This window comes from Stegodyphus dumicola, chromosome 7 (genome assembly GCF_044657685.1).
Source record: "Stegodyphus dumicola isolate Sdum_Otavi_A_Nest chromosome 7, ASM4465768v1".
Classification (NCBI taxonomy): Eukaryota; Metazoa; Arthropoda; class Arachnida; order Araneae; family Eresidae; genus Stegodyphus; species Stegodyphus dumicola.
In genome coordinates, this window is record NC_140774.1 from 28,680,792 (window position 1) to 28,824,970 (window position 144,179).

General features: G+C 34.6%; 2 protein-coding genes across 4 annotated transcripts; one reads left to right on the forward strand and one right to left on the reverse strand.

Annotated features, from left to right (window-relative positions):
• Positions 1 to 2,324: 2,324 nt before the first annotated feature.
• cyc (basic helix-loop-helix ARNT-like protein cyc) lies at positions 2,325 to 20,363 on the reverse strand. The gene is made up of 2 exons (XM_085820014.1): positions 20,227 to 20,363; positions 2,325 to 5,804 (listed from the first exon to the last, which is right to left on the reverse strand). The coding sequence occupies exon 2, from the start codon at positions 5,784 to 5,786 to the stop codon at positions 3,930 to 3,932; it is 1,857 nt and encodes a 618-aa protein (XP_085676140.1). The 5' UTR covers positions 5,787 to 5,804; positions 20,227 to 20,363; the 3' UTR covers positions 2,325 to 3,929.
• Positions 20,364 to 20,729: 366 nt separating this feature from the next.
• Positions 20,730 to 74,458, forward strand: LOC118205161 (mitotic spindle assembly checkpoint protein MAD2A-like). 3 transcript variants are annotated; one of them, XM_085820024.1, is made up of 5 exons: positions 20,730 to 20,871; positions 38,639 to 38,785; positions 48,137 to 48,254; positions 56,208 to 56,314; positions 74,229 to 74,458. In XM_085820024.1, exons 1-5 carry the CDS (start codon positions 20,808 to 20,810, stop codon positions 74,396 to 74,398), a joined length of 606 nt encoding a protein of 201 aa, XP_085676150.1. In that variant the 5' UTR covers positions 20,730 to 20,807; the 3' UTR covers positions 74,399 to 74,458. The 3 variants fall into 3 exon arrangements, with proteins under 3 accessions (XP_085676150.1, XP_085676152.1, XP_085676151.1); XM_085820025.1 differs by lacking the exon at positions 20,730 to 20,871 and adding an exon at positions 25,015 to 25,309; XM_085820026.1 differs by lacking the exon at positions 38,639 to 38,785 and having other exon boundaries at positions 20,737 to 20,871.
• Positions 74,459 to 144,179: the final 69,721 nt, after the last annotated feature.

Sequence of the window (144,179 nt, forward strand, 5' to 3'; positions counted from 1 at the left end):
GAAACTTTATAGTTCTAAAACTTCCATAAGTCAACAAAGTTTGAAGACCACCGGTATAAGCATATTTATATATTAGTTCTAAACAAAATATTACATGCAGAAATATATTACTTTACACTTATTTCTTCCATTATGTCAATTTTTGAATGAATGAAAAAAATAAAAATGAAAAAAATACTGACTTATTTATCATTACACTAGCAATATTAGATATTCACATGCCTATAACTTTTCACTGAATATCTTAAAACAGATAATTTCTTTAACAGACATGTCTTCTGCACTGAAAGTTCCCAAATTATAGATAACCAGAATTACAGTGTTTCTTATCTACAAAGAGACTCACATGAATATAAATAAATTAATAGTTTGAAAGGGGGTCTTCTCTATAACTGAATGCTAGTAATTACTGATTCAGAAGTCAAACAACAAAAATCAGCGTTAATTCACAAAATTTTCACAGGACTAGTTTCGATGGTTTTACCGAACCATCATCTTCAGCTGCAAAACCGCAAATGATTTTTGTTGTTTGACTTCTGAATCAGTATTTATTCGGCATGTTATTGTGTCTTAATGCTAGTAATTAGTTAGCCTCATTATTCATATCAGTGGTTCTCAAAAGAATGGATCAAGAGATTATTTTTGACAGGTTAAAAAAAATTCTGAAGTAGTGTTCTTTTATTGTATAATCATATATATTTATTTGTAATTATGATTTAATTGATAATTATACATTAATACATATAAAGGTTTGCTTATTATTACTTTTACTATATTGTTTTCTTCTAGGAATTTAAATACTTTCTAATTATCTGTGCCTCTAATTTAAACATTTACAAGAATTGCACTTTTTCACATATTTTTGAGCATTCATATAACAACAACCAATTTACTCATGAAATACCATATGAGTACACATGAATTTACATGCTTCACATTTAACTGTCATTTTGTTGAACCAGCATCTATCAGTTGTAAAAGATAAATACTGACTAGATAGATTTTTATTTTTTCTCATGAAATTTCTTGTTTTTATAAAATGTTTCTTTTTATTATTGTTTATCAACAATATAATATTTGTGAGCCATAAAGACAGGCAAACAAAGGTCTTCTGGCAATTCACAGAGTTGCTAATGAATTGGCAACTTTTCATGGAGATGTGGATAATCAGAAAGTACTAAAATTTTTCCCCAGTAGCTATACGCACATGGGTAGCAAGGCTAAAAGGTTTGGAAATACTAGTTAATTTGACAGAGTACATTCAGAATCATTTCTTCTTTCATTTTTCTATTTGATTTTGGAAATACTGTCTGTATTTATCTTCATAATTATACTTTTAAGGAAAATAAAATTCTGATTATCTGTAAAATGCCATGATCGTTTTCAGATTAATGATAGCCGACCTTCTTGCTTTGAAAATGGCTCTTTGAGAAAGAAAATGAAGCAACATTAAATTGCTGAAACATTAAATTGAATTAACAGAATGAGAAAATAACAGTTTCCCCCCTTGTAACTAATTACTGTACAGAAGCATAAAAAAATAATAATTATGATAGTATACTGTTTTACTATTATTATATTATTATATAAGAGACAGATTATTATTATTATTCATTGCTTATCAGATAATCTCAGTTATACATAAATCCTAGATAGTGATGTTTTCCATAACCACTTTCAGTGCAGCAAATAAAAAAATTCAGGGATTCACTTGGCAGCAAAATTTATGAACTGCAGAGATTGCACCAAGTGGTGAAAAAAAGACTAGTGCCAGCTGATATTTTCAGAAATATATTCTGTTGATTATGAACATTTACAAACTTAAACTAAACACTTATCCTACAGTATTTCAGAAATTATTTGACTTGAAATAATTATCTAATGATATCTAAAGCACTGCATCACATCTTGCATTTTTGTGCGAAGAGTTATAGTACATATCACAGATTGATACATTTAGTTTACCTAAACATGTAACACATTTGCTCCTGTGTAGAAATCATGGACTTAGATGTTTATCTCACAATAGTTTTGAATTCTGTATTTCACCAATCCTAACATTAAAATTAATAGGATCAGAATTTACTAAAAATTTCTACACTTTCATGTGTTTATAACTCTCTCTTCTAATCAATCAGACACATCTCAATACAAGCACTACAGTTCAAGTTTAACCAGATTCTAAGTTTCCTTTTTTAAAAAAAAAATTTGAGATTATAAGATATGCATTTATTTTTTTTTTTTTTTTTTTGCAAACAAATGCTCCAAAGATAAACCACTGTATCATTAACTTCTCTCTCTTTATATATATATATATATATATATATATATATATATATATATATATACACACACACACATGTAAGTAATTATAAACTTTAAAAGGCCACCCAGATGAGAAAGTGGTTAGTGACTCTGACTGCTGTACTGAAGGGCCCAGGTTCAAATCCCTAAGAAAGCATGGAGGTAAATTGTCTGTCCTTTCATAGGAGGTAATGGTGGCCCACCTATTAAGTGCCTCCATAATAAAGTGACCACCACTTTTGGCCTTAGTAATGGTCAACACCTATAATGGCTAGTGCCTGCCATTGGGGAAAAAATTAAATAAATAAAATAAACATTAAAAGACAATAGAACTGAATTACCTACGAAAACTACAACACATTTATAAATTCTGAATTAATTTTATAATTAAAAACAAGTATTTTTAGTTTCCTGACATTTTTATAAATGTAATAAATTGAAAAAAAAAATCTTTTCAAGTTTCTTGAATTCATTTATAAATAACCATTCTGAAAATTATAATTTTTTTCCTTGGATGTTCTGAAAAAGCTTATAAATTTATATACATATTTTGAGCATTTAGAACAGGTATGTGCACTGAGCTTTTTCAAGGTAGGCAGAATCAGATAACAATATAACAATGCTACAAACATAAGGCTTATGGGTAAAAATTTTAACAATGACAAAAATATAAATTTATCACACTTCAAACACCTATCTGATATGTTTAAATAGGGTAATTTTTTATAACAAACTAATAACAATAATAATAGCTGAAGTATAATATTAAAACACATTTATTCTAATTCATAAACTATCCTTCCACAAATATATTAAAAAATATTTCTTCAGAGTTTTATGAAAAGCAAAATAAAACCTCATTCTTTTAGCATGAAATTTCAGAACAGTACACGGATTGATTAGTTAACATTAGATAAGCACATATATTTAACTAATAAAAATACATGAAGGTAATTTGAAATAAAAAAAAGTTGCATGACATGAATATTTTAAGCTAATGGTGAAAGCAAACTTTCTTCGCATGCAAAAACATATAAAAGCTATGCTTTTCATTGCTATTTATTTCACTGAGCTGCCTTTTTCAATGTGATGGTTAGCAGTGCTGGCTGCTATCCATTTTGCCCATCTTTTAATCTTGGAAGAAGCATGGATGTCTGTTGTCTATACATTCCTTTTCCAAGTTTAATATTAGTTTACTCCCTGCATAGTGTTCTTAGTAATGAAAGAACTAGATGGCTGAGGAGTATGACCATTCCTGACCAGTCTTTAATAAGCAAGTGTCTGGCCATTAGAAAGCATTTGTAAATAATGCTTTTATTTTATATCAATATTAAATTTATACTCATTTTGGCTAAATATGAAAACATTCTAACCTGCCTACCTTGATTGCACATTCTGCATCTACAAGAAATAGTTGCACTTTAATGGAATGCATATATGTGTTGCTGTATCATTTGACATTCATTTTAAAAGATACAATTTTTAGTTTTTCTTGCCATCAAATTAAGCTTAACAACAACATAATTTATACACAAGAGCTTGCATTTCTTTCTTTTTTCCTGGATAAAAATATCCAAAATTCACACGTTACTTAATTGAATTCTAATAAAGGCAAGGATCTCTCTTTATGGGAGTGGCCATGGTAAACCACTAAAATCCACAGGTCCTCCAAGACCTGCATCTGCTTCAAGAAGGCTCATTATTACAGCCATTGCTGCTTCATCATTGCCTTCACTACTGTTGCTCTGAAATGAAGCTTGCAACATGTCTCGGCCAATCATAGCATCCATTGCTGAAAACTGTACTGGTTCATTCATAGGAACAGGATTATGTACAGGAGGAGCATACTGTGATGAAGTGCTATTTGATGAAGGTGAGCTAGTGAGCATATCACTGTCAAATGCTGAGTTTTTGTGATTAAAATTTCTGGAAATTAAATTTCTTTCTTTTGGAGAATCTAAGACACTAGATCCCAAAGGAGAGTTAAAAACATCATTGCTTTGGATAGGATTTAAATTGGGATTAAAAATTTCCTGGCCCCTCTGCCTTTCCAAAACTTCTTCAGCTATTTGTCGTCCAATTTTGCCAGCTCCAACTTTAGTACCTAATATTCGTGGTGCATCTCCAACATTTCCACTGGAAGGTAAATATGACAGGACAGTATCTAAACTATTTGAATTGCTACTCAATAACTCATCTCTTGTACAGTTAGAGCTTTCTACAAGTCCAGTGTCCATTATAGGAACTAATGTATTCACAGCTATAATATATTCAAGTTCTTTTGTCCATGGGTTACGAAAGGTTTTCCATTTACTACTCAGAAATGCAAAATTTCCTTCTTTCTTTCGAAATCGATAAATCTGAGAAACTAATCTTTCTTGTCCTTGTAACACCTGTCTATGAAATTCAGCAAGGTGCATGATGTCTTCTTGATGAAAATATTCATAACAAGATGTTCCTTGAAGCTCTTGTGGTAAATAACCAAGCATTAAAAATGCTCTTTGGTCTACAAAAAGAAATTTACCATCCATTGCATGGCGAGAAGTAAATTCCATAGACCTCAAATCTATTTGTGGATCTTTTGGTGTAGGATTAGCAAGACAGTGTTGTACTTGTCCAATAGCAACTAAACAACTTAAATTGCAATCACTATCTACATCATTTTCTAAGTCTATACTAAGATTGGCAGGAGCCCAAGATTTTAAATACCCAGTACAATGAACTACACAATATTTACGATCTGAATGCTGTGATTTTCTTTTTCTGTGTACACCAGTTGTTGTGTCAGCTTCTTCTTTTACAGAGGATGAAATTTTACACTTCATTCGGCAGAAAAATGAACGCCTGGCACCAGGACATAATCTTACTTGAGTCTGCGGTATATCTGTCTTGACTGGCATCATAGTTTTGGCATCAATCAATCTTTCTTTTGGAGATAAATCAGAGGATGAGAGTTGCTCCTTTACTTTTGCTATATCTTTAGGGTGAAGAATATCAAACCAACTTTGGCCTAAGAGATCATTCTGCGAATAATTTAAAACTTGTGAAACTGATTCTGAAACAAATAGTATTCGACCTCGATCACAACTTACAACAAAGAGAAAGCCATCAGCAGCTCGAAGAATTAATCGCTTCAGTTCTTCATCAGATAAAAAAGATGGTTTATACAGTCCTTCAGCATATGAATTTATTGATCCTCGGAGAGTTTTCATGTGTTGAACAGCCATTCGCAACACTGTCAACTTATCCAACTTTCTAGACATGGCATTACACATTGGTACCATAGAGGATAATTCTGTTATGTAAGTATTCATCTTATCTCGCCTTCTTTTTTCTATTTCACTATGGTTTTGTTTTTTTGTTTGATCTTCACTATCCAACCTTTGTGATTTTGAATCTTCATCTATTTCTGGCCCTTCAATTATGTCACATAGCTTTCTTTTGCGTGACATAGTTCGAGAAGAGCCAATTTTGGTCTCCATTTTGATTACTTTGTTATGCTGAAAAAATAAAAGACAAAGTTAAGTATATTGTAACAAAATAAAAACAATTAAACATATCCAAAATGTTTAGACATATTAGATAAGAAGTTATGTTTTAACCCTTTATAAGGCTGTAGGAAATATACTTCTAACTTCATTAATTTTTAAATGTTGATGGGAAGTTATTTTCCCACCTATGATCTGTTCTGCCATCTGTTAATAACTTCAGGGGGAAAAAATGGCAGGCTTTGTTCACATAAATGGGACTAACAATGAAGGTTAGCATGGGATCAAATGAAGGTTAGCATGGTGTCAAGAAGAGACACCTCTACTGGGGAGCCATTTTGTCTCGTGAGTTATTGATAAGCACAAAAGTTCAAGTTTATGGCAAATTCTTTATAGTAGGTAAAATTTAGAATATATTTGCCAGTTTTTTGTATTTGACCTTCAATGGAAATCTCTAATTTGTCTTAATGAAATTATTTTTTTTTGCACTTGCCATGGAAATGTATAAAAAAAAAAAAAAAAACAGAACAAATATATAGCAGAGGAGGCTGCTGAATTATTTTTTGCCCTCCCAAGTCATCCTGAAGATTCAGACAAAGATGCAGATGATGAAACAGATGAAGCATTTTCAATCGAGGAAAATAGTAATGTTGATGATCCACAGCCAAGCACTAGTAGAGGTACAAATAAAGTAATGGAAGAAATGAAATTACCTGAAACAAAGAACTGATTCAATGTCTAGAATTATAGAGGTTCAAAATGATTTTAGCAACATTGAAGAATACAATGCAAATGATGAAGAAGATGAGGGCTGATCTGATGATACCAGTCGTCTATTGGATGGGTCCAAGAGATGACCCAAATAATGATGAACTTCATAAGGTTAGACCTCTTATTAAACACCTCAATAAGAAAACTGCTGAAGCTTTCAAATCATCTAGTGTATTTGCTGTTGATGAAAGCAAGATACCTTTCAAATGCTGGTCTACTCTAAAACAATACATGCCTTTGAAACATGTGAAAAGGGAATACAAAGTTTGGTGTTTAGCTGATTCAAGAACTGGATACATACAGAAGTTTGGCATTTATACTGGTAAAGCTAAAGATCAAATTGTAATGGATACATTGGGAGAACGAGTGGTACGCAATCTAACAAGTTGTTTGAAAGGTACAAGAAGTGTCATAGCATTTGACAATTTTTTATGACGGTAAAACTAATAAAAATGCTACATCAAAACAACATTTATGCTCTCTGTTCTGTAAAAACAAACCGAAAAGTTCTTCCCGCAATAATGAGGGAAAAAGTAAAGTTGAAGAGAGGGAAGTTTCAATTCAAATGCAAAGAGTCATCTAACGGATGGATAATAAACCTGTAACCATTCTTATAACAGTAAATAGTACAAGTAGAACTACAAAAGTCCCAAGGAAGAACAAGGGTGGAACCATTACTCAGGTATCATGTCCAACTGCTATTGCCACAAATAATGAGATTATGGGAGGTGTTGATCATGTTGATCAACTTCGAGAAAGATACGAAATTAGACGACATTCCCGAAAATGGTGGCATTGAATCCTCTACTTCCTAATTGATCTGGCAATTGTCAATGCCTTTATTCTCTGGAAAGTAAGCAGAAGAGATTCAGGACCTTAGAACAATTACATTTTCGACTTTGCCTAGCATAACAACTGATTTCTGGATTTTCAAGTCATAAACACAAAGGACAACCTGTAAGTTTCCTGAGCAGCAAGAAAACTGTTCCAGATGACATACGATTGATTAAAGTTGGTGACCATATGCCAGCTTTACAAAAAACATATAGACATTATAATTGTGGCAACCCTAACGCAAGAAAGGAAGTATAATAGTAAATAACTCTCTAAGATTGATGTTTTAATTTAGATGAAATGTTAATTTAATACTCTTTTATTATTATAATTTATATAAAAAAGGCTAAAGATGACTAAATGGAAGCATAAGAGTAAATAACTATTTCAAATCATTATAATAATTTATATAAAAATTGCTAAACATAACTGAATGGATGCCTACATTGCTATTTCGCTACCGTGTTATTGCTAAAGCATAATTTCATCTCGTTGGTTGTTTAAACATAATTTTCTATTATGAATGATGCCTTTTCTTTGAAAAAATTCTCGGTAAATTGCAGAATCGCCCACTTATTTGTTTGCCGCATTTTACAAGGGTAAAAACAATTGGATTTTTGTCAATTTTCTTTTACTTTTTAAGTGAAAATAGGTCGATGTGTACATGGATACCAAGTATGTGCAATTCTTTAAAACGTGGCAGTGGGTGATTCTGTACTTTACCCAAAATTCTATTGCAGACTTTTCATCATGAGCAATTCCCAAATTGTTAAATCCATAGGATATCAAAAAAGGATTTCAAAATTAAACTAGTATTTCAATGTCTTCCTAAGAAATATAGAACTATATAAACTTACGCAATCTAAAATCAGCGCGTATGCTAGATTTTGCGTGCTGTTAAATCAGCGCGTTTGCTAGATTTGGCGCTTTTGCGCATACATTTTCGCTGTAATTTTTTTAAGGTCTTCAAAACGGAATAGTACCTCAAAAGCTAGTCAAATATTTATTGAAAAGCTATTGCTGAAAACAATAGAATAGTACCATTGCTGAAATGTTACTGCTCACTGAAATCGAACATTTAAGCAAAAACTGAAGTTGATAACTTTAAATACTTTTTTTACTACTAGAAACTTTTCAGCAAAGATATAATTTAGCATAATAAAACCGATGAACCATCATTCGAATATGAGTGAATAGCCAAAAAAATTTATAATCTGTTGGATTCCTACATTCATATATACAGGGGTTGGACAAAAATATGGAAACACCTTTAAAAAAACATGTTTCTTTGCTTAATATGGTGTAGGAAACCCGTTGGCATCCAAAACAGCTTGCAGTCTTCTCGGAATGGATAAATACAGTTCCTGTATGTTTGCCAAGGGAATATTATACCATTCTTCCTGCAAAACGGTGGCAAGTTCAGATAACGATGTTGGCGGTGGATAACGAGAACGCAATTTCCGTTCCAATGTAGACCACAAAGGTTCGATAATATTCAGGTCTGGTGACTGAGGCAGCCAGGGGAGATGGGGCAATCATCTTCGTGCTCAGAAAACCAGTCCTGGACAATGTAAGCTGTGTGAACAGGGGCTTTGTCATCTTGGAAGACACCATCACCATCGGGGAACAAAGTTTGTACCATGGGATGAACTTGATCGGCCAAAATGTTCACATAAGTCTTGGCAGTCATGTGCCCTGACACAGTTATCATGGGGCTAGCAGAGAACCGCGATATGGCTGCCCAAACCATAACAAAACCCCCGCCATGTTTCACTCTTGGCAACAAGCAGTCTGTATTATAGGCTTGAGATGGCGTTCTCCAGATGTAAACTCGGCCAGAAGTGGGAAACAATGTGAAAGAAGACTCGTCAGACCATATTACTCGCTTCCACTGCTCTATAGTCCAGGCTTTACGACTTAAACACCACCTTTTCCTGTTACGGGCATTAGCATCACTGATGAGTGGCTTCTCAATTGCAGCACGGCCAGCAATTCCCTGTTTATGAAGCTCCCTTCTAATTGTTTTGGTACTCACAGGGTTCGGTAACACAACATTCATTTCAGCAGTAACTTTTGCAGCTGTGGTCTTCTTATTTTTCGTCACAATTGCCCTTAATGATCGTCTGTCACAATCACGCAGGACACACTTTCGTCCGCGCTGTGATTTAGCAGATGATGTTTTTCCGCTTTTCAAATATTCGGAATAAATCTTCGATACAGTACCTCTTGAAACACTAAACACCTCGGCTACCTTGCTTACGGAAGCACCTACCATATGTGCTCCAACAATTTGCCCACGTTCGAAGTCTCTTAACTCTGACATAATGCAATGACAACCTCACATAACGGTACCCGACAACTGAACTGTTTAGCACATTTAAGAAGTTGTATAGGTGGCATCAGTAGTCAAAAACACCAGCGCCACCTACATATTTCATTAAAATCAATCTTTCTTTTCAAACATGCATTTCACAAGGTGTTTCCATATTTTTGTCCATCCACTGTATGTTCTCTCTCATTCTCTAAAAGATTTGGTAAAAAAAGTATATTTACGGGTACCCCTTTCGCAAAAACTGGCTAGTTTTGGCGGTACATGGATACCGAGTTTGTGCAATTCTTTTACGTGTATACATGTACATGTTGACCTATTTTCACTTAAAAAAACATTAGAAAATTGCACAAACTTGGCATTGTGCACTCCCTTTGTCCATGTAGACATCAATATATTTTCACTTAAAAAGTCAAAGGAGCACCCAAATCTAGGTAAAAAGTATATTTACAGAACATTCAACTACTCAGGTTACCATAAATGAAACAACAACTGGCAACAGTGCAGAATCACCCACTGCTTGACGCATTTTTAAGAATTGCACATACTCGGTATCCATGTACACATCGACCTATTTTCACTTAAAAAAAATCCCAGAATTGCACAAAAATGGCATTGCACACTCCCTTGACTTAATCCATGTACACATTGACCTATTTTAAAAAAAAAAAAACTGACAAAAATCCAAACTTTTATAAAAAGCACCAAACAAACGCCAATCAAATAAGTGGGCGATTCTGCACTTTAGCCCAACAACTTAGCGATAAACGAAACAACAACTTGGCGATAAATGAAACACCAACTTTGTGATAATACAAGGGGTACCCTTCATACTATTCTAACCAAAGATTTACTTAATTGAAACAATTATAAATGAAACAGCAACTTTGCGATAATACAAGGGATACCCTTCAGTTTATTCTAACCAAAGATTTACTTAATTGAAACAATTAAGCAAACCTTAGTCAGTAATATATGGAATGGGAAAATATTACTTTTGATTAATATTATTTATACTAATAATTGAAAGACAACTAAATATTTTAAAGTACATAAAAAAATTTTCTCATCAAGTGTCTTTTTTAAGTACTTTTCTATTACCAGAACCAGGTTCAGAAATTTATGTATGCATGCATGTATGTGTTCATGTATGCATGTATATAAATTCATGTGTATGTGCATATACATGTGTGTAAATAAACATGCACACACACATATATATGTGGCGTTCCGACAGATACTTCAACTTCTATTCATGAGATGGCGCCACGTGTAAAATCCAGTTCTTAATCGGAGCAGCAAAGCGACATCATTACTCACTCAGACTTCTCGTCGGACAGGTGTACGCGACACTAGCACGAACTGTGTTCCGAGCTCTGTGTTGATCTCTGCAATGTAATTTAAATTGTAATTTAGTACTTAATATATTCTTTGTTATAGGAGATTGTCTATTCTTATTTTCTTTAATTATATCATGCATTAAGCACACACGACCACCAAAAGTGGTGACCTTTTGACTGAGCACGCTACTGAGAATGGATTTTCAACGACCCTAAGCCACGTGCATCCAAGGCATTCTGAAGAACTGACTAAAAATAACAACGAATATGGACATTAAACGTATGCTACAACGTACCCCTTCAATTATTTCTAGAAGTATTGATATATATTGCTTGTGTTTTTTTTTTCAAAGTCGTGCATATCATCGCAAGGAGCTTCAGCAAATCATCAATGTGATCTGTTCCGTTCCGCTGACTTCGCCAGTCGTGCAATAATTCTTCGATCATTCAACTTTTGTGACAAATGTGATACAATAGTGATTTTCGCTAAATGTGCTACATCAGTAATTTTTCTGCAACGTGCTACGGCAAAATTCTTCCCTCAGTGTTCGGAAGTAGTGAATTTCTTTCCCACGTGCTACAGGAGTGATTTCCTTTTTCCTTCGAAAGTGCCTTAGCAGTGTGAAGTGGTGATTTTGTGTGTGCGCAATACAAAATGAACGCATCATTTTTTTTTTCTCAAATAAGGGTTTCTTTTCAAATGCATTTCGGTAAAATATTATTTGTGTGTGTAATTGCTGACCCTGTATTATTTGTGTGTGTATCATTACGTAAATTTTTTATGCATGGTTAAAATATTTATTGTTATGGCAAAATATCAATAGTGTATCATCATGCTACAATATTTGTGCTGATAAGTGTTTATTATTTAAAGTGAAAATTATCTATCAGTATGCCCGACGATATTCCACCAGAGCCACAAATCACACGCGTTGCGGTGAAGCCACCGCCTTTCTGGAAAAACAATCCTTCATTGTGGTTCGCTCAGATCGAAGCACAATTTTCTATAGCTCGCATTAGTGAGGATTCTACAAAATTCAACCATGTAGTTGCAGCAATTGAGTCTGATATTCTGAATTCAGCGCATGACTTAATTCTCAAACCACCTGATTGTGATAAATACTCCAAACTGAAACAGCGGCTGATTGAAATCTATTCAGAAAGTGAATCTTCAAAAATACGTACTTTACTACAAGGACTTGAACTTGGAGATCAGCGATCTTCATACTTGCTGTCACGAATGCGTGATCTGGCAGGAAGCCATTTTAGTGACGACTTGTTGAAGTCACTATGGCTTTCGCGTCTTCCTAATAACATACAAATAATTCTTGCTGCTTCCAATGAAGATCTAACCCGTTTAGCAGCAATGGCTGACAAAATTAATGAACTTGTTACTCCAGCTTATGTCAGTACTGTTAATGCTGCACCTTCCAGTTCATCCCTCGAACAACAAGTGGCTGAATTGACCAAAAAAGTATCTGAACTCTCTACAAGTCTTCATGCTTCACGGAGATACAATCGATCAAATCAGGGCCCATGTAATAAATTTCGTGCCCGAAGCAGGAGTCCATCTCGTCTTAATACTCGAATGCAGTACAAAGAACCCACAAGTGGCATATGTTTTTATCATATGAATTTCGGCTCTCAAGCTCGCAAGTGTGCCCCTCCATGCACTTTTGTACAAATGGGAAACTAAATGGGCGGTCTTCTGCTGGCCAACAGAATGTCCGCCACATTGACAGAATAGTACTGGCTGATCGTTCAACTCAGTTATGTTTTCTAGTAGATACTGGAGCTGACATATCAGTGCTCCCGAGAACTAAAACAAATGCTCACCAACTTAATAAACTTGTACTGTATGCAGCCAATGGTACCCAAATTGCAACTTACGGCACCAAACTGTTGACACTTGATTTAAACTTGCGCCGGACTTTCAACTGGCCTTTTATTATTGCTGATGTAACTCAAGCAATTATTAGTGTCGACTTCTTGACACATTTCCACCTTCTAGTGGATGTCAAGAATAATTGCTTAATTGATGCTACAACTCAGCTGACATCACAGGGCCAAGCTTCTCACATATCAAACGTACCTACCAACATAAGTGTTTTATCGGGCAGCACACGGTTTCATCGGTTATTAGCAGAATTCCCTGACATTTTAAAGAAGCCAGAAGTGTATCATCACATTGAAACACATGGCCCACCAGTATTTTCCAAGCCTCGTCGTCTTTCTCCAGAGATGCTAAAAGCTGCTCGCAAAGAATTTGAATTCATGCTAGCACAGGGAACCATTCGCCCATCTAAAAGTCCATGGGCCAGTCCACTCCACATGGTTAAAAAGTCTAATGGTGACTGGCGGCCTTGTGGAGATTATCGTCGACTTAATGCCATCACAGTCCCTGACAGATATCCAGTCTCACATATCCAAGACTGTACCCATCTTTTTCATGGAACAAACATATTTTCTACCCTCGATCTTGCCAGAGCATATCATCAGATCCCAGTGCATGCTGAAGATGTGCCTAAGACCGCAGTGACTACACCATTTGGTCTCTTTGAGTACTTATATATGCCATTTGGCCTTCGCAATGCTGGCCAAACATTTCAGCGTTTCATACACCAAGTACTGTCTGGCCTCGATTTCTGCATTCCATATTTTGATGATATCCTGGTTGCATCTACAGATGCGGAAGAATATTTTCAACATCTGCGTCAGATTTTCACTCGCCTTAAAGATCATGGATTAAAACTAAATCCATCCAAATGTGTACTTGGTCAACCCTCAGTTTCCTTTCTGGTCTTATCACCAGAACTTCTGGTTCACTTTCTGGTCTTTTGGATGTCTTATCACCCAGAACGGAGTTAAACCTTTACCGGAAAGAGTCAAAGCAATTAACGACCTACCTCAGCCCAAAACCATCTCTGAACTGAAGCGTTTCCTAGCAATGTTAAATTTCTACCGACGCTTTCTGCCAAATGCCGCAAAAACACAAGCCTGCCTACATGAGTTTCTGAAGAATAGCAAAAAAAAAAACGATCAACGAGCTGTCCCTTGGACTGAATCTGCATCTGCAGCATTCGTGCAATGCAAACACGATCTGGCAAATGCAGCCACACTTTCTTATCACTCACCTAGTCATCAGCTCTCTATAATGGTAGATGCATCTGACACGGCCATAGGAGCAGTGCTTCAAGCCCATACCACTAAAGGACTTTCCCCAATGGCATTCTTTTCCAGAAAACTCACTACTGCAGAAAGGAAATACAGCACATATGACAGAGAGCTACTTGCTGTGTACTGTGCTGTTAAATACTTCCAGCACAACTTGGAAGGACACGACTTCATCATTTTCACCGATCATCGACCATTAACCTTCGCTTTTAGGAAAAACTCTGACTCATGTTCTCCTCGTCAGCTTCGACATCTGGATTTCATCGCCCAGTTTAGTACAGATATCAGATATGTCTCTGGTACTGATAATTGTGTCGCTGATGCCTTGTCTCGGGTAAACAATATCAACCTCACTACCCCGGATTTCTCTGAAATTGCAAAAGCTCAATTGCATGATGAGGAACTCAAGAACCTAATCTCAAATCCACAAACCTCCCTTCAGTTACAACCGCTGCACATTGATCCAACGCTTAAAATTTACTGTGACATAAAGAACAATAGAATACGTCCCTATATTCCAGTCAATTTTAGACGTGAAGTGTTTAATGCCTTGCACAATTTGGCACATCCTGGAATCCGTGCCACCAAAAAGCTGATCGCAGACAGATTTGTCTGGCCAGCGATGAATCAAGACATCACAGAATGGACTCGTTCATGTATTAGATGTCAACGGTGTAAAGTATCCCGTCACACTCACAGTCCCATTCAACAATTTAACCTTCCAGCAAGACGCTTTGATCATGTACACTTAGACTTGGTTGGCCCATTGCCTCCTTCAAATGGTTACACTTACCTCCTCACTTGTATTGATCGGTACACAAGATGGCCTGAAGCCATTCCTATTGAAAATATATCCGCTGAAACTGTAGCTCGAGCATTCATCTCCCAGTGGCTTTCAAGATTTGGCATGCCTACCACCATCACTATTGACCAAGGCCGACAATTTCAATGTCACTTGTTCGCATCCCTCACCTCCCTTCTTGGCATTCGCCATATTCGCACAACACCATACCATCCATCTGGAAATGGGATGGTGGAACGTTTTCGCCATCTCTCAAACAAGGTCTGAAGTGCCACAGTAGCACACACTGGACAGAAGCCTTACCCCTAGTCTTGCTTGGTCTTCGCACAGCATTCAAAGAAGACATTGGTAGCACTTGTGCTGAAATGTTATATGGTGCAACCCTCCGTCTGCCAGGTGAATTCTTTCACCCAGAATCTACTCCAGTTATCGACTCTCCAACATTCCTTCAACGTTTACGTGAGACCATGAGCAATATCTCGCCAACCCCAGCATCTTCGCATAACCAGCCAAGCTATTTTGTACATCCTGCGCTTGAGACATCTTCGCACGTATTCGTGCGCAACGATGCAATTAAGCCAACTTTAACACCTTCATATGATGGTCCATTCAAAGTTGTCAAACGAACACCGAAACATTTCACCATCATCTGCAATGGCAAACAATCAGTGATTGGAATCGATCGTCTCAAACCAGCATTTCTAATGCAAGATCCAACAACTTCCTCATCAACATCACTCCCGGAAGAAAGCTTACATTCCGTTAAAGAGCAACCTAAAACTACCAGATCTGGAAGAAAGGTTAAATTTAACCCAAAGTACTTATAATGTACCGATGGTACTTGGGGGGGGAGTACTGTGGCGTTCCGACAGATACTTCAACTTCTATTCATGAGATGGCGCCACGTGTAAAATCCAGTTCTTAATCGGAGCAGCAAAGCGACATCATTACTCACTCAGACTTCTCGTCGGACAGGTGTACGCGACGCTAGCACGAACTGTGTTCCGAGCTCTGTGTTGATCTCTGCAATGTAATTTAAATTGTAATTTAGTACTTAATATATTCTTTTGTTATAGGAGATTGTCTACTCTTATTTTCTTTAATTATATCATGCATTAAGCACACACGACCACCAAATATATATATATGCACATACATACATATAATTTCTGAGTCTGGTCCCAACAACAGAAGAGTACCCTTTTTTATATGCATGAGGAAATCATGCATAATAAGACTACATTTATGATATAAAATGGCTATGACTGATACAGGGTTCATAGCCACATTTTAGTTAAAAAAATAAGCACCTATAAGCACTTTTCAAGCACATTTTAAGGAAAAAATAAGCATCTGTCTAATTACATTATACACAACTGCATAACCTTAAAAGAAAAATTAGACTTGTAATTTAAAATATGAGCAATGCAATATTTATTAAGAGAATAAGCATTACTTCAACCAAGGAAAACAATTAACTTTTTTTTTAAATTTTAAATGACAGTTCAATTTACAGAATTAGTTTACAATGAGAGAAAAAAAAACTATGCAGAACTAAACTATATTACAAGATTTAATGATGAAATTTCAGTTCAATATATAGAAAATAAATAATAAGCCATATTAATTGTATTCGTTTGGCACCTAATAATAAATACAATTTATTTTTCCACTCATTTTAATATTTAAATAATTTAACTTAAATCAAAATTTGAACATTTTCTAAATTTTCATTGCATAACAGTTTTCCCTTAACATATATTCCAAGCAAAGTAATTTAAGTAAAAAAAGAGGCACATTTCTGAAATCAGAAGACGGGAAATTGCTTCAAGCAGTCATCCTTTAACAGTGAAAGCTTAACTAACCCGCATACTTAGAAATTGCCGAATATTCGGGATAGTAACTGGAAAAAGAGGAGTGGGGGAGATTGTAGCCATTCTTTGTCGGCAAAATAAATGTTTTTGACCTTTCGATATGTACATCATATAAAAATAGACCAACGGAACTCAGAAATATTCTGCTTAGAAAGCGCAGTAAAAGTCTTTTAAGTGTTCATAAACAAATCTCGGACTGAACATCAAAATTAATTATCTCTGCAAAATACCGCAAACGTTATTGCACAATACGTGCTGCGTAATTTTTCCACATGTGATATTACGCAATTGGAATCAACAGCTGCTGGTATTCGGAGAATAAAGAACTAAATAAAGGAAAAGAAAGAGACTTACTAATCTGGGGTGTTTCTGATTCTAATTTTCAACAGACTGCATTAAATTTCCGGAATAGAACCAATCTTCGCTTCGGTTGGGCAGACTGCAAAAACATTTAGTTCTATTCAATCCAGATTGGACAGTGACAAAAAAAAAAAAGTCTGCTGCTTCAATATTAGAGATTTTGCCGAGAAAGGGGAGAACCTCCCAACCTCCGTACTGTATAATGTATTGGCAAAAGAAAAAGAAAAAAAAAAAAAGAAATTATTTTGACTATTCGATTACTTTCCTTTTATTTAAGCCATTCCGAATATTATTCCTTAGAAAGCTAATCTGTGTAAAAACACACCCATTTTTGGAAGTTTATCTATACTTCAGCAGTTACTGCAACTATATTATTATAAATATTCATGCATATACTCATAATATAAGCATAACGATCATAAAAAACACGAATAAGAACTGACCACGCGGAACGAGAATGCAAATTATTAAAATCTTGATAGAAATCCAAATGTGTGCAGTATTTGGGTGGGAGGAAAAGAATACCGAGTGTACCGGAATTTTCTACCATTTTCACAATTCTTTGACCAATAGAACGATGTGCACCTGTCTGTACTCTCGCGCGCACCATAGCTTACGTTAATGCAGAGAAAAGGGGAAAAGCAATTTCTGTGAGTATGATTCACCATCTGACGTTGCATATAAATTTAGTTTCAGCCTTGGTACGGGGAAGAAATGCGTGTTCATTAAAAAAAAGCACTAAAAGCAAAAAATAAGCACTAAAAACAAAAAAATAAGGGCTTTAAACAAAAAGTAAGCACCTATAAGGGCCTTTGTATTTTATTTTCAAATATAAGGACTTATAAGCACTTGTAAGGACCGCTACGAACCCTGTGATATAAATAAAAACCAATTCAAAGACTCCAAGACAAAACCAATTCTACTGCTGACAAAAATACAAGGATGTCATTATTGGTATATTATTACTTGCAGAAGTCGAAGGTATATCTTATTTAAACATATGTGTTATTATTATTACATACTTTTCATATTAACAGAAATTCTTGTGTGAATTATTAATAAATTGTACCTAATTAGTTAAAAAAAATCACCATTTGAATACAAGTGACTATAATTATTAACTAAACAAAATTTAAAGTCCTGCTTTTCTTACATACAAATTCAGAAAAGGTTCTTATACAAAATAAGCTTAAATTATATATGTTGTTGTTGTTGCTTATGCTCACTTGTCTGACCTAGTCAGCCCAAGCCTACGAAATTCCTCGTAGCAAGGAGTGCTAGATTACACCTGCCGTTGACAACAGCCTTGAGCACCTTTCAGGTTGACAGTGTGATTTAGTTCAGTCGCACCCCTAATTATGACGGAGAACACCTCGGGAAAGGGGGGGACGGGTCTCCCATCCCGCTCCCCTTCCACCAAACCACACGAGATGCCACACCGACACTATACATTTACTTTTTCGTTTTGCCGGCGCAAGCGATAAAGTTGCCAATAATGGTACAACCGATGCCAAACGGAATATTCTCGCTGGTAACCTTTTACGCCTCATTTTCAAAGCAAGTCGCAGCTTTTTCTTATCAGATTGATTGTTTCTTTCAATACTGGCATATAATTACATAGAATTTTTATCAGATAGTTCAGTTTTATGTCTAAGGCCATTTTCGGTAATTAAGTCAATTAGGATGCAATCACAGCTCTTACCCGAAGCCGAAAATATATAAAAGGAAAGTTATGGGTTAAATTCATCAATTCTAATGAGAATGCATTAGTGAAGTAAAGCACTGTAGTTTAACATAATTTCTGAGTAAGTTATTGATTGATGCATTGAAATATTTCTTGCATTTAAACTTGTGTTCCAAATTAAGATTTAACTTGAAATTAATGTAGATAATTACTGAGAGCATTAGATTTTTGTAGAGTAGTTTACGTGAGATGAGATCGCTTGGAGTCACGTGATATGAACCGGCAAATTAATTAATGTCTTTTTACAAAGTTATTGTCTTTATTTATTAGCTTTTTATTAAGTTCTAAGCGATATTAAAATGTTCATGCCTTCAAAAAAATGAATTCTTAGAACTAAAATTTTTAAAATATTTTTTATGTGTATACTGTATGTTGTCGCCAATAAAGTCTGCTTGGCGAGATTTGTGCCGGTGAAATGGAAAAGTACCCAAACATCCATGCCTTCTCTGGGATTCGAAACCAGGCCTTTCGCATGGCGGCAGTCAGCGACGCAAACCACTATACCGGTTGGGTGGCAATTATATATGTACACATATATATAAAATTTCTAAACTATCAGCCTTTTAAATTCAGATATACAGCCTCACTTATTAAAAAAAAAGACTTAATTCATATTATTAAACAAAACTCAATCAATAATATAGGAAATTATTTTGAACTATCATTATTTAAGATACTAGTAATTTAATTAGAAAGAGATATTTTACAATGCATATAATGGCATTAGGCATTAGTCTGAATAATTATCTTTATTTTAACTGCATAAATTAAGTATTAAAACACATTTGTGAACTCGCTGTATAATTTTTAAATATTAGATCTTTTAATATTTTCTGAATGGCCATTTAAATAAAATTAGCAGATACAGCAAAAAGCATTTAAATAAAATATATTTGCCCTTCATTAAAAATCTTTTGATTCCAACAAATGTATTTTGGAGATTATGAGGTACGATCCCCTGAATGTAGAATGAAAGTTTTATATAACGCATCAAACGGTTTAAGTTTTTAAATAATTATATATACTATAACTGTTAGATTAATACTGAACTTAAATCAAATTACAAAAAATATAATTTTCTAAATAAAAATGAATAAAAAGTATATTAAAAAATAACCTCTCAATAGATTAATTATTTTTTATGGAATGAATTTAAAAAAAGACAGTTTATTTTATCTGCACAATATATTTAAATTTAAGAAATACCAGTGTATTTATTGCAGCGGAAAAAATTCGCTGCCTCCGGCAATTCGATTTTTTTGCCTGATAATTTCACCATTCGAATAACATTTTGACAGAACTATTTATTATGTTTACGTTGAGAAGAGATATGCGAAGATCTAGGTAGGATTACGTAACCAAGGAAGCAGAATAATGCCAGATTTCGTAGAGAGAGTAATCTGCTTTGTACTGTTAGAAATTTTGATTCATATCTTAAATTTTAGAGATGTTAATCTGCTTTGTACTGTTACAAACTTTGATTCATGTCTTAAATTTTGTGCATATTTTCTACTAAAATGACTCTTAGATTCAAAAATAATTTTTTAGTCCTCTCTCTAAAGCAGTTTCATAACTAAAAATATCAGATAAAACAAAGTGTTCAATCTATTATTCGTATTTGATTCCTGTTGTTAGTATTAAGTGTAATTTAATTAACGCATAACACCATAAAGCTGACTTGGTTTCCTTATTTATTTCTGAATTTCAGATGAAAAATACTGTTTGCTTAAAACAACTCAACTTTTTAGTTCTACGCGCGATTTTCGTTCGACTTGTCTCGTTTAAAAATGTCGAAAACAGAAAGCGCTATAACTTTAAAGGGATCTGCTGATATTGTTACTGAATTTTTCGGTAAGTTTTCGAATAATAAATAATATATGAAATAAATTACTGTTTAGATTTATAGAGATAGAAATGCTTTTCTCATGTTTTTCTGGTTGAATAGCAAGTTTAATGCCTTGCTTTCAATAAAATTATTCCGTTGGCGTATGTGCTAATTGTTGAACGGGAAGGAAAAGTTGCCTTCATGTCTTCTTATCGTTTATCAGGCATAATCATTATAGTTAGCATGCTCATCTGAAGCAGTCCAATCGAATGCCTTCATAGAGGATTTTCTGAGAGAAGCTGAAGCCCACCAGCACACTGGTAGGTCGTCCTGGGATCGAATTCTGGCGAATGAACCGGCCCCACAATTGATTTTCTCCATGTGTAATGGCAATACGAGCCAGTTTTCCTTAAAAAAATCTTCCATAAAAGCATCTTTCCACATAGGCAGGTAGCCTTTGAGTTGCTTAACCTAGCAGTCTGAGAGAAACTAGCTGTTATCTGTCTTACACGAAAACAAACTCATGAGGATAACATGCAGCCAAACCATTGAATCCCCAAGAACCAAATATGGACAATTACACCTGTTTCTCATGTTTTAGTCATTCTCCTGCTGGCAGACAATTTGTACTGTTTATCATGTTCGTATGATCTCAAGGGGTGGGTCACTAAGTCTAAATTTATGATTGCTGAAGCCTTAAGCTAAAATATTTTGGTGTTGTATCAGGACTGGATTCAGAAATATATATCTGTATTGATCATATGTATATGTGTGTATGCATGTACATATGTTGCATGTGTGTGTATGTACTTACACATCTTATATATATATATGGTTTAAGTGTTTATCGCCAATAGCTTATTGGTTGCTTGCATAACTGTAAATTGTTTTATTCCTTGTGCAGTGCAGTGTGTGACGAATATTATGAAAAAGCCAAGCTGGAAAAATTAAAAATACAAGAGCACGTGCATTTAACATTTAATAAATAAGTTTAACATCTACATATGATAGAATTCGGAAATATGCAAACGGCGAAAACCGGCAATGATGAAAAAACAAATAAAATGAAACAAATAAATATCTTTATTATATGAGGCTTAAGTGTCTGTTGCCGATAGTTTATTGGTTGCTTGAGTAACTGCTGAACCAATGAGGTGAAGTTGCCATTTCAATTGAGATGTAGACAATTTCCTGTAAAACTTGCTTTGCTATGGCCATCAATAAGTCTCAGGGCCAAACGCTTAAGCGTGTTGGCATTTTTTTACCTGAGCCAGCATTTGGACACAGTCAACTTTATGTTGCCTGTTCAAGAGTTCGTGAAAGAACAGATGTAAAATTAAAATTAACTGTTGGTCCTCTGCAAGGCGAGCTTAAAAATGATGGAAAGATTTACACAAGAAATGTTGTGTACAAAGAGATCTTTGACATGTGAATTAACATTTTATTATTTAAATCACCTTTATTTATTGAGCTAGCAGTGGCTCTTAAGAAATGTACCGCCAGTGGTTTCCTTCATTGCACTCTACTTTAAGCAAGTAAAAGGGGGAAACCCGGTGGGGCAGTAAACAAAGGGGCGTCCTCACCGCCTGCCCTGGATAATTCAGTTTGTATTAGCACACCTTTGCACAAATCATTTTAATTACAATTTATAATACAGTCAAATACCGAAAATCCGCGTCGCCTCTCAAAATCTAAACATTCATTTTATAGGTTCCAGAAACCGCAACATTGAGTACGAAATATCGAAGAAAAAATACTTACCGAATAATAGTGAATCATAACGGAAATACCAAATTATTGACACAAAAAAAGTTTTAAAAAAGAAGATAAAAGTTTTTCCCCTATAATCTCTGCATTGAGATAAAAAAGACGATTTACTCAACTCTTCATTCAAGTTCACGATTTACGTTGTATTTCCTGAGCTTTGTTATTTCACGAGATTGTTTAATGATGTCGTTTTTTTTATCCTCATATTTTGTGGATAAATTAAGAATATTTTTAATTTCAGCCCTTTTTAATACAATGACAGATAAGAAACACACTCATGATTTTACTGCTTGCAACGTTGAAAAATATAAACACATTGCATTGACGGTAACCCAAAAGGTGCAAATTCTGCAAAAGATGGAGGCAGATGCTACTCCTCGATTTATAGCAGAATGCTATGGAATTGCGACACGATTGTGTATGATATACAGAAAAATAAAGAAAAGCTGTTGAAATTTTACAGCAACAGTGATTCTAACACCGAAGTCTGAAACCGGAAATCTTTGCATGAGGCGAAATCAGCAAACCTCTATGCTGTATACATATAATACAATGAATAATATAATCAATTTATATATGTAATAATAATTTAATGCATATAATAAATTATTACAATAATGTATATAATAATTTAATTAAATGTATCTAATACGCCTTATTTATTTTGCACTTTTAGTCCGAATATTATGCGTTATCTTTTCTGTCCTAAAATCCGCACAACCTCTGGTCCCAAGCTTTGCGGATTTCTGGACTTCTACTGTATCTAAAACAGCGGCCATTTCGTATGACCGCCGGGGTTTTTAGTATATACATATACACATTCATGCATGCATTTCTGAATCCTGTCCTGATAACAGAAGAGTACCAATATTTTTTATGCTCCTTTTCCAAGCTAAATGTAATCAATGTATTTAAAATAGCATGTCTTTATACAAGATAATAAATTTGTGTCAATTAAAATGTTTATTTTTCATTAGTGAAGTCTATGCTATGATACACATTATGTTTGTGTTTGTGTTAAACACATTATGGCAGTTTGTGTCTGAGGCCCATTAAGGGGCTGAGTGATTACAAGCTGCTGAATACTGGTAATTCAAATCCAAGTGAATGGGCTGACTGCATGATGTGTTTTTGCAGTTTCTCTATCTATAAGGAAAGTACTTACTATTTCCCTTAGAACAGGTCTCTCAACTTAGGGGGGGGGGAGGTTGGTGCTACTTTGGTAGACGGTTGCACGGATTTTGGCGATTTTCCTTTGACGAGTAATACAACTTATGGTAAACCCATTGCTGGATAAGTTATTTATGGTAACCGATACTTTGTTGTCATTTTATTTAAAAAATAATGCGTTTTATTGTGCATAAATTCCGTGTTTAAAATATTATTTACGGCTTTTAAATATTAAAAATCAATTTAATTTTGCATTTTTATTTGAAATAAAAATTTTATTGTTTATCATATTTTATGTTGTGGATGATGTAATCAATGACGTCACCTTACTTTAAAAGTAATTTGTTTTAATATGTATAAATTTAATCTAATGTTTTAAACATTATTTATGGCTCTTAAATATTAAAATACAATTTAATTTTGCATTTTTTTAAAAAATTATTTTATTATGTATGAATTTTTAAATAATTTTAATTCTAGCCGTGATGTAATAAGCTCTCTGATTGGTTATAGAATATTTGTGCATTAACGAGCTGTAATCAGCTCCCTGATTGGTTACTGACAATTTGTGCATTTCCGCGCCGTTTTAAAATTTAATTCATATCTTCGAATTCCTTCAAAGATGTTATCTAAATTATGATTCTGAATTTTTTGTGGTACAATAAACATTAGGTTAAATACTCAAAAAATGTAAGTACATATTTTTCTTTTATTTTATAATTGTATACTTCAATTTTTGTTAAAAAAATTAATACACTATTTTCAGAAATTGCTGAGATAATTATTGTCCATATGTTTTAATGTTAATTATATTCTATATAACATATTTTAAAGTATCTGAATTTAATAATATTCTAATTCTTTTAAATGTTGGTATGATGGTTTTTAATTCGATATTCAATTTCAATAATATTTTAATCTAATTAAACGTTGGCCCAATGTTTTTATAGCGGTGTTTTTATTCTCTTCTTTGCTATATGAAAGTAATAATAACCTAACTTTAGTATTTTATACTCATAGTAAATGTATTTATTTACACTTGTCTGCTATCTTAAAAAACGACATTTTCAACAAAAAATTAATCCATTACTTTTAACAATATTTATTTATTTATTTATTTATTTTTTAAGTTTCGAATACTTTACTATGCGTAAAAATAGCGTTTTTCAAGATGGCTGACGTTTGTAAAAATCGCGCTAACAATTGCGCCAATGTAAATCGCCAAAAATCCGTGCAGCCGTCTACCAAAGTAGCACCGGGAGGTTAATATTTTATTTAGCTGTTAAGTATTTAGTTTTAGTTTAGGAATATAAAAAACTTCTGTGCTACATTGGTAGACGGGTGCACGGATTTTTGGCGATTTACGTTGGCTCGGTTTTTACAATTGTCAGCCATCTTGAAAAACGCTGTTTTTACGTATTTTACGCATAGTAAAGTATTCAAAATATTTATTTTAAAAAATAAATATTAAAAATAATGGATTAATTTTTTGTTGAAAACGTTGTTTTTTTAAGATGGCAGGCAAACGTAAATAAATACATTTACTATGAATATAAAATACTAAAGTAAGGTTAAATTATTACTTTCATATAGCAAAGAAATAGAATAAAAACACTGCTATCAAAACATAGCGCTAATGTTTAATTGGATTAAAATATTACTTAAATTGAATACCGAATTTTCTTGGATGACGAACAAATTAAAAAAAGGCAAAGAAAGTCATCTATGAACTTTCATTAAGAATGAAATTATTCTCAGAACAATTGGAGAATTCGAATCGGAACAGTCTAACTGCAGACATTGCAATTGAGTCTATATCATTGTTTACCATTGATGAATTAGATTTTGAGAAATATTTTGGATAATATTGAAAAGGCTAAGGCAAAGTGAATGAAAATAAAAAACAAGAGCCTTTAGATATAAAAATGAAAAAATAAAAACAAGATTTCTACACGACCTTTGAAAAAATAGAGAAATATGATTGTGCTTGCAAGACACGTCTTTTAGAACTTATAAAAATCTATCTTGAAAAGTTAAAAGAAGTAGCCCTAACAGTAACAGCCCTTCCTCCTACTCAAGTTAGTGTGGAAAGACTCTTCTCAGCTTTGAAGTTTATTAAATTGGATCAATGGCCCTTCAACAAAGAAAATCTTGCCAAAGCTGTACTGTTTCTTAGAAATAACTAATGCCAGTTTTTCCACTTCATAATAAATGCTAATTAATATAAATAATTTGCTATGCCATCAATTGTTTTTTTCTGTAGCATATATTATTTCTTTTATATTAAAAAAAAAAGCTGTAACTCATGTGTATATGTTTACATATATATACTAGAAAGCCCGGCGGTCCTACGAAATGACCGCTGTTCTAGTTATTATAAATTGTAATTAAAATGATTTGTGCAAAGGTGTCTGCTAATTCAAACTGAATTACCCAGGGCAGGCGGCGAGGACGCCCCTTTGTTTACTGCCCCATGTGGTTTCCCCCTTCTACTTGCTTAATTGCTTAAAGTAAAGTGCAGTGAAGAAAACCACTGGCGGTACATTTCTTAAGAGCCACCGCTAGCTCAGTAACTAAAGTTGATTTAAATAATAAAATGTTAATTCACATATAAAAGATCTCTTTGTACACAACATTTCTTGTGTAAATCTTTCCATCATTTTTAAGCTCGCAGAGGACCAGCAGTTATTTTTAATTTTACGTCCGTTCTTTCACGAACTCTTGAACAGGCAACATAAAGTTGACCGTGCCCAAATGCAGGCTCGGGTAAAAAAATGCCAACACGCGTAAGCGTTTGGCCCTGAGACTTATTGATGGTCATAGCAAAGGCAAGTTTTACAGGAAATTGTCTACGTCTCAATTGAAACGGCAACTTCACCCATTGGCTAGTACAGTTACACAAGCAACCAATAAACTATCGGCGACAAACAGACACTTAAGCCGCAGATTTATATGGGGTGAAGTAACGTCATCTCCTCCGAAACGGCTGGCTTCCGAGCTTAGCGAAGTACACTGTTGGTTTCCGCTGGTCTGTGGAATGCCATTTTCACCATTTGCGTCTTTGTGGAACTTTAATTAGCCGGGATATTAATTAAAAACTAATTTTCCCTACATTTTCCACTTCTTGGGTTTTCCTTATTAGAGGGATTTGGCTATGTGCCAAATTATTTTTTCTCAAATATCTACGGAACGGCGCAGAATTGAAATTCGAGACGCATATCTCGGGATTCCAAAAAATTCTCTGAATCCATTGATACCGTTCTCATCTTCGTATGACTTTAATTGTCCGAGATTTCCGTGCTCACTCTTCCAAGTGGCAACAATAAACTATCCACGACAAACACTTAAGCCGCTTATATATAAGATATGAGGGAGTTGGTCATTTTCTCTAACGACTCCACAGCCCTGGTCTGTTTTGTGCAGTGGGAGAAAGTGCAGAATTTCAAACTGCTTGCCACATTTTTAAGAATTGCACATACACGGTATCATCCATGTACACGTCGACCTATTTTCACTTAAAAAAAAATCCTAGAATTGCACAAAAATGGCATTGCGCACACTCTTGACTTTATCCATGTACACTACTAAAGTCCTAACTAGTAACTTTTATCACCTTACCAAAATGTCGCCAAACTACCTGTTACTATATTCCAAAGATTAGCCCATGTTTACTTCTGATTATTTTGTTACTACTGATTCAGAGTGATCTAAAAATTTATTGTTTAAATGTGGTCTTTTTCTACTTATGTTTGCATAATTTTTGTTTTGGTACACTACTGAGAATGGAAAAACCAAAAGTTTATTTTTCTTATATTATGCTTTCTTATTTAAAAAAAGTGGATTATTTCTAGTTAGACTGCTTGTTAAATTTATGCTATGTATGGAAAAAGTACTGTTTTTGATGACACAGTTCAAAAGTGGTTTGAGAAGTTTAAGCTTGAAAGTTTCGGTCTTGAAGATGATACCTGCTCTGGACAATCATCCTCTGTAAACAAGGACCTATTAAAAGAAGCTCTCACTGAAAACTTAAGTTATCCAGTCCAGGAACTATAAGTATTCCAAATAGTACAGTACATGATCATTTGAAGAGAAGTGGGTATGATAAGCTGTTACAATATATGGGTACCCCATATTTTAACAGAACAGAATTTACCTGCTCGAGTTTTGGCATGATTCTTTCCGGGGGGCATATAAGCAAAATGTACACTGCTAGGACAACGGCTTGAATTTGGCCAATGACAGTCCATATGAGGGTCACCATTAACTCCGCCCACATGAGTGATGTCACATTTCTGACATTTGTTTACATTCCGCTCATCGGAGTTACGCAGTGCATTCTTTGAATGTACATTTGGTTTTTCGTAATGAAAGTGTTTATATATATGCGTATATATCTGTATATAATGATTTAATGTTTGTTTTGGAATATTAAGGATTACTCTACTGTTCCAATAGAAAATTAGATCTAGTCAGATGGAAGTTATGGATGGCTGGAAGATGCATGTAAAGTGTGGTTTGCAAATTATTCTGCATATTGATAATCAGAAACTTTTAAGTGATACTGACTTAAATCATCTGATATATAAAATGTACCTGCGTGAATTAAACCAAGTAAAGTTAATGTTAAGTTAGTGAAACCAAATGCTAATTTGTGTCAGTAATTAATGTAGTCAATATTTTGAATCAAAATGCCACCAGCTACCATTGCAATGAATTAACATAGTGTGTGTCAAGAAATCCTTAAAATACACTTTATATATATCTATCCGAATATTTACAGCATTATTAACTGTGATTTGATTTCTTTACTGTATTCAGTATGCTTTCTTAGAAATAAACTTTATTTTATTATTAGAACGTAAAGAGTATAAAGATGAAAAAGTGGGTTCACTCTAATGAAGATATTGAAGTGTAATTTAGCTGTGAAACTACTGAAGTTAAATGAAGAACACGTTATTTAATAAGAACTGAATATATTTAATATATGCTACCCGCTCTGATATTTCAAGACTACTGTATATGCTTATCTGTGAAGATTAAATCACTATTAACTGATGGGGTTCTGGTTCTGGTAAAGCATATACCATATTTGGAATTTTCATTGCTCAGTATGCATTCTTAGAAAGGAAGTTCATTGTTTTGCTGAAATGCAAAGAAAATAATACTGAATAACTGTAAGTGCTTAGTGTAATAGACCTACTGAAATCTAAGCTGCAAATGCTAAATAATGCTGAACATAGCAAGAATTGAATTTAGTAAGATATGTTACCAGTTATGATATTTCAAGACTATCGAAAATGCTTAACAATGAGGTATAATGCTGAATCACACCTGTTCTAAGGTGTAATGCTGAATTGAATGCAATAAGTATACTTTTATTTCCAGGAAAAATACCTTCAAGGGAATTGCTTGAATGTGTGTTTATAGTTCTTTACATCTAGTTAAATACAGTAAAACTTACATAAGCCAAAACTGAATGGATTAAAAAAAAATTTAGCTTAAAGTAACATTTCAAATTTTACATTTTGACATAAGACAGATTACCTGCAGTTCCACTGATGATTGGACTCGATAAAATATGTCTTGTACCGACATTTTTTTTTTTTTTTTTTGAAGAAAAAGCATTTAATATTGATTTTCTTACATTAATATGTATTTTTGACTGTGAAGTTTGTGCATTTAAAAAATCTGATGAGATGCAGATTATTATATTTTCATTTATTTCCAAATTCATTAAAAGTATTTTTTTACAATTTACTGCTTGATTTTATACATTATATATATGAGTAATAAATAATTATTGTAAATATGCTATGCAACTTATATTGTGATCTTTGTATTGAAACAACTAATTTATATATATAAGATATGTATGAGTCGGGAATCAACACATGGCAATTGAAATGTAATTGTTAGTAAGAAATTAATGATAATAAGATGCATTGCTGATGTATTATTGATGGCAGTACGTAAAATTAATCAAAACACTAGAAGATTAAACTGTAAAGTTAAAAGGTACTATTCTATTTTCGGGACCAGATTCAGAAATGTATGTATGTATTCATGTACATGTGTGTATATACACACGTGCATAGGCCCATCAGTGGCAGAGTGTCAAAATCTTTGAACACTGAGTTCGAATCCAGGCAAATTGTCTGGCTTAATAGGCGTTTTTTGTGTTTTTCCTCATTTGTAATGTGTATACCAGCCAGTTTCCTTCAGAAAGTCCTCCACAAAGGCATCACTTTCCACAGGCAGATAGCCCTAGTGTGCTTTGCCATACTAAACTAAAATGAAACCAAACTTTGAGCAATCTAAGTAACTGTATAGGTACATATTCAGGAATATTATATTAAACCTAGGCTAATCTTTGTATGATTTAATGAACTTCTAATTAAGTTCAATACTAAAGCACAAGAATTTTCTTTTATTAATTAAAGTGTGTGCATTTTTCTGATGGGCCCTTTATAAATATAGAAGAATTTTAGTTTAATAGCACCAATGGCCAGACAACCAGCACCCGAGTGGTAAAGTCACTGAATTTCTGACTAGCAATTCAGTCCAGGTTTCAAACCCTGCCAAATACGCTGGCTGCATGGTTTTCCTCAGGTGTAATGTGTATAAGAGCCAGTTTCCCTTTGAAAGTCCTCCACGAAAGCATCCCTCCTTTTAAGCAGATAGCATAATTAAATAAACCAAACCAAACCAAGGACCAAAAATTTTTTTTAGTAGAAAGATATATGATAAAAAATTTAGTTTTCATTCATGTCAGTATAAAATAGGATACTTATGTATTATCTCACCGATCATTTGTGGAAATTTGGGCTATGGTAACCAAGCGCCAATTATTTCTATGGAATTACTAAAGGGCACAGTCATCCAGAATTGGCACTAAATCATGCTACTTGGCCAGTCAAAGGGATAATGTGCAAGAACCTAAACAGTATTAAAATTAATGCAGTGCATTTATGTGGATGGCAATGGTCTCATATTTAGCACACATTTCTAATTAGCATCTATGTTCTCCAAAGCCTTTTATCATTTGAGCAAAGAATCTTTTGTGAAACTTGTGACTATCATACATTTTTCTAGTGGATTTGAAATTGTGTAACTTCGTATTCCCTTAAGTCAGGAATGAATATTCCATAATATGTGAAGAAAACATGTATTTATTTTCTCATGTGTCTAACATTTTTCAGTATTATATTTAAATATAAAACTTCATGCTATATTTAAAATTCATGTATATACGTAAAAAGCAAATTTAAAGTTAAAATAATTAAAAAAGTGCAAACATATAGAAGATTTAATTTTCGAACTAATCTACAATATCATTTAAATTCAGATAGCATAAGTAAATCAAGTGCAAAACCAAACCATGAAAATAAATTCACCAATTTAGCAAATTAAAATTAGTCTAATTTTTTTTTTTAAAATGCATAAGTGAATGACTGTTGAGCAGGCAGGAGACAGACTTATTAAGGGGAAGTTGCCTCCAAACCTAACTCCACAATCATTCAATTCGTCATTCATGCAGGCAAGGGTAAAAGTCAAAACCAAAAGTAAATACATAGTAAAGAATGTCCAAAGCCTGATCTTTACATTAAAAAAATAACATCGCAGGGAACTAAATTTGAGATTCGCATTACATGCATGGCATTCAAATTTGTATAATTTTAATTTCAGCTTCAACATTATTCATTTCCTAGATCAAATCTTAATGGGGACCATTATGTTATGTCCTACACTTAGAAAATACTTCCTTCCCTGCAAAAAAAGGTGCCGACCAGCGGCGTGAACACTGGTAGTTCGGTCTGAGGTTCGAATCCAGCGAACAGGCTGGCTGCATGGACGTTTTCATGGTTTTCCTCATGTGTAACGTGTATACAAACAAGTTTCCCTTAGAAAGTCTTCCACAAAGGCATCCCTCTCCTTAGGCAGATAGCCCTCGAGGCGTCGCCATAATCACATAAGCCAAACCCTGCGAAAAAGTTAGGAACAGATTATCATTTTAATATGGCAAATTTCTTCTTTGTGATCACCTCTGAAACTGGCACTTCTCCTCAATATACAAAAAATTCTGGTACTGAGCATCTTTTCTTTGAGATGACAAGCTCTACACAAAATTAAAACCATATAGAACTGCTGGTGTTCATTTTAGAGAGGGTTCGCTCTATTTATTAAAGGTAAGAAATTTATTCAACTATTTCTAAAAATGCAAATTAATCAACAAAATCTGGTATTAAGTACTTTGTTTCTGTAAGCATAATTAATAAAACTTTCGAGTTTGATTTAGTGTGTATGATGACAATTTTTATTTGATTACTGAAAGCATGCAAGGGTCTCTGTGGGAGGGATGTCTTTGTGGAGGATTTTCTAAGGGGGAAAAAAAAAAACACTCATATCCATGTTTACACATGTGGAAAACAAGGTAAGTGTTCATGCAGCTAGCCTATCCACCTGGAAGCAAACTCAGATTGAACTATCAGAGTTCCAATCAGCTGCTTTTGGGCTGTGCGTGGAGGGCCATAAAGGAGAATAATTACATGCACTGAAAACTGAATTCTAAACTAAATGTATGAGGAAAGCAATGGAAATTCATTCATCAATACTAGTTCTTATTAAATTAAAATACTGCATAAAATAAATTTATAAAGCTATTGAGTGAAAATTTCCATTAACATATTTAAGACGTGTGTAAGGAGTAATAGATTAATTATTTCTAATATTATTAAGTAATTTTTTTAAAGGAATTAAAAAATGAAAACAAACAAAAGCTTCTTTAGAGAAATTATTCTACTATTAAAAATGCTGCTGGAATTCACATCCCACCTTATCCAAAATTAAATAAATGTATTTTTAAGGGATAAATCAAGTTGTGAATAAATATTAAATATGAATACATTCATCTTAATTATTTAAAAAAACTGAATGTGAAGGTGTGAAAAATTAAGAGAAAAAAAACTTTCTATATTATTTGCTAGAAATCTGACATCCTGAAAAATAAATACATGCATACACACACTCACTCATATTTTTATGCATACACACACATATAATGATACATATAATTCACATACGAGTATATATTGAAAATATATGTATGTGTGTATACATACGCTTATATATATATACACACACACGCATATAGAAAGAAATTTTGTAAAGTTTGTGACATAAATTTATATTTCTTCTGGAACAGTAAGAAATAATACTGTAAAGAACAATTAAAAAAATAGCATCACTAGAGCAAATTTACATTGCAGATTAAAAATGTTTTTCATTGAAAGAACGCACTTCGTAACGCCGAGCAGCAGAATGTAAACAAACGTCAGAAATGTGACATCACTCATGTGGGCGGAGTTAATGGTGACCCTTATCTGGATTGTCATTGGCCAAACTCAAGCCGTTGTCCTAGCAGTGTACATTTTGCTTATATGCTTCCGGGGGTGGATATAGAGTAAAAAAGCTCCTTTTTTTTTTTAAATAGCTCATTACTGGAGATGAGAAGAAGTATGCTACACAATAATGTTACAAGAAAAAAATTTATAGGGTAAACCAGAAGAGTCTTCTTTAGTAACATCCTGAGGGAGGCCGCATCTTCAAAAAAGATAATGCTTTGAGTACGGTGGGATTATAAAGAAATTGTGTACTGTGAGTTTTTGTAGCCAAGTCAGAGAAATTTATGAAAATACTATTGTCAAATAGCAGTTTTAAAAGCAGAAATCAAAGCAAATTGCCAAGAACTGACCAATCTTCAAGGTATTGTCTTGCCTCCCTCCCATATATATTGATGAATGCCAGACAAAATCGTTTGGAGTATGGCGAAGATGTTTTTGTATTCCTCATTCCATATTCACTAGACCTTGGAATTTCTCAGATTTTCATCTCTTCAGAATTCTCTGAATGGCTTGGTGTTTACTTCTTTGGAGACTGTGAAACACCTTTACAAATGAATTAAAAAAATATGTTGCAGCTGCCTGAAAAATGGCAAAATATCATAGAATAAAATGTTGCTTATGTTATTCAATGAAAGTTTTTTATGTTTATGTACTGCTTCGTTTTTATTTATAAAAAAATTAGAACTTTTCAAGTTATGCAATATTTTTTCACAGTTGTTTGGCTGTATCATTTCTGTTGAAGCTTTCGATAATATTTTTTGTGTAGAAAATTTAGACCGAGAATCTTTGTGGAACAAAATCTGACATTTTATTCTTACGTTAGTGCTGTGGGTGGTAAAATATATCTCTTGGTACAGTCAAAAGTCGTTAATCCGGACTCGTTGGGACTTCGGCGATTCCGGATTATAGATCATCAGTTTAAATCTGGTAAAATGGCATGCAGAAATTATAAAATTAAAAATATGAAACCGTAATTTACGAAATAAAGAACAATTATGATCTAAAGTATATCAAAATTTACAAAAAAAAAAAAAAAAGCTTAATATTTATTTGTTTACTTTACTAAACATTTCTTTCAATGTAAGTTGTTTAAGTTGCTTCATTTTTTATGTGATAATACATTCTCTTTAATTCTATAAACAGACATAATTTCTTGTTCAGTTACAAAGTTCCGCTGTTCAAGTCCTATAATTGCTGTGTCGAGAATACCGACTAATTTGTCAATCGAAATTTTTTCGTTTTCAATAACCTCTGTCACTTTCTTCGCTATCGGAAGCGAATTATAATGACGTGGCATTTGATTTAAATCATATCAAAGACGGAGTACATCGAAATGAAATACTACATTTAGTAAGCAATTATAAGCCAAATAAAATAAAAACATCTGCCCTGAAGATAAGGATAGTGTTACATTAAAGATAAACAAAGGATATGCCTTTATTCATTTTTTGCAGCAATTCCACTTTTTGTTTAATGGGATCCGAAACATTCTTTCGCTTTGTAGATCCGTTACATATTAGTAAATATAAATTGGAAATTCTATTTGACATAATCGAAAATTCAAGCTTACTTTTATAAAATTGCTCTAACAGTCTGCAAAAAATAATAAGCCGGATCCAATTCGAAGATTAAGGAACAACGCAATCTGCAACATTAACTGAAATAGATAATTAGAGCTTAGCTTATACCGTCCGTTATACATTAAACGCGCATTCGTAAACATATTTTGCGCACGCGTACACGCAAATTCGCAGTCGTAAAGGTCTTACGTGCATGCGTCAACGCGACGCATGCGCAGAAAGTTTGTAGCTTTGAGGTCCGGATTATGGGTGTCCGAATTAACGAATTTTGACTGTATTATCCCATTGAGCTTTAAAGCTGGTAGAAATCCTGTCAAAGTTGGGCCAGTTGTTTTAACAAAATTTTAAAGGAACTGATGCCGCTTTATTTAATAAATTATCAATATTTGACCTGGTTTATTTTTGCACTTTGTAAAAAGGCTTTTCTTGATTTTTACTATTTTGTTAGATTCTCCAGTTTTACTGGAAGCTCAGTTTAGTAACTAAGAGTGGAAACTTTCTGTAGGTCATTGTTCCAATCTGTTATTGCTTTTTTCCAATCATATTCAGATGACCATATCGTGGCTATTAATGCGATTTTTTTTTTCAAAATGCAGTAGTAACGATTAATAACCTCGTCCACCTTGTTCTTAAAAACAAAAGTTGGTTTATTGAGAATCTTTGGGATTGCATCAAAAACTGCAAAGTGCGACAAAATGATAGGTACTATTTGGGATGTCAATAAAAACCAAACCACATAAAGCAAAAAATATTTTTGTTTCTTTTTGAAATCTATATTTCATACCATTTAGGAATGTTATTTTTTAAAAATGATATCTTTTAAATGATGGCCATTATTGTCGATGCACTCTTGTAGGTTCTCACGGAAGTGCGTAATTACCCGATAGATCATTTCTTGGGGAATTGCGGCAATTGCTTGTTTTATGCCTGCCTTTAATTCTTCCAAAGTCCACGGATGATATGTAAAAACTCTCGATTTGAGGTATCCCCAAAGAAAAAAGTCACAAGGTGACAAATCAGGCGAATGTGGCGGCCAGCCGAGATCAACCCGTAAAGACACCACTTTGTTTGGGAGCATTTCTTGAAGAAGATTAAGTGAACGAAAAATGGTGTGCTGCTGGAACCTAAGATGTTCTCGGTGATTATCGTTCAACTTGTTAACTTTTGGATGCAGGAAATTGTTAAGCATATAAAAATATCGATCTCCATTGACTGTTACCATTATTCCATCTTCTTCGGAAAAGTAAGGACCTCACACACCGAACTCAGATATTGCACACCTTTGGACTGTGAAGTGGTCGCTCATGAAGTTCCTGTGGATTATTTGCTGACCAATAACGGAAATTTTGCTTATGTACGGTACCCGATAGGTGAAAGTGAGCTTCATCGCTAGACATGAATACAGCGCCTTGGGGAATGTTTTGAAGAATATCCCGGCATGAATTTGTATGGGTTTCAAAATCTCTTTCACTTAATTCCTACACTACCATCACTTTGTACAGATGCATTTGGAATGAGTTGTGTAAAATTCTCCGAACACTTCTATCAGAAATTCTCCGGAAATTCCCAAAGCAGCTGAATGCATTGGAGAGTATTGTATGGAAACTCTTACTGCATTAACATTTTCCAGTGTTCTTACTGTCCTTGGTCGGCCAGTAGATTTTCGTTTAAGCGTAGAACCTGTATCCCTGAAGTGTAAAACCCACCGACAAATTGTTCTTCCATCCAGAACCGCGTCATGCCGACCAACATCAAACTGATTACGGAAGGCATGCTGCATCGCTATTACAGCTTACCCATTTCTAATAAACTCCTTGACACTGAAAGCACAATGCACTCCGCTCCAAGCCGTATCGATAACTGACAATTGCATACTTTTGTCTACCTAACGTGACCGTGTGCACAGTATTGCTGGTTTTACAAAGTGAGCCACCACTATTTGAAATCCTACCTACCTTTTTGCCACACCTTGTATATATGTTAGTATGTCATGCTTTTCCATAATTAGCATTAAACTGTACTGCTTGATTACAAGTCAAGATCAATAGAATAATATGTAACACATCGTTCAATAAGTCCTGGGACTAACTAAGAAAACAACATCCATTTCACAAAATTCATGTTTATTTATCAACATAATCACCATCAAGAGCTATGCAATCATTTGAACGCTTTTCTAACTTTTCGATACCATGCTTGTAAAACGATTTGTCCTTGTCTGCAAAATAAGCTTCAGTGGTAGCAATGACTTCCTTATTCGAGTCAAATCTTTTGCCCTGGAGCATCTTTTTGAGGGCTCAGCAAACAGCTAGTAGTCACTGGGGACTGGAGTATGGTGGGTGGGGAAGCAGAGTAAAGCCCAACTCGTTCAATGTAACCAGTGTTTGCATTGACTTGTGGCATGGGGCATTGTCTTGATTGAAGATGATTTTTTTTCTTCTTTGTGTGCGGTCTTTTTTTGCGATTTCGTCCTTCAGATGCATCAATAATTCACTATAATAGGCGCTATTGATAGATTTTGCTTTTAAGGTAGTTGATGTAAATTATACCTCGCGCATCCCAAAACACCGAAGCCATGACTTTGCCAACTGACTGTTGCATTTTTTGACGTTTTGGATGGCTTTCACCATCTGCTTGCGACTCAGTTGACTGCTGCTTCGACTCTGGAGTGAAATAGTGGATCCATGTTTCGTCCGTTGTCACATACCAACGCAAGAAGTCCTGTTTATTGCAAGTAAACAGTGACAAACAGCTCTGTGAATCGTCGATTCGTTGTTGCTTTTGTTCCATTGTGAGCACACGCAGTATCCATTTGGAAAACACTTTTTTCATGCTCAACTTTTCATGTAAAGCAGTTTCATTGTACAAGCACAGTTGATATGCTTACCATCTCAGCAATCTCATGAACTTTCACTTCTGCGGTCATTCATTACGATTTTCAACACTTGTTTCAGATATTCCAGAGTGACTGCTTCATTTGGCCTACCTGAGTGTGCCGCATCATTTGTATCCATGCAACCACGCTTGAAATCAGCATACCAACAGCAAATGGTTGTTTTCGATGGAGCAGAATCTGTATAACATTTTTCAAGCCATTGCTGAGCTTGCACTGTATTTTTGCCCATTAAATAGCAATGTTTGATCAACACTCAAAATTCGTTTTTCTCCATTTTGCCCACAAATGCACAGGTAGTGTCACTTTCACCGTAGTAGCTTCACTGTTTCCGGTCCGAATGCCATGAAAATCAGACACTTGTCATTTGAAGGTTAGTTCTTTCGAACAACGAAGTCAAGTTGATATTACTAACGCCATCTTTCGGTTAGTCCCGGGACTTATTGAACAAAGTGTTAAGTACTTGTCTCTTTATGACAACAGTATCATATTTATCGATAAAGATAATGATATTTCTTGAAGTAAGATTGTTAAGATTATAACAAGTAGTTCATTTTTATTTTAAAGTAACTTCTTAATTTGCTGGATCTGTTTAAGTATTTGTAGTTTGAGTCCGTGAAATGTTACAAGCCAGCATTACATCAAACTGATTATTTATAGTTGAGAGACCTTCTGTTACAGTTAAAAAATTACATTTTCAAGACGAAATCTTTTTGCATCTATGCCTTATCATGGGAGAAGTGTCTGGTGGCAAGACATATTTTAGAAATGGTCTGATGCTTAAGCTAATTACTTTGTATCAGATACAGTAATATGAATATTCATACATGCATTTTTTTTTTTAAATATAAGGAAACATTTTAAAATCTTATGGCTTAAATATCTTATGTATAAGTTGTTAATTTTTTCTAACGTGCGTGAAAGTTTATCTCATGACATTGCCATTAAAATATCAAAATTTTAATGTCTTTTTTAATTGCAGATTATGGAATAAATAGCATTATTTATCAGCGAGGCATATATCCCGTGGAATCATTTTCACGAGAGGAAAAATATGGGCTTACTGTTCTTTTGACTAAAAATGAGGAGCTGAGATCTTTCATAACCAATGTCACGAAGCAGCTACGAAGTAAGTTGTTTTTTGCAAGATATATAGGACAAAGTCCAAAATCTAGACATTCAGTATTTGGAATGATGTAATATCTTGACCTCCGGCCTAAAAGGATTTTTTTCTTTTTAATCCCTCCCAAAAAGGAAGAAAGAACTGGATTCTGAAAGTATTATCTCACTTTAATCAGTTTCGTATCACAGATCAGCATTTCGTGATTCTTCACCTCACCCGATGACCGACTGGATAAGATGGCTGAATACTGATAGTTCGACTTCGTATCAAATTCTAAACAAGGGGCTGGCTGCCTTATATGTGGTTTACGGCTGCCTTATATATGGTTTACCTAATGTGTAACGTAGGATATGTACAATTGTATTTATGCATGCTATGACGTGAATACGAGACAATACCCTTTTCGTAACATGAATACGAGCTAGTCCGCCGCTTAGATAATCATAGTGAAGTTTTCTATAATAAATCTCAATTAATATTTCTGCTTCGGAGATCCATATGACCGACAACCCCCCCCCTTCTAGTTACGTCACTACTTCTAGCCAGGCTACTGTTTGGCGAAAACCACAGCACGCCACTACCCTGTCATATAAAACAAGGATTTAAAATGCTTGCAGTGGCCTTGAAACGTACGGCAAAGGTCAAACAGAAGAGCAAGTCGCTTTAGGGAGGGAGGAATTTAATGGTTAAGAAAAGGAAAGTCGATTCACTGGAATTCACGCATTAATCGAGATCTGAACTTGCATGATCGGTGGATGATTCATAATTTCGTTAGGAAGGTCTTTTATTATTGAAGAAATTCAGCGCAACAGTCTACTCTATTTGATCTCGACATATGGTAATACTCAAGCGTTTTAACAAAAGAAAATTATTCCTTATATGTTGATATTTGGTACAAACACAAAATTAACATGCAAACTGATGCTTAACTTGTTAAATCCCACAAAAACAGCATCTAAATTAGTAGGTGAAAACTTTAACTATTTGAGAAACACATGCATGATAAAAATTGAAAAAGAATTTAGCATATTAAAAAATTTCATACTCTTTTAGATGACAGCAATAAACCACTGGCTGTACCAGTCAGTTTGAGAGCTTGCTGTAGAAATGGGTGTGACAAATACAGAAATTGATACATGTTTCATGATTCATTCATGGGCAGTACACATTTTATCATAAATGTAAAAGGTTCTGGTTCTTATTTTAAGTTAAAGCCTTAAATTAAACACTTCCATGTTGAAGAAACACAGTTACTTATTAACTGAAGTGTATCATCATTAATATCTTAGCTCTCTTACTTTCTTTTTGCTAGGCTTGCATCTCAAATCAAAATATTCCATCAAAGTTTTTCACTGATTTTACACCTACTCAATAACATATATTTCGGTACTATTCTGTTTTGAGGGCCGTAAAAAAATTGCAGCGAAAATGTATGCGCAAAAGTGCCAAAGGTAGCAAACGCGCCCATTTAACAGCGTGCCAAATCTAGCGTACGCGTAGATTCCAGATAGCATAAGTTTATATAGTTCTATAGTTCTTAAGACACCATTGAAATACTAGTTTAATTTTTAAATCCTTTTTTGATATTCTATGGATTTAACAATTTGGGAATTGCACATGACGAAAAGTCGGCAATAGAATTTTGGGTAAAGTGCAGAATCACCCACTGCTTGACGTGTTTTTAAGAATTGCACGTACTCGGTTTCCATGTGCACATCGACCTATTTTCACTTTAAAAAAAAATTCTAGAATTGCACAAAAATGGCACTGCGCACACACTTATCTTTATCTATGTACACGTCGACCTATTTTCACTTAAAAAGTAAAAGAAAATTCACAAAAATCCAATTGTTTTTACCCTTGTAAAATGCAGTAAACAAATAAGTGAGCGATTCTGCACTTTACCGAGAATATTTTCAAAGAAAAGGCGTCGTTCATTATAGAAAATTACGTTTGCACAACCAACGAGATGAAATTATGCTTTAGTGATAAGTCGGTAGCGAAATAGCGATGCAGGCATCCATTCAGTTATGTTTAGCAATTTTTATATAAATTATAATAATGATCTGAAATATTTATTTACTGTTATGCTTCCATTCAGTCATCTTTAGCCTTTTTCATATAAATTATAATAATAAAAAAGTATTATATGAAATTAACCTTTCATCTAAATTAAAACATCAGTCTTAGATAGCTATTTACTATTATACTTCCTTTCTTGCCACAATTATTTTTGGCAGCATTGGCATCAACAATAGTTTGGCGATTTTTTACGGCTTTCAAAACCGAAAAATACCTATATTTCTAATGCCAACCTGATGATGGTTAGACTTCAGTCAACTGCACTTTGAAGTATAAAATATGTTGATGGGTAGAAATTTAACAGAAATTTCTTTCGAAATTCTAAAAAAAGAAAGGAAAAAATTATTTTTAAATGACATTCATAGGCCAAAAGATTACATTTAGTGCTGTTTGAATTAAGAATAATGAATTCAGACAAAACATGGAAATGTGGGAAATAGAAGTGATTATAATAATCAACTAAACTAATATACTTAATATAGACTTCCACGCTGTACAACAGAAGGAAAAAAAGAAAAAAAAAAAAAATAAGAAGAAAACAATGTCTTTAGTCGCCAGTCTCATAGTACATCCTCAGAAGTGCACAGCACCTGCTAGCTAAGCTTTAAGCTATGCTTAAATAAGACGCTACCCAAAATCTGTAGTCTGCACTGATACTGAAAAGAGTGATAGTGTCTTAAATAATTTACATCAAAAGAAATGTTTAGTAAAGCAAGCAAATAAATACTGAGCTTTCTTTTTTGTAAATTTTGACTCCATTAAGATTATAAATGCTTCATCATCTTATTAGATTTAAACTGATGATCTGGAATTGCTGAAGTTCCAACAAATCTGGATTTCAGACTTTGTATAGTATAACTAGATTTTAGACGATTTGCCCTTTTTTTCTTAAGTTGTTTGAACTTATTAACATACAAGGTTCTTTCAAAATGGGAAAAGTTTTATTTGCTTTCAAAATTGCTGTTTTTTGCAATAGAAAAATGTATCATACTTTGCCTGAAAGAGAAAAGAATGTTCTCATGCTTAGCTACAGGTTTAATATATTTGAACATAGTCTCTCACCAATAAATCAGTTGAAGTATGCAAGGTGATTGTATTTTGATTTAAGTGTATATACACATAGAAAGTTGGACTTGATGAATTCTTATTTTTCATCAATATGATGTATGATATATTTCTCTGCTGGACAAATATGGTAATAATAAAGTAATGTAAAATGTGCAAGAATTTAAAAATCTGTTCCTTCTTTTTGAAATTCTATATATCATATGAAAAATTATCTTTGGTTTGATTTTTATTATTGTTGTTGTCTTTATTTTAATCTTTTTGATATGTATATTTTTTATTCCTTTTAAAAGCACCAATAATCTAAAGTAAAATTAAAAAATTCTTTGTTTAATTTTATATGTATATTTCATGCTGTTATATAGTTTCTAAAATTTTTACTTTAATTATTAAAATTTTCTTCATTTTGCCACAAAACATATGCAAATCTGTGAGTGATTTATCTTAATAATATAAAAAAAATCAAATCTATATAATCTTTTTTTTTTTTTTTTTTGGTTTGGCTGCTTTCTGTATTGTTATAAAATTTGTTTCCCCTTTGTTTGAAAATATATATATATACTACACTCTATAACACACACACACACACACACAAAAAAAAAAAAAAAAAAACCGCACCAAGAAGACATAACCAATTGCTTTGAAATTTCGTATGCATAAATGTTTTGACCAAATATGCAAATGATTAAAATTTGGTGTCCACTGAATGAATAGTGCGATCTCCAGCACATCGGAACTGTGCATCCAGCAGATGTATACAATGAGCTGTTATTGAACTGTTGTTAAAAATTTCTGTTGCATTTCAATTTAGGATACCTTTCAACGACTGAGAAAATGCCTCGCCGCAGGATTCGAGCTCATTACAAGCGACTGTCACAGTTTGAAAGAGATTGTATCATTGGATTGAAAGAGGCAGGTTTTGCCATATGAGCCGAAGAGATGCAGTGGTTAGAAGATGCTAGCAAGAATGGGTGGACAATGTCAGATTTCAGCATCATGATAGTAACAGTCGACCTAGGGCCACAACAGATCGGGAGAACAGAGGGATTGTCAGATCAGCTGTCACAGTGCCTGATTCATTGCTATTAACCATCAGACGTGTGACCTGCACACGAATGTCCACCATGACCATTCACAGACTGCTGATAGAGCGAAATCTATGCTCGTACTGACCGTTATGGCACTTACCACTCATGCCTGCACACTGTCAAGCCAGATTATAGTGGTGCTTGGCTCGATCAGGTTGGGATAATGCTGACTGGGAGCACATAGTCTTTAGCGATGAATCCCGCTTCCAACTGTGTTGGGAGGATTATCGAAGATGTATCTGCAGACACCCAGAGCAGCGTGACCGACACCAGAGCTCTTTCACTATTGCACCCCACACAGGCCCTTAACCAGGAGTTATGGTCTGGGGTGTCATTTCCCTTGAAAGCCGGACCCCTTTGGTCGTCATTAGAGGCACACTTACAGCACAGCGGTACGTCAATGACATTCTGAGACCTGTTTTGCTACCATTCCTTTTGCAGTACCCTAGCCTTGTTTTTCAGCAAGATAATGCAGGATCACATACGGCACGTGTTCCTATGAATTGTTTTACAGCTAGTCAAACACTTCCTTGGCCAGCCAGATCTCTCTCCCATCCATGACCGAGATATGATGGGAAGGCGACTGCATCTACCAAAGAATGTTGATGACTTAGACCAACAACTGTAGCAAATTTGGCAAGAAATACTGCAGAAGACCATCCGGAAGCTTTATCAGTCTATGCCATGCTATATGGCAGCTTGCATCCAGGCTAGAGGTTGGTGAACATCTTATTGAGCTTGTTACTTTGAAATAAATCATTGAATAATTCTGAAATTTCAATCATTTTCTATTCTGTACACAATCTTCCTATCCACCAACTCCTTCTTGGTGCGTCTGTTTTTGTTACAGAGTGTATCTTGCGACTGTATTTTTGATTATTTACATAACATATCATGATCTGAAGGTTGTGTAAGTAAACAGTAAAGTAATTTCAAACAATCAAGTATTTTGCAGTAAGTTTTTTCTTAGCCCAAATGGAACGTTGGTCATGAATGGGTATTAATCTCAAAATGTCATTTTGCATCAAAACACTTAAAAGCATTGTTTCACTTTTCAAACTGTTATCACCAAATATTATTGCCCTGTATTATATTTAAAGAAATTAAATAATGAAGAATCTGCATGAATGTATCTATGTTTCTCGCACATCAGCGGTACCTAGAGCCATCGAGTTCTGAGTAACATAGTCCTCCACACGAACATGGGTAATTGGAAGCCCAAATTTTAAATTGTTTTATTGTTATTTATTTTGTAAATATTTAACAAATTTTTGATTTAAACCTTAACAACAAAGCGAGCAGTGGCAATAGTGCATGGAATAAAACATTTTTGGGTACTATTCAGTTTCGAGGGCCGTAGATGTTTTAATTTAGATGAAAGGTTAATTTCATATAATACTTTTTATAATTATAATTTATATGAAAAAGGCTAAACATGACTGAATGGAAGCATAAGAGTGAATAACTATTTCAGATCATTATTATAATTTATATAAAAATTGCTAAACATAACTGAATGAATACCTGCATCGCTATTTCGCTACCGACTTATCGCTAAAGCATAATTTCATCTCGTTGGTTGTTCAAACGTAATTTTCTATAATGAATGATGCATTTTCTTTGAAAATATTCTTGGTAAAGTGCAGAATCGCTCACTTATTTGTTTGCCGCTTTTTACAATTGGATTTTTGTGAATTTTCTTTTACTTTTTAAGTGAAAATAGGTTGACGTGTACATAGATAAAGATAAGTGTGTGCGCAGTGCCATTTTTGTGGAATTCTAGAATTTTTTTTTTTAAAGTGAAAATAGGTCGATGCACACATGGATACCGAGTACGTACAATTCTTAAAAACACGTCAAGCAGTGGGTGATTCTGCACTTTACCCAAAATTCTATTGCCGACTTTTCGTCATGGGCAATTCCCAAATTGTTAAATCCATAAAATATCAAAAAAGGATTTAAAAATTAAACTAGTATTTTAATGGCGTCTTAAGAAATACAGAACTATATAAACTTACGCAATCTGAAATCAACGCATACACTAGATTTGGCGCACTGTTAAATGGGCACGTTTGCTAGTTTTGGCGCTTTTGCGCATACATTTTCGCTGCAATTTTTTTACGGCCCTCAAAACAGAATAGTACCCATTTTTGTTTCTAGTGTGCAAGATTGTCTATCGGAAATTCTAAAGATATGCTGTTTTTAAATATTTTGTGATTTTACTGTTGAATCAAATTTTGTGTGGCATAAGTACCAAGAATATGATATTTCATAAGTAAACACACAAAGCATTAATAGTAAAAAGACAAAGTGTTTTGTAAAGCTCTTATTAGTAAGAAGACAGGGAAAAAAACAGGAAAATAAATATCAACACTTAACGCTGCATCAAACATCAAAGCAATATCTAAAGGTATATTGCTATGCTGCTTTTAAATTTTTTGTAATTTTGCTGTTGCATTTTATATAATGTAAGTGTGAAGAAAATGATGCTTAATAATAAAGGTAAAAAGTCAAAAGAAAAAAAAGGGGGGGTAAAAAGGAGTGAATGTAACATCATATTGGTGGACTGCAAGCTCAGTGAGAGCATAAAAAACTATCACAAACCCTTTTCGGAGACCATTAAAAAATCTGAAACCTTTCAGATTTAAAATAATATATATATATATATATATATTTTAATTAAAAAATGGAAAAACAAATATGTTGGATAACTTCATTTAAAACAGGCAAGTTTTACTGACAAAACATTCAAACTATGTTCCTACCATATAAGTGCAGCAATTCAATGCACTACAAGTGATCCAACAGTTGTGGCAAGTGCTTTTAAAACTAATTACTTAGGCAATACGCATATAAATTGTCCCAAATTCCTGTTGCACTAATAAAAGGTGAAATCGAAAGCCGCAAATGTACACCAACTTTAAATTTATTCCACGTCACCACTTGTGAGGGTTAAATTAATATTACACTACAAAAAAGTACAAGTCATCTAGATCTGGCTGAAACAGAGATTTAAACTTCTTACTTAACCATACCTATCTCTGACTTTTCTGTGTAATTCGAGACAGCAGAAATTCACCATAAAAGAGACATTCCATGACAAGCAGCTTTGGTATGAATACCAGAACTCTCACATCCAGCTATGCACAGTTGTTCTAACTTGATAGTAAAACTTCTTGTCACTCAAATCTATATAAATTCTGGAATGAGTGAACCTCATGGTGAAATGAGGCAATGGGAAAGATGATAAATTAAATAAACCTTTTGTTATTAAAACTAAAACATAATGGCATAAAATTCCATACAGCTTAATAGTTTAGATTCAGAAGTCTTTTCATTAACAAATATATTATGTTCTGAAGAATCTGGCATATCTTTTTTCCACAGAAAACTATCTGCAGTTAAAGTTTTATTTATCACCAGAAGAAAGTTTAATTTTCTCATTTATAAGAATCATTGTATATATAGGTCTCATGTAAATGCAAATTTTGCATAACCACTTAACAATTTTTCTGGAACGCTGTGAAAAAGGACTTCCATGTTTTGCCCGTACACCGCTCGGGCAGTATATTTTCCTACATCAATCCACTAATTTGCCTGGATTTTTCACTTTTTTTTTACTTTACTTTACAGTGTATCTAATAAATGTCTCTAGTAGTGCAGGAGAGACTGGATTTTTAAAACTAGTTTGAGTTTTACTACTTTTCATTTAGGCTGTGTGTTGCTCTTAAAGGAATGATAATGGGAAATGTATCAGAAAAAAAATCGGATATTTTTGCCTCGATTGTGATTTTGGACTTTGCTCATCTCCATGTTTTAAAATATATCATATGAAGGCTGAATTTTGAAATAAATAAAGAAAGAAAGAAATAATGTATATATTTAAAAAATAGACCTTTTTTTCTAACATTTATCTACTGTAAAATATTCTTTCCAGTACCGCACTTTCGTCAGAAAAAAAGCCAACTTTAAGTATAAATGCCTTATTTTCGCCGTAATTAAAAATTAATAAATGCAATACTTGAAACAGGTTTGCCTGTTGATTTCTATTTATGTAATCAATTTGAATATAAACTTGTTTATAAAAAATATGCTTCTTTTTGGCCACAATATGACAGAAAAATGAAACTAGTGATAATGCAAGAGCAAAACAGCAATTTTAATTTTAAAATTAAGTAAAATTCATCCTTGTATTAGCACTGTGTTTAGTAAAAGAATATTGTTTTTTGAGAGGATGTGGCATTGTGGAAGAAATAATTTTCTTTTTTTCCCCTTCAAAAGAAAAACGTATTAAGCAGATCAGACATTTTTTTAATTGGAAAAGTAATCATTATTGGCTTCTATTACTTTCCCTCAATAATTTAATAACATTTCTGCCCTTTCATATATGGAATTTTTAAAAAATGCCTTTTGATGTCATTTTTGTAATTGATAATTTTGTAAATAGTAAAAGCACAATATTAAGCTTCTATCAAACTTGCTAGTTACCCTGAACTGTATGTTGACAGAAACATTCCAGGAACCCTCATTTCCATGAAACCTGATTGGTTGATCTACACAAAGACCTCAACGAAGCTGCTCTCTTTCCTACACAAAACAAAATTGTAGGCAAATTATTTTTCACAGCCTCATAAAATGTTGCAAGTATATACAGACAACAGAATGTTGAGTGCAAACTGCTTCAGATATCTTAATTATTGTGGCAAGCATTTGATAATCAAATCAAAAATATCTTAATGATTTTTTTCATGTTTCTAAGAGGTATCCTCTTCTAAAAAAATCGTGTTTTTAAAGAAAAAAAAATTGCTATGCTTAAATGTAATTTATTTCATATTTTATTATTCAAATTTGAAAGAAATTTATATAAAACCTATCAATGATGTAATTTATAAGTAATGTATGTAACTATTTTATTACTTTTAGGATTTTCATTTAAGTTGCTGTTGGCATTTTGACAATAAATAATATAGTTAATGAGGAATATAGGCAAATGCTAACATAAGCAATATGAAAAAATAGAATTTTAGTTTGTGTACAAACTAAAATTTCTTTAGTGGGAAATATTGTAAATGAGATTTTTGATAACATATAATTTTATGCATATTTTATATATTTTTTATAGACTGGCTGTTAACCAAAGATGTTCATCGATTGGTAGTTGTCATATCTGATTCTTATACAAAGGAGCCATTAGAACGATGGGAGTTTCAAATTAAATGTGAAGGAGAACTTGACATTGGGTAAGTAACACTTTATTTAAAAATTATCTGTCCTCTCAGTTTTTGGCATATGCCAATTAGAATCAGGAACTCTTTTTAAATGCTTTTATTAATAGTTCATAATACATATTGCAAAAAGTTTTTAAAAACATTCAAGATATTAAATAATTATATTTAAACATATCCAGGGTATCACTTATTTTTCCCAAACTCTTAATAGAGTACCTTAAAATAAATATATGTGTGAAGAGGGAACTTGTACCTCTAAAAAATAAGTAGAAAATTAGGACTAAAATTCTAATATTCATATAATTAAAATTCTTTTCTTAGTGTTATGTTGAGCTACAGATACCTTAATTTAACTTCTACCAGTCCCTTTTTAAAAGTATTATTCTTTTAACATTATTTAATTTTGGAAGGAAAAATTAACTAATGGAAAATAATTTCAAGGATTGATGCAAAAACTGAAGCACTAAAAAAATAAATCTGTTAATAAGATGTATTTATTGATAAGATGATATATTTAATAATAATTTTTTTTTTTTTTTTCATTTTTTGGTACTGCAATGTTATGCAAGCACAAAATGATTTTATGATGCTTAAAGGCAAAAAATAAGATAAATCACCAAACATGGTATTCTTTTGTTTGATTAAAGGTTTCATAAAAGTAATGTTAGTTAACAGTTTGAAATGCACTAAATGCATATGATTAATACCTGTTGATACTTTTAAATTAATAAAAGTACACAAAAGAACTATTATTCTTTTATTGTTTAGTTGAATGAAATAATTTTATATTCACTTCATTGCAGTTAATAAGTTGGCAACTTTTATTAACAGTATAATATAATCATTTTGTTGTCATATATTTGGGGAATTTTTTACTAGCGCTTGGCTAATAGGGCATGCAAAATTAAAAATACTTTTCACGAGTTTGTATGAAATAAAGCATAATGCAGTTAATATTTTGAATGGAAATATAAATGAAAGAGACACCAATATAAAATGCATATTTAAGCCAAAATATTGCCACAGATTTTATATTTTATTTTTTATAGTTATGTAATGTACATGAATCAAACAATGTCAAAAGGTGGCTGAGAGTTGTCATTTTGCTGAAGCTTTAATGACTTCAACTACTGCTATTTTATACAAATCACAGATTTTAAATATACAATGGTTGAAAAAGCATTTAATAATATATAAATACTGTAAAAGCATCTAATAATATAATTCAATAACATATTTCAGTTAAAAATGAATGTTACAACAGTTGTAGGTCAGCTACATTCTAGCAACCAAATTCATAGTGACAACAACTCCTATTCTTTTGCCTATTTAGGGCAATGAATAAATGTAAATTAATTACAAAACTCCGTCTAGCGTGAAAATAAACATAATCTCACCTATCATATTCAGTCCTGATATAAATGCAGAGGTGAAAGTTTGGATGTAAGCTTTATGAAGACAACAGTCTTAGTTTTGATTGTGGCTATGCAAACTAATCTGTCTTTGCCAGGATGGATGTCAGTGACACACACTATAGGTCAGTTTGAAAGTGGAGACCCATCTTCATTGACAAGAACCACAGTGTCAGTCTTCAGGTTGGGTTTAATGGGCTGCCTTTTGGATTGCCCTTGAACAGAAATCAAATTCATTTTTCCAGATTCCAGAATTCACGTCAAAGGTTCGGAATAAGTTCCCACCCAGAACACATTGGGTGAGCAGTTAGATGTGTATCTGGAACAGAAGTCAAAATATCACCTGTAAAAAAATGAATTTAGTTTAAAGCATTAATAAACTCAATATCAGAATTGTTCGTGCAAGTAAGTGGACATGAGTTCATAGCCTCAATTTGGGCAGGTAATGTTAACAACTCTTTGTAGGTCAAAAGAGTCTCAATGCTCTACTAAAATGAAATTCCCCTGAGCGAATACCAGCTTCCCATAGTCCTCATAAATGTGGTGAAGTAAGTGAAAATTTGTTCATCTAGTGCAGAGATAAGTTACTCATCTAGTGCAGAGGTTAGGCTGCTTTAAATCTATGAGTTATTCAGAAGTGGTTTACATTACTGCATATTGATCTTTTCTTCCAGTTATGCAATATGATTGCCTATTGCATAACTTGGCATTAAATGCTGAAGCTGCGTATTGCTTGGCATTAAATGCTGAAGATGAATTATGAAGACATCTTCCCACCCGTAAGAGCTCATATCTATCTATGAATGGATAAAGAGAATACAGTTGGCTCTTCTTGGGTAAAGGTTTTTTGTCCATGATACATTCCAAATCATCTTGAAAATAACGATTCTGAATCCAATGAGTAATGATCTTTTCTGCTATTCAAATCACTAGAAATATTAGTAGCATAAAGCAGTTGCAAGGAAGAGCACTGCTCAAAATATTTTGAATATTAATATGCTTCATATAATTACAGTAAGACCCCACTTAATGCTGTTTCGTTTAGCGCTGTTTCAGTTTAGCGCTCTTTTTTTTCAACCCGGGGATTCCTCGAAATTGATCGCAGCACTACGGGGATTCCCCGAAATTGTGCGCAGCGCTAGGTTTCCAAATAACATATCCGAAACTGTGTAGTTGTGTTTCTTGCTTGGTGCGGTGCATTACGGACACATTTTTATCATTTGAAACATTTGTTGACATTATTGTAAGCATAAATTTATATAATACTATAATGATTAATACAGTGACAAATTAAGAAATAACATTATAGAGGAAATGGAAAAACGACTGACTGTCTATATGGATTGACGACGAAATTGAGTGCAATATGGGCACAAAGTGATAATCAAGGAATATGTACTTATTTTATAGGCATGACGCTGGTCTTTGATACCAAAAGATTAATGTAAACCATACCATTGCATTTTCAGCAACAGTAGATATAGTATAGGCTAGTAAAGCCACATCACAAATTTCATACAGTTGAATAACATTCATTGTTCATTGTAAGCATGATATATCTTGGAATTTCACAATTAATGATTTGATTGAACGTCTCTTGAAATTTCAACCAGTCGTCTGAGAGATGTTGAGGAATAACTGAATTCCAAACACTCATAACTAACTATAACTTTTGGTAGAATATTTTAATCAATATAATGCAAGGAGATTGTAAACGTCGTGGATTGAAATTGCAGGCGGATTCTGCCTAGGTCTCTTGAGTTGCAATAGAGCTTTAAAATTGAAAGTATCAAGAGATGAATTCCAAGACTTTTGAACTTGAATTAGGAAATATCTCTAAATCAGGATTCAGTCAACAAGTTCCTTGAATTCAATTAAGAATTCTACAGAATCTGAATTCCATAAAAAAAAAAAAAAAAAAAAAAAAAAAAAAAAAAAAAAAACTCAAATCAAAACCTTCTGCATGGAAAATCAAAGATACTTTCTTGTAGACTGAATCTGCATCATCAACTGTATTTGTTACCTGATAATAAATCATCCGTATTCATATCTTCCTCCAATACATACGATACATTCTGTTCCTCCTTGGAATCTATAGCTGTCTGCTTGAGACATCTAGTTGCTAAAAATAAAGCTAAGAAAGGACCATATGTAACTGTTTATAACTTGTACATGCATATTTCTTCATTGAAATTGCATCGTCATAGTATCAGTTGATAATTCTGATCTTCAGGGGCCATCATCGTCACCTGACTATGCATCTTGCCACATTGACTTTGATAATAGTGTTAGGAAATTGAAAAAAATTGATCCAAATTTCAAAAATACATTTTTGTAATTTTGGATCTATCCTTAAAAGTAAATGCAATGATTTATTGTTTTCAGATTTACAGGATGCATCAAACGTTGCTCTTAATTTGTCGTTGTGCTTGAAGGTTTTAATGACCATATGATATTAAATGTAGGAAGGTAAAATTTTTCTTCACCTGGAATGTTAGATAAATTATCTCTGGCCACACTCATATGGCCTAACTGTTCATATTCATGCATAAAATCTTTAAACTTGTTTCAAATTCAAGATTGTCTTTGAAATTTTATTCCTTGGAACACAACCTAGAAATTGATGCCAGTTTAAAGTCATACAACTTCAGATGCATTTCATAAAAGAGAAGTTTTACAACAAATCAACTACCTGAATTAAAAGAATATGGGTTTTGAAAGTGAGATTCACAAAATTGTTCGTCAGGTGTCAGAGGTTCAATCTTCCCAACCTTGACAACTTCCTCCTTTTCCCAGAAATGCCTAAGTTCACAATCAGTATTTAAATTATCTTCTGGCTTTATGAAGTGTAATTTAGCTGTTTTTGGACCTTCCATAATAATTCCAACTTTTCCAGCCCAAGAGAAAACCATATTTTGATCTGCAGGTTCATTTTTTGAACCATATATCTGACCGTACCTCAAGGCAGAAAAATAGTCAGCTGCTAAAACCAAACAAATTTCCTGGGGGTGAGCAAAATTTGGATCCGCTCACGGAATAAATTTTGTATAATCTATATGCTTTACTTTAATGACTTGTTCTTGAAGCGGCAAAGTCAACCTACCCAAAATATATTCATTAACAACAGTTGTTTCGCTATCTAATCCTAAACTAATCAAGTCATAAGTCTTGGTAGCTGGCACTCTGCCAATCTCACAAAAAGTAACCGATTGTTTCTCCATTTTAATACTAACCTTTGAGCAGCTCATTCAGATATTGTAGTATCTGGCGACTGTTTGGCGATCAACAAAGCGCACTTGGCGCGTTTCGCCTCCTTTGCTGAAAAAGTTGCTATATTTAAAGGAGTTGAATGTTCGCTGCATAAGAGTAAAGTGCTCTTTTTATTATTATTTATTATTATTATTTTATGTTGTAGGAACGATGTATTGCTCTGAGTTAAATTTATATGCCTTCATGTTATTTTAATAAATGTTCTATTTCGTCTTGTCTATTCTTAACTACGAAGCTATTACAACACACTCTGCATAGCGAGAACAAGAGTTGAAAACGAAAGTGGTCTAAATTTACGCGTAACGTATGAAAGAAGTTTGCATTTCCAAATGGAAGTAAAAGCATAAGAATTATTTAATTCTGAAGTTTGAAAAGTTTTTTAAAAAAAAGAAAAGAAAAGAAAATGTTCAAAAGCATGAGGAAAGAAGATTTGGTAACTGTTTTATTGGAAACAGGTGAAGAAGCAACTACGAATTTGAAACTGGTGGAATTGAAACACAAACTCCAGAATAGCCGAGAATACATACTGAAAAATACTGATTTTGTGAAAGAAATTCTGATTACTGTGTTGGAGAACAGAAAAACAAAGGAAGAAATTGAAAATGAGAATAGAAGAAGAAATCAAAAGAATACAAATGGACGAAGAGATATTGAGAACAGAAATAGAATTAGTGAAGATTCAAGTAACTCGAAATCAAGGAAGAAGTCCAACACCTCCAATCTAAAACACAGGATGAGAAACCGGAATTTTCCTCAACGAGCTGACCAAAGGAGTAGAAACACTGACTACCGAAGAGAGCAGAATCATGGAATATATTTTTTGGCATTTAAGCACAAGAAAATTCCAGAAGAATTTAAATCGGAAATCTTATTGAAACTAATTGGAGAAAAATCTTCAAATGTCCTTGTTTATATTAAGGATTATTAAATTACAAAAAGTGAAAACTCTTACTCTGATGAAATATCAACTTATTTTTCAAGCCTGCTTAGAAAATTTTAGAATTAAGTTATTCCGGCGAAATGCATAACCAGTTTGCTTCACTGCTAACAGCTACATAGGACTATTATTGTAAATCAAGAGAAGTAAAAGATTTCAAAACACTAAAGTTAATTATTTCGGATAAATTATTTCAAGCTTTAGATGGAGAAACAGTTGCACACGTCACAATACGCCATGGAAATAAATGGTTGAAGCTGCAAGAATTAGCTAAAGAATATGATACCTATTTCACAGCGAAAGGAAAATCTTTTGATGAAGTCTGAAATGAAATTAAACAATCACCAAGATTCCTGGATACAATATGTATACATTATAAATATATCTCCCTATACATGAGAAGAGAATACTCAAAATGAAAAGAATCTTCCATGAGAAGAAAAGAATGTTATATTTGTGGTAGTTATCAACATATCGCAAGAGTTTGCCCAGACAAAAGAAGAAAAAATGAAAAAATTGCTATATTTAGAGGAGTTGAATGTTCGCTGTGGAGGAGCGAGGTGCTCGATTTTTGTATGTTGTAGGAGTGATGTATTGCTCTGAGTTAAATTTATATGTCTTCACGTTATTTTAATAAATGTTCTGTTTCATCTTGTCAAATGTTGCGTTCTTAACCAGGAAGCCACTACAGATATAAACAATGATTTGCTCCCTGAATCTAATAACAAATTAATTTCAATAGTTTCCTCAATCAAGGAAAATGCAAGTGCAAGAACCATAGAGGGAACTGCAATTTAGAACTGTATTACTCACAACATGACCTTGATTCTTGCATGATTCGTTCAAAATCCTCTGCAAAATGCTTTTGTTTCCAGTTGACACTTTTGAAATCTGTATGTTGTTAGCCTTAAGCTCTTCAACAAACTATTATGTTCTCACAAAGTTCTGGGCAGTAATATCCAAATTCTTAAATTTAACACATTTATATAATGTATGAATTCCATTATATTTCATACATTTAGTATTACTAAATTTATGATGCAGCTGGAGGAGTATTAATGGTATCAAAAACGAGTTAATGTTTTACTACAAGTGTAATGGATTCAACTACTTCTATATGTTGTATACAAATAATAATAACTATGTTGTATACAAATAATAAACATAAAGTATCCTTATAAAAGCATTTAAGAACAGGATCCAATAATATAGTTTGGTCAAAAATAAGTGTTAAAACAGTTGTAAGTCCTAGCAACCATATGTAATGTTATAGCAACCAAATTCCAGAGCGACAACAACATTAAAACTTAATTCCAATTCAGGTCTCTTTGCTTGTCATTTAGTTTCATTTATTTTGTTTTGATAGCCATTGTTGTAAAAGGATAAATTATTATTTAGAAGTGAAGTGGTTTGCGGTGTTTGTTTTGATATAGTATGATGTGGTTTTTCATCCTTTAACGAAAGTTGTTTCCATCACTTAGTTTTAAGTCACTTATGAATTTGGAAATATGTATCATAGCATGCTCTCTCTATGTCCAGGCACTAAATACAAAATGTCTTTTTTGTGTGTAAACAGAATCATTCTGTAGTTCTTTCCCACTGCACAGCAAGTATTTTTCAGATTCAGCTGTGGTGTAAATGAGATTCATAGTACTGAAAAGGCAGTTTTGTAGAGTGCTTAGCATTGGAAAGTTGAGTTGAACCCAGTTCATTGAGGGCCGAATTAACTTGAGACACTATAGTATGGTTGTAATTTCAGATAAGGGGAGGAAATAAAGCAGATCTAATCACACTTGGATCACCACTTAAGCTTCTGGTTATGATGGTTTTGACTAATACAGTGCTGATACCATCTGTTGGTTTAAGTTGGAAGTGGCATGTTTCCATAATCTGGTTTTGGAACTATGGGCTTTCAATTTGTAGGCATTATAACAGGATCAAAAGCACTTAAACTGCTTTAGCCATTAAGAAGATAACCTTATGTGATATTGAATCCAGTATAAAATGTAACACAGTTTTGTACTTCTTATTATGAATTTGTTTGTACTTAATGTTAAAACTTAAAGTTGTTTTATCCCATTGTAAAGAAATTTAAATTTAGATTGAAGTATAACATACAGGCTGTATTAGCTTGAATTTTATTATTTATGTATGATTTCATAGCATGTAAACTATGAAATTTAACTTTCAACATTTAGAACTTTTCACAGAATATCAGATAGCTAAGCAAAAATGTGCATTTATTGATCATGGAATCCAGAAACTGTTATTAAGGTCTTATTATTTTTGTGTATTAATGCACCTCCTTTTTTTTTTTTTTTTTTTCTTTCTTTCTTTCTTTTTCAGTGGAAAATCAAAATCAAAAGATATTAAGGAGATACAAAAAGAAATTAGGAATATTATTCGTCAGATAACTGCTAGTGTATCTTTCCTTCCTCTTTTAGATACTGCGTGTAAGTATATGTATAATTATTTGTGGATAGGGGAAAAAATATGCTTTATTGTACATGTTTAATTGTTTGCATTATGTGTTGGCAAATTGCATGAATTCTCCAAATTTGATTTCACTAGGAATAGGAAAGAAAGTGCGTAATTTTTTTGACATATATGTAATAGATTATGGAGGTTTATAGCATAGACAGAATGATAAAACTTGCAAACAAATGCAGCCATAGGTAACACATAATTTATTACAACTACTTCTTGAGATACATATTCTGATTCACACATCATCATGGGCACAGCATGCACTACTACAGATTTGAAGCTTAGCACATCTTCCAACACTGGACAATACGAAGAAGTGAGTAGCAATATGTTCGTTTGAAGCAAAGTGTATGATGCATTCAGAAGAAGTGGGGAAGAGATAAAAAAAAAAAGTTTTGATTTCAATAAGAATCTTATTCAGTAATTGGATGAGAGGTGTCTCCATTGGAGTGTTACATAAGATACGCTGTGGATTAATTTTGAAATGATGCAGTTTAAACTGATATGTCATGAATAGTAACAATTTTTACGACAGAAAGGGGAAGTATCCAAATTGAAAGAAAGACTAAAGGTGCTACTGCAAAATTAAAGTTAGTAGTTTACTATCATAATTATATTATACATATATTTAAGTAATTGATTTTAATTGGTAGCAAAATTTGCAATTCCTGCAGGTCAGAAATTATTGTATTTATTTATTCAAAGGTAACTGTTTCCAAGATAATGAAAGTTAGCATTATTTTTTATTGGTATTGAATAGCCAAGAACATAATTTAAAAAAAAAAAAAAAAAAAAAAAAAAAACCTCCGATAATGCAAAATTGATTGTTTGAAATTTTGGGGAGAGGAGATTGTCTTTGCACACTGTGGCAAAATAAGGCTAAGTGAATGTTGGGTATTTAGTACTCTCCCAGCACCTAGTTCTCTCTCATAAAAGATGTCACCAAAATAGTGTGGTTTGTATTGTTGCATGCATAGGGATTCATAAAGGATTGAATGTACTCAGAACCAACTTGCAGTTTGGAAATGTTCTTCAAAAGTATTCGTACAGGTCTTCTTAGTAGATCAGAGTGCAATCAGTAACTACCATTTCAAACTGATAACGTTAAGCACAACACAATGCAAAGCACCTTCAAAGAGCATAGCTCGCACAGAGATCTTTCAATACTGTGAAGTCGGCTCTTCGATCAGCTTTCAGCTCTAAAAACTTCAAACTGATGCTCTTCGCTAGCCGCCGAGAAATTTCTAATACCTTCCGTTTCTCAAAATTACTGTAAGGCATATACAGTTAAAGGTCAGCTACTGTTACAGTTACATATGCGGATCAATTACAGTTATATAGGAACTGGACCGAAATATCCTCAAATAGTCATCAAGTTTGGCAACTTTTGGCAATTTCTCACCAAGTTTTGCCAAAATTTAGTGATATAGCCAATTATCTCAGTGTTATGCTCTTTGAAGCATTTCATGTTGCATTATACAAATGATGCTACACTAGTAATTGCATTAAAATTATTTGCATATATACAAAATTTATAATACAATGGATAATCAAAACAGTTTTGCTTAGTTAGTTTTTAAAATCTTCTTTAAACACCTGCCTGACTACTGAATTATATTTTTTAACTACTTGTTGTTTAGTATTAATGTTCATTAAATGTAAATTGAATAAACGGTATTTTAAAAGCATTTCAATTTAATATTAAGATAATGTAAAGTGTCTTAGAGGAGACACCCTTTGATGCAAGTGAAAAAAATTAAGTAATTGATGTGGTATGTTTTGAATTTTTTATAGTATGAAAAATTTGATGCATCAATACAATTCAAAAAAATTTTTTCACTTACAAAATTGGTGATGCTTCACTTAATATACTTTTTATTTTTCAAAATACATTCATTTAATATTATAAACAAATACCTCAATGTTACATTAAAAAACTACACGCATTTAATCCCATTTAATGCGACAGCTCTTGCTGAACCTTATTAGCCATATAGTTTATATTTGGATCATAAGTTTTTGCTTTTAATTACACACAATATCTACTTAAATCTGAACCAGGGCAGTTTCTTACAGTTTATAGAGCTAATTGATGAAAGTTTGACAAATTTGTTCACCCATTTAGAATTTTCTTGAAATTCTATCAATTCCATTTTCAAATTGACAATATCCAATCATATGAAAAGTGTAGCTTTAAGATCATGCATTTTAGCAAACTGGAGTCTTCAAATAAACTGTAACGATTTCTCCAAATTCAGAAATTGAGAAAATCGTGCTGATACTATTTCCTTTAAATTTTCTAAAACATCCAAATAGACATTAAATATCAAATATAATATAATAATCCAAATAAACATTAAATATATTTTCTCTCTCAATTTATCAGCAAAATTCGACATCAATTCTAAGTGTCTTTTAAGCAAAGGAAAATGTTTAAACTTCTCTGTTTCATTATCTTTAAAGAATAAGCCAAATTTGCACTGTAAGGCTCTTATGGTCCAAGGTTCGTACGGTCCTTAAAAGTCCTTAAATTTTTCAAAAATGATTTTTGGTCAAAATGAATAAACGGTCCTTAATTTTGCTCATTTGACATTTCTTATCATTTCTAATGATTGCCATTATAAGTGTGAAATGCGATTTCTCATGAATATGGAATTAAAATTACATGGCTCTTAACCAATCTGTTGGCGGATATTAGTTGCAAATGATAAAAAAACAATTAGCTACCCTAGGACGAAAGTATCGAGTGTCTGGTTGGCTATTCACCCAATCATTCGAAACAGGTGTTATCCATAAATTTATGCAGATTGTGATGAAAGCGTGAAGCCGGAAGTTCTTTAAGAGGCGAAAGTGATGATGAAGGTGCTCGAGGGAAAAAAGGGGGGATTCTGAAAATATTTGCCAAAATTAGAACAATCCCAACCTGGAAGGCCACAACCCCTCCGATGCCAATAGGAACGAGATGCAGGGAAAGTGCATTTTCAATAAGCTGTGGCTTCATCAAGCTGACTACAAAGACTGGATATTGATGGATGACAATCCTTATAAAACTAAATGTGGTCTTTGTCTGAAACAAATTGAAATTTCTAGAATGGGAAAGTCAGTGCTGAAAATTCACATGAAAGCTAAGTTTCGTTTTATCATCATTTCAATTTGTTTTTACACGGTTTTGCTTAACTTAATTTCTGTGTTTGTTTGAATAAAGCCATAAATTAATTTTTGATCACCTTCTACGGAGTTTATTTTCTTTTACACATATATGTATGAGATATCGGAATTATGAGTTTATTTCTGCAGAGGGTCTGTTATCTATTTCGCGGAAAATCTGTTGGCTCCATTTCGATTTTAGGTCGCCAAGGGCAAATTCGGTAATGCTAGCCGAAAAAAAGTTCGGAAATACATTTTAAAGCTTCAATAGACATTAATCCTATGCACAAGGTATCCGTTGCATAAGGGATTTGGCTACTTTTGGCGACTTTATGATGAGCAGTAAACGGGACATATATGATGAGTAGTTAAACGGGTCATTTTGGTGTTGGCGATAATTTTCAAAATTGCGCCAAGGCTGCACCGTATGCTAGAATTTTATTAAGTATTTTTATAAAAGGAATACTGCTTTCAGAAGAATGTTATTGAATTTTAATATCGCATCAGTTATCCAAATAGTTGGTTGATATAAAATTTCATTGTGATAATGATTGAAATTATCTTTTGTTATTAAGCTAATTTCACCTATTTATAACTAGAAATTAAAATAAAAGTTAAATCCTGAATAAAAAGTCAGTGTTGAAATGATAAGGAAAAAATAAAAGAAACGAAGATTAATAAATTAAAAGAAAATGACCGATAAGCGGAATGGTTGCTACGCGGAGAAAACGTGTTCATGGTATTGCCAATATAGCATTCTTATGGCAATTTAAGCTATGTAATGGAATCTCTGCAGGAATGCTTGCCTAGAATATTTCGCGATGTCGCAATTTTTTATCGATATAGTACATTTTTTTAAGTGTTAAAATATAATGCGTAAGAAAAGTTCATACATTTTTGTTTAACAATAAAACCAATTATTGCAGAATTTTTATCTTTGCTCCATCATCTGATAGATAAAGAAATAATGTTTTAATTAAAATTTTCTGCTGTGAAGTTTTGCTTTTACCAATGGTTGCAAATTGTCCCAGCAGTTGAAAGAGCCATTAAAATATGGGATGACTTGCTACTATATGTTAAAAAAGTTGAAATGGGGCAGTTTAAAAAAATTCGTTGAAATCCTTCTCAAATATTTTGAAGGAAACTAAGGATAAAACATTTCTTATAAAATTAAATTTTTTTCTCTCTCTGTCGAAAATATTATTGCCTTACCTTGAATATTATCAAAGCGATAAACCACTTTTTCCCTTTTTTGCTGAAGATATCTTAAAACTTGTAAATGATTGCTTTTAGCACTTTAAAATTTTGAAACTAGAATATTCAAAAATAACTAAAGCAGAAAATCTTTATAAATTTAATTTTAATGATCCAAATTGTTATAATGATAAAAGTAAAGCTTATTTGGGATTCATTGCTGAGCAGTTAATGAATGATAAATGCTGCAAAAAGGACATTTCACAAGCTGCAAGTTTTGCATTGAAACAAGAAGGTCAACAATGTGTCTTAACAATGGTACAACACTTAATGGCTAAATGTCCAATAAAGTATTCTCTTATTCGAAATGCATCTTGTATAGACCCACAGTTGATGGCTGAAAGTCCAGAAAAAGCCCAGAACAAAATGAAAATAGTTCTAACCGTATTAACGCGGAATAAACGTGTTTTACAAGATAATTGTGATGAAATTCTGCTGCAGTTTGGAGAGATTCTAGACAAAGTAGTTGAGACAAATTTACATGAATTTTCTACTTTTGATTCTCAAAATCTTTCCCTTGACACATTTCTCACTTCTTATATTCATGATTTTCACTATTCTAAAGTATGGAAAATAGTAAAAATGATTCTTATCTTGTCACATGGATAGCCCTCTGTGGAAAGGGGCTTCTCTGTAAATAAAGCAGTTGAAATTGAAAATTTAAGTGACTCATCATACATTTCTCAACGCACAGTATTTGATTACATAAATTTTTTGGAGGTATTCTTAATATCGAAATTAATGAAGAAATGAGATCAGCAGCAGCTTCGATAGATATTTTTAGCAGATGAAGCCGAGACCAGCAGGAACATTGATTTGTTCATCAAAGCAACTGAACTTAGAAGAATAGTTAAAGAAAAGGAAATAGACATAAATAAATTAGATGTTAAAATATCTGAAAAAAATTCAAATTTTAAAAAAGCATAAATTTTTTGTATCTTTTATTGCATAGTTTATTATTCTAGTATCTTTCAAAAAAACCAAAGAAATAAATTGTATGTTTTCAAATCTGTTATTTTAATCTGCAAAATATTCTTACATTGCAGTTGATTGTGTTTAAATAAATATCAAATAAGTTAAATAATAATCATGTAAATCTCTAAAATATCTGTGGCTGTTATTAGTATGAAATACACTTATACATGTTTTTCAAGAAATTATGTTCTTAATTTAATGTTATCTACTTCATAACTTGTAGGGAGTTAGTTTAATTTTCAAAATTGTTTTATGTTAAGTATTAAATTGAATTTAATAATAGTTCATAATACATGCTTCTGTTAGTTTCTTAAATGGATAATTGCTTTATTCTATTCGGTTTTTTTTTCCTGATAGGTCCTTAATTTTTTCTTTGATGGTCCTTAAAAGTCCTTAATTTTCATGTAAGGAAATGTGTATGAACCCTGTGATCTGTAACAGTCTATTTGCAGCTTGTCATTTTCCTTACAATTCTTGATTTATGTCATTATATAGTACTGTAAAATCATTGAAAAACATTACATCACATAGTCAAATAGGATGCCATGAATTCTGAAAATTCTTTCTCCATTTCTGTTATAAAAAAATTGAATTTCATTCAAAAAAGCTCAACAAATCTGAGAAGAACTTGTCCATGATCCAGCCAGCAAATGTCCGCCATATTGAGATTCTTTGATAACTGGTGATTAGTTAAAAGTGACCGTATTTTCATTGAGACGAAGCGGAACAAATGGAATAAAATGAGAATTATAATTTAGATATGAAAGCAGACCAATAATTAAAAAAAATTTATTTTATTATATACATTCATATACTTGTCTATAAATATACAAAAATATATTTATTATTAACTATTGGTAACTATAAAAATGTTTGTAAAAACAATAATTTGAATATTATGTTTTTAATTAATTTAATATTTTATTTTAAAAAATTATGATTTTCTATCACGGTCATATTTCTTGTCCGAGTGAATACTTTGCAATAGATTCGGATCATTTAATAAAATATTGTGAAATTTCTCACATGAATTGATCAAATTATATTTTAGGCTTAATACAGATTTTAAAGTTTTAATGTTCAACTGTGTTTTTTCAATTATCCATATTTTATAGATACTAGAAAAAACACGTTCTGTTGCTGCATTTGTTCCTCGAAGAGGGAGTGCGTGTTCACCAATTTTCAAAATATTTTCATACAGAATATTTTTACTTCCTTGTACGAAGTAAAAAGGAAGTATTGTAATCGCAAAAAGTTTCAGGCAGCATATTTCAACGAAAATATTCATTTTGACCGCTATCAAATGTAATTTAACAATGTTTTAGCTTGATATCTCTACGTAAGGACAGAATAAAAGAGTCGTTTCCTCCAAAAAAATTATAAAACTGCTTTAAAATTAATTCTGAAGAGAATTTTTCGTGCCGTCTGTACGAACGTATGTACATATGTATCTCGCATAACTCAAAAATTAGTAGCCTCAGAACATTGAAATTTTGTACATAGGACTGCTATAACATGTAGATGTGCACATTGTATTTTGGTTGCAATCGGCCGCACCAAACATATATAAATATATTTATATATGTATCCACTCTGTTACCCGGCTCAGCGATCTCGGTTTTTTTACTTTTATATGTTTGTAAATTGTACATTTTTTGCTTTAAAAATGATTGAATTATGTTGTTCTTATCTTCCGGTTAAGGTTTTTATGCCTTTAGTAAATCTGTATGTAATATTTTTAGAATTATCAACAATTTTAAAGTTGTTTAAGTGCCGCTAAGCCTAATAATTTTTTTTGATGGTGGCCATTGCTTGTTTACATTTGAAACAGCAGGATAGTGGATTTGTTGCCAATCTAGAGAAACTTAGCTTTGCAACAACAAAGATAACACCTTCTTTTATTATTGCCAATTAAATCATGCTTAATCCTTTCTGGAATTTTTTCGAGGAAATAAGTGTTTAAGATTTACTTCGTAATTTTTAATATAGGTATTTTGAGTTTTTATGTATTTTTGCCTTCTCGCGAAGTGAGAACTAGATTAATTGAATGAGAAATACTCAATCGTCTGTGAAAAACTGTTTCTTTTTTGTTTGCTTAATTTCTTTTAAACATCATTCTAGCTTTATTATAGTATTTGAATAGAACATGTGGCAACGATTAGATAATTCTATTCTTTAAATGATATAAATTTTGTGCATTATGAGTTATAATATGAATGAAATATAATACTGTTAAGTGAATCTAGTGCCAGAGTGTCGCTATGGTAAACAAATACTAGAGTAAATTTTAAAGAATGCATTTATTCTATTGTGGTTTATGCGCTGTCGGCGAAGTAGATTTAATTCAATCCAATAAGTTGAAATGAAATGTAAGAAAAAATGCGTATAATTTAATATTCCGTACAAGGAAGTCGTGGTGTACACATCAGATTTTTCTATTTAAAACTAAGGAATAAGTGCGTCCATTTTTTGTCTGCTTCCACATTTGCAGACAACCAACATTTAATTTTTTCATCAGTAATAACGTATCTTTTTACCAATGAGACATCATCAGAAATATAATTTTCACAAATATTATTTTTCGGAAAACGGTTACTAATATATTAAAAAGATTTTTCCACATATTCCCATAAAATCTCCTTTTTTAAAGTCCCCTAATGAAAGTTTTTAATATCCTCGAATTCAACTTCAAGATAGTCGAAGCAGATAACTGCTTTATAATAATATAAAAATTTCTGACTTCTTTCAGAAAATCTGGTCGTTTAATGGCACCTTGTTCTTCCAACCTAGTGATGTCCTTTCGAATAACTAAAGGAACGTAATCGTTATCAATTCTTTCTCACAATTTTGTTTTTAAATTATTGATTTCATTTGATGCTTCCGCAACTTAAATTTTGTCCCCTTCAATAATTTTCACAGCATTGTGAAATAATGTAGCTTGGTTCTGGATGAACTGAAGCCAAATTTGTGATGTGTCATTTTCAAAAAAGATCTGCAACACTCTTGGACATTTATCTTGCGATAAAAAGTGATTTTAATGGTTTGTATATTTTGAAAATATTTTCTACAGCTGGTAAAAGAGCTAACCATCGTGTTTTGCTGTAACCAAAAATTCTTCTGTATTCAATTTCTGTGCTTTCACAAAAATCCTTCAAACTTTCAACATACACAGTATATATTGTTACGAATTTGGTATTTAAAAAGCTAGTGTTAGTTCAATTATAAATTAAATGGTTTTATTTCCCGCGCAGTGCAGCGCGTGACGAATATTAAAAGAAAGCTAAGCCGGAAAATTGAAAATACAAGAGCGTGTGCATTAAACATTTAATAAATATCTCTTTTTGATTTCGAGAAAGTACAAGAAAATTCTTGCGTGCGATTTTAAAATCTCATAAAAGGAGGAAAACCTCTCAGTTCGTGGTAGTAGTTATTTAGTTTGTTGTTGTTTAGAAAACTGCTCTTGTTGACTGTAGCGAATTTGTGGATTAGCTTTCTTTAGCTGTTTTGAATTAAGTTCTCTTGAACGTTTGAGTAGTTAGAAGATACTACTGTGGTATATTGTGATACTGCACGATTATTTGAGGTCATTTAATCATGTTTGTTTTGATAATAATAAATTTTCTTCATTTTTCATCGGAGTTGTGCATTCATTTTGTAACGAACCCGTACGCACACAACAATTTTTGGTGTCAGAAGTGGGATTTGAATGCCAATCACAAGAGCAATGGCAGAGTAGTTAAGACAGCTGATATCAGCCTTTGCTGCATTTAAAGAAGAAATGAAAGATGAGATGAAATCTGATTAGTAAAAGATGGAAGCTGGTCAATTAAATTTTAAAGACGAAATAAAAGTTGTTAAGGAATCTGTTAAAGAAGAAATAAAAGCCGTACAAGTAAAGATTGAAGAAAGTCAATACGAAATGAAAAGAGAAATTGCCTGCATAATAGAAACCAAATTCGATGCTATGGAAGGCAGAATAGATGTGGTTGAAAATAAAGTTGGGCAAATTGAAGAAAAAGTTTCTTTCGTAAAAGTTCAAATTGAAGAAAGAGTTTCTTCTGTAAAAGAACATATAGAAGAACGAGTTTCTGCCGTCGAGCAACAAATTGATGACAGGGTTTCAGCCGTTGCGAAAGAAGTCGATACTTTAAAAAATTTGTAGCGACGGCAGGAAGCACTTCGGATGGTTTAAAATTTCTACCTATGCCTGCTCGTCCCTCTCTGAAGCTGTCGACATATGATGGGAAGACCTCCTGGCAGGTGTATAAGACACAATTTTCTATTGTGGCGGATGCGAATGGATGGGATTCCCAAGCTAAGGCCTGTCATCTCGCCGCTTCTCTGAGAGCAGATGCAGCGGATATCCTGCAGACGCTTCCCGAAAACCGGAGACTAGACTTTGAAGCTCTATCTGGCGCATTGGAGCTGCGCTTCGGAGAAAAATGTTTGAAAGACTACAGCAGGCTTCAACTAAAATCCCGTCAACAGAAGGGAAGATAATCCTGGGAGGCGAGCGTGTCAGTGGAGGTTGAAGTCTCCTCACCTCACTTGATTACCCTTCCAGTTCCATTCCTTTAACTACGAACCCCCAAGCTGTCGCTATCCAAACGAATATACGAGTTTAGTTTCAGTTTGTTCCCTTTATTTGCCACCAAATCAACACATCGATCAGCAGGACTTTGATGATCTAATAGAGCAGCTGCATGAACCCTTTATCATAATAGGGGATTTTGATGTCCATAGCTCGCTCTGGGGGAGTAAGAATACAAATCCTGAGGCAGACAAATCATGATGATTGAACATCATGACCTTTCTCTCCTCAATAGCGGACAAAATACCTGCTTCCATGAGCCTACAAGGACATTTCATGCTATAGATCTGGCCATTTGTTCACCATCCCTGTTGATTTCCCATTTTGTACATTTAGTGTTGGAGGTGATCCCTACAACAGTGATCATTTTCCCATTTTTGTCTCTATTACACAAGAAGGAGTCAACCCCATGTCAAGACCTACCCGTTTTATACTGAACAGGGCAGACTGGGAACTTTTCCTCTTTTGCAGAGCTGACAGAAGAGATGGTTAAAAATTGTGCCTGTCGATCATGCTGTGAGAACTGTCACTGATGTCACAGGTTCATAGCGGTCCTTACAAGTGCTTATAAGTCCTTATAGTTGAAAATAAAATATAAAGGCCCTTATAGGTGCTTTTCTTTAAAGCCCTTATTTTTTTTGCTTTTAGTGCTTTTTTTTTTTAATCCTTTATTTTTAATGAATGCGCATTTTTTCCCCGTACCAAAGCCGAAACTAAATAAACAACTTTTCTTCCTTATATGCAACGGCAGATGGTGAATCATACTCCCGAAAATTGCTTTCCCCCCCTTCCTCTGCATTAACGTAACCTATGGTGTGCGCGAGAGTACAGACAGGTGCACGTCGTTCTATTGGCCAAAGAATTGCGAAAACGTTCTATTGGCCAAGGAATTGCGAAAACGTAAAATCTTGATAGCAATTCAAATGTCTGTAGTATTTGCAAAGGAGGAAAAGAATACCGGTACATTCGGTATTCTTTTCCTCCTACCCAAATACTACACACGTTTGAATTGCTATCAAGATTTTAATAAATTTGCATTCTCGTTCTGCGTGGTCAGTTCATATTCGTGTTTATTATGATCGTTATGCTTATATTATGAGCATATGTATGAATATTTATAATAATATAATTGCAGTAACTGCTGAAGTATAGATAAACTTCCAAAATTGGGTGTGTTTTTACACAGATTAGCTTTCTAAGGAATAATATTCGGAATGGCTTAAATAAAAGGAAAGTAATCGAATAGTCAAAATAATTTCTTTTTTTTTTTTTTTTTTTTTTTTTTTTTTTTTTTTTTTTTTCCAATACATTATACAGTACGGAGGTTGGGAGGTTCTCCCCTTTCTCGGCAAAATCTCTAATATTGAAGCAGCAGACTTTTTTTTTTTTTTGTCACTGTCCAATCTGGATTGAATAGAACTAAATGTTTTTGCAGTCTGCCCAACCGAAGCGAAGATTGGTTCTATTCCGGAAATTTAATGCAGTCTGTTGAAAATTAGAATCAGAAACACCCCAGATTAGTAAATCTCTTTCTTTTCCTTTATTTAATTCTTTATTCTCTGAATACCGGCAGCTGTTGATTCCAATTGCGTAATATCACATGTCGGGAAATTATGCCACGCGTATTGCGGAACAACGTTTGCAGTATTTTGCAGAGATAATTAATTTTGATGTTCAGTCTGAGATTTGTTTATGAACACTTAAAAGACTTTTACTGCGCTTTCTAAGCAGAATATTTCTGAGTTCCGTTGGTCTATTTTTATATGATGCACATATCGAAAGGTCAAAAACATTTATTTTGCCGACAAAGAACGGCTACAATCTCCCCCACTCCTCTTTTTCCAGTTACTATCCGGAATATTCGGCAATTTCCGAGTGTGCGGGTTAGTTAAGCTTTTACTGTTAAAGGATGACTGCATGAAGCAATTTCCCGTCTTCTGATTTCAGAAATGTTTCTCTTTTTTACTTAAATTACTTTGCTTGGAATATATGTTAAGGGAAAACTGTTATGCAATGAAAATTTAGAAAATGTTCAAATTTTGATTTAAGTTAAATTATTTAAATATTAATATGAGTGGAAAAATAAATTGTATTTATTATTAGGTGCCAAACAAATACAATTAATATGGCTTATTATTTATTTTCTATATATTGAACTGAAATTTCATCATTAAATCTTGTAATATAGTTTAGTTCTGCATAGTTTTTTTTTTTTTTTTTTTTTTTTTTTTTCCCCTCTCATTGTAAACTAATTCTGTAAATTGAACTGTCATTTAAAATTTAAAAAAAAAAAAAAAAATTCCATGGTTGAGGTAATGCTCATTACCTTAATAAATATTGCATTGCTCATATTTTAAATTATAAGTCTAATTTTTCTTTTAAGGTTATGCAGTTGTGTATAATGTAATTAGACAGGTGCTTATTTTTTCCTTAAAATGTGCTTGAAAAGTGCTTATAGGTGCTTATTTTTTTAACTAAAATGTGGCTATGAACCCTGTGTCATTATTTGTGCAGCCACAACCTCTATTCCGGTGACAACAAGGAAACCTCTAAAGTATCTTAAACCATGGTGGAACCACAAATGCAAAGAAGCACTGGCAAAACAGAGGAAAGCTTGGAGAACATTTCGCAAGTACCCCACTTTGTCAAACCTCATGGTCTTTAAAAAGGCTAAGGCAAACGCAAGGAAAGTGAGGTGTAAGACCCAGAGGGATTCGTGGATATCATATGTGTCTTCAATAACATCATCTACACCAAGTAAAAGAGTTTGGAAATGAGTTAAGAAAGTATGCAGAATGTATAAAGACCACTTATTTTCCTTTCTGGAGAAAGACAGCTGAGTAATCAGCAGAACAGAAGAAATTGCAAATACGATTGGTGAGGCATTTCCTGCAGTTTCCAGTAGCAGCAATTACCCTACGACATTTCTTTCTGAAAAGCGTCATTTCAAAAAAATTATTATTTCCTTCAATTCGTCTAACTCAGAGCCTTAAAACGGCAACTTTATTATGCTTGAGTTAACCCTTTCCGGCATGCTACCTTTTAAAGTTGGAGTTTTGATATAAAAAAGAAAAAAGGTAGGCAGTCTAATTAGGCCTAGAGGAGTACACAAGTAAAATTTTGTGAAGATGGCACTTATTGTTTTAATTCTGTGTACCCAAAGTGGCACACTGATTGAATAGAGCTTTGAAAAGAGTGCTAAAACGAGCATTGTTGTCAATGAACTGACCGATGAGATGTGGAGAAACAAAGAATACAGACTCTCAGTTGTCCTAGATTATTGGTGAGCCCGGTCTGGGCACACATAGGGTTCGCCGTTTGATTTTAGGCAAGATTTCAAGGTAAAAATTTAAAACTAATATGAGTTAACCCTTTCCGGCATGCTACCTTTTAAAGTTGGAGTTTTGATATAAAAAAAAAAAAAAGAAAGAAAGAAAAAAGGTAGGCAGTCTAATTAGGCCTAGAGGAGTACACAAGTAAAATTTTGTGAAGCTGGCACTTATCGTTTTAATTCTGTGTACCCAAAGTGGCACACTGATTGAATAGCTCGTTCGCTTGTTTGAAACTCGACCATCTTGCATGCCTCCTTTCCTCCTAAGAGTTTGGCCACTGCTTGAAGAACATCTTTTAACTAACTTGAATGCCCAGACAGTGAAACATTTTGATATCGCACCTTGGGAAAATGCACAAATCCATCTGGTTGATATTTTCCATCATTTAAATAAAAGCAATACAAGTGACATCATTTAGAGACAGCTTTTTCTTGAGCACAGAGATAGATACAGTGTTTACATTCCTATATACACTGATGGCTCAAAAGCGGCCAATCATGTTAGAGCATTTTTTGTAATGGGAAACCATAAGGAAGGATTGCGGCTGCATGAGGCTTGCTCGGAGTTTACTTCAGAGCTGACTGCTATCTACTATGCCCTTTCATATATATCAAAGCAAACTCAAAAAGTTTATCATTTACTCTGACTCATATAGTGCACTTAAAGCTTTAGAGGCATTTGCTGATACCCGCAATTCTCTAAGTGTTGAAATTTTAAGACTGCATTTGAATTTATCTGTTTGTGGATATCGAATTCTTTACTGCTGGCTCCCTGGCCATGTAAGTATTAAGGGGAACAAACTGGCAAACGTTACTGCAAAATCTACTGTGGGGTTCTCCACAAGGTTTGTTCCAATTAGAGATATCAACATGACCATCAAAAACAAGATCTTAGATAAATGGCAGCACTTTTGAAACCTTCAAGTAAGCAACAAGTTACGAAGCATCAAGAATAAAGTTCAGTATTGGAAGGCTGCTAGAAACCGGAGGGTGGAGGTAATTTTAACTCGCCTTAGAATTGGTCACTGCCGCGTTACCCATAATCATCTTTTAAAAGAGGAAAGTGAACATTAGAATTGATCACTGCCGCATTACCCATAATCATCTTTTAAAAGGGGAAAGTGAACCTATGTGTTGCAATTGTTATGTTGTTTTATCAGTGTGTCACTTTTTAACTCAGTGTTCTTATCTTAGCAGACTTCGCATAAAGCATTTTAATAATTGTGACTTACCTCTTGACCAAATAATCAGAAAAGAGGTCAACACTAATTTGTTTCATTTCCTGCAAGAGTCAGGGTTTTACTATTTAATTTGAATCATGTTTTAGATTATTGCTTTGCATTTTAACACTGTGTATATTAATGTACCTCATGTTCACATCTGTAATCTTCTCATTTTTATATACATTTCACCTCAGCGTGTTTTGTTTAATGTCAGGGTTTTAACTAGTGTTTGGAAATATTTGACAAATGTCTTGTGCAAATAACCTTTTAGATTGTGTGCCAAAAACTCAACCAACCAATCAAAAACGTCATGTACCAGTTCTCCAATGAGAATCAAATGACACTGTGAGTTATCTGGCATATATTACCTAAGGAGTTTAAGAAACTGGTCTTTTATTTTAGTTATATCTGTGAAAAATGTAAAATACATACTTCTCAAAAATCATACATAGATGACTTTCCTTCTATTATTTCATCATGGAAATGTAATTGTAATGTGTATCGTTTGTCATTGCGATTTTTCAATGTCGCAGGATGGAAAGGCCAATGTTCTTAAATACATGCTTATACAAGGGCAGTGTGAGTGGTACAGGGAAAAATAAAGTTTTGTGTGGAAACAAAAGACCAAAAAGTTATTAATGCAGAATGCCTGTTCTCTGCCCTTTGACTGGAGCACAACCTGCCACTGAATGCATCGGATCATGCTGCAGCATTTTTAGAAAAATGTTTCCCTGCAGTAATATCGCTGAGAAATACTCAAGTGCAAGGACTAAAACGGTTGCAATTGTAGAAGAAATGGGTTCAAGAAACTGGTATGAAAAATAAATCTTCAGTTACTGATAGTAGAGTTACTGATTGATATAGAGGCAGAATGGAAAATCCAGCCTCACTGTGATGGAAGCAATAATACCAGTCCAAAACTGTATTCAATGTTGTTCCTTTATTTTTAATCCAGAGTCTTCAGAAATTGAGTGTAGTTTACTTTTTCTGTCCCCACTTTAGAAGGAGATTTGATAGACTTTAATATCTAGCACAGCTAATTATTAAAACTTTAAAAAAAATGCAGTTCTTCAGAATAATTGCTTAGCACTTAGTGCCGACAATGCACCAGGAATTGTAGGCTTTAAGACTGATGTTGCAGGTATATTAAAAAAATGAATATTTATATTTACAAATTATGAAATGCATCTGTCACATATTAAATTTAGCTTTGAAAAAGGGTTAGCATCTTTGCCAGTTAAGTGTGATAAACACATTGTTGATATTTATCAGTCTTGGAAAGATTGCTGAAAGGAAGGGAAAATTGAAAAAAAAAAAAAAAAAAAAAAAATTCCAACAGCTGCAAAATACTGAAATAAGAAAAATCTGAAATATTTATGTACATGCTGGTTATCTTTAGAGAAACGTTTAACTGGAATCCTCAACCAGTGGAACCCACTTCTTACATTTTTTAAGGAAGAAATAAAGTCTTTTAGAGTTATAATAAAATGCACTGTTGAAAGTTATAAAGTGCCTCAAGTAAAGGGAGATGTAGTTATTACTTCTAAATATAGGTGTGAGAAAAATGAATTTCTGAAGAATTTTTACATTTTTGTCTTCGGGCCTTAACAAAGCTTTTTGCTTTTTTGTACACCATTTTGCTATCATTCGATGTTTTACAGTGCAGAATTACATTAATTCATGTTTTGAAATCAATGATTAGTGATCCGGTTAATATATTATTTAATGATTAGGAAAACTGATCTGATTATTTTTCTGTTATTAGAAGGTAAAAGTTATAAAACTTTTTTTACGTAAGTCTTTTAGCATTTAAGAAATAATAACTGAACTTTCAGGTTACTATTTAAAGTTATTTTATTATTAAAATGTATTTTCTTTCTACATATTTCTATTATTTAAAAATATGTAGAATTTTAAAATCTTTTTGTTGTTGAGAAAATTTCCCTGATTTTTTAGTGTTGAAGGTTGGCAAGTATGTAATATATATTCAAATAGGGTGATTCTAAAATATCTGGCAAGCAGGTTTTGTATTGGAATGTATGGGCAGAAAATTTTGTCCCCATGCAGATTTCAAGTGGTATGCATCACTACACAAAAATGGAGCTTTCTGACATGCATTTTATCTATGGGGGCTCTGAACGAAAACAGAGCAGCTGAACAAAGATTAGGTAGAGATTGATTCCTGATTAGACGGCTGTTGAATAACTAAATGTTTTAATGTACTCTATTATCCTGGTGTGGATTATCCATGTGTAGTTGTGCCCATGCACACACACTCGAAGCTATGCATGAGAGTTGGTAAAAAAACAAGCGAGTCCGAGCATGCTCTAAAAACTGCTGAATTGTACCTTTAGGTTTAGTTTTAATAATTACCTGGCACAACTCATTTTTCATGTGAATAGTCAAAGGCATCGTTTTGGTTGATCACTTTGATTTTTTTCACACCTATTATTGTGCATATCTTCTTATTCTTTTAAAAATTTATTTAAAATTTTAGAAATTAAAAATGAATAAAAAACATCCTACAAGTACTAAGTTCAAGAAAGTTGTTTTAACATTAAAACACAAACTTACATGAATCGAAAGATTTAAACATGGCAAATCATCAATAAATCTCATTGAAAAATATGGAATTGGTGTATAAACTGTTTGAGATATTGTTAAACAAAAGATAGCACAGCACTTCAAACAATATGCAAAGAAATTTATCAAACATTTACACATTCTCAAAAGCAAAATTACTGATTTTCTGAAAAAATAAATACGTACAATATGCATGTAAATTGATAATTTGGATTATCTACAACCTACTTCACAAGCATTAGCCTGGATAATCTACAGTATACTATATTAATTGTTTCCATGAATTTGTGTTGCTGTAGTGTTTCACTCTGAGCACCTATTTTAAAGGAGCTGAATCTTGGTTTGGGAAATTATATGAGACAGAATTGAAGATGCAATATTTATCATAAAACTCTTATCCATTGACCTTTTTTTAATATTTATTTTGTAATCATAGTTTTAAAAGAACTAATAGAACCATTCTAAATGCTGTAATATCAATCTAAAAGAAAACTTCTTTTACTATTTTTCTTGTTAAGGGCTGTTCACATTGTAATTTATGTGAACGAAAGGATTGGCTCTGTTTTGATTAGCTCCAGCATATGTGAACCTCAAATTTTTTTTAACTGAAGGAAAACTGGTTTTCCTGACATCGTAGAGCAGGGTTGGCTGTGCCAGATGTCTCTTTTAAATCAGAAAAACCCTATTATGAACGTTTCTTTAGACATTTTTAAGGTCTATTGGTGAAAAATATAGGATCTTATTATATATTTATAAATTTTTTTGTTACATTTCAGGTATGTTTGATGTATTGCTATATACAAACAAAGACATTACAGTGCCAGATGAGTGGGCTGACACCACAGCTCATCTTATACCAGATTGTGATGAAGTAAGATTGAGTAATTTCTCTACAACTGTGCATCGAATAGATACAGCAGTTCAGTACAAATCAGCTGATGACTAAAATGGAATAAGCTTTGTTCTACTGTATTTGTAAATATAAATAAATTAATGTTGTTTTGTATTTTGTAATGTTTTAAAGTGCTCATAATCTAATAATTAATATTTTCTGAACATATAATGGAATGTTCTGAAGTGAATAAAGATTTTCTGGAAATTTGTTAAAAATCTGTTGAAAGTAATGAAAAAATAACAGACACTGTTCCGTGCTATTTCAAATTATTTAGTCATGTGCAAGTGACTTGACTAAATGCTATATACTGCAATCTGTAGAATTTTTTATCAGGAATTTCTTTGCATTTTAAATCATGAAGTGGAAAAAAAAGCCTTTTAAATGTAAAACAATATATACTTTTAAAACTGTTAATGTATTTTATCGGAGTTGCATAACATTCTGATTTTATGTTATTCCTTTAGAAGTTGGTTTGTAAATTTTATATTTCTCACTATTTAATATAATTAGAAAGATGCATTTTTTGTTTGTAATTACGGTTTCCATCTTTTTTTTCCGTAAGTGTAACATTAGGTTAAAAGCAAAAGAAATATTTAAGATATCTGTAGTTATTTTTGAAAGTAAATGCTTCAGTAATTTGAACATTCACAGATGCTTAATTATACTAAAATGTTCAGATAAAGTATGTCAAACTACGATCACGATTGCAGCTCTGGGACAAGACGCCTCCCAGGTCATATAAGACTTTGCACTCGCTGAGCTACCCCCACTTTAGTCAGCGAAATAGCAATTTTTATAATCTGAGGGATGTCATAAAAACTAAAAATTAATTAAAAACATTTCATCTCAAAAAGAGCAACAAGGCCAGCAAAACAGGTTACTTCTTAGTCAGCATATCATTAATCATTTTGAAACTATGTAATGTTTCACTCTGGAATGATTGGTATTATTTCATATATGTACTACAACTCAGAAGTTGCTTGCACATGCTTCATAATGATCTCTTGTGTAAGGACCAGCTTTTGAAACTGCTTTGCTCTCCATAGTTTAAATTCAGAATTACTGCAGCAATATGTTTTATTTTGAATTATTTCACATACCATAAGAACGCTTTCATGAAGATGAACTAAATATACCACTATAAGTGAAATTAATTTTGCTTATAAGAATCACGAGAAAGTTAAAATTTTGTATGACCTACTTGTCAGTAGTTAATACAAGGGTCACTTTGGTATTTTTAAGGTTTTTAAAGTTATACTTACGAAATTTTATGAGTGTTCAAAGTAGTTTCCTCCAGCATCAATGCACTTCTGTACACAAATTTTCTAAAGTTTAAATGCCTTAAGCCTTTCATTTCTTGCAAATTATATGCAATTTGTTAAAATGCAATTATAACAATATCCTCTTTGGAATTAAAATAACATCAACATAAATTCTTTTTTAAATTAAAAAATAGCCAAAAGTCGCACATAGCTAGATCGGATGAATAGTGTGGATGTTTCATCACTTTGATGTGTTTGTGTCCTAGAAATGATTTTGCCGAATGAGAAGAAGCATTGTCATGGTGTTGCATGAGTTCTCTAATATTCACTTTGTGGTGCACCAGTTAGCTGTGACTGTCTTCTGTCCTTCCAGCTTGCTGACTATGACCAGTCCTGTACTTCTTAAGAAAACAGCATAGATTATTTTTTCATGGCATGTTGTCTTTTCACCATAGTTTGCATGGGATCATCTTCAAAGACCAAGATTTGACATGTTAGAGTGTCAAAAATGATATGTACGTTTTACCACCAGTTAAAATTTTAGACATAGGGTGGCCACCATCTTTAAGTAATTTAATGGTTTTTTTACTGACTCTGAAAAGCTCTTCTTTTTTGTGCTCAGTTAAATTATGAGGAAATCAATGGTAAACTAGTTTTTTCCCCTCCCCATATGCAATTGTCCATAAATAATTTTGTATAAGGCAGCTGATACAATATTAAGTTCCTTCTGTGTTGTCTGGTGGGTTCAGCGATTATCATCAGTTAACATTTTCTGTATGGCAGACAAATTATACAGGATCACTGCATACAACGACCTTCCTGTATGTTCTTCATCCTAAAGAGAGTTGCTACCTTTATGAAATTCTATAAACTATCTGAATACAATAGCAGGAGATGAATCTTCATTTCAAAATGCTAATTGGAGATTTTGAATGCAGAGCTGTGCATAGAATTTTCAGCTTCCGGGGTCTTTTGATCTTGTTTGCCAAGAGTAGAAAATATTTCATTCTACAAATTCATAACATCAGTTTGGCACCTGCTGGAAGCTGTGTCGGGCGATAAATGTCCCCTCTAGCTATGTCTCTGTTGGAACACATTCTTCTTGATCCTAAACTGGGATTAACCATTTTAAAATCATAGTGCGATTATATTCTCGCATTAACTCCATTTTTCCTTCTGTCAAAAATTTATTCTATGCTAAACTACTTGCAATTGGACACTAAAAAATAATCTGCTAGGCCAAAATATTTCATATTTTCAAATCTAATCGTTAATTATTTTCTGCCACTTATCGTCTGTGTGTATCTCGAAAATTTCAAAGTGAACTCCATGTCTACAGGCAGCTATGGTAATAGGTGAAAGCGAGCTAGTCCTTGAGTAGAGCTCCTCCCATTGAAAGAGAACCCGACTACATCAATATCATTGAGATCGATACAGTGACTCAAGGAACAACTGGACCACAACAATTTTTAAACATTTTTGAATGAGTAATTAAATATTTAATTTAAATGAAATGCTTTTTTTACATGCTAAAAGTTAATAATAAAACTTGATAAAGATATTGATAACATTTAGCTTTCAAAAAACTAAATCACTTGCGTGAAAATGCTTCTGCCATATCAGTTGTAACAAAATTGTAAATAAAAGAATGTTTCACAGAAGTAAATTAAAAAAATCATTGAACAACATTTAAAGGGGAAAAATCAACATTGATTTATTCTAATATATAATAAGGCAAATCGAAAATGAGGTCAAAATTTAAATAGATTGGTTAATTTTTGTCGTATGGGAATAAAACCTTTACAGTTTTAGTTTTTTATAATGAATATGAAAATTTCATAAAGATAAGTACAGAATGTGGCAGACCATATAAAAAAATTTCATAATTTTTCTTTTAAATTGATTTCTTTAAAAACTGAAACATACAAACCCTTTAGTATTTATGTCATTTAAAACACTTATGTAATTGGAAGTATGCCCTTAGTTACGTAGGACTTTTGCAACATTGGACGTGCCAATGAAACGAGTGGATATCAGTAGGGTTTCACCAGAGCTTGAAAGTTCGCTAGCCTTCCACCGGGAGGAAAAACTACAAAGATCTAATGCACTTGATGGTTTTGAAAATCTTCACAAGTGGGGAAAAAATTGGATGGTGGCAAAGACAATGACAATGGTGACTATGACAAGTTGTAGCGGACACCAGCAACGAATGATTTGAGGCCTAGGGAAATAGTAGTGGACAATGATAAAAGGAGGTGAGATTTAAGATATAGAGAAAGAGAAATAAAAATAAAACTTATAATAAACATTAAACTTTAAATGCCCAGCCGCTGTAAGATAGCTTCCTCGCAAACTGTGTTTAAGGTTGCCAGAGAATGGGAAAGAAAGGCAGGGTTTACAGATTTGACATGAAACCGCCATTTGGCGATATGTCGGACAAGCGAGAACATTCTAGAATGAATTTTTACCAGTTTACCCCAGAATGTTCTCTAAGGCTTGTCAAAAGCTATATAATTCCTGCCTGTACATGGAGCTGCAGTGCATTGTGAGTTTTATTGTGAAGAGTGTTTTGAGCTCCAAAAGCGATCTACCGAATCGAAAACTGCATTTAGGTTTTGCCGTGAAACTGTCTTCACCATTAATTATAATTGTTATCACTATTATAGTCTGAAGGCTGTGTTCCTGATTGTTTCAGCATGTTTCTCGTAGTTTTTCGATGACTGTAAGCGCATTTTTGGAGCTGTCCTGTAATACTGGCTAATAAACTCCATTTTCATTCTTCATCAAGTGTGGTCGTCAATCACTCCCACGAACCGGTACATATGCAACAATATGCATGCATAATAAATATAAATTCAAGGTATTTCATTAAACTTGTTTATAACACTAAAATTCTTATGAAATTTAATACCAGAATGCAATATCTAAAACACAAGCATTTTATACAATAATTATGCACATTTTGAAGTATGTTACCTGTTAAAAGTTAGTAATAAGAAAAGTTTGATGGAGACTGTAGGTGTTTTCTAGTTTCATTTTGTTGAAGATAGAACTGATACTGAAAGCACTAACGATATTTTATATTTAAAATGCATTATGGTCATGTTTATAACATGCATTCTCAATTCAATTTTTAATAAAAAATTTTGATTTTATGAAATGTGAAAAATAGGAGGAAAAAATTCTCATTTGTGAAAGAAATATAGACCATGCAATTTAAAAACTCTGAAAAAAACTTTTTATGAGTTACTACACCTGATTAGACTTTCTGTATTGCTAATGCGCAATATTCTAATACTAAAAAGACTTAGATTTCAACATGAAATGTTCTTCATAAATAATGCCCCGACGTGTGCAGTAGGTAAGTAAATGGCGAAAAAATAATGGGGTGGAATCCCAACACCAAGAAAAAATTAATGTAGACTAATAAACTTTCGGCAATTCATTTGAATACATTTTCTAGATTTATTGTCTAGGTATTTCATTGATTCAGTTTTCAAGATCACAGGTTAATTAATGCAAGCACGAGAAGAGCCATTTCAAATGTTAAATACTGGTACATTAATAACCGGTGTGACCGACAGAATTTTGAATGCAAACGTGCATGCATTGTGTCACATAATGCTGGATGTCAATTTATGGGATGAAGTTGCACTTGGTCAGTCAACAGAAGAACGGGTTATTCTGTTGTGTATGGCGCTGAAGTTTTCGTCCAATGATGTCTCATATGTGCTCAACTGGAAAAAGATGTGGTGATCTAGTAGGCCAAGGCAACATGTCGGCACTCTGTAGAATATGTTAGGTTATATGAGGGCGAACATTATCCTACTGGAAAATACTCCTTTGAATGCTATTCACGAATGGCAGCAGAACAGATTGAATCACCAGACTGATGTATGAATTTGCAGTCATGGTGCATGGGATAACCACGACAGTTCTCCTACTATCATTCGAAACTGCTGCCCAAATCATAACTTCGGGTGTAAATCCAGTGTGTATAGGTGGCAGACAGGTTGGCTGCAAGAGCTCACCTGGCCTCCTTCTAAACAACACACGACCATCACTGGCACCAGGGCAGAACCGACCTTCATAATAAAACACAACAGGTCTTCTGTCTTCCAATGAGCTCTAGCTTGAAAACACTGACATCTCAAACATGAGTGGTTAGGAATCAGTAGAATGCATGCTACAGGGCATCTAGCTAGGAGTTGTCCTTCAAGTAACCGTTCGTTGTGTCACTATGGTGCCAACTAGAGCTAGAATTTCTGCTGCAAATGCAGTACAATATGCCACAGCCATATGCCAAACACAGCTATTGAGAGGTCTGTAGCCTTGGCTACTAATGTTTAAAATTAATTTATGACTAGTAACAGCATGAATTATAAACAAATAGCTAAGTTATTGCATTTTATTTTCCAGCTATCGAAATGCGACGCTACGAGCAACGTTTTGAAACCAAAACCTAGCAATCATGAATCAGAACTAGAACTAGTTGCCATTCAGCATAAAGAAATTTAAATATAAATATGAACTACTTATTGCCATTCAGCATAAAAGAAATATAAATATGAATATTAACAAAATATTAAAGTTAATTTTATAAAATAATTAAACACATGAACAAATATATGAAATAAAAAATAATTATTTCTCATGCACTAACTGGGCCACTACAGGTCTTTCCTATCAGTAGTGCCATATGGCCATTCGGAGACCAGTTTTCTTGAGCCAGTACCTTCCCTTGACCACTGCTGCTAACAATTGTTCACGGTGACCACATTACTGCCAAGTCTTTCTGCAATATCGCAGAAAAAAAATCCATCTTCTCCAGGCCATATTACGTGATCTCATTCAAACTCACTAACCTGTTGATGATGGCTTCTTTGTCTTGCAGGCATTCTTGACTAACATCAACTCACTATATCAAATCTCAACAATAAATAATGCTCACAAAATTTAGAGCGCATATTTAAAGCAAACCTTATTTGCATGTTTATAGTGAAGCTGACACTTATGTGCCTAGTGCAAAATTTGAGTAGATGTCATCTTTCAAATGTATAAACACACCTACCAAATTTCGTTTATCTAGCACAACTCATTGGTGTTAGTATGTCTTCCCCCCTTTTTTTTTCGGTGTATAATGAAGTTTTTAAAAAAATACATACATCAATTTCCAAACACTTTCATTTATACTCATACAAATGCTTTTCTTCACATGAAAATTATTTTGAAATATAGAATCAGATTATTTTTGTAGAGCGATTGATCCATCTCACAGTGATCCTTTTCCCGGTTTAATGTCTTCGGTCTCAAATAAAGTTCTATGTAAATTAGATTCTTTAGTTCCTCATTTAGAGTTTTCCGAAATATGATTTTACATCCTTTTAATTGTTTGTGAATAACGTTACAGGTGTATTAGTTTCAGTATGCATACTTGGGGAGGGATTAACAGTTTACTTTTTTACTACTTCCAGTTTCTTTTGTTTGGATTATAAATCTGCCAAAGAAATAATATATGATATGTTACATTTTGGTCTCACCTCCACTTTCCAGTTACAAGCATCAGGCCCGTTTGTTATTCAGCTGAGCTGGGGAGAGGGGAAAAACATTATTTCAGGTATTTTTCTGATAAAGTCTAGGATTTCAACGTTAATTTCTGTTTGAATTTATGGGGAAGAACAATATAAAAACTATACAGAAATGGCGTCTAGACTGACCTAAATTTGTGAAGCTTCACAAAAATAAAACATTTCTGTGGGTTTGAAAATAAAATTTTAATGATTTTGAATCATTTTATTTAAAAAAAAAAGATTTCGAAAGAAATAGCCGATAATGTACCACTTAAAATGTATTCATGTTGAAAATATAAAATGTTATTTATTTATGCTATATTACTTAATCACAATGTATAATAGATACCCAACTTTAACATTATCCTGAATTCATCTGTTTTCCTTTTATCCCGTTCAAAACAATGATTGAGGTTCTAATATACTAGAAATAAAATGATTCCCCTCATATCGTAATTAAAATTCCAGTTTCAAGAATGATTCTAATCGAGGAGGCAAATGTAGAAGTCCAATGCCTTCAGGCAACAGTGAATTTCTCCTCAGCGAGTCTCTGAGCGTACACCGCGAATAATGCAACAGGCTTCTCGGTTGAAGAACAACGTCAACGCTGTCGAACTTGTACTCTTTCAGCTTGTTGCAGATGTCATCCACACATGTTGTGTCAACGTACTTAAGTAGAAGGTGCCTTATCTCCTTATACGTAAGGAAGGCATCGGGAATGGATCTCCACATCAGACGCAGAAACTCCAAATAAACAGCAAAGTTTGGAACGCTCCATGTTGAGAACTGAATCAATATTTCCAGAATAACAGCCTCCCTTTGCTTTAGATCTAACCATTCTCTTATCAAACTCTCAGGAAATTGCCTGAAAATAAGTATTGTTTAGAAGAGAGACAATGGTAAATAAAACATTTCAGGAACCAAATTAAAAATGTTTTAAGTAAAATATAGTCCAATACTGTGACTTGCAAACATTCAGCCAGGAGCACTGGCACTTATAATTTTCAAAAACAGCATATTAGTTAAAAACGGGGGGGGGGAAACATTGATAGGTTTTACTGGCGTTAGAAATATTTTTTGTGGTGTTTTTCAAATATTTTTGGAGTGGTGTGTCACGTTATATTTGTATTTGTAACTGAAGGATTTGACTTTCAGTGGTATCATTCCCCTTTCATGCTCTTCGTTTCATATAACTTAACCATTTTTCCTAACCTGACTGAATTATTTTTCAACTTCTCGGTTAATCCCTAGACTCCATAACACAGTGTGGATCATTGCATACGGCACCAGAGATTAATCTGTTTTGATCAACAGCAATACCTTTTCTTTAAAATTTACCTCACCACTCCATTTTTGTGGCCTGCTGGTTGACCTGTCATGAGAAGCTCATAGGCTTAATGCCTTTATCCCCACATCATCAATGATTAATTATTATCACCAAAAAGAGGGTTTCGCAAAGAGGTAAATTTAGTGTCGAATTTTTAAAAATAAAGACTGTTCTTTTAAGGACTCCGTTTATTACTTTTAACAACAGAACTAAAATATTTTCAAACCAAACTTATTCTAAAGATATATTAACAATGTTGCCATTCACGAGCAACTTAAGACATAAAAAGATAATAAATAGATCGTGTTTTTAAGTCATATTAATAACGCAACAATCTTCAACTAGCTGTGTATCATGCACTGTGACAAATAACAAATTTATATTGGAAAACACCCTGTTTCTATTGGGAACGAACAGCAGTGTCCGCCGCTAAGGCTGATGAAAGTGATCAAGATAAAACTCATTAAGGACACCCTCCCTTGGGCGGTTTCCGTTGGTAAGTGTAAAAAGAGCTCTCCATTCCTCATCTCCACACTCCATTACCACAGGCCCACCAGTGGCCAAGCGGTAAAGACGCTGAACACTGGTAGTTCGAATCCCGTGCACGGGCTGGCTGCATGGGCGTTTTCATGGTTTCCCCATGTGTAACGTGTATACGAGCCAGTTTACCTTAGAAAGCCCTCCACGAGGGCATCCCTCCATTTAGGCAGATAACCCTCGTGTGTTTTGCCATAATTAAATAATCCAACACAATCCATTACCAGTTTTTAGCCGTAGAAGCTCTCACATTCATTCCACAAACTGCACGACCAGTCACCTTAGTTTCCATCTATGTACCCTCCAATAAACCCAGATGTGATATTGAAAATGATATACCCTCAATATCTGAACATAACAATCGAATAATTATAGGAGAGATCTGCACATAACTGTGCACACTGCCGTGATTGGAACTGTAGTATAATTAACACATATGGACCTGTAATTCATAAAGTAGCCAATCAGGCAAACCCTACTATTGCAGCTCCGCCCACCCCCAACGCGCTATTAACAACCGGTCGGCTAGTATTATTATCCCTGAATTCTAATGCTAAATTATGATCCTTGTCATGCAGTTAACAGAAGACAGCCTTCTTCATTCTTAGATATTTAGACTGATTATTCTATTCATTTGTTGCACTTTTTTTCAATTTACTTGTATGCTATTATAACATGTTATTCCTGTTTGTGTTATTATTTGTATTTTATTATTTATGACTTACTTTTTTCTGGTCACTAACTACTAAAGAGTTTTCGCCAGTAGATCGCATTAAAGTGCATTAGGCAAAATAAGTAGGCGTTCTTCATAATTTGTGCAGTGATAAGCATTGCATTAAAGTGAAGCTTGCAGGCATATGCAGTGAGTTATATGGCAAATGCAGATGGTGAGTGCAATATAGCTAAGAAGATTGCAGGATAAGTATTAATGAAACATGATGAACATGGCGCGGAAACAATTCGAAGCTATGAAATGGCATAAAATGTTCAAAGTCCTTCAGGAGTTATTTTCCCAGAGAAGGCATATCTTACTGAGAGCTAGAGAGGCGATCTTCGTTGAAGCAAAATAAGCTGCGCTATAAACTAAACCCACGATATAAAAGGGGAATGAGTTAGATAACTTAGTTAATACATTCACAGAAGGACTACATATTGAAGACAGGTGCAAGTCACGTTTGGTCAAGCTCCTGGGCGTTAGCCTCATCCTGATTTTAATCGCGTAAAGTCGCATAACGTTTCTTACACATGGCCCATACAGCACACTTAGTTGCTATGAGGTTGCAGTCACCTCTCAATGTTGCATTTTCTTCACATTACATTTGTGACCACGGTACAACGTCGTACGGATATCACATACACGTCGCAGCAAATGTTTAATGTTGTTGTTCGTTGTTGTAAAATCACACCGAGTTGCTGCCTCAGCGAGAAATGGCGAATAATCAATCTGTTAGACGACATCTGGATGCTTTTACTCGAGGTCGAATCATTCGGAAGTTGGAGGAAGGCCGCAGTGTGATAAGTGTGGCTGCAGAGTTCGGAATTGCTCACAACATCGTTTCACGACTTTGGAGACAATTTCAAACTACAGGAACAGCTATCCGGGGGTTTAGTAGGGGTCGTCCACGACGAACCACACCCGCAGATGACCGGTATATTGCCTTACAGGCCAGAAGAAACAGGCGGCAGACAGCGGGAAAAATCGCTAGACACACGACACAGGTGACTGGACGACCGATATCGCGTTTTACCGTGGCCAGAAGACTGCACGGTAGTGGTCTGTTTGCACGACGCCCTGTACGGTGTGTACCTCTAACGCCTGCCCATCGGAGAAGGTGTTCTCTGTGGTGCCAGGAACACCGAAATTGGAGAGACAATGAATGGGGACGAGTACTCTTTACAGATGAGAGCAGATTCAGTCTGAGTAGCGATTCTCATCGCATACTCATCTGGAGAGAGCGGGGAAGCCGCAATCATCCCTCGAACATCATTGAAAGGGACAGGTATGGAGATGGCGGTGTTCTCGTTTGGGGAGGCATCATGCTTGGTAGTCGTACAGACCTTCACATCTTCGACGCAGGTTCAGTCAACGGGACCCGTTATTGTAACGAGATTCTTCTTCCATATGTGCGTCTTTTTAGAGGCGCTATGGGTCCGCAGTTCCTTTCATGGACGACAATGCACCATGTCATCGCACAGTAGCTGCCGAACTGCTCTTAGAGAGTGAGGAATTGAACGTATGGATTGGCCGGCACGATCTCCGGATCTCAATCCCATCGAGCATGTGTGGAATTTTCTAGGCAGACGCTTGGCAGCTCGTAGCTTACCACCAGTAACGGTTCCTGAGCTTCGATTGGCGCTGCAAGACGAATGGGCAGCAGTGCCTCAACAACTCATTGACACCCTCATTCTCAGCATGGGCAGACGCTGTGAAACCTGCCTAGCAGTCAGGGGAGATCATATCCCCTATTAAAGACCGGATGTTTCTTGCTGGACACCCATCACAGGGATGTTTCGGCCTTCAGTCGCATTGCGCTCCATGCCACTTTTCCAATAAAGCTTCTTTTTATCCCTCTGATTTCTCTTTTAGTAAGTGTTGCTTACATTACTCATGTCCTTACGTATTGGGGATCTTACGGCATTAAATGCGTTGATTTGGAAAGCTTTTGTACAAAGTTATATTGAAAAAACCGTCTCCTCCTTAATTTTTGCACACCAGTGTATTTCGGGTGCACATTTACCAACTTCGGATAAAAATATTGAGAAACAATTTAGACGTTTAAAAAATGTACAACTAGCGGACTGTTATGAATTTAACAATAAAGAAATATCAATACTAATAGGTGCAGATTACTATTATGATATTGTCACTGGTCGAATTACACGCCTAAGCAAAACCCTCGTTGCAGTTGAAACCATATTTGGGTGGTGTTTGCAAGGCCGAAACACGAGCTTAAATGAAACGTTTGCAATGAGTGTTATGGTAAACGAATCCAATATTTTCGATCAACTCAAGGAATTTTGGGATTTAGAGAATTTGGGTATCGAGTTAGAAGTACCTGAAATAGAACCCACTGAGAAAGATATAATGAGTGAATTTGAATCCGGAATTACATATCAAAATAAGCGATACAAAGTGAAACTGCCCTGGAAACCAAATATAGACGAGCAGATAGCAATGGAAAGATTTTTGGGATTGAAATCATCTTTTAAAAATGACCCGTCCTTATTTTGTGAATATAACACTGTTCTAAAAAATTATCTTTCGGAGAATATTATTGAATCTGTCCCAGTTGATGAAGTAAATTTACGCCAAAATACATTTTATCTACCTCATCGAGCTGTAATACGTACGGATAAGACTACAAGCAAATTACGCATTGTGTGTGATGCTTCGGCGCATGCAAAAGGTCAATTATCTTTGAACGATTGCTTATACACAGGACTTAATTTTATGCCTAACCTATTTCTTCTTTTGATCAGATTTAGAACGAATCCAATAGCATTTGTTGCAGATATTAAGATGGCCTTTCTCCAGATTGAAATAGATGAAAATGAACGAAACTACACCAGATTCTTCTGAGAAAAAGATCCAGGAACTGATGATGAAAACAAGAAATTGGAAATTTTTTGGATGACAAGTGTGTTATTTGGGGTGAGATCTAGCCCGTTCCTCCTTGCAGCCACAATCAAACATCACTTGAAAAGGTACGTACATATATTTCCTCTGACTTCTAAGCATCTTAATGAATCATTGTACGTCGACGATTTCATTTGTGGGCGAATCACTGTTCAACAGGCTCTAAAGACTTGTAAAGGGAGTGTAGACATTCTAAAAGAGGCAAGCATGGACCTTCGAAAGTGGAGAACCAATTCTCCTGAGCTAAGTAAAGAATTAAAAAAATTAAACTTCAATGTAGATCAGGGTGAAGAGTCTTTAGATACAAAATTGATAGCTTCAAAAGCATTGGGAATTGGTTGGGATGAACAGACACGTTTTATTTCGATACCAGAAATCTGGAAACATTTCTTTTAAAAAGAACTAACACAAAAAGACACTTACTACAAGCAGTAGGTCGACTTTTCGGTCCAGTAAGTTTTATAGGACCATATACTATTAGAGCTAAGTACTTGATGCAAGAAATTTGGTGTTTAGAATTAGACTGAGATGAAAAATTGTCCAAACAGTTAGAAATTGCTTGGAATAAATGGTGCGATGAGATCCAAGATGTAAAGTGTTGAGATATTTGTAATCGCATTCCTACTGGTTAAAAGGAAGTACAGCTTTCTGTCAAGTCCGATACATTCATTAGCTTTCAGCCAGGTCCGAGTTATTCTGAAACTTAATCCCATTCTGTATGTTTCTTTTGATTGGTTATTTATTGTGTCTTGTTTATGATTTGTTAAACCATGATCTGTTATAAAGTTATATATATGACCTCTGTAACCGCTTATGGCAATAGACGGGTTCGGTGATCCGGACAGATGTGGTGAGGGTTGCTCGCGGTGGTGAGTTTTTCCTCGCTCTAGATTGCTGTTACTCTGCTAACTGCTCGCATATTTCTGCACTTGTTGGCACATACAGAAGGTTTGTTCCCGTTGAACCTTGTGTTCTGGGGACTGTAAAAGGTCCTTGCGTGCCCTATTTCTTCCCTAGCTCTAATTTTCTTGACTTGGACTTGATCTGGAAAATGTCAATTATTCAGCAAATTGTGGATCGCTTTCATGCACTGACTTCCAGGAATGATAGCCTGACCCCCTATGAGCAAGTTGAATTGGCATTCCTGAACAGATTTATGGATATAATACAAAACACGGAAAGAGATTTGGCCTCTCAATCTGAGTCTAACCATTCTAACGATGTGGATTCAAGCATGGAATGGATTACCCCCAGCCACAGTGTTAAACGGCCGCTCAGCCCTGAAAAGTCAGCCGAATTGGATTTGAAAAACAAATACCATGTGCTAACTCAGCTTCCTCCCGAAAAAGCTCATACCCATGGTACTGAACGGAGTACTCACTCAACTACCCAAGGCGATGTTGCAGTAAAACGCAGGATGAAACCGAGGGCTGCAAAAGCTGATGATTCATCCAAAAAGCCGAATGAAATCTTCTCCACAAACCCATCTAAAGTAGCGGCCAGTAGCCACGCTAATGTGGAGCCATCTAGTGAATCCTCCGAGAAGCCGTCTGTAAGTACGTCCCTGACGGAAAGCATGGTGCGGCCTATCGGAAATACAGATGAGGTCACGTGCCCGGCTGGGCAAATAAGTGATGCTCATGTATCTGAAGAATTTAAGTTTCCGAAAAGAAGTTCGAAGCTTCCGCCGATTGTCATTAAGGATTCAAACTGGAAATGGAAGGATATTACTGATCTATTGGATAACTCCGGCTACAGTGAATTTAATGCAAAGATGAAAGCCGTAGATGAATTTGAAATCAAAGTCAATTCCAGTGAGACTTATCGTAACATCACGGACCTCCTTGACGACAAAAAGATTAAATTTCATTCATATCAGCTTGCTGAAGACAAAAACATCAAAGTCGTCATTCGTAGCCTTCCGATTGACACCCCAGTTACGGATATCCAAGATGCTCTCATTGCAGAAGGATACGCTGTTAAAAAGGTTGTACAAATGTCTCGCCGAAAAGGTCCTGAAATTGCCCCCATGCCTCTATTCCTGATCTTGCTAGAAAGGAATGAGAAAACCAAAGACATTTTTAATAATCTAAAGTATCTTATGAGGCTAAAGATAACAGTTGAAAGATACAGAGGTAGACGCAGTGGTATCACGCAGTGCTTCCGATGCCAAGACTTTTACCACGCTCAAAGTCAATGCCGTCACGCACCACGGTGTGTCAAATGTGGTCAGGGGCATGAGTCTCGTGACTGCACCAAACCCAAGGATGTGCCACCAAAGTGCTGTCATTGCGGACTTCCTCATACTGCCAGTTTTAAAGGTTGTTCGTTCTACCCCAAGCCTCGCTCATCCTTTGTGCAAAAAGGCATATCATATGCAGATAGAGTAGTCAACAATAGTAATGCTACTCCCCCACAGATGGCGCCACAAGCAACCTTCTCACAACTCAGTGAGCTTCAAGCAAAGCTCGACGAAGCTAATGCGGTAATTCAAAAGCTCACAACAGCCATCTCTATGTTTGCTGATGTAGCGAAGGCAATTCCTACCGCCTCTATGATAGAGGACACAGTCAGGCCAGCTTCCCCCAACCATGGATAATCCCACCTCCCGGCAAAGTTCTCCTGTTAAGATCCTGCTCTGGAACGCGCAGAACGTTACCTCCAAGATACCGGAACTTCATGAATTTATCCAGCAAAATGACGTAGACATCTGCTTAATTACAGAAACCCATGCTAACCCTTCGCACTCCTTAAGGATAGCCAATTATTTCAGCTACCGTAGTGACAGACTCCACCACCGTAGTGGCGGAGTGCTCATTTATGTTAAAAAGACATTTGATTCATATCTGAAAAGTGCAGAAAATTGTGATGGAATGGAAAGTGTTAAAGTGATGGTGAATCTACCCAACATTGGGGATGTCACTTTCTGTGCGGTGTATAACCGCCCTGGGAACAAGCTCAGTGCTGAAATTCTGGATAGACTTATTAACTCAGACTCCCCCACCTTTCTAGGTGGCGATTTAAACGCCAAGCATCTCGACTGGGGATGCCGCAACTCGAATTATAATGGACGCATAGTGCATGATTTTGTGTGTAATTACCCTGTCTTTCTGCATGTGCCGGATGAGCCTACCTATAGGCCAAATATACTCAACCATCGGCCTGACATTCTGGATATTTTTATTACGACGTTCAATATTCCTATGGCTATTACGGTAACATGTGACATGTCTTCTGATCATGTACCTGTGCTTGCTTACCTTGGAGTGGAAAATGCTAAGAACCTACCGCCAATTAAGCATACTGATTGGAATCTTTATCATAATACTTTGATGACCACTGATTTTAATTGTGACTCGTTACAAAGCACTTCGGATATTGAACGTGCTATAACAGACTTTACTTCGTACCTGCATTCTGCTAAGTCCCTAGCTACGACTGAGGTTGACCGTGTCAGACATGAGCACACGCTTCCTGCCAATATTCGCGAAATAATCTGCTTTCGAAATCATCTCCGAAAGGAATTTAATCTCACCTGGGATCCTGCTATCAAAACTCAAATTAACAGGCTTAATAGATCAATAATAATAAAATCAAGCAAAAGATTCAGGACCATCGTTCTAGCTTATGGCAGGATAAGATGGAAAAGATCAACAACGAACCTGGCGCCATCTGGCGTCATACAAGAACACTAAAACGCCCCTGCTCTGCCAGAAAACCGCTTAAATGCGATAACGGATTTGCTTACTCCGATCAAGACAAAGCGGAACTTTTTGCGGAACACCTTTCTAAACAGTTCATTCCAAATTCCTTCCCCTCAGATCATAGTTCGGACATTCAAGTTCATTACCTTAACGATCAATGGCTGCACTCCCCTTCTACGGAACCTTCTATCAAACTAACCACGCCGCACGAAGTGCAGAACATTATTAAGGGACTTAAATTAAAGAAAGCTCCAGGAAAGGACAAGATCACGAACCAGATGCTGAAAAACATGCCTTTTAAGACCGTATGCAAATTAACAGGCATTCTCAATGCATGTTTGTATCAAAATTATTTCCCGCTTTTCTGGAAGCAAGCAAGCATCCTGATGATTCCTAAGCCAGGGAAAACACAGGATTACTCGGCAAACTTTAGACCCATCAGCCTGCTGTCCTCCATAAGCAAGATTCTGGAACGCATTATTTATCTCAGAATGCAAGAAAACTTGGACTTTCTCGTTCATCACCAGCACGGTTTCCGGAAAGGACTTTCGACCACAACGCAGTTAGTCAGGCTCACGGAGTTCATCGGCGCGGCTATGCACAACAGAATGAGTGTTGCTATCCTGATGCTAGACGTGGCAAAGGCTTTTGACCGCGTCTGGCATCCAGGGCTAATCTATAAGCTAATTCATCGCGGTTTCCCCAGAAATCTGATACTCATTATCAAGTCCTTCCTTGAAAATAGAACTTGCACCGTTGGAGTTGGAAATGCAACTTCATGTGTCAAAAATATTTACGCAGGTATTCCTCAAGGATCAATTTTAGGCCCGCTTTTTTACATCATCTATACCAACGATTTCCCTTGCTTTTCCGAGGATACAAATGTTCTCGCAGCCAGCTACGCTGATGATACAGCGATAGCCACCAAGTCTCTAAACCCAGAGTATGCCTTGTCAAGAATTCAGGCGAAAATCCCTGCTATTGAGGGGTGGTGCAGTCGCTGGAAAACGTGCATTCAGCCAGAAAAGTCCAAGATTCTACTCATTCGAAATCGCAGACAGAGGAAACGGGTCAGAACTGAGGTTAAACGTTTTGGCAAAATCATCCCTACAGTTGATAAAGCTAATTACCTGGGAGTTACCCTTAACAAGAACTACAATTGGAAGGATCATATGCTTAGAGTAAGCGGAAAAGCACACGGGATCATTTTCAGGCTTTTTCCTCTCCTAAAGAATGAAAACCTCACCCTCAGACTGAAAAAGAGGATTTATGAAACTGTCATTCGACCCATTCTCACGTATGCTTCCCCAGCCTGGGCAAACTACAAAGCAAACGAAATTAGCAAACTCCAAGTGCTTCAAAATAAGGTGCTAAGAATCATCACAAAAGCTCCTTACTATGTTCGGAATAGGACTCTCCACTCCGACTTGAAAATAGATACTATTCAGGACTACCTCAGCAGAATAAACAACAACTTTTTTAATAATATTATCAATGTGAATCCCGCTAATTTCACGGACATTCTTATCTACGAAATCCTGGCTGAAGACAAAAACCTCCGCCCATTTGCCGCCCACCTCTTGAGTTCAGAATTCTAAGTTCCAGTTTTCTGGTTTTCAAGCAGCATCAATCGGGGTCAGTTTCTGGGAGGGTGACCTCCCACGTGACTGGCTCCGACGAATGAACAGTTAGTATTCGGGCTATCCTACACAGGTCATCCGAAGTTTCTTTCTCCGGCCCCTGCTTGGCGGATTCCATCCAAGATGTAGCAGTACAGGAGCAAAGTGCTTCTTTTTTTTCTTTTTCTCTCTCCAGCACACTTCTACCTCCACGAGAGAAAATTTCTTTCAGGTTTCTACTCTGTCAGGCCCCACATGGGACCACATCAGGAACTGGCAAGAGCAGGACTTTAATTTCCTGCTGAAAGCCAGTATAACCGCAAAGTTCCAAAGTTCCAAAGCTTATGGCAATTCGCTTTGTCTACCACTACTATTCCTATTACTACTGAAGTACTTCAAGAACTCTCATCTGACCACCTGCCCGTTATCGCTTATCTGGGAATTAATAGAACTGAAGCTCGTACTCTTAACACAACTACTGACTGGTCTCTTTTTGAAAATCTTATGAGTGATCGTATTATTCCTCTCTATAACCTTAATACAGTGCAAGGAATTGAAAATGCGGTTTCTGCACTTACTGAAAATATTAAAAGTGCTATTGCTGAAGCAAGTGACATTAAACCACTTAAAGATAGCCTTCGACTTCCTAATTACATTCGCATCAAGATTAGACAACGCAACAGAATGAGAAAATCCTATCACGTGACCTGGGACCCACGAATGAAACGCGAAATCAATAAACTTAATAAGGAAATTCAGAAAGACATAAAACATTATAGAGAAGAATTATGGTGCGAGAAATTAATTAGTATTAACACTAGAGATGGGTCATTATGGACATTAATTAAGAATCTTAAATCTCACTATACTACAAATCGCCCTCTTACCCATAATGGAGCTCTCGCAGTCACTCATCAGGATAAAGCAAATGTGTTTGCGACCTACCTAGAGGAACAATTTACACCCAATGAATGGCCAAATAATAAGGACTTTGAACATAGCACATTGACACATGTCAAAGACTGGTTATATTCCCCCACTGCTAGAAACTTAATTAAATTCACCAACCCAGCTGAGATTAAAGAAATTATCAAGAAACTTCATCCCAGGAAAGCACCGGGAATAGATGGCATCACAAATAAAGCTATGAAATGCCTTCCCAGAAAAACTATCGGAATAATAGCAAGTATTTTTAATGCTTGCCTTACATCCTCATACTTCCCCAAATTATGGAAAACTGCTAAGGTCATCTTAATACCAAAACCTGGAAAAAAACCACTCACAAGCTGACGGATACAGGCCCATTAGTTTACTGCCTGTATTAAGTAAAATATTTGAAAGAATTATTCTCAGCCGAATGAAAAATTATCTTCAACTTCTTCCGCCGGAGCAGTTTGGCTTTAAAGAGAAGCTCTCGAGCGCAAAACAACTTCTTCGTATTACGGAGTATTCTGGAGCTGCTTTACATAAAAAATTGAATGTTGTTATCCTCATGCTGGACGTAGCGAAAGCTTTCGACCGCGTCTGGCATGAGGGACTCATTGCAAAACTAATCAACCTTAATTTTGAAAGAGAAATTCTTCTGATCATCCTCTCATTCATCTCGGACAGGACTTTTAAAGTGTACGTGAAAGGAGCTTACTCCTCAGAACGTAATATGCAAAGTGGACTTACCTCAAGGGTCTTGTTTAGGCCCTGAACTCTATTTATTTTACGCTGCAGACTTCCCTAAACCCAACAGTAACGACTCTATCTTTGCATGTTACGCAGATGATACTGCCCTGGCAGTTAAGTCTGCGAACATTAACTTCGCTATTAAGAAATTACAAGCCTTCATTCCAAGTATACAGTCATGGTGCGCGAATTGGAAAGTGAAGATTAATGCTCAAAAATCTCAATTATTGATCATTCGCAGAAGGAAAAGAAATAAGCAACTGAAGAATCACCTTCTCCTCTTTAATGAAAGAGTTCCTATAGTGAAAAGTGCCAAATATCTCGGAGTCACTCTTAATGATCGTCTTACTTGGACTGACCATATCAATAATGTTCGAACCACTGCACTACAAATTATCAAGTGTTTGCTTCCTATACTCGGTAAATACTCTAGAATGGATTTGGGGAAGAAAAGACTTGTTTATCTCTCCACAATTAGACCTATTTTGACTTATGCATCTCCTGCCTGGGCGGCAGCCAAAGAATCAGATGTGAACAAACTCCAAATCGTTCAAAATAAACTCTTGCGTATTATCACGAACGCACACTATTATGTCCGCAACAAGACCCTCCATGAGGACCTCAAAATTGATACCATCGCGGTACATCTGCGGAAACTTAACGATAAATTCTTCAAAAATGCGCAGGAATGTAACTTTATGAATCATTTCAACATGTTTCATTATGAAGTTCTCACCGATGATCGATTTCTTCGACCTTTCGCAGCTTACATACTCAGTGGAAACGAAAATTTCCCCACCTAATGCCAAGTTAGTGGAAATTTTGATCTGTACATAGTGATTTTACTCTTATTTTCCTTTACTTTACTCCAGAATACTGCTTTTCTTCAATATTCAAGAAGCACTTTTAAAAGTCAGCGCCTGGGAGAGTGACCTCCCACGTGACCTAAGAACTTGAGTTCTATGTTCAGCCTTGTTGTAGGACTTTCTGCATTAATTGAAAATGGACTGAAATTTCTGGTATTCCTTATATTTATCATATTGAAGAACATGAGAAAAATAGTGATTTTTCGTTATTGCAACCCATTATTTAATTATTTTACTCTTTTCATCAGTTTTGGACAAGTTTACGCTAAGCGAATCAGAATGCCTGATTCCGCTCACGTGATATGTGACTTATTCTAAGTATACTCTGGGATAGACATTTTGAATTTGTAATATATGTATTTTGTGTTAACATTTGTTCTGCATTTATTTTGTTATTTTGTAACTCTTACTAAAATTATTGCTTTCCTGAAACATCTTCGACTGTTATAATGAAACCATGATTCTGTTTACACCACCCCCATCACGTTATCATGGACTCAGAATTTCAACTTACAGGACTGCTAGATTGTATTATGTGATGAAATTTAGTTTATTCCATATATTGTTACTCTGATGATTACTAGAAAAATTTCCCTTTTATGTAATTATTTCTGCAAATTTGTACATTTAAGGTTTTCTTCAGCATTTCTAACCTGAAATCTCGCAACGTATTAACGACTTCTTCACACCTCACGTGACAAGGTAGTCACGCCCTCTCAACATCTGCAATCCTGACTTAGGTCTCACTCATGTATTCTCCTACTTTCAGCGCTCTATAGCAACTAACTCAGACAGCCGGAACAAAACTTGCAAATACTGCAAGTTAATCAGCGGCGCATCCAGCGGTACTTGGAACTTGGCTTATGGCAATTCAAGCTTTGGAGTTACTGCGAGCTGGTCGCTTGGTGAAGTGTTCCTGATCGATCGTGCGCGTAAGTAGTTTTCGACTTTGGTTTTTGATTTTTCCAAGTGTTTTCATCGTGGACTTGCCTTTCCGTTAAGGACGGTAGGTTTTTTGGACTGTTGCAATGAATCCCAACTTAGAGTACATTCAGACTTTAAACTTAATTAATGATAAAAATGTTATTGAAAATCTTATTGAAAGTGGTTCAGAAGAGGAATTAGATGCTATATCTACCTATTTGCAAATCCAAAAAAATCTTATTGATAGTGGTCAAAAAATAGTTGATCCAGAAGTTGAAAAATTGTTTCAGGTTATGGTAGCCAAACCCTTCAGTAAACGGCAATTAAAAAATGTTAAATCTTCAAAGGAAATTGATGAGATTGTAGGAATTGGTCAGATTCTGACCCAACAAAAGATGAATAATGTCAATGTGCAAGACAATAACTCTCTTAAGCAGGGCGAAACTTGGATTAAACCCAAAAAAACGCACAAGCGTACTTTAAGTGATAGCAGTAACTCATCTGTTACAACAATAAAAAATAGATATTCTACCCTTAGAATAGATGACGGCATGGAAGTCAATCAAACGCCCAACACAAACCCTCAGGATATGGACCAATCAGAAGAAGGCGAATTCATAGCCCCTAGAAAAACTGCAAACCGTGTACCGCCGATTATAATATCTGATGTTACGTCTTGGAAGCCCCTTAGAGATGAAATTAAAAAATTTACCACAGCTATGGAGTGCGTACAAAAAGGTGGAGACATCCACATAAAAGTCAAATCTGACGATGACTATCGCTCAGTCACAAAATTTTTGGATAATAAGGAAATACCTTATCACACATTTCCCCTACCAAGGGATAAGCCCATTAGAGTAGTAATAAAGAAGCTTTCAGTGCATACTAAACCTGAAGAAATATTAGAAGAACTCCAACAATTAAAAATTCCAGTTAAAACGGTTAGACAGATAACCAAAAAGATTGACAATGAAATTGTCAAATTGCCAACTTTCCTTGTAGAAGTCCCACGGACTGTTGAAGGAAAAAAGATATTTCAGGTAACACATATCTTGGATCTTGCGGTCAAAATTACCTCTTTCCAACCAACCCCAGGACACAAACAGTGCCATAACTGTCAGAGATATGGACATAGTCGCTCCCACTGCAAACATAAACCAAGATGCTTAAAGTGCGGATTAAACCACATCACCACTAGCTGTACAAAAGATAGAAATCTTCCAGGAAAGTGTTGCCTTTGTGGGGGACCCGACGTCAGTTCCTACAGGGGTTGCGAAATGCACCCTGACAATATTAAACGTAAGATTGCTGAAAAAGAAAATCAAAGAGATGCCTGGAGAAAGACAAGAACAAATCCTCCAGAAAACAACTTCCCCCCATTACCGAGTAGGAGAAACACTAACGAAAATGTTAATGAAGCCAGTCCCTTATGAGCCAACCAGAATGAAGCTCACGAAAGAGAACAATTAGGCTCCGCCCCGGATTTCCTGAAATGGATCAAAAATCTATTTACTCAAGGCAAAGCGCTATTTGAACACTTTTTTAAAGCCAAGTCAATAATGGAAAAGCTCCAAATAGGGTGGGAAGCCTTTGAACTTTTAGCAAATTTAAATTATGAATGTTAGTATTGTAAATAACTATGCAAGCATCCAACTTACTGCCTCCAGCAGTTTAAATTTCGCCTTCTTTAATGCTGACGGAGTTCGCGGCAAGAACACTGAGATCATAAACTTTCTTAATTGCCATGACATTGATATTTTCTTAATTAACGAGACACATCTTCGAGCTAGTGATATATTTAACCCCCGGGACATAATATCAGCAACAGTGACATGAGCATCTTTAGCGGCATTATGCTTCCCACAATACTAGCCGGAGACTTAAACGCGAAGCATCACTCCTGGAACTCTCGACGTGCAAATGCAAACGGGAACTTCCTTCATAATTATGCCCTTACAAATGATTTAAGTATCTTTGAACCAACGGATCCCACCAGATACAGCCATACTGGCAGTGCTGAAGTTCTTGATATTGTTATCACAAAAAATATTGCACAAATTCCCTTCCTACAAGTTTCACACCAGCTAACTTCCGATCATCTGCCTGTCAGATTTACTTATTACGGCTTTGAAAAAAATATTCCACTTAGAAAAATCACAAACTGGGATAAATTCATTCATTCTCTGGAAAAACTACCAGCGCATCCTGCTTTAGCCGATATTACTGACATTGAGTATCAAATCACTAAGGTCAATAATTGTATAAAAAGTGCTCTTGACAAATCTACTAAATATGAAGAACATAAAAAAGAAAAACTTCCGGATAACATTATTGACAAAATTAAGGACAAAAATCGCACCGCTAAAATTTGGCGCCGTACTGCTGATCCTAATATCAAAAGAATTCTTAACAGAAAAAATAGGAATATTAAAAATCTTCTAAGTGAATACAGATCTGATAGTTGGAATAATTTATTAGACTCAATGGACTTCAACTCTGATACAGTGTGGCGTATTGGGAAAGCGCTCAGAAAAACTCATAGCGACAACATTGGACCGTTGCACACCGATACTGGAATCGCATATTCTGAAAATGATATGGCAGAAGTTCTTGCAACACATCTTGAAAAAACCTTCACGACAAATAACTCACAAGATGAAAATACAGAAGAGGAAGTTTTTAATTTCATTATTCACCTTCCTGATAGAACAGATGGACAGCATATTGGTTACACCTCGCCCATTGAAATTCAAAACATTATAAAAAATCTGAAAAATAGAAAGGCCCCCGGCTACGACGGGATAACAAATAAAGTGCTCAAAATTCTCCCCAAGGGATATATTGTCCTAATTACCAACATAATTAATGCCTGCATAAGGCTTAACTATTTTCCGCAGCAGTGGAAAATGGCACATATCATTACTTTTGTTAAACCTGGCAAAGATCCAAAAAATGTTAACTCTTATCGCCCAATTAGCCTGCTTCCAAGTCTTAGCAAAGTTTTTGAGCGAGTTCTACAGAAACGGCTGACCAGACGCTTGGAAGATAGAGGGATAATTCAAAATGAACAGTTTGGTTTTCGCCCACAGCATAGCACAGTACATCAACTTCTCAATGTTACTGAATTTATTGCCGATTCCTTTTCCAAAAAGAATACTATTGCAAGCTGTTTCCTAGATTTAGAAAAGGCATTTGACAAGGTGTGGCATGAGGGACTCCTCTTTAAGCTACACCATGCTCATCTGCCTATAAATTTTATCAAACTAATGCAAAGTTATCTAAAAAATCGCAATTTTCATGTCAAAATCAATAATACTTTATCCTCAAGAAAAAGAATCAAAAGCGGCGTCGCCCAGGGAAGTGTTTTGGGGCCAATTCTCTTTAATATCTTTACTAATATGCCAATCCCACTAAATTCGAAACTTGTGAAATATGCAGATGACACCGCTATTTTTACAAAATCTTTAAAACCACAGTTTGCAGTAGACAAATTAGAAGAAGCAGTTAACATCATCGCACATTACCTCAAATCTTGGAAACTTAAAGTCAATCCGACTAAATGTCAAATTCTGCTCTTTAGAAGGTATAGAAAATTTACTCCAGTAAACGTAAATATAAAGATAGAAGATCAGCCACTCCCCGTCGTCAATAGTACTAAATATCTGGGTGTCATTTTCGATTCACAACTCTTCTTCAAGGAACAGACTGCATATGCCTTACGGAAAGCTACAGCCGCAAAAATGGCTCTGTACCTCCTCATCAAAAGAGACTCAAAATTAAACATTCAATTAAAGAAAAGAGTTTACATGATGCTGATTAGACCGACACTACTTTATGCAATTCCCATATGGGCTACAGTGTTCAAAACGTACAGACACAAGTTACAAGTCTTTCAAAACAAGATTCTAAGAGAAATAGTTAATTCTCCTTGGTTCGTTCGAAATTTGCAAATACACAAAGAATTAAAAATCAGACCAATTGCTGACCAAATTATTTCAACCTGCCACAACTTTTATAGTAAAATTGAACAGTCTCAATATGATCATATTAAGGAACTAATCAATTATGATCCAACACTTGAAAATGCTGCTAAGCGTCCTAGGAGCATTTTTCATAATCCAAGGTGGTGAAACTTGTAAATAGCTGTACATACTGTAAATATTTCCCCACTAGAGACTTTTGTGTTTTTTTTTTCAACTTATTTAGAACTTAAAAAAGCTCAGTGGATTATTACTTTATATCATTATTTTCAAGAATTTTATATTTTATTAGTGTTCCTATAAAAAGACTTTGTTAGGGACACACAAACTGAATTTATTATGTGTGTTTCACCATCCCGCCTTCTAAACTGTGACTTATGCTGAAATATTGTGTCTTTTAAAATTATAAGTGTTTCTTAAAAAGTGTGTTTATTCCAGAACTTTGTACAGTGTGAACTGTTTGTGAATACTGTTAATTTATATGACTTTAACATTTCACGTACGAGAACTCTTGAAATTCACCAGAAATATGTTACTGTTGACTTATTCCTCATTTGAGCCACTCCCACCAGTATAATTACGATCCATTTCATTCTGAACCTGTTTCAAAAGCATACTTAATTTAAATTACTTAATGTTTATTTTTTCAAATGCTTTATTAAGCATACTTTTCAGCTAGTTATATCTTTTGTCACAGCTCGAACAGCTCCCAGATGCTTTTTCACTCTACATACCTTTGTATTTGCTTCAGCTTCGCCTAGTAGGCGCGGCGTTACACGCCCATTTTTTCAATTATATATACCAACGCCTAAGGGCATCTTTTTCAAAAGCGGAGGTTAAAGCAGCAGAGGCTGCTAATTGCCTTCTAACCATTCAAAAGACAAGACAAGACAAGACGCTTATGGCGGCTAGTGCTTGTACTTACTTATTTCTGCTTGCATGTAACTCTGCGTGTATCTCTGCATATCTCGGTAATAAATATTTGCTTTGCGAACCACGGCATTTTCTATGTTTATTATAAAGGAAATAATTATTCCCCGATATTATTTTCAAAATTCTTTGCCCAGTCATGCAATCACTATTCAATTACACTGTTTTTCAGATGCATCTAAGAAAGCTTATGGTACTGTTGCGTACTTACGCATAGAATTAAAGAATGGAAATATCATTTCTAGGTTTGTAGCATCAAAGAGCAGGGTAGCTCCGTTAAAAACCCTTTCGATTCCTAGATTGGAACTCATGGGTGCACTTTTGTCTTCAAGAGTGAGCAATAAAATTTAACTGCACTAAGTTTTCCAGTTACTCAATATTTTTGGACGGATTCAGCTTATTACTGGATCAAAGGTGATCCAAATAGACATAAGGTGTTCGTGAAGAATAGAATAAAAGAAATACAAAAATACAGCAATCTAGAAGAATGGCATCATTGTATAGGAAAGAATAATCCCGCCGATTTGATTGCTAGGGGTTTATCCTTAAGTGAGCTCAAGAATAATCAGCTCTGGTGGCATGGACCCTGTTGGTTGACAATGAATAATACAGCATGACCATCCTCCTTAGAATCAATGGAAGAAAGCGAAGTAGATGTCGATAAGTTAGAGTTTAAGAAGTCAGTTGTTGTAAATGCAACTGTTGAAAATAGCCAAAATGAAAACGATTTGATCACAAGATACTCCTCATTCAGTAGATTAATTAGGATAACTGCTTTATCTTTGAGATTTATAAATAACTGTAAAGCAAACCCAGAGTTGAGAACAGACTTCATATGTGCTTCTGAGTTAAGACATGCTACTGAAGTTTTAGTAAAACTCGTACAGTCAACTGAATTTCAGAGGGAAATAAAGTGCTTGAAAAACGGACAGTCTATTCCAAAAAATAGTAAAATATCATCTCTGAACGTATTTCTTGACAAAAATGAGGTACTGAGAGTAGGAGGAAGACTGGAGTATTCTGAGTTTTCTGAATTTCAGAAACATCAGATACTCTTGCCAAAGGCTCATCATTTCACTAATTCAGTTATTGAATATTATCATAGAAAATCCTTACATTCTGGCGTACAGAATACATTATCTTTAATAAGACACTCATATTGGATACCGTCTGGTCAAGATCGAGTTAGAAGAGTAATAAATAAGTGCATTACTTGCTACCTTTCGAGAAGGTCGGATTAGATTTCTCAGGACCTATAATCACGAAACCTAATTTGAAAAGGTCAAAGGTGACTTTAAAGTCTTATATTGCATTATTTATCTGTTTTTGCACTAAAGCAGTGCATTTAAAAGTGGTTTCTGAGTTAACAACAGAAGCTTTTCTAGCATGTTTACGACAATTTATTGCCAGAAGATCAAAACCAGCCGTTATCTGGAGCGATAACGCCACGAATTTCAAAGGTGCAAGAAATATTCTTAACGCATATAATGATATTTGCAAATCTAACCCAATTCAAGGATTTAGTGCAGAAGAAGGCATCCAATGGAAATTTATCCCACCAGCTTCTCCTCACTTTGCCGGATTGTGGGAAGCAAATATAAAATCAGTGAAACGGATTTTGTTAAGGGTAGCAAAATCAGCTATCATGAATTTTGAAGAGTTAACTACTTTAGTTACTCAGATAGCAGCAGTGCTGAATTCCCGTCCATTATCACTGCTTTCTTCCGATCCGAACGACTTACAGCCTTTAACTCCGGGACATTTTTTAACAGGAAATGCTATGTTATCCTTTTCTGAACCACATACTGCTTCGGATTCTCTTTCTTTTCATTCTAGGTGGGAACTAGTTCAGAGACTCCAAACTAAATTTTGGAAGCGGTGGCATTCCGAGTATCTAAATCAACTACAGAATCGTGCCAAATGGAGCAGTTCGCAGCCAAACATGCAGATTGGTCAACTTAGTACTGCTGAAGGACTCCAACCCCAATCCTTTGCATTGGCCATTGGGTCGCATCCAACAAATGTATCCTGGTGCTGATGGTCTGGTCAGAGTAGTTGAAGTAAAGACCTCTACAGGTGTTCTTCGGCGAGCCATCAACAAAATTATTCCTCTACCATTTAAAGACTAAACTTGAAAAACTTTTATTTTATATTTAATAGTTTACCAATTTAATATTTAGTTTAGTGTAATTTTAGTGAAATTTATTTGAATATCTGGAAACTGAAATATAAACTCCATGGGAGTTGAAGCGGGGAGAATGGTAAGACCCGCCTAACGCTAGAGGGCGCTGAGAGCGCCACTGAGTGTGTGCTGAGACTCGATGGAAGTTACTCGATGGGTGATGTGCGATTTCTAAGATTGAGATATTATTATATTTAATTAAATCAATTTATATTTTATTGATTGGTGATTATTGATTTTGATTTATTGATATGAGATGTAATATTATGTTTTGCTGAACCACCACGCTTTCGACAAACTTGGATTACCACTGAATCTCAAAACCACCGATGCGCAAAGTTATTCCTACAAAATTAATTAGTGGAATTACCTTTATTTTCTTAAATACAGCCAATTTCAATTTGAAATTAAGTACATAACTGAAATTCAGTTTTAATTGCGTAGTTTCTAAAATGAAAGGCATAAAGGTGTTTTCATATTTCATTTCACATTGTGTTTTCATTTTATTATATTAAAGAAATCAAATAATCTATTTCTCTTCAGTTAAAAGTATACTACGGAAACTGTTTCTTTAATTCCCGTCTAGTGAAAAAACTATAACATGATTGCTAAAACATGTATTGATGCCTTTTTGACATTTTAACAGTTTGAAATCATTTCTGATTTCAATAAAGAAATCAAATGAAAACTTTAAAGAAAGTCCAGTTTAAAGAAAAATGAAGTACTTTAAAGAAAGTAAAGCATCAGGGTCTTATCATCAGATTTTAATATCTGAAACTAATCTCACAACTGCTTCTCCTAAACATTTTTATTACGTTCCAAATTATTATACATACAGTATATGTGCACCATTATTTTCAAATGCCTGATTCACCCAAAAACGGTACGGCTCTGTTTTGTACAATTTCATTTAGATTAAATTAATAACTTTTTGAAAGCATGCATTTTAAAACATGATATCTTTATATTATTTAAATTAAGTAAAAAACTGAATCGTGTTTATATTAAAGGAGAAGAATAGCAAGAATGCCTGATCTCATGTTACATCATATTTACATCAAAACACATTTTCTGAATCCTCATCTTTGGTCTGAAAAATCGTATTAAAATAATTCCAAATGCCCTGATTTCATTGTCTGTTTGTAGGAATTTGTGGATAGCAAAAAATCTTCACTGATTTTTCTCGCGCGCTTCTATAAAGTTCATGCATCTCTAGTATTTTTCTCGTCGATAATCGCTTCATTTTTAATAATAATTTTTAAATTTATTTTCAATTATTATATATTAATTATTACTGCTATCATTCAAGTCGGTATACAATAAGTGTTTGCTCCCCATATGTGTTTATTAAATAAAGGAGCTTGTGTATTTTAACGCATAAACAGCCGAGTTTCATTCAGTTTACCGTATGAGCTATGAATAGTATTTAAGCACTGCTGTGAAGGTCATAGTATAGTGTATATTCTCAGAAGTGAGTAATACAGATTTTCCGTAAGTCAGCTTTGGTAGCAATAATTGTTTTATGAACTGGAATAATGAATTCATGCAAATTTGTTATGCTTTTGCATAATAATCTATTTGTTAAGAGAACAGAAAAATGCGTTTAGGAAATGTTTAAAAAATGATTCAGATTAATCATCAAATGAAACAAATTATACGATATTTTTACCGTAATACAATTATTTTAATATATTGAAGCTATGAAGTGTAAGACAGTTATTTTAAATTTATAGCTTAAAAATTTCATGAAATTGTAATTGTCAATGGAGTAATAATGGTAAAAAAGAATGCCCGTTTTGTATAACTAATATAACTAAAGTATAAATATTTATTTCCTGTAATTTAGTTTCCATAACCACGTTCCCCAGCTACTGACTTTTGTACCTATAACTATTTATTCAGTATTATAGATTAAGTAACAAATGGCTAATTTGGAAACGAAGATTGTAGTTAACTAATTTGGAGTCTATGATTGTATTGATTTATAAAAGCTTTTAATTAAAAATGAAACATTTCGTTATATAACAAGATAATAAAATAGGTAAATGTCCTATAAAATATAGTACTAAAACGGTTTTTCTTTCATTCAGTTATCAAAATAATTTAGCTCTTTTTCTGGAAGGAAAGCAATTAAGGAAAAAAGAAATGGAGAACAGAAAACAGTATTAAAAGCCAAACTGTTAAAAAAAGTTTATACAGATATGTAATAAACATAAATGGATTACAGTTATATAACCTTAATAAGGTGAGATACAACCTCAGTAAGATTAGGAAATTTCAAATGATTATATCGGATGTTTTCAATTATTTAAAAATTTCGAATATTACGGAAGTATTTTAATACCTTGAAAATTATAATACCTTACTGGATCATTAAAATATTGTTGTAGTTACCTGTTCTTTAAAATAGGAGTTCATCACTCTAATTATTTAGAAAGTAATCCAGTGTTGCATGACATCTATTTACTTCTTTAGTGACATTATATTAATGGCACTTTATTATGCTGCATTCATGTGACTCTATGGCTTTATATTAAGTCGAAATGAGTTGTTACATGAATGTCGCAGTGGACTTCACAACAATATTACAGTGTAACGTCACAACAAAGTCGCAGCGTGACTTCACAGCAATGTCACAATGTAACTTCACATTAACGTCGCAAAAAGCGGATATTAAGCCATTCCTACAAAGTAACGTGTAGGAATACGACACGTTTGCAATGTTGCAGCGACGTGCCGTGCTGTTGGGGGACGTATGTGAAAAACCGAGCTGAGAGTAAAATTCTCTTTGCTGCCGATGTCTTCGCATATATCTAGGAGTTACTCTGTTAACAAAGTCCGTCTAGAAAAATCAGCGCTATGGCAATAATGTAGTGTGGCGGTGCACAGCTTGGCCTCAGAAGTCTAAATGCGAGTTTATTTATTTGCAGTCGCAGACTAGGTTCCTAGGCAGCAGGTGGCCTCATGAGGCTCCTGGGAGTTGCTGCCACTAGATAGGGGAGGGTGCGGGACATATGCCTGTTTACCTCTGTTAAACATCAGGCGTCCTCATCCTCCATCACCTGTGTATAACACATGAAATTAAACATAACAGTTTCTTTATGCGAGTTTAACAGTTGAAAAATCGTCTGAATAGAACCGTAAGGCTGAGCTAATTGGTTTAGAAGTGCATCGTCCAATGAGCAACCTGGAAAGTAAGCACAATTTCCTAGCAAATCAGGCATTGATGGGGGGCGGGGCTTAGTTAGACTGCATAAACATAGCTGAAGCTACTGGATTACACAAAATAAATTGCGTAAAAAAGATCAAGAACCAAGATAATTTAGGGCCTAAATAACTATTGATAAATTAAGGAAACTAGAAGATACTTTAATTACATATTTACAGGAAAGAATATGTACAAGTTATCTGTTTAAATGGAGCAAAACTGCACATGGTCTTTTTCTATTTGAGCTATCCTCAAAATTATAATTCATAACAGGAATTGATACATTGTTTACTTTTTCGATGTTTCTGAAAAACTTTTCTGCAATACATATACTTATTTTATTAACATTTAATTCTCTATGTATTGCCTCATTTCTTATAAACCACTGGCAATTTGCCATTTGTCTAAGTGTGACATTTTGTATTTGCTGTATTTTTAACATTCGAGTATCGCATATATAGCCTCAGACAGGACAGGCGTATGTTATGATGTTACGCAAAATAGATTTATACACCAAAACTTTATTGTCTATAGATAAACCAGAATTTCAGGAAATTAAGGGGTTGAGTAGAATGTATGTTACGTATACTAAGTATTTTTGGTCCAAAATAACACCAAGGTTTTTGACTTGCTTGGTCTAGGGGATATTTTGTTCATACATTTTTAGAGTTATGTTCAAGTCAGTATTGATTTTTTGAGTGAAATACACAGCTTCGGATTTTTCCACGTTGGTTTTTATTTTCCACTTAACCATCTAGGACTCTAGTGCATGGATGTGTAATGCTTGTACAACTGCGGCCATTGACGCGTTTTGGTGGAGGGTTGAAGTGTCGTCTGCGTGTAGTGTAGGGGTTGTGTGGAATGTCGTTAGTATAAATTGAAAAAAGGGTGGGTGAGAGTAAGCTCCCTTGAAGCAAGCCTCCAAGGGTTTCTCTGCGTGTGGAGTAAGCTTGTTTATAACGAACGACAAAGTTCTATCGTACACATAAGAATTAATGAGGTTTATGATGTAATATGGGAAACCCAGAGTTATTAACTTGTATGTGAGACCCTGTAGCCATACACAGTCGAAAGCTTTTAAAATATCAAGAGGGCACCCGTTATACGTTTATTTTTCAGCCAGTCAGCAATTAATTCTGTAACCTGATATAGTTGATATGTCGTTGAATGTTTCTGCCGAAAACCGTATTGTTGAGGAATCAGAATATTATTTTCTCCGACGAAGTCTTGGATTCGTTTTAAGATAACAGCTTCAGCGATCTTGCTGAGTGTAGAAAGAAGGCTAATTGGTCTGTATGAGGTGGCACTGGAAGGAGCTTTTCCTGGCTTTAGTATCGATGCGATAACTGCAGTTTTCCAACTGGTTGGGAAATGTTGGATTTTGAACATTGCATTTATTAGCTTTGTGAATTTGCATAACATCTTTGGACCCATTTCTCTGATCATTTTATTGCTGACTTTATGCAGACCAGGGCTTTTTCTATTTTTCCTCTTCTCGATATAACTACTAACTTCCGATGGCATGATTAAGGGTGTGTTGTTAGTGTTTGTTCTTGAATGGAATTGGGTAATGAGAGAAGACACAAAGTGTTCTGTTTGTGCGATGGATGTTGCGTGTGCGAAATTGAGAAGCATAATTATCTGCGAGAGATTCTGCTTTCTCAAAATCAGTGTAAGCAATCCCAGAAAGGCCGTTAATGCGCGGAATATTCGTGTTACATCTTTTAAACTTAGAAACCGCATTCCAGACAGCTATCGTCTGCTGAAAGCGAATCCAAATATCTGGCCGGGCATCTGGATCTTTACCATTGTTTCCTGGCATGATTTCTTTTCCTTACTAGTTCTCTAACGGCACTATTTTTAAATCTTTTCTCTTCTCTTGTTTCTTTACTATTTTTCATTAATGCACTGTGCAATTAATTCTTCAGTGAAATTTTCTGTGAAAGCATCTAACTCATCTCTCGTCTGTATTGTATTGAGCGTGTACTGAGCGTTGCTTCGAGCTTTGGCATATCCTGCCCAGTTCGTAATAAGGGCTCTTCTGTGTGGTGTAATTTAGGTATTGGTTTTGATTTACATTATAACAGGGTTATGATCTGACGATAACTCTGACAAACTTTCAATGTAGTCAGGATTGTTAGTCATTCTGACAAACTTTCAATGTAGTCAGGATTGTTAGATTTATTAGCAGTATCAATTTTTACATTAACTTTCTCAATTTTCTGTTGTTTAGCAGTTTTAGTAGCAAGCTTGAAACCTTCATTATCAACATTTTTTGCATTAGAGTTTAACTTACGTTTACTTCAAGAGTCTAACGTATTAACCTGGTTATTATTATCTAAAGGGGGATTAATGCCTTAAATGCTAGAAAAATTGTACTTACCCCTAATTTCATCGGCTTGTGTTTTCATTTGCTGAATCATCTTTATCAGAGGAACAGTAACCGTGTCGTTATACGTAACAGAGCGTCTCGCCTGGTAATTCCAAACGGTGGTTCTCATGGTCTTGATCTCAATATCCAGATTTTGGAGTTTCTGACGCATAATTTACAATTCCGAATTTTCACAATCCATATCCGCAATTAATCCATTATCCATATTACTAGAAGGTAAAGGCAGTCCAACACAGCTTTCGCGAAGAATAGCAGAGTTAGGCACACTCTCATCCATTGCATTGTCACCATCACCCGCACCGTTAGGCTTATCCATCCCGGATGGCCTCGTTCATGGCAAGCAACCTACACGCACGACGATAAAGGACCGAATACTCCATATTGAACTGAATAATAGTAAGGAAGTTCTTGCCTCAAAAAGATGGAAAAACCTTGAAGTTAAAGAATGAAAATAGAAATGCCGCTCTCCGTGCATGGCAACTTTCAAGATGTCCTAGTGATAAAGCCACGATGAATCGACTTCACAACGAAGTCAGGTCCCTTACCAAAAATCATGCACAGGAGAACTGGTGCAGGTATCTAGGGTCCATTATCTCAAGATAATAAATCGCTGTGGAAGGCGACTTCTAGATATACAACAGATGCTACTCTGCTATTCCGCTCCTAAAAGGCTAAGACGGGATCGCATACACTGAACTGGAGAAAGCTGAGTCCATAGCGGATCACTATGCTTCCCAATTTTACCATAAACAATACATCAGATTTAGAAATGTAACAAGTTGTCGCATGTACACTTCCATAATACTTTTCAAAACCATCCACACACAACATTACCCCAGTCGTTCATTCTGAGCTGTGACAGCGAGCGTGAAGGTCGCTCTTTGGGTAAGCTCTGTTACTTTGTTTCGAGTTGACCCAGTCCCGTAGGCGGTCAGCGAATAAATAATTACTTGCAGTATAGTTACCCTCAGTATAGTAATCCGGTCCCTGCGACGATTCCACACTTCGATGAGCACAGCCACGTGCTAGGCTTAGTTGGATCCTCGGTTTGACTCAATGCCATAGCATTGCTTTATCACGTCGTTTGCTCTAAAACGCCCGATTGCTTATCGGTGTTGTTTTAGCACTGATTTGTTTTATTTGATTTTTGCTCACTTTGTTACTCCCTAGCTTTTCGCAGTCACGCGTTAGTCAGGAGCCTAGTGCGTTTTCCGCCTGCTCATCTGTCTGCCGGGACGCCATCAAGCGGGCCCGATTCCAGAGCACAGGTTTTTATAAGCATTTTTCGGTGCTGCGATCTTCTTTTTCGTTTGGATCATGGACTAAAGGCTACCTTTTCAGCAGCTTTTAGCTGAATTGGATGAGGTGCGTAGCGTTGCTGGTGTGCTTGCGAGCGATAAGGAACGCGATTATAAATTTTATCAACAAATACTAGCATGTATTGATAATTGCATTGCAGGATCAGATAGGGACACAAATAGCGTTACTACACATAACACTGATGCACATAAAGATGACATGAATGCTACAAATAGTAACACGATCGTTCCCGTAGCCCTATAAAGTTCAATGAAAACTCTACGGTTAATTCGGATCATGAAATAACATTACATCAAAATGTAAGCTCCGATGAGGAATATTATAGGAAAAGGCGAGGCGATCAAACTATATGCAGTCGTACTGTTAAGGCGACGGTGAAGAAATCAAAACAAGAGCACAAAGCACTTGATATAAGTAACTTACCTCCCTTAACTAAACCCGATATTGCACCCGCTAAAAGCAACACACACAGTATGAGTAAAAATAAAAATATGATTAAATCTCCTTCTAAGGTGACCAATAATGACGAACATAAAATGAATAACGCTAAAAATTCTGATATTGAAGAGAATGCAAGAAATGCAAAGACAGCTGATAACGAAATAATGGTTACTTCCTCCGCTACTAATGAGCAGATTAACACTTCAAAAATAGACACTCACACGCACAGAGTTAGTAATACATTTTTTCAAAATCTAAGAAACACATTCATTGAGAGAAACATAGATGTCATGAGTCAAAATACCCCTAAAGGTATTAAAATTTTTGCAAAGGATGCTAATGAATCCAAAGTCATTGTTAGACTACTTCGTGCTGCCAATGTTAAACACCACTCATTTATACTCCCTCAGGATAGAGACCTAAAGGTTGTAATCCGGGGTTTACTAATTGATACTGAACTCAATGATATACAAGCCGCACTTGAAGCTAAAATCTTTACTGTTAAATCTGTTAAATAGATGATCCGTCAGCGTAACGGTGAAGTTATAAAGTTACCATTATTCTTAATTACACTTCCCAAAAAAGACGAATCGAAGGAAATTCATAATATCACTAATTTATGCGGACTTCGCACCAAAATTGAGGATTACCGTGGTTGGCCTGGGCCTCTGCAATGTTACCGTTGCCAGGGGTTCCACCACACCCAGGCCGGTTGCTGTTTTACCCCCAAGTGTGTGAGATGCCCGGAAGAACATTATTCTTATGAATGCCCAAATAAAAGTAAGGAGAAACCCCAAAGTGGGAGAACTGTCAATTAGAACACACTTCGAACTTCAGGGGTGTAAAAAGTTTCTTAAGAAGAAACAAGACAAGGTTAAGAACCTCCCAAGCCGTGTAATCGAAAATAAAACATTTGCGCAGGCTTTATCTGCTGGCCTCTACACGGACACAATCAAAGAAGCAAAAAAAGTTTTCGAGGATACTTTCAAAACACTTACAACAGGCCAAAAACTTAATTGATGAAACTCCCAAATCCGGCGAACATAGCGACCAATAACACCATTACTAAGGTACCCATATAAATTAGTGTATTGGAATGCGCACAGCATTCAAAATAAATTAACGGAGCTAAAAATTTTTCTATTTGATCATGAAGTTGACATCGCCCTGATTACGGAGACCTACGCTACTCCATGTAGAAGCATAAGGATCAACAATTTTCGTGCATATCGTTGTGACAAGCTGAGTCACAGAGGAGGTGGTGTTGCGGTATACGTTCGAAACTCCCTTCAGTCATGCTTAATCGCCGAGGATAGAAACAACTCCCATGAGTTCGTTACAGTTTCAGTTTTATTACCCTTTCTGGGTACCATCTAGCCTTCTACAATCCTCCTCAAGTGAAATTCAACGAGGATATTCTTAAGAATATTTGTCCTGAACAGAACCAGTTTATCTTAGCAGGCGATCTCAATGCTAAGCACAGAGAATAGGATTGTCGTTCTACAAATAAAAACGGAAAAACCCTGTATGACTTTTTGAACAATTACATTGGAAGCGCCTGCAGAATTTACATATCGTCATGATAATCCTCATCAGGCAGATATCCTCAACCTGCTATTTACTAACACCTCAATTCCGATTTTCACTGAAGTTGTATATGAGCTGGCTTCTGATCATTTGCCGGTCCTCTCGTTACACTTGGTACGGCCAAAGATAGAAGCTGCGAGAAAATTAATCTTACTGATTGGAACCTTTTCAAAGACATTTTCCACGTGAACTTCCCGAATATTGGAAGTCTAGGACCAGAAATGATATAGATTCAGCCATTGATATTTTGACAGACAGCATAAACACTGCAGTTAACAATGCCTATCTTCAGGTTAATAAGGAGCAATTTGCCGGTAGGTTGCCGAAGAGCATTAGGGACATAATTATAGATAGAAACCGACTAAGGAAAAGATGGAATTTGGAGTCCTCTGGTTAACAGAGAGTTAAATGAATTAAACAGGCTCATTAAAAAAATTACTGAGCATAGGAATGAGGTTTGGGAAGAAAGGATCCTGAATTTAAACCCAGAGGACGGTTCGCTATGGAAGTTAATTAAAAACCTTAAAAATACTGCTACTTGCAACAGGCTCATTTATACTGACAACAACATTGCCACTACTAACAACTCAAAAGCACAGTTACTGGTGGGAGCACATAGAACAGCAGTTTATGCCAAACCGCATCCCTCATAATCCTGATTTTACCTATGAAGTTTGCAATCATCTAAGCGACTGGCTAAACGCGCCGACAGTCAGAAATCTCCCAAAATTTGCATCGCCTTCTGAGGTCCAGGATACTATTAAGAAATTAAAGAGACGAAAGGCATTTGGCTATGACACGATTAGTAACACGGCTATTAGAAATCTGCCTGACAATTGCATCACGATGTATACTAGCATGATAAATGGAAGTTTAAATTTAAGTTACTTTCCCGTCAAATGGAAGCATGCGAAGGTCATAATTCTTCCAAAGATCGGCAAAGATAATACAAAATCTGATGGATACAGGCCTATCACTTTGCTTTCAGGCTTCGGCAAGAATTACGAAAGAGTTATACTTAACAGATTAAAGCCTTATTTGAACGTCCTTCTCCCGGAGCAGTTCGAGTTTCGAAGCAAGTTGTCCACCACAAAGCAGTTAGTAAGGCTTACAGAGTTTTGCGGAGACGCACTTCATAAGAAAGAATGTGGCTATCCTCATGCTAGACGTGGCGAAAGCTTTCAACCGCGTCTGTCATGAGGGACTTATCTAAAATCCATTATAATATATGGAGAGAGCTAATTCAGCTCATTGCGTCCTTCATCCAAGATATAACTTTTACGATGGCTATTGAAAAAGATCACTCCAGCGTCAGGCCAATAAATGCAGGGGTCCCTCAGGGATCCATTTTAGGTCCAATTTTGTATCTATTGTTAGTAGCAGATTTTCCTAGGTCGCAGCTAGATAACAATTTCTTCCTGGGTTGTTACGCGAAAGACACGGCCTTGGCCGTTAAGTCCTTAAATGCAAATTTTGCTATTCGTAAGCTGCAGAACATCATGCTTAGCATTGAGAACTGGTGCACAAATTGGATAATATCCATAAACGCCCAAAAATCGAACTTGCTCATTGTTTTGGCCTCCTCGGTGATTGCGGTGATTTGTGCCCAGAGGGCGCACCGCACAAAGAGTTAGTTGCGTTACAGAACGTAAGGGAAGCGGACACGCCAAAATGTCGGGCGTATTACCGCTAATTGAGGTAATTGCATCGTATCTGTTAGGTGGCAGAAAACTAGTATGATGTATCAATTCACATGCCAGGTGGCAGAATATGTCTATCATGTACATGCCAGGAGGCATAACGCTTGTAAATATGCCAGGTGGCATACGACTTGTAAATAAATTGTAAATAAATGTACAGTAAAATATCTTGGTGCAACAGATCAAGGAACAAGCATCAACAACCCTCTGATCATTTGGATACGTATATTTTTTTTTGGTGACACCGGACTTGATTTGTGGAGATGAAGAATGGACGAAGAAAATTAGTGAGTTCATGACTGAAAAGCCAGGATTTAACGCGAAGAAATTCGAGGTAGGCCCTTTTTCATTTTCCCAGTTTTGAATAGAATTGTTGAATAAAAATCTTGGTGATTATTATAGTTGATAGAATCTAATGGTAAAATGGAGGCTATGAATAAGGCAAAGAAGTTGCGTACGGTGACGCGTAACTTAACTACCAAGTTGATGAGTAAAATAGATTCTGCATTATTAGAAGAGGGTGAAACCGCGGATGAGAAATTAAAAGAACTACTCGAAATGTTACTTGAAAAATCGCAGTTGTTGAAACAATACGATTCTGAGATTGAAAAACTTATAATTACGGAAGAGTTAGAAACAGAAGTAATTTCCGCGCAGGAATATCAGGAAATAATTATAAGTTTTAAATGTAAAATTCAGGAAAAATTAAGAAAAAACGCGTGTAAAGTTGAATCTAGAAATTCTAGTGAGGAAACTCTATCTCAGAAGTTGAAAACTTGTGAAGTTAATACTTTAAAATTGCCAAAATTAACGATTACAAAATATTACGGTGATCCTTGTTCTTGGCTTGAATTCTGGAATCAGTTTAGTAATTCCATTCACCAAAACGAAAGTCTCAATTCGGTTGACAAGTTTTGTTATTTAAAATCGCTTTTGGGAGGTTTAGCTTTAAATGCTATTAGTGGATTAACATTTACCAATGAAAACTATACGGTGGCTGTTGATATACTAAAAAACCGTTTCGGCAGAGATGACCTGCTAATTAATGCGCATATGAATAAATTGTCGAGTTTAAAACCTGTAAAATATTCCGGAAATACGGCTTCTTTGAGGAAGCTTTATGACGATATAGAAATACAAATAAGGAATTTAAATTCTTTAAATGTTACTAGTGGTTCTTATGGACATTTATTATCCCCTAGTTTGTTAAAGTTAATACCCGAGAATTTAACTCTAGAATTCACTAAGAAAACAAGTGATAAACAAAATTTCAATGTTAATGAACTACTAACGTTCTTGAAAACGGAAGTGGAATGTAGGGAAACATCAATGATGTTAGCGCGTTCTAAGAATCTTGATGTAAATGAAACATCAATACGAAACAAAAGTTCCCATCAAAGTTATCAAAATAAATCTTACATGCATTCTAAAAGAAATATTTACAGTACGAATAAGCAAGGTGCTTCGGTATTAACTAGTCAAAGCGAAACTCCCTCTAAATACTTTCAAAAATCACATTTTAATCCAAATCGAAAGTTCTCTACCCGGCCTAAGAAAGAGAATCAAAATGTCTGCATATTTTGTTTATCTGCTTGTCATATGAATCATGATTGCGCACTTGATTTAAAGGCTCGCCGAAAGGCATTAATGGATCGAGGTTTATGTTTTATTTGCTTTTCGAAAGCGCATCCAAGGCGTTTCTGTGCTCATAAAGATGAAAAATGCAGACTGTGCAATGTCCAAGGTTTACATAATTCGTTAATATGTGACGCCGCATCGAAAGGTTTAGAGACGGATACTTCCAATCAGACAAAACAAACGTCAATCCCTGAAGCTTCTCTTTCGCTCTTATGTAATGAAAATAATAACAAAATTAAATCACCGACTTCAGTTCTTTTACAGACGCTTTCGGCAACAGTTAGGTGTAAAGGGAGGAACGAAGAAGTATTACGATTACGTTGTATGCTAGATTCAGGGTCAACAAAGTCATTCATCTTACGAGAAGTGGTTGATTCACTGGGATTGAAAATTATTAATAAAGAAGCGCTTATTATTTTCCCATTTGGATGCAAAGATGCAAAAGAGCGCTTGTATGATATCGTAGAAATCGTATTGCAAAATGTAAACCATCCCAATAAAAAGATAAAAATTAACGCAATAGTCATTGATTCTATAACACTAGGGCAAGTAAAAGTTCCTTCTCGGTGGATACGAAAGATGGCGTTTGAGAAGGGAATAGAATTAGCAGATGCTGGTACGAGTGACGAAATTCAAGTATTAATAGGTTCGGATTATATTTGGGAAATTTTAGGAGAACGAAACGTGAAGATTTGTAAAAAATTAGTCGCAACAGAAAGCAGTTTCGGTTTTGTGATTCAAGGCAAGGACGAAGGATCAAAGTGTAAGGACGAAGGATCAAAGTGTAAGGACGCAAGAGTTAATCATATAACCGTTGTAAATGAGGACTTAGATTATGAAAGAGTTAAAAAATTATGGGAATTAGAAGCAATTGGGATAAGTTCGAATAAAGAAATATCTCTATCAGATAAAGAAATTTTAGAGTCATTTGAACGAAATACAACTTACAATAATAAAAGGTATGAAACTCGATTATTGTGGAAAGAGGGTGTTGAAGGTTTAAATAACAATTATGAAATCGCGAAACAGCGTTTACTATTTTTAAATAATAAATTTCAGAAAAATAGCGAGCTATATTTAAAATATAATGAGATAATTAATAAACAGAGAGATGGTATAGTGGAACGGGTAGATACGTATTTAAATAGTAGTTTGAAAACGGGGTATTACATGCCTCATCACGCGGTAGTGCGCGAGCAGAAGGATTCTACAAAGGTTCGAATAGTTTTTGACGCTTCTTCTAAAAGTAAGGGAAATTTATCACTTAATGATTGTTTGGAAAGCGGACCTAATTTAAATCCTGATTTGCTAAAGATTATCATTAAATTCAGGGTACATTCAATTGCGTTTTGTGCCGACATTCAGCGTGCATTTTTAGAGGTAGGCTTAGCTAAAGAAGATAGGGATTTTTTAAAGTTTTTGGGGATAAATGAAGAAGGGTCAAATCTCGATCACAGTAATCCCAACTTACAAGTTCTACAACACAATCGAGTTCCTTTCGGGGTCAAGTGCTCACCTTATTTATTAACAGCTACAATAGGACTGCATTTAAAAAAGTATGAAGATGCCTACGAAGAGGCATGCAGTATGTTAAAAGAGCTTTACGTAGATGATTTAATTTCTGGGACAGTTAATGTAGCAAAGGCCTTACATTTAAGCAAGGACATGGTTTTCATTCTTAGCGAGGCCAGTATGAATTTACGTAGATGGGTTTCGAACTCACCTGAGCTGAATGAACTATGGAAACTTAATGGAATTGACTCTCGTGAAACATCTGAAGACTCTTTGGTACCGTTGAAAGTTTTAGGTCTTATCTGGGACAATGTCAATGATAATTTGAAAATAGATGTATCTCAGTTTGAGAAGTTACAAAATTTCAAAGTAACTAAACGCATCATTTTAGCAGCATGTGGTATGCTGTTTGATCCCTTGGGAATTATGAATCCATTTACTGTTCGAGTTAAACTCTTAATGCAAACTATGTGGGAAAAGGGTATTCAATGGGACGAAAGTGTTCCCCTTGATACAGAATTCATATTTCAGGAATGGTTAAAAGAAGTTGAAAAAATAAAGTTTTTCGAAATTCCCAGACAATACTTCAGTGATATGTGTTGGAAGTTTATAGAAGTTCACATATTTTCTGATGCCAGTCCCAAGTGTTATGGTGCCGTAGCATATTTTAGATTTAAGAAGAAAAATAAATGTAAAACAAGTTTCATAACGTCGAAATCCAGTTTGGCTCCATTAAAAAGGGTAACACTCCCTAGGCCTTGAACTTTTGGGAACATTAATTTCTGCAAGATTAGGTTCGTATTTGCAATCGATATTTCCGCAGTTGGATAACGGAAATATATTTTACTGGACTGATTCCCAAATTTGCATTCACTGGATCAAGGGATCTGCAAAACGTTAGTGAAGAACGTAAATATGTTACTTTGAAAACACTTGTGGAATCTACAGAACCGTTACTAAATCTTGAACTGTACGGAAATTTAACCAAAGTACTGGGAATAATGGCTTATGTTCTGCGCTTCGTGAACAACTGTAAATCCGCTCGTGAAAAGCAATCTGGTGTGCTTACCGCCTATGAGTTACGGAAGGCTTCAGAATTTATTATAAGAAATGTTCAACTTAATGAATTTTCAGAAGAAATTAAGGCTTTAAAGACAGAACAACCGATTAAAACTAAAATCAAAATCATTTCACTTAATCCATTTCTAGATGAAAACGAAATTTTAAGAGTAGGAGGTAGATTAAGAAACGCAGAAATTACCAGAGAAAGTAAACATCCTATTATATTGCCAAATAATAATCACTTCACAAAATTAATGATACAGCATTATCACGAAAAACATATACACGGAGGGTTGCATTTAATGTTATCCGCAATAAGACAGAAATACTGGTAATAAGTGCAAAGAATGAAATTAAAAAAATGCATTTGGAAATGCATAAAATGTTGCAGAGTACGAGCAGTAACATCTATTCAATTAATGGGAGAATTACCTGCAAGTAGAGTGATTCTAAGTAGAACCTTTTCAAAGGTTGGCGTTGATTATGCCGGCCCATTTTCTGTGAAAATGAAAAGGGGAAGAGGTATAAAACCAATTAAATGTTATATCTGTATTTTCGTTTGTTTAGCTACAAAGGCTATCCATTTAGAGATTGCTAGCGACTTATCAGGTGAAGCATTCCTAGCTGCTCTAAAACGATTTGCTTCGAGGAGAGAAAAACCTCAAGAAATAAGAAGTGATTGTGGAACTAATTTTATAGGTTCAAATATAATCCTCAAGGAAGCAGTTTCATCTGTCCAGTCAACCTCAGAATTTCAAAGGTGGTTAGCAAATGAAAACATAGGGTGGATATTCAACCCGCCAGCTGCTCCACATCACGGTGGTATATGGGAAGCAGCTGTTAGATCTATGAAGCTGCATCTAAAGAAATGTGTTGGAACTCAAATTTTGACTTATGAAGAGTTTCTAACTCTAATTGCACAAATTGAAGCATGCTTAAATTCGAGGCCAATAACACCGGTCTCCAGTGATCCCAATGATTTGACAGCTTTATTATAGGGACTCTTTAACAGCTGTTCCGGAACAAGATTTAACCGAAGTACGAGTGTCTCCATTGCAAAGATGGCAACTAACACAGCAGATGTTCCAAGGGTTTTGGAAGCGGTGGTCTAAAGAGTACCTGTGCCAACTACAGCAGCGTAGCAAATGGAGACAGCCTAGCAGAAATATTCGTTTAAATGACTTGGTTCTCATTAAAGAAGATAATATGCCTTCATTACGTTGGAAACTCGGGCGAGTAATAGAAGTGTTTCCTGGAAGAGACAATAATGTCCGAGTGGTTAGACTAAAAACTGTGCACGGGGACATTAAACGTCCTATTACCAAACTGTGTCTTTTATCAGTTGAAGAACATTAACTTAAGTGTTTGGTTTCTATTGAATATGTTTTATTATTTTTTTATTTCTTATTGTACTAATAATTTTATTTGTTTGTTCTAGTTTAACCCTCATAGTTAACGTTTCAATATAGTAAGATATAAGATGTTTTGCTAGAAGATTGGTAAGTGTAACATGTAATTTTATACTTTTTGAAGGTTTTTGTATGTTTTCAGTTTCTATATTTTTCATTTACTTGTTTGCATATATTGAAGATTGTATTAAGATGAATGTAATTCATCGGGGGGGGAGGATGTTTTGGCCTCCTCGGTGATTGCGGTGATTTGTGCCCAGAGGGCGTACCGCACAAAGAGTTAGTTGCGTTACAGAACGTAAGGGAAGCGGACACGCCAAAATGTCGGGCGTATTACCGCTAATTGAGGTAATTGCATCGTATCTGTCAGGTGGCAGAAAACTAGTATGATGTATCAATTCACATGCCAGGTGGCAGAATATGTCTGTCATGTACATGCCAGGAGGCATAACGCTTGTAAATATGCCAGGTGGCATACGACTTGTAAATAAATTGTAAATAAATGTACAGTAAAATATCTTGGTGCAGTAGATCAAGGAACAAGCATCAACAACCTTCTGATCATTTGGATACGTACACTTATAGTGCGACGAAAACACACAAAGACGCCTGTGCAGGAGAAAATTACATTATTTAATGAAGTAGTCCCAAATGTTCGAAAAGCCACCTATCTTGGTATAGTAAATAATGAACAACTTACCTGGAAGGACCACATCACACATGTACGCAAAAAGGCGTTCCATGTTATTAATAGCTTAAAGCTCCTTCTAGGAAAATTTTCAAGTCTTGACCTAAGAAGAAAGCTTTTAATTTACCTCACTGCTATTAGGCCAGTCATCACATATGCATCGCCTGCTTGGTTGACGATACGTAGAAATGATATTAAAAGGATGCAACTAATACAGAATAGAATGCTTCGTACTATTACTAACGCGCGTGTGTATGTTAGTAACTTAACTCTTCACCATAACTTGCGGCTAGATACACTTGAGGAGCACATACGTAAAGTTAATAGGCACTTTTATGATAAGACACTTAAGTGTGATCACATGAATATTTTCCAGACTTTCAACTACGTCATATTAATGGAGGATAAAGATCTACGTCCATCTGCGGCCAACCTCTGTAACTCCAACTTCCTCACTTGATAATTTCGTATATATTTGTAGATAGTTTGTATTGCATTATATGACAACGTCTCCACCTCTGTCCGTGATCCTTGGCTCTCCTGACCGAATGATGCCGGTTCCCTCTTTTTGCCACTTGCTATTTACTGTATTTACGTGACGATTGACTTATCGTGATGTCGCCATTGTGGCTAGTTTGATATAGCCGGTTACGCAGTTCACAGGACTGCATTGCCGGCAATAACCTGCCAGCCAGTCAGTCAGTCATTACCCCAGTCCAACCCTCGAAGATTCTGAGTTCTTTTGAGAAGCGAAAAACCAAGAGGAGCCCTGGAATTGACCTCACCAGTAATAAACTGATCAAGCATATGAAAGTGGTTGTGATATGCAGATTTACGGACATCATAAATCTCATTATGGAGAAAGCATATTACCCCCAAATTTAGAAAACAGGTGTTATTTCACCGATACCTAAGCCCGGCAAACCATTGGATGACCTCGCCTTCTACTGGCCAATCAGTTGCTTCCTGGTCTCAGTACGATCACTGAATGTGTGATACACAAACGGATACTGGACTTCGCTGCTAAACGACACATCATTCTATCTAAACAGGATGGGTTCCGGCCTCGACATTAAGGTATCTCGGATAAACTTAGCAACCAAGAATCGACTAGTGGGTTCTTTCTTTTTATTTCAAAGGTTTTGATCGCGTTTGGCTGGAGGAAATAACTTAAAATCTTATTACGCTGGGTTTCCCAGAATACATTACACACACATTTAATGCACCAATAGACGCTCTGTCGTTCGCTTGAAAATACATACTCCACAAACCGGCAAATCAAAGCCGGTGTACCATACGGATCAATCCTCGGCCCAATAATTTTCTTACTTTATGTGAACGACATACCGTGCACTCCCAACAAAACGCTTGCCACATATGCAGCGACACTGCGATCCTCGCACAAAACGCATCTCTGGATTCAGATAAACATACCAGTAGTTTTCTGGTGTTCCTTACTTTCAGCTAATAGCTAAGCTTCTGCCAGCCAGTCGTTAAACTTTTAGTCACGTGTACCAATTGACCCATATCAAAGCTTCCACTTCAGGGATCCGGTCCAAGAACCTGTGTTTCGTAGCGTGTGGGCACCTAAGAAGTGTGAAAGAGTTTTCCTGTGAGAAATACCGAGAGCGTAAGAAAAATACATACTCCACAAACCGGCAAATCAAAGCCGTCGGGACAACCCACAAACCGTCGGGAAAGCTGTAGTCCACTCTTCTGCAATAATGCTACTTATTTTAATAAACCGAGAAAGCCTATGCTAAGTTTTAAAATAAATGTAGATAAAGACAACTGGTCTTAGTTTTAGCTTAACCGAAGCTCGGCGACGTTACAACCGGTTCAAACCAAAGGCCCTAATTTTACAGCTATTAATTGTTCCTTTTCCCTTCCCATGCACTATGAACTTGAAGGCTGCGACTTATTGATTTTTCATGCACAATTATTATTTTTATTTTTTTATATATAATTGAATGCGCTTAATTTTTTTAATGGAATGATTAATGCAGCTCAAAAAGGGCAGTTGTCTTTACCAGGAACGGGGGGTTTTATGAGTAATTTCCTAGCATCCCTTTAACCATTGGTGAATATACATCAACTCGGTTAATGTGGCCCAGTAGATGGAAATGTTTGTTTTTAGAGTAAACTGCAGGGTCTTCTAGTTTTGCTGAAGATAAGGAAATCAGAAATGTAATAACCAGCTTTCAGTAATACTCTTACAAAATTTACATATTAAAATATAAATAATAAAAATTGTTATGTTATGAAATTTTGGAATTTGGTGTAATTATTCAAAATAAGTAATGGGTGTATAAAATTTTTGTCACTGTAATATTGTGTGTAAAGTTTTAAAAAAGCCTTCACTGAAAAAATATGATTATGTGAACAAAATTTTATAATTTGTATTTTTCAAATCTCTCTCTCTGAAAAAAGATTTTCTCTCACCAAGCCTTTCCTTTTTGAAAGGGGGGCCATACGTAAACTATAAATATCTACCTTTTTAATAATAAATTAACAATATTCCTTTAACTCGTGTTTGGCTCTCTTCATTCTAAAAATATGATTATTATATTTTAACTTTTCTAGTATAATCCTTACTCCCTATAATTTTGAAAAGTGATCCTTCAGTTGATCTCTGTTGGGCAATTATTGCTGGAATGCCATGAAATCTTAACCCAGCATCCGAATATTAATGTGCTGTATTTGAAATTTAATTTGCTTAGTCTAAATATTCTTGTAATGTGATCCGAAATGCCATCTGTATAAAATTTTTCTTTTAGTCATTTTTCTTTTACTCGCTCTTTTTATTCGCCGCTCTTTCCACACTTCCACTTCACTACAGCAATATGCTGCTGCCTGCTGAAAATGTATAAAAAATACATTTTTCAAGTTTATCCGATATGAAATGCTCTTTAAGAACAATAAAACAATGTATGGCAGCCATGAATAAATAGGAAATAATTGAATTCGGAATATTTGAATTGAATAAATAATTGAACCCTTTTCCTTGGAATTTCACATAAAATATTCTATCACGTCCTTATATACGCAGAAGGATATATATCGTTTAGAAACTTCAAATGAACTTAATAAATTATTAAATTCGCGTATGATACTGAGAATTTAATTAAATAATCAAGAGACAAAAACTAAATCAAGAAAGAGTTCATACAACTGAAAGTACACACATCAAAAGCGAAATAAAAAAAAATAATAATAAAATTTAAACAAAAATAATTCAATATATATTAATGTTAATTATATATCAGTTTTAATTTGCTATTTTATTTCAATTTTGATGCGTGTACTTCCGGTTGGATGGATAACCCATTCTTGATTCAGTTTGTGATTTAATTATTCTCTTTTGATTATTGATTCTTATTTTTTAATAATTTTATGGTGATTTAAAAATAATTGGGAAAAAATGTAAAGGCGTAGAAAATAAGAGAAATAAGTGGATTTTGTAATAGAATGTTTGTGTCATAATGGCGCATTTAGATGCAAAAGTCGCTGTTTGGAAGATAAAAGATTGCCTTTTGTCGCTTTCGAAAGTATGCTTTGTTACACGAACACAAAGCTCACCGATTTGCATTTTATCTATAGAACTGCGGACGGAAAGGAAGCAACTACTCAAAGAAGATGTATGAGAACTATTCCATGTGTCTCATTTTAGTAGCTGTCCCGCTTTAGACACAGTCCAATAGATAAACTGCATTTCGGCAATTTCTGCGTTCATGTAGCAATGTATATCGGTCGAAATCTCCATGGTGAATGACGGTTTACGCCATTAGAACGTTTTTCCCTACTGCCTAACAGTGCCTGTACCATCTTAACGCGCCATCTGAGCACAAAATGCATTGCATTACAAAATCTGCTATTAAGTTTTACATTTTTGCCACATAGTTTTGAATCACTATGAGATTTCGTTTTAAATTATTAATTAGGTCAGTTAATATTCTTCATCTTTTTTGGACAGTTGTTACTTTTCCCCCCCTAAACAGTATAATGATTTTAAATTATTTCAAATTTCCCATTTTAGTTAATATTTCTTATTTTATTTAAACATTTTAAAGTGTAACCAGTCCTTTAACATAAACTGTTGGACTGTGACAACAAGAGTGCCCTATGGTTACGGTGACCAGACGTCCTTTATTTCAGAGGACAGTCCTTTATTTGAAGGCTCTGTCCTCTAACTTTATTTATTTCCTGAAATAAGCATATTGTCCTTTATTTTGAGAAATCGTCGCAAAATCAAATTTCTCAAATTGTTTTTCTGCAACTTTAGATCGGAGCACCCGCAACGTATTTTTCTAAATGCCAGCCGAGCCGTACGCTGAGAAATACGCAGTCGGGCCGGAGCAATGCTTGCTTCTCGCGTTAGTACCACCACCACATAACTAGGGACTGCTTAGTTTCTTTAATCTTTGTGTTCATTCTCCTTCTACGGTTTGTGCGCGCGGCACGTCCTTCGTTCAGTGTTACCCAAATATTGTATTTTACAGCTTTTAGTTTACTCAACGGTAATCAATTTATGACTTACCCTGGTCCTAGCTCCTAGGTAAGTTTGCTTTGTATTTTCAGTTTTGATATTTCGGTATTATCTAACTAAATTTTATAGAAATCTTGACTTTTACCATTCATGGCGCCTAAAAGAAAGTGCACTTTCAACCAAGCATTGCAGGAAGAATTTCCTTTCATAAAAAAAGGAAAATCGGATAGCGATGTCAGATGCAGTAAATGTTTAGCCACTTTCAACATTGCAAATAGCGGCAGATCAGCAATTAATCAGCATCTTCAAACTTCAAAACACAAAGATGCGGATATGCAGGCTTCAACGAGCAAATCTTTAAATGAATTTTTTGTTAATAAAAGAGATAATGACACCCAAAACGCGTTAGCCCTAAAAGAAGCATCGTGGTGTTATCATTCAGTTCAACACAATTATTCATTTAGATCTAGTGACTGCTCCTCCAAACTAATTAAGAAGTGTTTCGAAGAAAAATGTTCTTGCGCAAGGACAAAAACGGAATCAATTATTTGCAATATCTTCGCCCCATATTCATTTGAAGCGATCAAAAGTGACCTAAGCGAAACAAATTATATCACCATTTATTCTGATTGTTCGAATCATGGCAACACCAAATTATGTACAATTCTCGTCAGATATTTTTTACCCAATTTTGGAGTTAGAGTAAAAGTTTTGAATATAAAACAGCTTCCCGGTGAAAATTCCGATATTTTGACAAATTGTATCAATGAATCGCTGGAGAAATTTGGGGCCACCAAGAAATTGGTAGCCTTGTGCGCGGATAATACAAATGTTAATTTTGGTGGTTCTCAAAGAAGAGGAAAAAACAATGTTTTATACAAAATGCAACAATCGAGCAAAAAGAAATTGATTGTGAAGCCCACATATTCAATAATTGCATCAGCACTGCGGTCGATTGCCTTCCGATAGATATTGAAGTGGTATTGGTAAAAATTTACTCACATTTCTATATTTACACAATACGAGTAGAAATATTGAAACAATTTTGTGATGAGGCAGAGGTCCAATACAAAAATCTACTTGGCTACAGTAAAACAAGATGGTTAACTCTTCTGCCAGCACTGGATAGAGTTTTACAACTATTTGAACCCTTAAAGGCTTACTTTTTAAATCGGGATAAATGCCCAACAATACTTAAAACTTTTTTCAATGGGGAATTATCAGAGGAATGGTTATTTTTGGTTCATAATCAAGCGTCAATGTTTCATCAATATATTTTGAAGGCTGAAGGTCAAGATATTTCAATGTGTGAAACATCGTTACTTGTTAAGGAATTAAAAACTAAGCTAAATTCAAGAAAAAATGAGAAGTTTGTTCCAATAGTGATAAAGAAAACGTTATCAAAAGTGCAAGATATGCAATCTACACAGTCTATCTCTGAAGCTTGCACGTTTTATCAAACATGCATTGAATATCTAAGCAATTGGGACATGTGTTTCAATGAAGCAGAAGTTTTTGAATGGATCACTTTGCGAGAAGTCCCTGTGTGGTCAAAGGTGGAGGCAAGTTACATTTTCATATCAGAATAATGATCGGTCGAAATATCCGACGGTGAATTATTTGACGAAATTACCCTCGTAAAAAATTACATTACCAATGAAAAAATTGACGAATGGAGGCAAAACAGCAAATCCTGCCACCTAAGGTGGGTGGAGATATTTAATCACTTTAAAGCGAATCATATTGCCTTCAACAATACTTGTAAACTCATTGAGTTTGCTTTGTCTACCTGGAACTAATGCTCCCGTCGAAAGAATATTTTCATTAGTAAATAATACGTGGACCAGTGACAAAATCCAATTAAGTGTTAGTACATTACAAGCCAGCATAGCTGTCAAATTTAACTTTGAAATGAATTGCCTTGAATTTCACGACTTTTTGAAGCGTGAACCGGCACTTTTGCGAAAAATCCATACATCTGGAAAGTATGAGCAATAAATTATTTAATATCCTATATTTACATATTACATTATTTAAAACTCGTTGAACATATTAATGTCTGCTTCTATTGTTTTAATAAACCTTTTGAATTACTAAGTTTTTTGGAGTTTTTTTTTTATCAGGAGGCGTCCATAAATGATCGCAATATTTGGGATAATTTTGACCCTGCCCATCCCCAATCCCCATGTCACAATTTGTCACACCTTGGAAGACCCCAAATTACCATTTGTGACGTCACACGAACGCACAAACCCCCACCCATAACACAAAATTATTGAGCACGAATTTAAATTACCATAACCCCCCCCTCATGTCACGTTACATGTGTCCTTTATTTTCTCCGAAAAAATATGGTCATCGTACCTATGGTGTAAAGTGGCCATACGTCGCGATTTTGAAGGGACAGTCCCGCATTTTGGAGGACTGTCCCGCCGATATTTAAAAATATCCCGCTTTTTAGAAAACATCTGCATTTCTTACTTTTAAGGCACTATAAAAATATACTACCTATTATTTATTACTTATTATAGTGAATATAAAGAAATAAAAAATACATAAATTAAAAAAAACACATAAAATGCATGCAGAGTAAACTAAATCAGGTGATGTAAACGAGTTAGATTTACTCAGTGGTGTTCGATCACTGTCATTACGTCTGGTCAAGGAATATGTATTGTGTGATGCTTCTTTGGCGAAATGAAGCAACTCCAATGATGGAACACAGCAATAACTTTTATTTAACACTCAAAAAAATGGCGACATACAAACAAGAAGAGAAAACATATTCTAACATTTAAAAATAAATTACATTATTCTTCGTGCGAGAGTCGCACGAGGCACTCGAGTCTGGTTTCAAATATTGTCATTCACAAATACCTTAATGTTCATCTATTTAAATTATTTAAACTACAAGATTTTAATATTATTTAAAGCTGTTACAACCTCTCCCCCAACGGAGAGACTTTTACCGAAGGGAAAAGTTCTGTAAATTTCGAAAGTTTATAAGCTCGGCTTGCTCATTTGCTTAAAGAAAAAAGGTAACTTCTCTTTAAGTTTTAAACAAATATTTTTACACCACATTTAAATAGGAAGAAAATAGACAGTGTTCAAATTAGTCTTCCTTTTTTTCCTTGACGGCGCCTAGATTTCTTCCATGTTGGACCAGTTCCTCGGCTATAATTCACAGCAAAACCTTTCCTCAGTTAATCTGTGCCTTTCGGAAAATATTTAATTGTCATTTGCTTTCGACAATTGTTTTCTTCGTCTATTAGTAGCGACTTTGATATTAAAAGCCGAAAGATGATGATAACGCTGCATTGCAAAATGATTCTCAATATTAATTTCTTTATCGTTTTTCAAATTTTCGTGAACATCTTCCACGTTTAATTCTGGTGATTTAACTTCTTCTTCAAATACATCTCTGGATGCTTTATTTTCTTCCTTCATCGGTTCCAAGATCTGCTCTTCAGCTATTTTTGTTTTCCTTTGAGCTCTAGTAGAAATGGCATTAAAATAGTATCACTAAGTTTACATTCAAGTGATAAACTAATAAAATAAGGCAGTTCAGTGTTAACAGGAAGTAATAACCTGATATCACTAATATTACGTTCAGTGATGAACTAATAAAATAAAGTAATTCAATATTAACAGGAAGTAATAACCTGGTATCACTAATATTATGTTCAGTGATGAACTAATAAGACAATTCAATATCAACAGGAAGTTACGTTCAGTGATGAACTAATACAATAACGCAATTCAATATCAACAGGAAGTTACGTTCAGTGATGAACTAATAAAATAAGGCAATTTAATATCAACAGGAAGTAATAATCTGGTATCACTAATATTACGTTCAGTGATGAACTAATAAAATAAAAATACGCACGATTATTCGATCTCGGTCGGTGCCTCCAAAATAATTATGACTGTAATACTTCTTTGGTTGGTTGGTGTTGGTGTATTTAATTATGGCAAAGCACACTAGGGCTATCTGCCTAAGGGGAGGGATGCCTTCGTGGAGGACTTTCTAAGGGAAACTGGCTCGTATACACGTTACACATGGGGAAAACCACGAAAACACCCATGCAGCCAGCCCGTTCGCGGGATTCGAACTACCAGTGTTCAGCGACTTTACCGCTCGGCCGCTGGTGGGCGTAATACTTCTTTGGCGAAATGAAGCAACTCCAATGATGGAACACAGCAATAACTTTTATTTAACACTCAAAAAAATGGCGACATACAAACAAGAAGAGAAAACATATTCTAACATTTAAAAATAAATTATATTATTCTTCGTGCGAGAGTCGCACGAGGCACTCGAGTCTGGTTTCAAATATTGCCATTCACAAATACCTTAATGTTCATCTATTTAAATTATTTAAACTACAAGATTTTAATATTATTTAAAGCTGTTACAATTTTTAACGGAGGAACAGCTAGCATTAGAAGGGCTATTTGCTTTCCACACCATAAACCACAATCAAAGTTTCAGATTAATTGATTGTACGTCGCAAATGATCAAACATTGCACACAAAAATTTTGCACGTGCAAGGACAAAACCGAAGCAATTATTTGTAATATTTTTTAAATTTAAATTTTAACAAACACGTATAAAAGTAAAAAAGCAAATTTAATGCCAAAATAAAGAAAAAAAGCCAAAACAATTTAAAAAAAAATTTAAAAATGTGTAAGCATATAAAAGATTTAATTCTCGAACTAATCTACAATATCATTTAAATTCAGAAACATAAGCAAATCAAGTGCAAAACCAATCCATGAAAATAAATTCACTAATTTAGCAAATTAAAATTAAACCAAACAATTTTTTAAAATTCATAAGTGAATGACTGTTGAGTAGGCAGGAGACAGACTTAAAAAGGGGAAGTTGCCTCCAAACCTAACTCTCCAATCATTCAATTCGTGTTTCGTCATTCATGCAGGCAAGGGTAAAAGTCAAAACCAAAAGTAAAAAGAAATACCAATAAAAAGTGTACCCTTAGAACATTTAAGAATTAAAGTTCTAAAAGGAAAATACTAATGAAGTCTTTTGAGAAACAAGCAAGTAAAGTCAAGTATTAAATTAAACTTTTTTTTAAAAAATTAAATTTTTAAAAAATTATTTTTTTATAAAAAATAATCTAGGAACCAATGGCGTGTGCTAAAGTAAAAATAAATTTCTTTTACACTCATTTTAAAGTTTTATGATGCTTAAAGGAATGATGAGCCAGATCTTTTTTATTCTCTGTAAGAATTAAAAACTTTCCAAGTTGTAGGTTTTAGTCGCTGATATATATATATAATAAGAGCACAAGGAAATGACGGAACACTGTAGATGCGTGATTAGACCCATATTGAAGAAGAATTTTGATTGCGTAATATTTAAAGAGCTTGGCAGTCGAGGCAGTTTTAATTCCATTTTTATTTCCAATTGATATTTGTGGCCACAATCACTTGGCACTCTAGTCGTGCCTTTCCACAGAAGATTTACATTTTTGATATTGTTGGGATAGAAAGCAAGCCAGCGAAATTACATCTTAGCACAGTAGAGAGCAAAAGCTGAAGTGCGTCGTTATGAAAGATGGAAGCACGCGAAGAGAAAAGTTTTGGTTTACACGGACAGTTTCAGTTCCGAATTATTACGTCATCAGAGCTGCGCGGGGCATAGAGTGATCTAGAAATGACGCAATGCAGAGAAGTTATTACGATTTTAGAATAGAGAGGAAGAATTAATGTTTATAGTTATATTATAATTCTGATTCATATAATTTTATTTTACATATTCCCCCCTTCAAAAAGAAAAAGGCGCAGCGACAGAGAAGCCTTTTTAAAGAGAAAGAGTTAAAGCACTAGCAAATGTAAAAAAAAAAAAAAAAAAAAAACCCATAAAATTTTTGTCCTGTAAAGTATAATTTATAAAAACCAATTTTTTAAAATAAATTTTTAATTTTTAAGAGTCCTATTGAATTTTTCAGCATTTCAGTCCAAAAGTCTTTTTGTTTGAGAGTTCATATAATCATAATTCATCAGGGAAGGTTCTTGTTATTACAGAATATCACAAAAACGTTTACATAATCATTACTTATAATTAAATGTAATGCACATAAATATTTATGATACTGATTTCTACACTGATAAATTATAATTTAACATGATAAATAATAGGATTAAGATTTTCAGAATTTATGGTTTCACCGCTATCATCTTTCATTTACAATTCCTGATTTTACCAAACTGGAAGCCTCGCAATACTTCTAAACAAACATATCCATCAATAGGGCTGTCCTCTTGAGCTAACCAGTGTGTTCTCTGCACTAGTGGCCCAGGGTGCCTAGGCAGTTACTCGAAAAGGCCTCCGTTCCTTGCATTAAGGTAACTGGCCTTTGAGAACTGCACTAATACATTCCATAATAAAAAAATATAATAATAATATAAAAAAATTACACACACTCATAAAATGAGAGCTTCCAACATTATCTTGCATGGAGAGGGTAAAAGGAACTGTACAGAGGTAATTACAGGCCTCTGTTGAAGGAACCAGTACACCCTCAGCATACTATACTTAACACACAATAACCCATAAATTTTAACATGCATTTACCATAATTTCATATTACTTATCTGTACTAATTTCACTTATTTTTAACATCTTTATTTTTAGAATAATTATAAAATTCGTATTCAAAATTCTCAACAAAATTTCAAAAACATAAAAACTTATCTTAATATCCTTCCCTATGAATAATTTAAATAGCTTAAAATTAATTACTTAATTTGCTCACACATAATTATGAAAAATTAGAAAACTTAATGAACAAGAATTTCAGATTTTCTCAAAACAAATTGCAGAAATTTTAACCAAAGTTGAAATGAAAACTATAGAATCCGCAGCACATTAAATAATTTAGTTCCTGAGCTAGATTCGCACGAATGGAATAATTTTTGAGCTGTTGAAACACCGGAAGTGCAAATAATTTTCTGTCGCACATACTTGCAAACACTAACTCAGATCGACCTTGAACCCGCTGTAATGCTGAATTCCTAAACGGTAATTCACTGATGATTTCCTTTTCACTAGGCATTCGAACTTCTCAATTTATCGAGAGATTACTTTCAATCTGTAAACACTACGCGTGATTATTTTTTGAAGCACTTGCAAAACACCACAGCAGAAGAATGATCTGTTATTTTTTAAACACTGAAAAAACAAACTTTATGATTCACTTCTTTCACATTATCTTCGATTTATCACAGAACGATGATTTAAAGAGCTGAATTAAATTTTCCATTGAGGTTTCAGGCTATATGTAAGATATAACAAAATATGATAGCTGTTTCAAAAAAATAATTGACGATTTCTAAATTTGGTAATCTGCTCCTAAATTCATCTCTTCTCACAGGTTCCAGACTATCTTATGTAACGTTTTAATGCAGATGCCTCTCGTCCAATCAAATTAATTCTAAACCAAAACTGTGAACTGAAACTTCAGCCTTCTTGCTACGAAAGTACTATAACCTTTCTCTTTTCCCCGCATAGCTTTCCTGCTGACAAGATGCTTTTTCATCCATGCTGCTGCCGCTTACTTGCTTAAGATGACGTCGTACTTCAAAATGGGAGTTATTCTATTCAAATATTATTAAGAAATATCTTGTCTGAAAAGGATTATTTGATATGCATGGAAAAAATAAAGATTGCGATTTTTCAAGATATGTTGTGCTAAATTGCGTCATCATGCTTCCCACTCTGACACCTTCAAACCACAATTTCATTACAATATATATATATAGATATATATATATATATATCAGTTTTGAATAGTAAAATTGATAGATTAATAACATACACAAAACTGATACATAATCAACCTATCAAATATCGGATTTATAGCTCACCTTAGATAAGTTTCTTGTCTAGATAAATATTAACAAATCTTCTCTGATAGCAAAATGGTTTTAACTTTAAAATTTACCATTTTAGGTAAAATACTTCTAATTTAATTAAAAAAATTCTCTTTATTAAATCTAAAAATTTGACTTCTTAAGTCGTTTTAAATTAACACTAATATTATTGCAATATATTCCCGTATTAAGCTTTCCATTTTTAGTCATTGAAGTTATTTTAAGGTTATTTTGTTACAAATTCCATACTTTAATACCAGAAACGTTTAAATTTTTATTCTGTTTTCCACCTGAGGAACTTTGGCATACATTTAATTTCTAATACACATTTAATTAATTAATTGATAATTATGAGCGTCAGCAGAATTTTCATAATTAACAAAACAAAACAAAAAAAAAAAATCAGACTCCCTTATATTCATATCCTGGGATTTTCAGTTCCCTTTTAATCCATTCCTTTTTCAGCGGCCGAGCGGTAAAGTCGCTAAACACTGGTAGTTCGGTCCGAGGTTTGAATCCCGCGAACGGGCTGGCTTCATGGGCGTTTTCGTGGTTTTCCCCATGTGTAACGTGTATACGAGCCAGTTTCCTTTAGAAAGTCTTCCACGAAGGCATCCCTCCCTGTAGGCAGATAGCCCTAGTGTGCTTTGCCATAATTAAATACACCAAACACCAAATACACCTTTTTCACATATTGTTGCACTGTACTCAAGTTTGCATGTATGCAGAATTTATATACTTTGTATTGTATTTATGCCAATTTATATTTAAATAATTTTTACAAATTCTTGCATCACAACTCTAGTTAACAGAAGATGTTTCTAACACCTTGGCAAAGCTTAATCCTCAGCATGTAGCTTATTTTCTAACCTAGTTTCAGGCTGAATTATTTGTAAAATTAATTACTTGAAATTATTTGTTAACAAAGATCGCTAAATCACGCTAATAATATTTCTAACTGTTGTAATTTATAATGCAACGAGTTCATGTGATTTATTATATAATTCATTTATAATTTTTCAGCAGTATTCAAATTAATAGCAGATACTGATAATGTTATACATTTAGATTACAATGATTTAGATTGCCACTGCCTTCTTCACTTATGCTTTTATGCCAATATTTCATAATGGCATACAAGTAAGTTTAACTCATTCATTAAACACGTAAATCTCTAATTCAGCCCACTTTTGTTCTTATGTGTGCTGTATCTCTGTTCAGCCTAATTTCAAAAGGTCTTATGATCAAGCGGAAAAGTCACTAAACATTGGTAGTTCGATTCGAGTTTCTTTGTTTTTTGTTTTGTGTGTGTGTGTACTTATTTATTGTGTAAAAATGTAGCGTAAAAATTTCAGTTCATGAAGTAAAAATACTTTTTTAATTTATTCTGAAAATATTGCAAAAATTTTCACCTTAGCATATCTTTTTACAAATCCCTCTAATAAGAAAAAATAAGGAAAGAAATTAACTCGGTTTCGATGATTGATACCTCGGTGCAAATTATATGTAACATTTTTCCAAAAGCATAGAGTTTATATGGATATCAATAAATTAAGGATTATTTTTCCATCTAATTTTCTTAACATGTTTATTGCAGAATTGTCTTTTCACACTGTAGCGCCCTTTGATATGGAATAATTTTTATGAGTTTTCTATAATCATTCAATTTCTCTAGCCATGGCAACTTTGCATACCTTCTGACAAGTAGTTATATTTTTAACCACTGTATTTTAATTCCTGTTGACTATCAGTACATTATTCACTTGTTTCACAAGTGCAACTTTTAGTTTATACGCAAATCTACGTAAAATAGCATTAAAAGTTCAATTATGCGGAGCTCCTGATCGATTGCTTGTTTTAGATTGAATGAAATTAAGCTTAATGTTACTGTTAATTAGCTTGTTATTAATTTAATTATACATTTCTAATTAATTATGTTCAGATATTTCCAAGCATATTTATTACTCAAACTTTTGCATCCCAATTTTTAATTTTTGGTTAAAAAGTAAACTTTTATTTATTGAGAAGCCTGACTGATTATATTAATTTGCAGTATTGTTTATCTAATTCCTTTCTTCTAGATAAATTTTAGAAAAAACTTCTTAGCAGAATAATTTAAATTTATTTACAATTTATACGGCAGTGTTCCAAATGCATAGTAATGTTGTTATAATAGATTTCATGCTAAGCTTTTTTTAAATTTAATTCCTGCAAAAATTTACATGATTACTTTAATTAACAAAAAATATTTTTAGCACACTTTAACAAACTTTGATATGGAATAATTTTTTGCACGTTAGTGAACTCTATCAAATTTTCCAGTCTAGTTCAGACATTTTGACTATTATTGATGTAATTTATGAAAAATATAATTTGTATGTTTTATAATTATTTAATTTATGATATTATTCTACACTGGTGTGCAAAAATTAAGGACGAGACGGTTTTTTCAATATAACTTTGTACAAAAGCTTTCTAAATCAACACATTTAATACCGTAAGATCCCCAATACGTAAGGACATGAGTAATGTAAGCAACACTTACTAAAAGAGAAATCCGAGGGATAAAAAGAAGCTTTATTGAAAAAGTAGCATGGAGCGCAATGCGACAGAAGGCCGAAACATCCCTGTGATGGGTGTCCAGCAAGAAACATCCGGTCTTTAACAGGGGATATGATCTCCCCTGACTGCTAGGCACAGCGTCTGCAAATGCTGAGAATGAGGGAGTCAATGAGTTGTTGAAACATTGCTGCCCATTCGTCTTGCAGCGCCAATCGAAGCTCCGGAATCGTTACTGGTGGTAAGGTACGAGCTGCCAAGCGTTTGCCTAGAAAATCCCATACATGCTCGATGGGATTGAGATCCGGAGATCGTGCCGGCCAATCCATACGTTCAATATCCTCACTCTCTAAGAGCTGTTCGGCAGCTACTGTGCGATAACATGGTGCATTGTCGTCCATGAAAAGGAACTGCGGACCCATAGCGCCTCTAAAAAGACGCACATATGGAAGAAAATCTCGTTACAATAACGGGTCCCGTTGACTGAACCTGCGTCGAAGATGAGAAGGTCTGTACGACTACCAAGCATGATGCCTCCCCAAACGAGAACACCGCCACCTCCATACCTGTCCCTTTCAATGAAGTTCGAGGGATGATTGCGGCTTCCCCGCTCTCTCCAGATGAGTATGCGATGAGAATCGCTACTCAGACTGAATCTGCTCTCATCTGCAAAGAGTACTCGTCCCCATTCATTGTCTCTCCAATTCCGGTGTTCCCGGCACCACAGAGAACGCCTTCTCCGATGGGCAGGCGTTAGAGGTACACACCGTACAGGGCGTCGTGCAAACAGACCACCACCGTGCAGTCTTCTGGCCACGGTAAAACGCGATATCGGTCGTCCAGTCGCCTGTGTCATGTGTCTAGCGATTTCTCCCGCTGTCTGCCGCCTGTTTCTTCTGGCCTGTAAGGCAATATACCGGTCATCTGCGGGTGTGGTTCCTCGTGGACGACCACTACTAAACCCGAGGATAGCTGTTCCTGTAGTTTGAAATTGTCTCCAAAGTCGTGAAACGATGCTGTGAGCAATTCCGAACTCTGCAGCCACACTTGTCACACTGCGGCCTTCCTCCGACTTCCGAATGATTCGACCTCGGGTAAAAGCATCCAGATGTCGTCTAACAGATTGATTATTCGCCATTTCTCGCTGAGGCAGCAACTCGGTGTGATTTTAACTGCTATACGGCGTGCAATCTCTTTGCCAGAAATACTGATCTTACACCGACAACATGCTTTATACTACTTAGACACTCCCCCATTACGTCTACCTGCGTATCTGCGCATGTGCTACCGTACATCACCTTACTTAATCTCCTGATTGGTCTTTCTGTCTGCTCTGCCTCTTCGTTCGGCTGATATGCTAATTTTTCGACTTCGTCCTTAATTTTTGCACACCAGTGTAATAAATGAAAGATGTTTGTAATGCTAATATGTATTTTTACCAATACCTTTATTTTCTTTGTTAGCTCTCGCATTTATTACTGTTATTCAAGTAATTAGCCTGCTTGTTAGACATTTTTTACTTGTTCTTGTGATATATAATTCTATTTATTTATTTTTATTTTCCTCTTGGCTACTAATGGCTTCGAAAAGTTAAATTGTAACCCTTTAGGCAGCAGGGGGAAGAAATTTTGATTGGCGCAGTTGGACTATAGGTCGACCCGGGGGGGGGAATTTTCATTAGCGCAGCTGGAATACACCCGCTAGAAGAGGCATCAATAACATTTTTACGAAACTTAAGGAACATTTGAACCAAAAAATTATTGCAGTAGGTTGTGCAGCGTAATTTATATATATATACTGTGTGTGTGGAAAGTTTGAAGGATTTTGGGGAAAGCACAGAAATCGAATATAAAAGAATGATTGGTTACAGCAAAACACGATAGTTAGCTCTTTTACCAGCTGCAGAAAATATTTTCAAAATATAGGAATCATTAAAATCACTTTTTATCACAAGATAAATGTCCAAGAAAATTGCAGCTCTTTTTTGAAAATGACACATCACAAATTTGGCTTCAGTTCATCCACAACCAAGCTACATTATTTCACAATGCTGTGAAAATTACTAAAAGGGACAGAATTTCAGTTACGGAAGTGTCAAATGAAATCAATAATTTAAAAACAAAATTGCGAGAAAGAATTGATAACGATTACGTTCCGTTAGTTATTCGGAAGAACATCACTAGGTTGGAAGAACAAGGTGCCATTAAACGACCAGATTTTCTGAAAGAAGTCAGAAATTTTTATAACTGCTTGGAATATCTTGAAGAACAGACAGTTCAATTCGAGGATATTAAAAACTTTCACTGGGTGACTTTTAAAAAGGAGATTTTTATGGGAATATGGGGGAAAATCTTTTTAATATATTAGTAACTGTTTACGTACCTCGTATTAGAATGGCGCCGACATGAATGACGCAGTTTCGACTTTGAATATACTTAATAAATTCAGTCACTCTCGGTCTATTTCAACCAAACTGAATACATTTAATAATATAACATTCACACGTAAACATTTAGTAATAATTCAGAAGTACAGATAAACATAAAATAATAATTACAACCGTTACAGGCCAGCTACGTTTTTAGCGACCGAATCCTACGAACGACAAATCTCAAAAGCGTGTTGCCAACGCAGGGCAACGAAAAGGTAGAAATTAATTCGATAGGCGTGGCAGTGAACATACTCCCACCCTATCAGGTTTAGTCCTGATACACAGGTAACGGTGAAAGTTTATTAATTCCTCTTTTGAAAACACCAGTTTTAGTTTTGACAGTGGCTACGCGAGCTAAGCCGTCCTTGCCCGGATGGACATCGATCATCCGTCCAATAGGCCAAGCTAGCGGTGGAGATCCATCTTCGATGATAAGAACCACCGTGTCGATTTTTAGATTGGGTCTGTTGTACTGCCACTTGGATCTCTGCTGAAGCGAAGTCAAGTATTCCTTTTTCCATCGCTTCCAGAATCCCAGACGTAGAATCTGTACAAGTTCCCACCTAGAACTCCTTGTGCGTAAAGTCTGATGGCTCTCTGGAAAGGAAGTTAAAGTATCACCTGTAATGAAATGAGAAGGGGTTAAAACATTAATACAGTCAATATCAGTATCGTTCACGTAAGTAAGTGGACGTGAATTCAAAATAGCCTCGATCTGGGTAAGTAGTCTTGACAACTCTTCGTAGGTTAAAAGAGTCTCTTTCAATACTCTTCTCAGATGAAATTTAGCTGAGCGAATGCCGGCTTCCCATATTCCTCCGAAGTGGGGCGAAGCAGGCGGTATAAAATGCCATTCAATAGATGACTTAGTTAGTTCTCGGGAAACCGATTCTGTTGCATACAAGGAAGACCAAATCTGATTTAGTTCTTGTAGTTTTCGGCATGCTCCCACAAAATTGGTACCGTTGTCACTGTAAATGTGCCGTGATGCACCGCGACGTGAAATGAAACGTCTAAGTGCAGCGATAAACGAGTCTGCCGTCAGGTCACTGACTGCTTCTATATGCACAGCTTTAGTCGACAAGCAAACAAACAGAGCTATATAGCCTTTCGTTGTTTTAGAGCCACGACCCTTATTAAATTTCATGGTAATAGGACCAGCGTAATCCACACCAGATGCGTAAAAAGGTCGTTCCAAAGTCACACGATGTTCAGGTAAGTCACCCATCAATTGCGGATTTGAAGCAGCTTTAAATCGATGACATATTAAGCAATGGTTGACACAACTGCGTATCAGTTTCTTCCCTCCAATTATCCAGTAAGATTGTCTGATGAGGTGTGATAATAACGAAGGACCAGCATGAAGGTAAGTAATATGAAGTTCTTTCACAAGTAATTCGCTAAATTTATGTCGAGAAGGAAGTATGACAGGATGTTTGATGTTAAATGCTAAAGATGAATTTCGAAGACGTCCTCCCACCCGTAAGAGACCATCTTTATCTACGAATGGATACAAAGAACGTAGTTGGCTCTTCTTGGGTAAAGGTTTCTCTTCTTTAATACATTGTAAATCATCTTTGAAATGATGATTCTGAATCCAACGAGTAATGAAATTTTCTGCTACTCGAATCTCTAGAAATGTTAGCGGCATAAGGCAGCTGGAGTTAATGCCACTACGTGAAATGTTCTGAGTAACATGATGCTTCTTGCAATTAGTAATAAATCTTTGGCAGTAAGCCAGAATACGAACAATTTTACAACGCGAAGAATAATGCTCGACCAAATTAGCTAATAAATCATTCGATTCACGTATATGAGAAATAAAAATAGGATCAGATCTTTGTTCGGCCTTTACTTCAGTATCATCTTCAGATTTTAATTCATATTCAGGCCATTTTTCCTCTTCCTGACGCAACCATGGTGGACCATTCCACCACAAAGTACAATTTGGTAGGAGTTGAGGTTCAATACCACGAGAAGCAATGTCTGCAGGATTCTGTTTAGAGGGAACATGATTCCAATGTTTAATAGGTATCACTTCTATGATTTGAGATGTTCTGTTTGCCACAAAAGTTTTCCACTTACGTGGATGAGCTGATAGCCAAGAACCACCTTGGAATCCGTCCACGCAAAGATTTCAAAATCAAACTTCTTTAAAATGTTCAATAGAGATCGCATTAATCTGGTCAACAAATACGCAGCACAGAGTTCTAATCGAGGAATGGATACTTGCTTTATAGGCGCGACTTTAGTCTTTGATACCAAAAGATTAACCTTAACCGTACCATTGCACCTTTGGCGACAGTAAATGGCTGCTGCATAAGCCTGCGAAGATGCATCAGAAAATCCATGTAGTTGGATAACACTGTCCGTTGTAAGTATGACACATCTCGGAATTTCACAATTATTGATTTGACTGAATGTCTCTTGAAATTTAAACCAATCATCTGAGATATGTTGGGGAACAACTGAATCCCAGTCGCCTTTAACTAACCATAGTTTTTGATAGAATATTTTAATCAATATAGTGCAAGGAGATAAGAGACCTAAAGGATCGAAAATGCGAGCAGATTCTGCTAATATGCGTCTTTTTGTTATAGGTGCGTTGATGTGTAGTGCAGCTTTAAAACTGAAGGTATCAGTAGTTGCCAAAAAAGTCCTAAGACTTTCGAACTCGAATTAGGAGATATCTCAAAATCAGAATTCAATGAACAATGTTCCTTAAATTCAGTTAAGAATTCGACAGAATTTGAATTCCACTTCCTCAAATCAAAACCACGTGCATGTAAAATTGAAGATATTTTCTTGCAGACAAATACTGCATCATCAACTGTATTTGCACCCGACAATAAGTCGTCCATATACATATCCTCTTGCAATATACGAGATACATCTGATTCCTCTTTAGACTCCAAAGCTACCTGCTTCAGACATCGAGTTGCTAAAAATGAAGCAGAGGAAAGACCATAAGTAACTGTTTTCAACTTGTACGTGTGCATTTTATCACTGGAATTGTATCTCCAAAGTATTAATTGATAATTCTGATCTTCAGGGGCTACCATCACCTGACGATACATCTTCTCCACATCGGCTGTGAAAACAATTTTAGGAAATCGAAAATTAATCAAAATCTCAAAAATATCTCTTTGTAATTTCGGACCTACCCCTAAAAGAGAATTCAATGATATACCATTTTCAGATTTTCAGGATGCATCAAAAACTACTCTTAATTTTGTCGTTGTGCTAGAAGGTTTAATTACCGCATGATGAGGAAGATAAAACTTTTCTGTATCCGATCTGTTAGATAAATCATCATTAATAACGGTCATATGTCCTAAATGTTCATATTCACGTATGAAATCTTTATACTGTTTTTCAAATTCCGGATTATCTTTGAATTTTCGTTCCATTGAACGCAACTTAGAAATTGCTGCCGGTTTTGAATCACCCAACTTCAAATGCGATTTATAAAATGGAAGTTTTACAACAAATCGCCCATCTGAATTAACAGCATGAGTGTTTTGAAAATGTGATTCGCAAAATTGTTCCACAGGTGTCAGAAATTCCTTCTTCCCAACATCGACAATATCCTCCATTTCTCAGAAACGTTTAAGTTCGTAATCAATATTTGTAATATCCTCTAATTTTATGAAGTGTGCATTTGCTGTTTTTGGGCCTTCCATATTATTTCCGACTTTCCCAGCAATCACCCAACCGAAAATTGTATTTTGAGCTACAGGCTCATTTTTCGAACCATATATTTGGCCACATCTTAAAACTGAGAAAAAATAATCAGCTCCTAAAATCAAATCAATTTCTTTGGGTTGAGCAAAATTCGGATCCGCTAACGGAATAGATTTAATGTATTCTATATGCTTTACATTAATCACTTGTTCCGGCAATGGCAAAGTTAACCTATCCAAAATGTATGCGTTAACATCAATTACTTGATTATTTACCTTTGACTGAATTTTAAAATCAACAAAACCACGAGTTTTGGAAGCTGGCACTCCGCCAATTCCACGCAAAGTAACCTTTGATTTTTTCTTTTTAATCCTAATCTTTCGAACAGCTCGTTCAGAAATAAACGAACTTTCACTTCCGGAATCCAATAATAATTTAATTTCGATAGCTTCGCCACTGGATGAAAATGCGAGTGCGAGAACTGTAGGCAAAATCGCCGAGTTGCAATTTTGAATCGTATTACTGACAACTACCTGACCTTAATCATCGCATGATTCATTCGAAATTCGCTCTGGAGTGCTTTCGTTTTCATTTGGCGCTTTTAAGAGCTGTACGTTGTTAGCTTTAATATCTTCATGCAACAAACTATTATGTGTTTTTGAATTACACAAATTACACTTTAACTGTGAATTACAGTTTTTGATTAGATGTGAATTTAAACATAAAAAACACAATCCTCGTTTCCATACAAAGTTCTTTATAGCAGTAACATCCAAATTCTTAAATTTAACGCATTTATATAACGCATGAAGTCCGTTACATTTCGAACATTTAGTATTACTAAATTTAGAATTCTGTAATGTTTTAGAACTAACATTACTATTTTTATCAACAACTTTAGCTTCCGCTTCTTTATTTATGATAATTTCGAGAGAACACCTTAAATTTAAAAATTCAAAAAATGATTCCAATGTAGGAAAATCATCTTCCGCTGTTTTCTGTGCCCATAACTTTCGAGTTTCTGAATCTACCTTTTGAAGCAACATAAATATTAACCATGGATCCCTAGAAGTTGCTTTGTCACCAAGAGCTTTTAAACCTCTGATAACTTCATCGGAAGTATCAGCTAATTGCCGTAAATTAACATAATCAACCTGTGAAATACATTTTTGATCCATAAATGTTTTAATTAACGATTGTACGATTTGTTTCTTTTTATCGTACCTAGCGAGCAATTTTGCCCATGTTTCTTCATAAGAATTATTTGATAACGGAATATGTTTAATTATAGAAGCTGGTTCATCAGCAAGTGATCCGATTAAATACTGAAATTTCTGTATATTCGATAAAGAAGTATTATGCACTGTGGCAACAGACAAATCTTTAAAATTCATCCAGTCATTAAAGTTACCCGAAAAAATAGGAATATTCAACTTAGGTAATTTAAAGTTACTAATATTAGAATTTCCTGTAACATTTGGCAAATTAGTCACATTTAATACATCTAATAAATTTTGATACTGAAGTTTCAAACTAAAATACTTCGATTCAAAATCTTCAATTTCTGACTGTTCTTCTGGTAATTGGGCATCAAATTTATCAAAATCTGAATAAATCCTCTCCAAGCGCTCCAGATGCAAAATTACTTCATTTTTAGATAAATCGGAAGAAATAGTATTCTGAAGCTTTGTGAAGGCCGCTTTTGCCCTACCACGCAATCTAATGACAGTAGCTTGATCCATAATAAGTAATCGAAGTATTCAAAATCAAAATCAATACAAAATAGATATAAAACTTCAAGAATCAAATTTAGATGTAAATCGAACTAAAAAATCATCACTTATCTGTATTTTAACTGCTGACGAATTCTTGATATGATCTCGTCGGCGTGCCTCCAAATGATGTTTACGTACCTCGTATTAGAATGGCGCCGACATGGATGACGCAGTTTCGACTTTGAATATACTTAATAAATTCAGTCACTCTCGGTCTATTTCAACCAAACTGAATACATTTAATAATATAACATTCACACGTAAACATTTAGTAATAATTCAGAAGTACAGATAAGCATAAAAATAATAATTACAACCGTTACAGGCCAGCTACGTTTTTAGCGACCGAATCCTACGAACGACAAATCTCAAAAGCGTGTTGCCAACGCAGGGCAACGAAAAGGTAGAAATTAATTCGATAGGCGTGGCAGTGAACAGCAACCATTTTCTAAAAAATTATATTTGCGAAAATTATATTTTTGATGAGGTAAAAAAATACATTGCTGGTGAAAAAATTAAATGTTGGTTATATGCAAATGGGGAAATAGACAAAAAATGGATGGAATTATTCCTTCATTTTAAACAGAATAGTATACCTTGCTTTGAAAATTGTAGAACACGCGCTTTCCCTTTCAGGAACAAATGTAGCAACAGGACGTGTTTTTTTCTAGTATCAATAAAATACGGACAATTGAAAAAACGCAGTTGAACGTTAAAACTTTAAAATCTGTATTAAGCGTAAAACATAATTTGATCAATTCATGTTAAGAAATTTCACGACATTTTAATAAGTGATCCGAATCTGTTGCAAAGTATTCACTCGGATAAAAAATATAACCGTGAAAGAAAATCATATTTTTTTAAATAAAATTTTAAATTAATTAAAAAACAAAATATTCAAATTATTGTTTTTTATAAATATTTTTATTACCAATAGCTAATAATGCATATATTTTTGTATGTTTATAGACAAGTATATGAATGCATACAATAAAATATATTTTTTTTGAATTATTGATCGATCTGCTTTCATAACTAAATTACAATTTTCAATTCATTCCATTTGTCCCGCTTTATCTCAATGAAAATGTGGTCACTTTAGATATGCAACACATATTACCATAACACATAACACAATAAGAACATCACTTGATGTTTTGCCATTTGATTATTTCTAAGACATACTTTAAAATGGTAACTTCATTCAGATGACAGTTGGTATGCTTTTACTACTGTATTTGCTCCATAATATCGACATTAAATATAAATTCAATATTTCATAACTTTCAGATTATTTAGTGACGTATTTTTTAATGATACTTTGTTGTAACTGCTAGAATGAATGAAAATTAGTAAACGTGTCATGTCCATAATTTTGAACAATTTATAAGTGTCATTCTGAAGCTAAAAGAATTTAAAGATTTGAGATTTCCCTCGGCAATGCTTATCATTAAAAATACCTTTTCTATATCAGCGGAAAATGCGATAAGGTATTCTCGAAATTTAAGAATGACATCTACTATGTTAGGATTTAAATTAGGTCCAGCCTGTAACAAATCATTTCACGATTCAAAATTTTCTCCTTTACATAGGCCATCGAAAACAACAAATTTAACGCGGACAGTTTCTTTATCTGGTCTTATCACTGCTCTATGGAGCATATAATAATCTGATTCGATATTTTTATTTTGATACACTTTAACCGTCTTCGAGCTGTTCTTCAATTACTTTTATACATCTTTTAGGCACTTCTGTTTCTTTATAACTCTCTCTCAAAACCTTAAAACACTTCTTTGCAACATGAAAATTTTTATTTAGTTTATCGGAG

Coding starts and splice junctions, on each gene's coding strand:
- cyc (XM_085820014.1), bottom strand. CDS start 5,786: ATGGAGACCAAAATTGGCTCTTCTCGAACTATGTCACGCAAAAGAAAG.
- LOC118205161 (XM_085820024.1), top strand. CDS start 20,808: ATGTCGAAAACAGAAAGCGCTATAACTTTAAAGGGATCTGCTGATATT. Junction 20,872..38,638: donor TATTGTTACTGAATTTTTCG/GTAAGTTTTCGA, acceptor TTTTAATTGCAG/ATTATGGAATAAATAGCATT. Junction 38,786..48,136: donor TGTCACGAAGCAGCTACGAA/GTAAGTTGTTTT, acceptor TATTTTTTATAG/ACTGGCTGTTAACCAAAGAT.